General features: G+C 43.3%; 5 protein-coding genes across 6 annotated transcripts; 1 reads left to right on the top strand and 4 right to left on the bottom strand.

Annotated features, from left to right (window-relative positions):
- Positions 1-2,561: 2,561 nt before the first annotated feature.
- On the top strand, positions 2,562-38,908 carry LOC129818489 (3'-5' RNA helicase YTHDC2-like). The gene is given in 32 exon segments (XM_055874432.1): positions 2,562-2,663; positions 5,402-5,573; positions 5,673-5,763; positions 6,916-7,112; positions 7,286-7,488; positions 7,641-7,807; positions 8,843-8,945; positions 9,042-9,198; positions 9,669-9,776; positions 9,902-10,053; positions 10,306-10,441; positions 10,632-10,758; positions 10,860-10,925; positions 11,027-11,205; positions 11,734-11,830; positions 12,195-12,282; positions 12,424-12,504; positions 12,593-12,675; positions 19,909-20,014; positions 20,162-20,281; positions 22,041-22,313; positions 22,490-22,616; positions 22,929-23,137; positions 28,894-29,089; positions 29,275-29,381; positions 29,951-30,070; positions 30,211-30,407; positions 30,602-30,797; positions 31,549-31,755; positions 31,832-32,014; positions 34,515-34,559; positions 34,562-38,908. Coding segments are annotated over 31 exon segments (4,359 nt in total). The 5' UTR covers positions 2,562-2,663; positions 5,402-5,407; the 3' UTR covers positions 34,634-38,908.
- A 115-nt stretch (positions 38,909-39,023) lies between these two features.
- On the bottom strand, positions 39,024-41,154 carry LOC129819128 (vasotocin-neurophysin VT 1). Its single transcript, XM_055875689.1, has 3 exons — positions 40,809-41,154; positions 40,108-40,312; positions 39,024-39,823 (listed from the first exon to the last, which is right to left on the bottom strand). Exons 1-3 carry the CDS (start codon positions 40,926-40,928, stop codon positions 39,681-39,683), a joined length of 468 nt encoding a protein of 155 aa, XP_055731664.1. The 5' UTR covers positions 40,929-41,154; the 3' UTR covers positions 39,024-39,680.
- A 29,742-nt stretch (positions 41,155-70,896) lies between these two features.
- Positions 70,897-85,232, bottom strand: LOC129818488 (leucine zipper putative tumor suppressor 3-like). Of its 2 annotated transcripts, none has more exons than XM_055874431.1 (7): positions 85,063-85,232; positions 79,355-80,171; positions 78,105-78,710; positions 75,674-75,802; positions 75,129-75,320; positions 74,624-74,854; positions 70,897-74,193 (listed from the first exon to the last, which is right to left on the bottom strand). In XM_055874431.1, the coding sequence occupies exons 2-7, from the start codon at positions 80,081-80,083 to the stop codon at positions 73,366-73,368; spliced, it is 2,715 nt and encodes a 904-aa protein (XP_055730406.1). In that variant the 5' UTR covers positions 80,084-80,171; positions 85,063-85,232; the 3' UTR covers positions 70,897-73,365. The 2 variants fall into 2 exon arrangements, with proteins under 2 accessions (XP_055730406.1, XP_055730404.1); XM_055874429.1 differs by lacking the exon at positions 85,063-85,232 and adding an exon at positions 83,268-83,516.
- Positions 85,233-86,417: 1,185 nt separating this feature from the next.
- On the bottom strand, positions 86,418-94,161 carry LOC129818487 (uncharacterized). The gene is made up of 4 exons (XM_055874428.1): positions 93,958-94,161; positions 89,441-89,620; positions 88,990-89,151; positions 86,418-88,475 (listed from the first exon to the last, which is right to left on the bottom strand). Exons 2-4 carry the CDS (start codon positions 89,616-89,618, stop codon positions 88,021-88,023), a joined length of 795 nt encoding a protein of 264 aa, XP_055730403.1. The 5' UTR covers positions 89,619-89,620; positions 93,958-94,161; the 3' UTR covers positions 86,418-88,020.
- A 486-nt stretch (positions 94,162-94,647) lies between these two features.
- LOC129818486 (DDRGK domain-containing protein 1-like) lies at positions 94,648-106,330 on the bottom strand. Its single transcript, XM_055874427.1, has 9 exons — positions 106,128-106,330; positions 105,490-105,645; positions 105,261-105,397; positions 104,331-104,432; positions 104,094-104,216; positions 101,239-101,277; positions 95,454-95,510; positions 95,209-95,257; positions 94,648-95,092 (listed from the first exon to the last, which is right to left on the bottom strand). The coding sequence occupies exons 1-9, from the start codon at positions 106,213-106,215 to the stop codon at positions 94,932-94,934; spliced, it is 912 nt and encodes a 303-aa protein (XP_055730402.1). The 5' UTR covers positions 106,216-106,330; the 3' UTR covers positions 94,648-94,931.
- Positions 106,331-109,088: the final 2,758 nt, after the last annotated feature.

Raw genomic sequence — 109,088 nt, 5'->3', positions numbered from 1 at the left:
TTGCAAAGTAACAAAGCACTTAATTGATGAAATATGCATTTCTTTGATGAAACATGAATACCTGAAGTAATAATGTATGTTGGCTGTGAGCTATTTACAGCAAGGGTTCTCAAAGTGGGGACCCGTACTGCAGGGGCCAAGGCCAGATCTCAAAATATAATTTTTTTAATAATAAAAAAATAAATACAATTGTACATCATTTTTTATTTTTTATTAATATTTCTAACAACAACAGATTAAACAAATGTTGGTCAAGGGATCCCCAGAATAAGTTTAAAGTGTGTAAAACAGTAAAATGTAATATTATTAATCTACAATTGATGTTCTTAACCCTGAGTAACATGTGCCTGGGAGGCTCACAGCAATATCGGTATCCACAGTACTCCACCAATTATACATTTTGCAACTCAATACTTCTTGTATTCCCCAAAAATGGTCTCTCTGCCTCATGGAAAATTGTGTAGAATTGCAGGATATAAGCGTCAAAGCTGCAACAACAAAAATTCTCTATGCCCCATGTGTAGAATTAGATTTAAGTAATTTAGCAGACACTCTTATCCAGAGGGACTTACAGCAGCAATTAGGGTTAAGTGCCATGCTGACAGGCACATTGACAGATTTTTCACCTAGTCGGCTAAGGGGATTCGAGCCAGTGACTTTTCGTTTACTGGCCCAATGCTCTTAACTGCTAGGCTACCTGCCGTGGTTAAAATTAAGTTGAAAACTGAGAATTGGGCCTTAAAAAGTGTTCCTTCCCAGGGCCGAGACGTGGTTTGACCAGCCAAGCACTGCCGAAGTCATTGTATGCTATTTTTTATGTCACTCGAGTTGTGTTCTTATTATGAGGGGGTCCCTGATGAATTTGCTATCACAAAAGGGGTCCAGATGTAGTTGGTGGATGGGAGGATGGATATTTCCCCCTTTTGTACTCTACTCTGCCTTTCACTGACCACTCAGCTCCTGGTTTTACTGCTGTAAGTCTACTGACAAGGTAGTGAGCCTGGGTGTCTGCGTGACTTTGCATTTAGCCCACTGAGCTGACTCCTAGGTGCCTTCTGGTCGAGGCATCACATCTCAGACAAGGTCCCACCACCGTAGTTCACCAAAGAACCTCTGCTTTCATCCTTCCACCTCGTACATTTGTGCTGTGACTCAGATCAGACAGATTATGTCTACATCAACAATTGCTTATATTTAAGCAAGGTTAAAAGGCAATTCCGACAATTTTCAACCTCATATTCATTATCTCCACCACCAAACCAGTGTCTAAATATGTGAAAATAGCATGTTTCTATGATCTGTGGTTAAAAAGATATGAAGAAAGGTCCTAAAAATACTTCTGTGACATCACAGGGTAGGATTAAAAAAGTAAAACAAACTGTGATTTTCAAAACCTGCAATGAGTTTCTAGCTCCCCATGTCACTGCAAATCTCATAGTGTTTGAAAATCACTGTTATTCAAATGTTTAAACTTTTGATGATGTCATGGAGTCTAACTTTTTAACTTAATATTATTGTAGAAATGTGCCGTTTTCACATAACACTTGTATTATGCTGGAGATAATAAAAATGAGGTTGAAAAGTGGTGGAAGTGGCCTTTAAAGTGAGATGGATGTGGTGGAGAGGAGCTATTGCTTAGCACAATTGATTCTCGACACATTTTTTTAAAACAAAGTAGATACTCAGAGGTTTGACATCAATTGACAGTAAAAGCTTCTTTACAGATTTCTTATGGTTTCAATTAATACAAAAATAACACCTCATGACAGTGTACACTCAAGTATTCTGCTGTTAGAAAATGTTTAATCAACAGTATGCCTACAGCATATGTCCAGGAGGGGGAGACCTCATCTACGTTTTAAAAGGATAGAATAGGGTAAGGCAGAAGAGCAGAGAATGAAGGAAGGGGTGGTTTTATACTGTAACGACCCTGGGTTTACACTTCTGACACCAATGTAATGAAACAGCAGGGAGCAGGTCTCTTCTAGCCCGAGGTCCGGCGCGCTTTCGACTGTGCTGCAAAAGCATGCTCGAGCGGCAGAGTCGATTTCCGCGCTTATAAACCCAGGGTCGTTACAATACCTTTTACACTATTTCACACTAGAGTCCCCTGGGAAACACTGACCAAAACGTGGGGTCCTATCGTGTCACAAATGGGTAGCATTTGTTACGCCACCTATTCAGTACTATCTAAACCTTTCAGATCAACACATGAGTTTAGAAGTAGGTGGGGCACTCTTTTCACGCAACTTCAACATTAAGTGATTTTCGTTAAGCCTTTCCGCTAAACCCAACTCTTTTCATAATCGTAACCTCAGTCTGTATCCTAATAACCTGCTACACTCATTCTCCCAACCTGCTGCATACGTTCTCCTAACCTGATACGAAAAAAATACTTCGTTATCGAAATGGCGTGAAAAGTGTTTCCCTTGTAAGTATGGGTTGCTTCTGGCATTGACAGTGACATAATACAGTTTACGGACTAGACAAGTCCAGGCTTGTTTTAAAATCATAACTGGAACGTTTTACAGACGACGTAGTGGAAAGAGTTGAGGATGCCCAACTTATTGAGACGCACCCCTTAGCGGTGTCTGTGATGTTTCATCAATGCAGTGTTTGCGAACTTCTGCAGGCGCACGAGCGGGAATCTGACATAGAAAAAGGTATTACCTAGCTAGTTACATGTTACTTTCAGTTAAAACATTATGAGATGCATCTATAATTTACTCAATAATGGATAAAGCTCAATGACACGTTTGTTATATCTCTGTAGCTATAACTATATTAACTGGCTAACTAGCTTGTTTTTTGCTTGCAGCTAGTGCCTAGCTAACTTAGCTAGTTATATTTCTGAGATACTAGGTGCTGTAGTTCGCTAACGTCAGCAAAATTAACACAATTGTCACGAGCTATTTTACCTATAACTAGTAAGCTGCATGGCTCAGTCTCAGTTGATGGCTAGCTAACAGTTTCTGATAGCTATTGTAACTACTTTATATGTATACCTTTATTTAAATAGTTAAGAACAAATTCTTATTTACAATGACGGCCTACCGGGGAAGAGCCTTGCTCAGGGACAGAACGATTTTTACCTTGTCAGCTCGGGGGTTCGATCCAGCTACCTTTCGGTTACTGGTTCAATGCTCTAACCACTAGGCTACCTTCCGCCCCCGTGTGAATGCCAAGAGTGTGCAATGCTGTCATCAAGGCAAAGGGTTGCTACTTTGAAGAATCTCAATGTGTAATGTGTAAGCATTTGATTTTCTAGTTTGCTGCTATGATGGTGAGTACTGGATTGGAATTGCAGATGCTGTGGATGATGGAAGCATGGACGTAAATGTGAAATTCATGCATCCAAGTTATCCAGCAAGGTCATTTTCTTGGCGAAACAGAGTGGACACGGATGGAAGCATGGACGTAAATGTGAAATTCATACATCCAAGTTATCCAGCAAGGTCATTTTCTTGGCGAAACCGAGTGGACACATTATGTACCAAAAACAAGCATCACCTGCCTGGCTACCCAAACACCTTGCTCCGGCCAAACGCTACGCCATGCCCACGGACGTTACTTTCTTTTCCGTAATGAGTCTGGATCTGAGTACCTCCCAGACGATTTCTAGAACGCAAACACATTCTAAACGTTCTGATTGGTCTCAAAAATCGATGGGTTGGGCTAGAGCCAGAACACACATGGGTAAAGCGGCATTTAGAAAAATGTTAATTGGCTTTGATCCTCTGATTTGTTAGAGATGATCCAATAGTTGATGACTTTGTTTTGTACAACGCCCCTTGTCACCACAAACGACTTCAACGATGGCAGTCTGACTGAAGTATGTAGCGAACAGAGCACCGGAAGAATTCAGTTTGAGTCGTCTGGGAAATCAGCTGCACCATTAAAAGGCTCTGCATGGTCAATCCGACGTCTGACGAGGCCATACAGCATCTACTGTAATGCAGACTTCAGGGCTTTCATACTTCTTGTGCTTAGCAGAGCAGAGCTATTGTGAAGAAAGTTGTCAAGGAATTGAGTTTGTGTTTTATACAGGAGGTTCCGCCCCGACCTACTGTTCCTAGGCCACCATTGAAAATAAGAATTTGTTCTTATTAACTGACTTGCCTAGTTAAATAAAGGTAAAATAAAAAGAAATATAAACTAATTATGTCAATGCGGAGTTAAATGGAGCCCTCCGCATTGTTAGTAAATTTGAGAGGTGCACGCCGATGCGGTACGGAGCTTGATTTTGCCTCTTCATGCCTCCAGAGGCTACTCAATTACGTCACACCTTCCAAACGAAGACTCCGACCACATTTTCGGATCAAGCATAAATGGGATATAAGGCACCAACCACTGCAATCATTTGGGATGTAGCGACATCACTGCAATAGAAGATGCACTGAAGAAAGAAAGTGAAAGTATGAAATGAGGAATGAGAAGTCCTCAATGCTGTTATTTGTTTTCTTATGATTTTTCTTTGAGATGTGTTTGGGCAAATAAAATGTTCTAACTTGAATTCTTCCCCCATGTTTATAAATCATTATAATTTGAATGTTCTGTCTTGAATTAACATTGAGGGGGAGGAGGATTCATCACACTTTTTTCAACAAAGAGCAGGAACAGCACTGTCTGTCTAGTGGTTAATACCTGGTAATATCAGGTTGTATGATGGTGCATTAACTTCAATGACTAATTTCTCTGAACAGGGGAAAATAACCATCACCAAATTTACTGCTGGCTTGTGGCACCTTCATTGGGGAGAACAGGCTCATAGTAATGGCTGGAACGGAATAAATGGGATGGTAGCAAACATATGGTTTGCATGTGTTTGATACCATTCCATTCACTCCATTATAGCCATTATTATGAGCCATCCTCCCCTCAGCACTCTTCTGTGCATTACTTAGTATGAAGAAACAATACTTCTAGCTGCAGTTTCATACTACTTGTCAGACATCGGGAACTGATACTGTATACTGGCCATTGGGGTGGGAATGGTGTGGGGGGTCCGTAGGTTGCTTTTGACAATTTCTTTGGATTCCTCATGTCTCACTCATTGGTAGCATGACGTTTGGTCCAAATCGGATGTTAGGTACTATATTCATTTAAAATTATGTGAATCCTATAAAGTAAAAGGGCCAATTTAGGTGCAATCAATTAGCTTTATTTCTCAGAGATCAAATTATATTTAAACAAAATTATTTTAAAGGAATGCTAGTCTTTCTGCAGAAACCATTTCAGAACAATCTGAGATGGTAGGTGTCATGGCTTCCTGAAATGACACTCTACCCTTTGTCTCTAGTTAGTTCAAGTAACATGTGACAGTCATCTAGAGAGATTGCAATGTATTGTTGTAAAGTAGGTTGCTCATTAGCTACATTTGATGAACTCTTGTGTTCTACAGTGCATCATGTCACGTCCCAATACTGCCTCCCCCAAGCCTGCCATGGGCCACTCCAAACACTCTGGTAGTGGAGGGCTCAGGGGAAAAGGGCTGAAAGACATACGCATCGATGAAGAAGTTAAGATTGCTGTGAACATCTCCCTTGAAAGGTTTCAGTACAGTGAGCAAAAAGGTAAGAGAAAATGGTCCTTCTACTCATGCTGATGAAGTGATGATTCGTGGAGAAATGTGTATTATATTATGTATTATTCATATTCTTTTTTTTTTACAGAAATTGAGTTTCCTTCCTCCCTGTCCAGTACTGAGAGGGCCTTCATCCATCGCTTTGCGCAGTCCCTGGGATATATCTCTAAAAGCAGAGGGTGAGCTATCCAAATTGATATGAGGGATATCAGAGCCCATAGCCAGGTTGGTTGTTTAGCAACAAAACCGACTTGTGCGCAACTATGGGGCTTAACAGAGGAGGTTGTCTTAAATTGTTGACAACATGTAAACTATATTTTGGCTCCATGTTTATTGAAAACATAAATACATTTGCACAATGAGCACTTGTTGTCTCTCAAATACATGGTTAGAGTTGATAGTTAACTACTGAATTTTTGCCATATTAGCATTGACATGAAATCAGTCAAAACAAGACATGATATCAATAACAAGATACAATGAGCTGAAACGAGCCACCTATGATTCCCCACATAGCAGCTTATTGTCATTGTTGCTAGCTATCTGACCGTTCATAATCATAACAAACACACGGCTTCTGGCCACATCAATGCGTGCGTATAATGTTTTTGGTAATGTTGTCAGCCAACCCGTCTATAGTCTTTAGGTCAATCTAAGATACTCCCATATACACTGAGTGTACAAAACATTACAAAAAACCTTCCTAATATTGAGTTGCACCACCTTTTTCTGTCAGTACAGCCTCAATTCGTCGGGACATGGACCTACAAGGTGTCAAAAGCATTCCACAAGGATGCTGGCCCATGTTGACTCCAATGCTTCCCACAGTTATGTCAAGTTGATTGGAAGTCCTGTGGGTGGTGGATCATTATTGATACACATGGGAAACTGTTGTGTGGAAAACCCAGCATCATTGCAGTTTTTGACGCACTCAAACCTGGCACCTACTATCATACCCCGTTCAAAGGCACTACAGTATTTTGTCTTGCCCATTCACCCTCTGAATGGCACACATACACAATCCATGTCTCAATTGTCATAAAGGCTTAAAAATCCATTAACCTGTCTCCTCCCCTTCATCTACATTGATTGAAGTGGATTTAACAAGTGACATCAATAAGGGATAATAGCTTTCACCTGGATTCACCTTGTCAGTCTATGTTATGGAAAGAGCATGTTTTATACACTCAGTGTTCAAGCGGAACTTGAGTAGAACAGTTTGTGTATCCCTCCCCGGCATTGTAGCGTAAGTTCTAACTCCCTAAAAGCCTCCCTCAGGTTTACTAGTGTGCTGTGCTTCAAGCCTAATAGCCTATTTCATTCATTTTCAGAAAAGGATCAAGCCGCACCCTCACTATCAGAAAGAAGGATGGCTCAGAGACGGCCCAGTCTATCATGACTTTCAACCTTTCCCACAATTCCAAGCATGTGGTGCGCAGCTTGCTGCAGAGGTTCCCCATCACCAACAAGGAGTGCAGAGACCTACTGCCTCACACTGAGAGAGGCCTGTCTGTGGCCATGGAGGCTGGTGAGTCGCAGTTACATCTCAGGGTTAATAATGCATTGATATCAATGGGAGACCTTGCCAAACTTTAGGTTTTTAATGTCAATGTACTTATGAATGAATAAACTATCAAGGTGTTAACAATATGTATTGACAATACAAAGTATAAACATTCCCCTCTTTTTTTTCTCCACCAGAGAGCAGCCGTGACAAGAACAGGACCAGCGGGCGGCTCAACAATGGCATCCCCCAGGTGCCCAAGAGGAGGGGCCCGTCTGAGCTAGACTTCTTCCGCCGCTCACTGCCTGTGTACGAGCGCCAGGAGGAGATTGTCCAGGTCATCAAAGACAACCGTGTGGTACTAGTGGTGGGGGAGACCGGCTCGGGGAAAACTACACAGGTGAGGGGGAGAAACGTTTTACGTCACTATCCAAATATGGGATTGTGCTGTTCTTATGCTCTACAAAGGTTTTGCATTGGTATGGTAAAGGTATTACATTTGTAAGTTCCTGATCAGCTAGAAAGTAATTGGGAAGTGTTTTGCCATTCCAGATCCCACAGTTCCTCCTGGACGACTGCAGCCGAAATGGGATCCCCTGTCGTATCTTCTGCACGCAGCCCCGGCGTCTGGCTGCCATCGCTGTGGCGGAGCGGGTTGCAGCAGAGAGAGGGGAGAGCATCGGTCAGACCATTGGCTACCAGATCCGCCTGGAGAGCAGGTAGGAGGAGAGCGAGGGAGGAAGGGAGGCACTAACTCTGTCTACGTTCACTGGGCTACTCTGCGGAAATTAATTAAATCTCATCACTAAGCTAAGGACCCTGGGACTAAACACCTCCCTCTGCAACTGGATCCTGGACTTCCTGATGATGCTGACGACATAACAGTGGTAGGCCTGATCACAGACAACAATGAGACCGTCTATAGTGAGGAGGTCAGAGACCTGGCAGTGTGATGCCAGGACAACAACCTCTCCCTCATTGTGAGCAAGACCAAGGAGATGATCGTGGACTACAGGAAAAGGAAGGCCAGACAGGCCCCTATTAACATCAACGGGGCTGTAGTGGAATAAGTCGAGAGTTTAAAAACATTCATGAAGAGGGCACGACAACACATTTTCCCCCTCAGGAGACTGAAAAGATTTGGCATGGGTCCCCAGATCCTCAAAAAGTTCTACAGCTGCAACATCGAGAGCATTCTGACCGGTTGCATCACCGCCTGGTATGGCAACTGCTCGGTATCCGACTGTAAGGCGCTACAGAAGGTAGTGCGTACGGCCCAATACATCACTTGGACCACGCTTCCTGCCATCCGGGACCTATATACTAGGCGGTGTCAGAGGAAGGCCCCAAAAATTGTCAAAGACTCCAGTCACCCATGTCATAGACTGTCCTCTCTGCTACCGCACGGCAGGTGGTACCCCTCCCCTTTGTTTTTACACTGCTGTTACTCGCTGTTTATTATCTATGCATAGTCACTTTACCCCTGTACAAATTACCTCGACTAACCTGTACCCCCGCACATTGACTCGGTACCGGTACCCCTCTATATAGCCTCGTTATTGTTATGTAATCTTGTGTTCATTTTTGTTCGATTTTTTACTTTAGTTTATTTAGCAAACATTTTCTTAACTCTATTTCTTGAACTGCATTGTTGGTTGAGGGCTTGTAAGTAAGCATTTCATGGTAAGGTTTACACCTGTTGTATTTGGCGCATGTGACAAATACAATTTGATTTGATTTGTTTGCCCCCTCAGAGTTTCTCCTAAGACGCTGCTGACCTTCTGCACCAGCGGAGTCCTGCTGAGAACACTGATGGCTGGAGACGCCACAATGTCCACTGTTACTCATGTCATTGTGGTGAGTAAAAGTTACTGTGACCCTTTTGTTATAGTTCACAGATTTTACTGTATGAATGCACATCAATATGATACTTCATGCCTCTTGTCCAATCAGGACGAGGTTCACGAGCGGGACAGCCTAAGTGACTTCCTGCTGATCAAGATGAGGGACATGCTCCAGACGATGCCAAATCTGAAGCTCATCCTGTCCAGCGCTGCCCTGGACGTGGAGCTGTTCCTCCGCTACTTCAGCTCCTGTCCCGTCATCCACAGTAAGTCAACCCCGTCTGTTTGGATAAGCCACATACAGAGAGGAGAGTACAGAAATCACTACAGAATCACCTAATATACTCATCTGAAATTGGGACCGGGATTCATCAGTGAAACCGTTACCTGCAAAAGCCAGGTAATTGCAGGGAAAGACATCTGTACATTTCAATGAAACATGGTGAAGCCCCAAAATTGCCCTCGCTAGAAGCCTGTGTTTCAGACATAAGGAAGTGGATGGCTGAAAACTTTCTACTTTTAAACTCGGACAAAACAGAGATGCTTGTTCTAGGTCCCAAGAAACAAAGAGATCTTCTGTTAAATCTGACAATTCATCTTGATGGTTGTAAAGTCGTCTCAAATAAATAAATAAATCTGTATGGATAGGGCTAATGCTTGTCATGACTGGTCCTGCAAGCACTGATTTCTTAAATGAAATTAATAAATGGCAAAGTAAGAATACTTTTTGATCTAGTCAAAGGAAGACCATTTGAGGTGAAGCAACTCTTCCTGGAAGACATCTTGAAGACAACGGGTTATGCAAACAAAGACATGATGAAATACAAAAAGAAGATTCAGAGGGGTAACTACCAACCTTCTCTTAATCCTGGTTTGCTTGATTTCCATTTTGATTTCTGAACACTGTTTTGGACTCATGTCCAATGTCTCCCAGACTGAACAAGTGCATGTGTGTGTTGTCCCTGGCAGAGGAGAAGCAGCAGACGTCCCTGACAGAGTGGTGTAAGGTCCAGGAGGGCGGCTCCCGCCAGGAGCCCCAGAGGGATAAGACCTCAGCCTCCTGTGTCCTCCAGGAGAACGACCTGCTGGATGATGGAGGGGACAGTGTCTTCAACCAGCTGGTGAGAACAACAGTTAGTTTGGGTTGGATATGGGGGCCATGCTCATTTCTCAATATCCTAGTTTTCTATGTTATTTTCTCCCAGTTGCTTCAGTTATTTTCAGAATGTTCTCTGAATGGGCTGAAGAGATGCCACTAATTATTATTGCTCCTCATGATTGAGTTCACCAATGTCACAGGGGATATTATTTCCTGGTTCTTACTAAGTGGCACTGGGTTTGCTATCAGTCTGATACAGGATGTGTTGTTTCAGAATGAGAAAGATGTGGCGTCATTGGACCCGTGGCTGCTGAAGGAGATGGATGCCTGCATCTCAGACATCTTCCTCAACCAGGACGCTGATGCCTTCATCCAGCTCTTCAATCTCATCCTTAGTGAGAACGTCAGCGGTAAGACCGTTAAGGACGCATACAAAACCTATGTGCCCCTGTTTACTCTTGTATCTCTATTTTATTTGTGTATGAAATGATGACACCAACATAATCAAAAATGTAATCAATTAAAAAAATGTAATCCCAAGAGTTGAGAGTAATATTCCCAGTATTTCCAAGCCTGATATGTCCTCCTCCTGCTTCTCAGTGGACTACATGCACAGTGAGACAAGCGCCACTCCCCTCATGGTGGCAGCAGGTCGAGGCTTCCTCAGTCAGATTGAGCAGCTGCTTAGTATGGGAGCCAGCGTCAGAATCAAGGCCTCCAATGGCTGGTAAGGGTTCTTTGAATAACTGTATAAATGCATCCTCTTTTAATTTACTCTATACACCATGAATGAGTCTGAAATATTGATCAGTATTTGGTTTGTTTCAGGACAGTACTGGACTGGGCCAAGCACTTCCAGCAGGCAGAGGTGGTGGACCTACTAGATTCCTACCTGTAAGAGCACCATTTATCACTGTATCATTGTTATGAATGGCTATATGTGAAAACCCTGCCTTTGTTGAGGATGATAACAGAAATACTCCCTTCCTTGGCAGCTCATCCCTGGAGGCGGGGAAGCTGGACGAGTGGTCCCTAGTGCAGGCAGCCACCACAGAGATGAGCCCGGAGGACCAGGAGCTTCTCAAGGAATACCACCACAGCTTTGATGACGAGAGGGTGGACCTGGACCTCATCATGCACCTGCTGCAAAACATCTGCACCAGCTCTGAGGAAGGTGAGAGATTGTCTTGTCTAGTGACTACTTGATAGTCTTCTGTAGGTGACTACAGATAGTCTTGTGTGGTGACTACTTGATGAGTGTTATCTAACGACTACTTGATAGTCTTATCTAGTGACTACTGAATGGTATTGTATTTTTAAAACTTTTCTAATTGTTTGACACAAAGTCGAGAGCTTGGTGTTCTAAGGTTCTATCTGCAAAAAGATTATTCTGAGCTAATTGGCTTTAAAGTTCCAAACCCTTATTGTTTTGAATGGTGTCAGCCATTTTTATCTTCTATTCTATTGAACTTAACAACATGAATTTGGGTATTTAGAGTACTATATAGGTAGAGAACATTGAACAGAACAGGGCAATGACAAAAATGTAGCTAGATTCTTTTTTAAATGTTAATTTTTTTAATTTAACCTTTATTTAACTAGGCAAGTCCTTATATCCCACCTCTCGACGTGGCAGTGTACATTTTTCCCTTGATTGTATTGAACATGTAGTTTGATTTGATTTCAAATCTTTTCATGTCAGGTGCGGTGTTGATCTTCCTCCCCGGATACGATGAAATAGTGGGTCTGAGGGACCGTATCCTGTACGACGATAAAAGATTTGCAGACCACTCCCAAAGGTACCATCAGTATAATGAGTGGCGAGAGCAACGTGTCCCTCTCAACATAGTTTAATTGGGCCATCAGTATTTCAACATAGCTCTTGTCTATTTGTGTCTTATTCTGATCAGTCTATTCACAATTATTGTTCTAATTTGATGCTCACTTCCATGATGTTACTTCATGTTCCTGCATACGCAACCCAAATGTAAATGTACACATTTGCAAGTCAGATTAGGAAGCATCATTATATTGACAAAAATGGCCAAATATATTTTTTATAGAAGAAATATAGATTATTTGGAAGAGACAATGGAAGAGATTTTCTATTTTTGTCCTGTCTGAACCATATCTAGAACCTCAGATCTGTGTGTTTCATTATAGATACCAGGTCTTCACACTCCACTCCAACATGCAGACCTCCGATCAGAAGAAAGTGCTGAAGAACACCCCTGCTGGGGTCCGGAAAATAGTGAGTATATTTTTACATCGGCTGTGCTGACTATCACACAAAAGAACAGTTTCACAAAGAAACTTCTGGGGCCCAAAGTGTTCCTTGAAGCAAAATACCATCTTCTTGTTCAGACATCAAGTCTTTTCCTCTCTTCCTCAGATTCTCTCCACCAACATCGCAGAGACGAGTATTACCGTCAACGATGTGGTGTTTGTCATCGACGCAGGAAAAGTTAAAGAGGTTAGGATTACTTTGAAAACAAGAGTCTACTCCACCCCTCCCCCGACGGAATAGCAAATCTTGATATGTGATTGTTTCCCCATCACAGAAGTCCTTTGATGCCCTGAACAACGTGACCATGCTAAAGATGGTGTGGATCTCCAAGGCCAGTTCTCTGCAGAGGAAGGGCAGGTAAAGCACAGACTCAGATATTCCCCATAGAAATCAATCATGTACAATTTACATCAGAGCCCTACTACAGAGGCACTCCATGCACTATAGACATATCGTGATGGTAAGGGTGTATCATCTCTTATGAAGCCTCATAGCGTCTTAACTTCTCTGGGATATGCGCCAAATTCAAAACAACAGAAATCTCATAATTAAAATTCCTCAAACATACAAGTATTATACACCATTTTAAAGATAAACTTCTCCTTAATCCAGCCAAAGTGTCTGATTTCAAAAAGGATTTACGGCGAAAGCATACCTTGCGATTATGTTAGCTCAGTACATAGCCACGGAAAAACACAGCCATTTTTCCAGCCAAAGAGGAGTAACATAAAGCAGAAATAGAGTTAAAATTAATCACTAACCTTTGATGATCTTCATCAGATGACACTCATAGGACTTCATGTTACACAATACATGTATGTTTTGTTCGGTAAAGTTCATATTTATATCCAAAAATCTGAGTTTAGGCGGGACGCTACTGTCTCACTTGGCCAAAAGCCAGAGAAAATGCAGCGCGCCAAATTCAAATAAAATACTATAAAAATCAAACTTTCATTAAATCACACATGAAAGATACCAAATTAAAGCTACACTGGTTGTGAATCCAGCCAACATGTCAGAATTCAAATAGGCTTTTTGGCGAAAGCAAACGATGCTATTATCTGAGTTAGCACCATTGTAAACAAAGAGAGATAGACATATTTCAACCCTGCAGGCGCGACACAAAACGCAGAAATAAAAATATAATTCATGCCTTACCTTTGACGAGCTTCTGTTGTTGGCACTCCAATATGTCCCATAAACATCACAAATGGTCCTTTTGTTCAATTAATTCCGTCGATATATATCCAAAATGTCCATTTATTTGGCGCGTTTGATCCAGAAAAACACCGGTTCCAACTCGTGAAACATGACTACAAAATATCTCAAAAGTTACCTGTAAACTTTGCCAAAACATTTCAAACTACTTTTGTAATAAAACGTTAGGTATTTTTTACGTAAATAATCGATAAAATTGAAGACGGGATGATCTGTGTTCAATACAGGATTAAAACAATCTGTAGCATGCTTTCTGGTCACGCGCCTCTAACAGGACACTTCAAGTGACCCTGATTCAAAATGGCCGTACTTCTTCATTACACAAAGGAAAAACCCTCAACTAATTTCTAAAGACTGTTGACATCCAGTGGAAGCGGTAGGAACTGCAAGAAGGTCAATTAGGGGAGCACGTGATGCCGCGGAGCTGAGCAGACGTTGACAAACCGAGCTCTTCAAAGTTATTCTATTATTACCTAAATAACAACGTTGAAACAATATTCTAACATCGGCTGATAAATTGGAGCCATGGACCTCCGACCGAGAGGCAAGAAAGACGACCAAAACGTTGTTGATTCCCAAGATAACGACAACGCTACAGCTAGCAAGATTAGCATTAGCCCTCATAACTCAGACGACAGTTCCAGCCTCTTGCGAGCCTGCCGACATGCTGGCTACTCTCCTCCGGGAAATTCAGGATGGTAACAAAGGTCATTCTATGAAAATTGATAAGAAATCGGCTGAACTCCATTCTTCCATTGACGACCTGAAATCCTCCTTGAATTATCTTCTTTTGAGAACGACTGAGGCAGAATTGTGCATTAGCACAGTTGAAGATACCATCGCTCGACATGACCAGGTCTTGATACATCTGCAAAAGGACAATGCCTACCTCAAAAACAAGGTAGATCAGATGGAGAACCAGAGCAGACGTAGTAATATCCGTGTGGTGGGATTGAAAGAGGACAGCGAGGGCCGTGACCCGGTCCGTTTCTTCACTCAATGGATCCCGGATGTCCTAGGCATAATCAACTTCACCAAGCCACTGGAAATCGAACGCGCCCACAGAACATCAGCGCCGAAACCCTGGCCAGATGAGCCCCCACGGGCCGTTCTGATCAGGTTCCTCCGTTTCCAAGACAGAGATAAGATACTGCAACTTGCAAGAGCCAAAGGGGACATCACCATCGATGGCAAGAGGGTCAGCCTTTTCCCGGATATGAGCGCGGATCTCGCCAGACGTCGCAAGCAGTTCAGACCTGCCGCCAAAGCACTGAAGGAGAAGAACATCACCGGCTACCTCATCCACCCTGCGCAGATGAAAGTTCAGTACAAATGCCGAAGCCATCTCTTCAACACACCGGGAGAAGTGTACACTTTTCTCAAAGAACTGAACAACGTCTGAGCCAGGACGGTCTCTTTGGGGGATAAGATGCAGTTTGTTTGTTTTCTCTTATCCGGACTGAACCGCTGATATCCTCCGGTCGCTATAATTGATTTGTACATTTTCAACTAACCGTATCTTTCCGGGGTGAGTTCTATTACATTTACAGGAGAGTATATTTTGGTTTAGTCCATATCCACTGGGCGAAGCAAATAAGTGGGTTTAGGCCCACTGCTTTCCCCCTCATTTATGTTAATCTTTCGAAAAGAGACTCAAGCAGCCCTTACCGTGGGCAGTAAATATTCAGCCATAAATGTCTATTCACAACGTTTGTTTTCAATTTAGAGAGCTCGCAGGTTTTAGTTTACGCCAAGGTTTAGCTAGTAAGAGCAAGATGGAAAGCGAGCAGCAACGTATCTCTACAAGTGTATTCATGTTTGATTGTTAGGATTGTTGTTTTAGTCTGACAATCGGGGTGGGTGGGATTCTTTATTTTTTCCCCCTTTTTTCTATGTTTATTGTTTCCTTCCTAAAGAGACACAGGTCACTTCTGTGTTCAAACCAAAGTTGAAACATTTCCTAACTATCTACATATGATAGATTTCCATTCAGTTACATATTTGAAACCCAACCTATGCTTAATCCACTAAAATATGTCACATTCAACGTAAAAGGTCTTAACAGCCCGATTAAAATGAAAAGAGTTTAAGTTTAAGAAATTAAAGGCTGACATTGTGTTTTTACAAGAAACACATCTATTGAACTCAAGAAATGGAAGAGGGAATGGGTAGGACAAGTTTTTGCGTCCTCTTTTAACTCCAAAGCAAGAGGAACTGCAATTTTGATAAGTAGACACATCCCCTTCTGCGTCAACAACACCATCTCTGATCCCTCTGGCAGGTTTGTTTTGGTGCAGGGGCATATGTTTTCAGAGTCTTGGAGCCTATTGAATATTTATGCTCCTAACTTCGATGACCTTATGTTTATTCAGAATGTCTTCCTTCAGGTCGCTCAAGCACCACCAGGATGGCTACTGGTTGGAGGAGATTTAAATTTTTGTTTAGACACAGTTCTTGATAGGTCCTCTGATAAACCCTCACTTCTTACCAAAGCCGGCAAGCTCACCATGTCATTCATGAAAGATCTCAATTTACTAGACATCTGGAGACAGTTGCACCCACAGGATAGGGACTACTCTTTTTATTCACACCCACACAAGACACACACACGCATAGATAACTTTTTACTATCGACACAACTGTTTCATAAAGTGTTAGATGTCGAGTATCTCCCCAGATTGCTTAGTGACCATTCTCCTCTGGTATTATCAATCTCCATTCCTACCAAGGTAAATGGAGCATATAGATGGAGACTAAATTCTACACTCCTAAAGCAACCTGAATTTTGTGCATTCATCAAAGAGCAGATCAATATTTTTACTTTGACAAACAAACCCTCCGCTCCTGACAGTTTCATTTTTTAGGACACATTGAAGGCCTATCTGAGGGGACAGATAATTTCCTATACTAAAGGGCTGAAGAGAAAACACGGTGCAGAACTGAGTGCCCTTGAATCTGAAATCTCCGAGCTAGAGAAAACCTACCAAAGAGGCCCGACTAAAGATCTATACAGGCTTTTGGTAAATAAAAAACTGAAATATAATATTCTGAACAGATATCAAGCTGAGGGCCATCACTAAATCAAAACAGCGTTATTACGAGCTTGGAGAGAAAGCTCACAAAGTATTGGCATGGCAACTGAAAGCAGAGGAAAGTAAGAGGACAATTAATGCTATAGAAACTCTTACTAATGAGATATCTTTCGACCCTACTGAAATTAATAATACTTTTAAGAAATACTATGAAGACCTCTACACTTCCCAATCAAGCGATGATCTATCAGAGATTGACTCCTTTCTCTCCTCTCTCAACCTCCCATGCCTGTCAGGGGAAGACAGCGAGCGCCTGAGTGAACACTTCTCAGTTCCTGAATTGTTGGAGGCCATTAAATCCTTACCTTATAATAAATCTCCTGGGGAGGATGGCTTCCCTCCAGAGTTCTATAAAGAATTTAGGGAGCTGTTGGTCCCCTACCTTATGGAGGTACTTAAAAAAGCCAGGGAAGACAACTGCTTTCCAGAGTCTTTCTCTCAAGCAGTGATTACTGTAATCCACAAGAAAGGGAAAAACCCGCTAAAGTGCACCTCCTATAGACCAATCTCTCTCCTTAACACAGATTGTAAACTGGTCACCAAGATGCTATCTAAGAGACTGGAGTCATGTCTTCCCCTGTTGGTCAACCCAGATCAGACTGGCTTCATAATTAATAGATTGTCCACCAATAATCTCAGAAGGTTCTTTGATAGAATTCACCTTGCTAACAAAAACAAAATACCTAGTGCCGCAGTCTCCCTCGACGCTGAAAAGGCCTTTGATAGGGTTGAATGGCCATACCTCTTTCGTGTCTTGGAAAAGTTTGGTTTAGGTACCGTGTTTGTAAATTTGATAAAATCACTCTACAAATCTCCTTAAACTAGGATTGCTACCAATGGGATTACTTCCTCCTCATTCCCTCTCTATAGGGGGAACAGACAAGGTTGCCCAATTAGCCCCCACCTCTTTGCCCTCGCCATCGAACCGTTGGCTGAGGCTATTAGAACGTGCCCTGACATACATGGCTTTGAGGTGGGCCCCCATACCAATAAATTATCACTCTTTGCGGACGACCTTATCTTATTTCTAACAAACCCAGAACACTCCCTCTCTCACTTGCAGATCCTACTACAGTGTTATAGTTCTTTCTCTGGATATAAGGTCAATTTAGATAAAAGCGAAATCTTACCGTTGTCTATCTTTGACCATCATACCATCAAGCACAAGTCCTTTTAGATGGTCGCCTATGGGCTTCACATATCTGGGCATAATGGTGGATGGTAATCTGAACAACCTCTATAAACTTAATCTGGCCAGTTTGTTGCAAAAGGTGGAGGGTGACCTTTGTAAATGGATGGACTTACCTCTCACTCTACTGGGTAGAATCAATGTAATTAAAATTAATGTCCTGCCCAGATTTCTATATCTGTTTCAATCTCTCCCTATCCCTGTTCCCGCAGCATTCTTTTCCTCTCTCGACAAGCTGACCAGACGGTTTATCTGGCACGGCAAAACCCCTAGGGTTGGCCTGGATAAACTGACCCTTGATTACAGTCAAGGGGGCTTAAACCTCCCCAATTTTAGAATGTACTACTGGGCTGCACAGTCTAGGTTTCTGGCTCAGAGGTTTGACTATGGTCCCTCTCCCTCATGGTTGAACATTGAAAAGCTTGAGGTAAATGATGACACTGGGGCAGAATTGTTTTACAAATGGGACAGAAAATCTATAAAAACCATCACAGACAACCCTTTAATCATACATTCTGTCCTGGCATGGTGCAAACTGCATGAGCTGTTCAGACGAGGGGGATTCCTTTCCCCTAAAACCCCTTTATGGAACAATAGATTGATTCCTATGTTTTTCCAGAATAGTAACTTTAGACCATGGTCCATAAGGGGGTCACTCTTCTGGAACATTGTTACGAGGAGGGAGTTCTTATGTCTTTTGATCAGCTGAAACATAAATACCACTTGCCTAACAGGGACTTCTTTAGCTACCTACAACTACGAAACTTTATTAGGGTGACTCTCAAGGGACAATGTAACCTACCTAAGATTTCACCTATTGAACAACTCTGCCACGCAGACCAACCACTATTCAAGACCATTTCCCATGTTTACGATGCTCTTATGTCAGGACTAACACTGCGTGGGCTAGATAAACCCCGACTTAGATGGGGAAAAGATCTGGGTATTGATCTTGATGAGGGTCTATGGAGTGACCTATGCAGGGATGGTGTTACATCCACATTGAACTCCAGATACAGACTGATCCAGTTTAGTTTCCTCCATCAGCTCTATATCACCCCATCTAGACTGCACAAGTTCAACCCTGATATCTCCTCCCTATGTTTTAGATGTGGCTCAGATGAAGGAACATTCCTCCATTCCACTTGGCAGTGTTCAAAACTACACGGTTTCTGGCAGGGGGTATGCGGTACCATATCCTCAATTCACAGGGTTGCATTCCCTTTAGACCCGGAAGTCTGTCTACTGGGCAACTTTACTAACACCAATCTTAGGCAAAGCCATACTATAAAGCTAACAGAAATATTGCTAGCGATTGCCAAGAAATGTATTGCCTTGAAATGGAAATTGGATTCCTCCCTGCCAGTTGCAATGTGACTATCGGACGTTAATAGTTGTATCCCACTGGAGAAAATTACTTACTGCTTGAGGAATAAGTTAGACATTTTACACAATTTGGCAACCTTTTATTGGCTATATGGAGAATCAACCCCCACATCACATTGATTGAATCTCTATATAATCCTTATATAATGTTTCACACGTAATGTAGAATATGTAGCCTACGCAGGTGACCATATGATCCAATGTCTCATTATTATTATTTTTTTATTGTATGTTTGAATATATAATTATAATTTGTTTTATTTTTTCTTTGTTACGCTCGTCTGTTACTGTCACATTGTCCTATTGTTGTCTAATATCTTTTCACTTTTGTCTTGAATGTTCTTAATTGGAAAATGCAAAAATAAAATATTAAACAAAAAAAAGGTAAATTAGAAATCTCTATTCCCAATGAAAATCCATTGAAAAGAGAGTGACCTCAAAAAAGAAAATCTGAATGGTTTGTCCTCGGGGTTTCGCCTGCTAAATAAGTTTTGTTATACTCACAGACATGATTCAAACAGTTTTAGAAACTTCAGAGTGTTTTCTATCCAAATATACTAACACTATGCATATCTTATATTCTGGGGATGAGTAGCTGGCAGTTGAATTTGGGTATGCTTTTCATCCAAATGTGAAAATGCTGCCCCGTATCCTAGAGAAGTTAAGTCCTCTTATGAATGTGTCCTATGTTGTGTTGCGTGACAGAGCTGGGCGTTGCCGACCAGGGATCTGCTTCCACCTCTTCAGTCGCCTCCGCTTCAACAACATGCTGGAGTACCAGGTCCCCCAGCTACTGAGGATGCCCCTGCAGGTACACACACACGCTTCAAGCTGAACGTATGACACATAAACATACTTATACAGACAAAGTTATCGTTATAAATACTTTCATGCAAGCGTTTCTCTCCCAGGCTGTGTTGATTGTATAATTAACCCCCCCCCTCTCTCTCTCTTTCAGGAACTGTGTCTCCACACCAAGCTGCTGGCCCCCATCTCTTGTCCCATCGCTGAATTCCTATCTAAAGCACCCGAACCACCTCCCATCCTCATCGTCAAAAACGCAGTGCAGATGCTCAAGGTAAGAGCTAGTATTTTTAGTTTTGAACCGATCATGACCGGAGTCGCCTCTTCACTGTTGACGTTGAGACTGGTGTTTTGCGGGTACTATTTAATGAAGCTGCCAGTTGAGGACTTGTGAGGCGTCTGTTTCTCTAACTAGACACTAATGTACGTGTCCTCTTGCTCAATTGTGCACCGGGGCCTCCCACTCTTTCTATTCTGGTTAGAGCTAGTTTGCGCTGTTCTGTGAAGGGAGTAGTACACAACATTGTACGAGATCTTCAGTTTCTTGGCAATTTCTCGCATGGATTAGCCTTCATTTCTCAGAACAAAAATAGACTGACGAGTTTCAGAAGACAGTTCTTTGTTTCTGGCCATTTTGAGCCTGTAATCGAACCCACAAATGTTGATGCTCCAGATACTCAACTAGTCTAAAGAAGGCCTGTTTTATTGCATCTTTAAACCAGCACAAATCAAATCAAATGTATTTATATAGCCCTTCGTACATCAGCTGATATCTCAAAGTGCTGTACAGAAACCCAGCCTAAAACCCCAAACAGCAAGCAATGCAGGTGTAGAAGCACGGTGGCTAGGAAAAACTCCCTAGAAAGGCCAAAACCTAGGAAGAAACCTAGAGAGGAACCAGGCTATGAGGGGTGGCCAGTCCTCTTCTGGCTTTGCCGGGTGGAGATTATAACAGAACATGGCCAAGATGTTCAAATGTTCATAAATGACCAGCATGGTCAAATAATAATAATCACAGTAGTTATCGAGGGTGCAGCAAGTCAGCACCTCAGGAGTAAATGTCAGTTGGCTTTTTTAGCAGGTCCGGTGAACAGGTCAGGGTTCCATAGCCGCAGGCAGAACAGTTGAAACTGGAGCAGCAGCAAGGCCAGGTGGAGTCATCATGCCAGGTAGTCCTGACGCATGGTCCTAGGGCTCAGGTCCTCCGAGAAAGAAAGAGAGAAGGAGAGAATTAGAGAGAGCATACTTAAATTCACACAGGACACCGGATAAGACAGGAGAAGTCCTCCAGATATAACAAACTGACCCTAGCTGATGATACCCCCGGACAGGGCCAAACAGGAAGGATATAACCCCAACCACTTTGCCAAAGCACAGCCCCCACACCACTAGAGGGAAATCTTCAACCACCAACTTACCATCCTGAGACAAGGCCGAGTATAGCCCACAAAGATCTCCGCCACGGCACAAACCAAGGGGGGGGGCGCCAACCCAGACAGGAAAATCACGTCAGTGACTCAACCCACTCAAGTGACGCACCCCTCCTAGGAACGGCATGAAAGAGCACCAGTAAGCCAGTGACTCAGCCCCTGTAATAGGGTTACTATAATAGGGTTAGACTACACTCAATCATATGACAACAGTTTTCAGCTGTGCTAACATAATTGCAAAGGGGTTTTCTAATGATCAATTCACCTTTTAAAATGATAAACTTGGATTAGCTAACACAACGTGCCATTGGAACACAGGAGTGATGGTTGCTGATAATGGGCCTCTGTACGCCTATGTAGATATTCCATTAAAAAAGAATCTGCCGTTTCCAGCTACAATAGTAATTTACAACATTAACAATGTCTACACTGTATTTCTGATCAATTTGATGTTATTTTAATGGACAAAAAATTGATTTTCTTTCAAAAACAAGGAAATGTCTAAGTGACCCCAAACTTTTGAATGGTAGTATATATACATGGCACTGTGACACTACCTAATGAACATAGGTAGAAAACACTGACTATAAAATGTATCCATAGACCATAGACGCCATGGACCCGTGGGAGGACCTGACGGAGCTGGGCTACCACCTGGCTGACCTGCCTGTGGAGCCCCACCTAGGCAAGATGGTTCTGTGTGGTGTGGTGCTCAAGTGCCTGGACCCCATCCTGACCATCGCCTGCACGCTGGCCCACCGCGACCCCTTCGTGCTGCCCTCCCAGGCCTCCCAAAAGAGGGCATCCATGCTGTGCCGGAAGCGCTTTACTGCAGGGACCTTCAGCGACCACATGGCCCTGCTCCGAGCTTTCCAGGTAAGGTGGGAATTTGAGGTTTAAAGTGACTCATTTAATTGCTGTTGAGATGTTTAGAGCCAGATGTATTTAATCCAAAGCATTATTAGCTTGTTTTGATTGCACAAGTCACGTTGAAAAAAATCTCTGTCCAGACGACATGTTCCTAATAATCCATCTCTCTTGTCGTGTTGTAGGCGTGGCAGAAGGCCCGCAGCGATGGCTGGGAGAGGTCCTTCTGTGAGAAAAATTTCCTGTCCCAAGCCACCATGGAGATCATCATAGGGATGAGGACCCAGCTGCTAGGACAGCTCCGAGCCATAGGTCAGACTTACCTATCATGTTTTATACTCTTCCTCTGGGTAATACAGTGGTACTGAGGGCTCAGGTGGAGCATGGTGGATCAAGGTTGTGGGTTTCTATACTGGATATATTCATTTGACTGGAAGTGGTGTTGGATAAAGACTTATGCTCTACTGAAGCCCACACCTGATCCTGTGTCAAATGAATAATCTTGTTTTAGCCATCCACCTATTTTTGTGCTAACCATATCCTGTGGCCTTTCTCTTTGTCTTCGCCCCCTCCCCCCACGTCGATACATTGATTCCTTTTCCATTGTGTGTGTTCCACCACCAGGCTTTGTGCGGGCGCGGGGCGGCGGAGACATCCGCGACGTGAACCTGAACTCTGAGAACTGGTCAGTGGTGAAGGCAGCCCTGGTGGCCGGGATGTACCCCAACCTGATCCATGTGGACCGTGATAGCTGCTCCCTCTCCGGGGCCAAGGAGAAGAAGGTCCGCTTCCACCCCACCTCCATCCTCAGCCAGACACAGCCCCACAAGAAGGTAGCTAGCTCACATCCTCTGTTCGCCTTCAGTGAATCCTGTTTGGGGCAGTTCTCTCAAAATCAGGTGCTTCCTGTCTTCTCCATCTATCTTTACTGCATGCTTACATTCAGTCCCAAACCATAATATACTCAAACCCTTTTAACCCAGTGCTGACTCAAAACAATCTAAAAACATATTTCTACCTTTATGTTTTTGTAGTATTATTTTAAAAGAAATAGGGATTAGATCAGCTTTAATATTTCAGATAGATTGTAGCTTCCATCAATGTAATTGTCTGCATAATTTCCAATCCCCCATGTATTTTTTGTATACAGTTGAAGTCGGAAGTTTACATACACCTTAGCCAAATACATTTAAACTCAGTTTTTCATAATCCCTGACATTTATTCCTAGTAAAAATTCCCTGTCTTCGGTCAGTTAGGATCACCACTTTATTTTAAGAATGTGAAATGTCAGAATAATAGTAGAGAGAATGATTTATTTCAGCTTTTATTTCACATTCTCAGTGGGTCAGAAGTTTACGAATCAAATCAAAGTTTATTTGATTTGCGCCGAATACAACGTGCACCGAATACAACCGAATACAATACAACCTTACAGTGAAATGCTTACTAACCAATAGTGCAAAAAAGGTATTCGGTAAACAATAGGTAAGTAAAGAAATAAAACAACAGTAAAAAGACAGTTGAAAAATACACTCAATTAGTATTTGGTAGCATTGCCTTTAAATTGTTTAACTTGGGTCTAACGTTTCGGTTAGCCTTCCACAAGCTTCCCACAATAAGTTGGGTGAATTTTGGCCCATTCCTCCTGACAGAGCTGATGTAACTGAGTCAGGTTTGTAGGCCTCCTTGCTCACACACGCTTTTTCAATTCTGCCCACAAAATTTCTATGGGATTGAGGTCAGGGCTTTGTGATGGCCACTCCAGTACCTTGACTTTAGTAGCCTTAAGCCATTTTGCAACAACTTAGGAAGTATGCTTAGGGTCATTGTTAATTTGGAAGACCCATTTGCGACCAAGCTTTAACTTTCTGACTGATGTCTTGAGATGTTGCTTCAATATATTCACGGAATTTTCCTCCCTCATGATGCCATCTATTTTGTGAAGTGCACCAGTCCCTCCTGCAGCAAAGCACACCCACAACATGATGCTGCCACCCCCGTGCTTCACGGTTGGGATGGTGTTCTTCGGCTTGCAAGCCTTCCCCTTTTTCCTCCAAACATAATGATGGTCATTATGGCCATTTCATCAGACCAGAGGACATTTCTCCAAAAAGTACAATCTTTGTCCCCATGTGCAGTTGCAAACCGTAGTCTGGCTTTTTTATGGCGGTTTTGGAGCAGTAGCTTCTTCCTTGCTGAGCGGGCTGTCGATATAAGACTCGTTTTACTGTGGATATAGATACTTTTGTACCGGTTTCCTCCAGCATCTTCACAAGGTCCTTTGCTGTTCTGGGATTGATTTGCACTTTTCGCGCCAAAGTACATTCATCTCTAGGAGACAGAACGTGTCTCCTTCCTGAGCGGTATGACGGCTGCGTGGTCCCATGGTGTTTATACTTGCGTACTATTGTTTGTACAGGTGAACAAGGTACCTTCAGGCGTTTGGAAATTGCTCCCAAGGGTGAACCAGACTTGTGGAGGTCTACAATAATTTTTTTCTGAGGTCTTGGCTGATTTCTTTTGATTTTCCCATGATGTCAAGCAAAGAGGCACTGAGTTTGAAGGTAGGCCTTGAAATACATCCACAGGTACACCTCCAATTGACTCAAATGATGTAAATTAGCCTATCAGAAGCTTCTAAAGCCATGACATCATTTTCTGGAATTGCCAAGCTGTTTAAAGGCACAGTCAACTTAGTGTAACTTCTGACCCACTGGAATTGTGATACAGTTAATTATAAGTGAAAAAATCTGTCTGTAAACATTTGTTGGGAAAATGACTTGTGTCAAGCACAAATTAGATGTCCTAACCGACTTGCCAAAACTATAGTTTGTTAACAAGAAATGTGTGGAGTGGTTGAAAACCGAGTTTTAATGACTCCAACCTAAGTGTATGTAAACTTCCGATTTCAACTGTATATATACAGTACCAGTCAAAAGTTCACACACCTACTCATTCAAGAGTTCTTCTAAATTTTTACTATTTTCTACATTGTAGAATAATAGTGCAGACATCAAAACTATGAAATAACACACATGGAATAATTTTGTAAATATATTTTATATTCTTCAAAGTAGCCACAATGACAGCTTTGCACACGCTTGGCATTCTCTCAACCAACATCACCTGGAATGCTTTTCCAAATGTCTTGAAGGCGTTTCCACATATGCCAAGCACTTGTCTGCTTTTCCTTCGCTCTGCTGTCTAACTCATACCAAACTATCTCAATTGGGTTGAGGTCGGGTGATTGTGGAGGCCAGCTCATCTGATGCAGCACTCCATCACTTTCCTTCTTGGTAAATAGCCCTTACAAAGCCTGGAGGTGTGTTGGGTCATTGTCCGGTTGAAAAAGAAATGATAGTCCCACTAAGCGCAAACGAGATGAGATGATGTATCGCTGCAGAATGCTGTGGTAGCCATGTGCCTTGAATTCTAAATAAATCACAGACAGTGTCACCAGCAAAGCACCCCCACACTATCACACCTCTTCCATGCTTCATGGTAGGAACCACACATGCAGAGATCATCCGTTCACCTGCTCTGCATCTTACAAAGACACGGCGGTTGGAACCAAAAGTCTCATATTTCCACCGGTCTAATGTCCATTGCTCGTGTTTCTTGGCCCAAGCAAGTCTCTTCTTCTTATTGGTGTCCTTTAGTAGTGGTTTCTTTGAAGCAATTCGACCATGATGGCCTGATTCACGCAGTCTCCTCTGAACAGTTGATAATTTATTTGGGCTGCAATTTCTGAGGCTGGTAACTAATGAACTCCCGTCCGCGACAATTGGCCCAGCGTCGTCTGGGTTAGGGGAGGGTTTGGCAGCAGGGATGTTCTTGTCCCATTGCGCACTAGCGACTCCCGTGGTACGCTGGGCGCAGTGCACACTGACACGGTCGCCAGGTGTACAGTGTTTCCTCCGACATATTGGTGCGGGTGGCTTCCGGGTTAAGCGGGCATTGTGTCAAGAAGCAGTGCGGCTTGGCTGGGTTGTGTTTCGGGGGACGCATGGCTCTCAACGTTCGCCTCTCCCGAGTCCGTACGGGAGTTGCAGCGATGGGACAAGATTGTAACAATCAATTGGATACCACAAAATTGGGGAGAAAAGGGGGTAAAAAAATATATAAATAAAAACAACTGTAATGAACTTATCCTCTCTTCTGCAGCAGAGGTAACTCTTGGTCTTACTTTCTTGTGGTGGTCTTCATGAGAGCCAGTTTCATCATAGCGCTTGATGGTTTTTGCGACTGCACTTGAAGAAACGTTCAAAGTTCTTGAAATGTTCCAGATTGACTTACCTTCATGTCTTAAAGTAATGATGGACTGTTGTTTCTCTTTGCTTATTTGAGCTGTTTTTGCCATAATAGGGACTTGGTCTTTTCCCAAATAGCCCTATCTTTTGTATATCACCCCTATCTTGTCACAACACAACTGATTGGCTCAAACGCATTAAGAAGGAAATAAATTATTTTAACAAGGCACACCTGTTGATTGAAATGCATTCCAGGTGACTACCTCATGAAGCTGGTTGAGAGAATGCCAAGAGTGTGCAAAGCTGTCATCAAGGCAAAGGGTGGCTACTTTGAAGAATCTCATATAAAATATATTTTGATTTGTTTAACACTTTTTTGGTTAGGCCGGACAAAGTTGAATTACTGTTTAACGGATGCCCTGCCTCACTTTTCTCCACACACCAAAAAAAACAAATAAAAATCTGATGTGTTATTTTTTGCCCAATATATGCTTCTCTTTGTTTATAATGCACTGTCCGCTCTCCCTTGAGGCTTTCCCAAGTTGATGCCCAAGAGACCAAACAGCCGCTGATCACACGCTCAGATCATGTTCCAGCCTCGGATTGGACAGTGAAACGCACGCTCGCACCTACAGACAACGAGCAGATGTTTCATTTTTCTCTCATGTGGTCATGGCTGAAGCCAGCGCAAATTCCTACTATTTGTGTCCAGGTTAAATGTGGGACGTCCCTCATTATAAACAAACAGTCAGTTAAATTCATGGTTATTGCATCATTTTCAGATCTATTAGAATTGATAAATAGACGAAACAACAATGTCATTTAACCAAATGATTGGCCAGAGATCAGGGCATTCATCAGCAAGCTGATAGTATTTTGGACAACCAAATTGAAGTCAACGTGATTGATGATATCGAAGTGTCAGCTGTATGGTGATTTGCGATTCATAACTTACATTTTACCGGTACTACCAACTGATAACACCACGACGGAATGCGTTTGAAGCGATGATGCGCCCCCGAGAACAACTAGCATGTCAAGCAAAGTACATCACCAGTGGCACACACTTCGTGCAGATCAGCAGGTGGGGGCTTTTCGTGTCAGCCAGAAGAGACAATCGAAGGAGGATGCGGTAAGCAAAGTTAGTGGGCTGGAATTTAGTCACGCTTGCTCTATATAGATTGATGCTTCTAATTGTGCATGTTATAAACAACAGATTTTTGGGATGATTAAAAGGTTATATACTCTATGGCTGGATTGATGTATTGTTTCCAATGCTACATTAATTTGGCAGACCTAACTTGATTGACCCTTTTTCTACAAGGCCTAGTCTATGAGAGGCCTAATCATATTTGTATGAATTTTGTTAATGCCTAGGCTATATAGATGCATTCAGGTAATGAACTCATTATTAGGCGTCAACATTTAAATTTGATTACAATTATTTGTCAATCATTCTTGAATTTGTTAGGCTATACAATTAAGTAGATTAAGGAACTGATAATACATTACTTTTTTCCCCTAATAATTTGTGAATATGATAGAATATTGCATTCTATTATACATCCTATGTGAATAATGTTCATTAATGTTAATTTGTGTATTAATAATAATCAAAAGATCTGTCTGAAATTGAATATTTTGCCTTTTGTTCATGTTCATATAGCCTAGGACAATGTGGTAAAGTACTGTTATTCCTTATCCACCTAAGGATGTATTTATTTTTTGCTTGTTCGCCTCACTTTTCTGGGGGGGGGGAATCCATTAAACAGTGAATCCATTTTGTCTGGCCTTACTACATGATTCCAAATGTGTTATTTCATAGTTTTGATGTCTTCACTATTATTCTACAATGTAGAAAATAGTAAAAATAAAGAAAAACCCTGGAATGAGGTGTGTCCAAACTTTTGACTGGTACTCTGTTATGTCGGAAAAAGTAATTTATAAATTCTTCTGTCCTAGTTAATAACAAGTTATCATCCAATAGGCTTTGATAACATTTCCAATATCCTCCCCACGTGGAAATTCTGTACGAGTAATATATATGCCAATTATTTGATGGTTCGACCGCATTCTGTCCCCTATCAACACTTTTAAAAACTTTTGGAGCCAGAGAGAATAATATATGAAAATAGTCAAGACGACTAGCTTGATTGAGCCTCCGCCATGTATATCTCACTAGGTCAGGATATTTAAGCCTCCATATATCCACTAGTTCCAATATATCTATGACATTTGTGATTTCTTTAAGTGCATGAGGGGGATAGTTTGTAGTGTGATTTCCTTTACGGTCCATAGAGGTATTTAAAACCGTTTGTACCTTTTCTCCATCACTGAGATCCCCCCAGCCAATGGCCAGGTGGCGGCCATCCAGTCCCTGCCCACCGATTGGCTGATCTATGATGAGATGACGCGAGCACATAGGATAGCTAGCATCCGCTGCTGCTCTGTGGTCTCCCCATTCACTGTAGCCATCTTCGGGGGCTGTGCCAAACTGCCCAGCACAGCCCTACAGGAACCTGCCATTCAGAAAGGTAGGGTTATCTTAACTGAAGGAAACATCCTTCAGTTAGATAAGTCTTGCCTGTATTTGCACTTAATATGTTGGAATATGACGGTTCCAAAGAGACTCTTGAAAAATCACTCTCTGCCTGTACGGTCCCTAGTTGATGTGTATTCTGTAAATGGTTAAACCTAACATCCTATGTGTCTGCTGTAGATGACGTGGTGAATGAGAGCAGTGACAGTGAGATGGAGGATCGCTCCACAGCCCACCTGGCTCAGATGAAGATTGACGAGTGGCTCAACTTCAAACTGGACAGAGAGGTGAGGGCATAGCTTGGTTATTTTGCAGTGCTGATATGTTCTATCTGTACTCAAAGAGCCCTTCAAGCAATATAACTGGGCATTTCATTTTTACAGCAGTTTTGCATCTAGTGCTCATCACCTTCCAGTGTTTCCCCTATATTTATTTAGCAGCGGCGGACCTGATGTTTAAAAAAAAATTTTTTGTAAAAAATGATTTTCCTGTGTTTTATAAATTTTGCCACACTATGAGGTTGGAATAGTACTATGAAATTGTGAAAATGCCCTTTTAGTGTGTGAGCTGTTTGAAAAGACATTTGATTTACTCAGATGGCTTATGCCATGTTCTTATGATATGGCAAAATGTGTAAGATTGCAAGAAATTAGCTTTAAAACTACTATTTTTCACTCAGCTCTAAAAGGGCCTCTAAAAACGTTGGCCGGAGATGGCGCCGTTGGCCATGCCCACTACCACGCGCCGTGCTAACTTTGCCACAGCTGCTGAATAAAATCCTAGGGGAAACACTGCCTTCTTATTTGTGTAACCCACGCTTTTTCTCCATCACTTCCTCCATCCACCTGTCTGTCAGATGGTGGGTCTGGTGTTCCAGCTGAGGCAGAAGTGGCACAGTCTGTTCCTGAGGAGGATCCGCTACCCCTCCAAGCCCTGGTCCCAGCTGGATGAGAACACCATACGGGCCCTGGTTTCTGTCAGTACAACACTCTGGCTTAAATTATGAAAGAAATACTGGAAATACCACCGTAAATGGGCCTGTAAACCTGGTAGCTGTACCACCGGGTATAGTACCTGTATCTGTCACTGACCCATACATCCCCAACCTGTCTGCAGGTGCTGGGGGCTGAGGATCAGACTGCGGGGCTGCAGCAGCCCACAGGAATTGGCCAGAGGCCCCGACCCATGTCCTCTGAGGAGCCCCCCCAGACCTCCTCCTGGAGGACTGCCAACAGCAGGAGGACCTCCGGCCCCACAGCCAGCACCGACGACGAACTCTTTATCCCCACCCCCTCACAAAAAGCCACAGACAGGTGAATAGAGAAGGTTGGATGTGTCAGTATGGGAAATGGACCAACTATGATCAAATGTTTTATCTCAGTATTCACAATGCCTTATAGATTAACGAAGTCTATATCAACCTGTTAATTACATTTTTGTAAATCTGATCTATGTCCAGTTCCTGCCCAGTCCAGTAATCCACCCACACCTCCCTCCCCTCCTCCAGGTCTTCCAGACTGTCCCCTGCCTCCAGACTGTCCCCTGCCTGGGCCCTCCTGCAGCCCAAAGTCTCCCATGGCAGCAGGGACAAGTGCTCCGAGCTCCCCACAGATGACCACTCCTCCACCACCAATTCTCCTGAATCTGCTTCACTCTGCCTCCGCAGCCCCTGTGCCAGCCCCTCCCCCACCTCATCGGGAAAGGTACACTAATGACCTATATCTTTATTTAGGGATGCAAACTAGTCACCTTTCAACGAAATTCTGAATACAAAATAGGTGACCTGTGTGAATCTGATGAGAAAAGTTTGGGGGGGGGGGGACTTTGGATCACACTACTGGCTGTAAGCGAACGAGTGATGCGCGTTTGGAGCAATACTAGCTGTATCCAAGGCTCAGCCAGTCGTTTACATAACAACAGAATGCAGCACCCGACTGAAGAGAGAAGAGACAAGCAACTTACTAGTTACAGCATCAGCGCGTGCTCTGGAAAGACAGCAGATAATAGAAAGGCAGTTTGCCATTTACAGTAGCGCATCCCCTGAACCATAACGAAGAGGTAGGTGAAAAGCCTGACCACGAGACGGGTGAGAAGGTGATGAAGCGTACTTACATGAGCTGTAACCGAGAAACAAGTGGCATTTGGAAAGTTTGAGGTGAGGGAGAAAGTGTGGTGGAACAAGTATTGTTTGCATTGTTTAGTAACGTTATCTTGCTAGCTGGATCGAATTCTCCGTTAGCTAGCCCGAGAAATGTTGAGCTACATTAGCCAACTTAACTGATCAAATAATTGAGTTTATGGTGTGAAAATTAGCTGGCTAATAAAGTCAGACACGTTTCAGTGCAAATTAAAAAAGTGTCACCTTTTTGGGCCCTCAGCAGTTTGCGCCCCTGTTTATTAGTACAGCTTGGCCATGTGTAAATCTATCATAGTTTAACTCAATCTCTCCCTCAGTGCTCCAAGTCTCCATCCCCGCGGCCAGGAGGTGTGACGGTGCGTTACTTCATCATGAAGAGTAGCAACCTGAGGAACATTGACATCTCCCAGCAGAGAGGAATCTGGTCTTCCACGCCCAGCAACGAGCTCAAACTCAACAGAGCCTTCCTGGAGAGCAGCCAGGTTTTCCTGGTCTTCTCTGTCCAGGGCTCCGGACATTTCCAGGTGTGTGTGTGTGTGTGGTTTGCGTATGTGGAATGGAGAATAGCAGACTGTAACATGTCATTTTGGTGCCTTTCAGGGCTATGCACGGATGATGTCGGTCATCGGACAGGAGCGCTGTCAGGACTGGGGCTCCACAGGGCTGGGGGGGGTCTTCAGTGTGGAGTGGACCCGGAAGGAGAGCCTGCCCTTCCAATATGCCCAGCAGCTGCTCAACCCCTGGAACGACAACAAGAAAGTGCAGATCAGCAGAGACGGACAGGTGGGTTACCTAACATCAATACAGTCAGAACATCTCCACAGACTAGGACCAATATAGACAACCGAACAAAGAGAGATGTTATGCTGTTAATATGGTGAAAATGTCTTCACAGACTACAGCTATTATGGTCAAAACTCCCCCACAGTCTACTGTTAAGATGTGAGGTCAAGATGATCCCACTATCTGAGAACAATAGAGCTTGCCAGCTTGTAGTCCTAAAAAAAAAGAAAATATTTAGAATTTTCTTCCTCTGGTTCATTGGCCATTCCTATGAAGTCCTGTGTGGCTCAGTTCTTAGAGCGTGGCGCTTGCAAAGCCAGAGTTGTGGGTTCGATTCCCAGTATAAAAAAATGAAAATGTGTGCACTCACTATTGTAAGTCGCTCAGGATAAGAGCATCTGCTGAATTACAAAAAATGTCAAATGTTTACGGGATGCATGCCAACAATAAGGTCTGAATTTAACAAAGGCTTATGGGATCTTACACGTTTTGTTCTATGAGATAATATCAGTCTGTTAACATGAACTTTATGAATTATTAAGCCTTTATGTTATTGTTTTGATTACTCAAATGCTTCAAAATTCACAGATAGTGATGTTAGTTGATGGAAATTATCTCATAGAACAAAGCGTATAGGATCTCCTAAGCCTGTGTTTACCACAGACCTTATTTTTAGCGTTTATCCAAAAACCCTTAAAAAAAAAAACATTAATTTCCCCATAGGCTTTGGCCAACGAGCCATTGGCTGAGTTCTCCCCCGTTAATGCCTACAAAAATGCGTCATTACTATTTTACTCTATATTGTCAAGATGACCCCACCGACAAACAGCATTCAATATACAAAGACTAATTTAACAAACATACCTAAATTGCTTACATTTAAGATTTCAAGTGAGATGACTTGTTTATTTCTTGGGGACTATGCAGAACACATACTGTATATTGCTAGTTTGCTACATACACTATATGACCAAAAGTATGTGGACACCTGCTCCTCGAACATCTCAGTCCAAAATCAAGGAGTGATTTTTTTTTTGCTATACATTTTTACATTTGAGTCATTTAGCAGACGCTCTTATCCAGAGCGACTTACAGTAGAGTGCATACATTTTTATTACATTTTTACATACTGAGACAAGGATATCCCTACCGGCCAAACCCTCCCTAACCCGGACGACGCTATGCCAATTGTGCGTCGCCCCACGGACCTCCCGGTTGCGGCCGGCTGCGACAGAACCTGGGCGCGAACCCAGCCCAGCCTGGGCGCGAACCCAGAGACTCTGGTGGCGCAGCTAGCACTGCGATGCAGTGCCCTAGACCACTGCGCCACAGCCTCTACTCTTCGGGGTAGGCTTTCCACTAGATGTTGGAACATTGCTGCGGGGACTTGCTTCCATTCAGCCACAAGAGCATTAGTGAGGTCGGGCACTGATGTTGGGCGATTAGGCCTGGCTCGCAGTCAGCGTTCCAATTCATCCCAAAGGTGTTCGATGGGGTTGAGGTCAGGGCTCTGTGCAGGCCAGTCAAGTTCTTCCACACCGATCTCGACAAACCATTTCTGTATGGGCCTCGCTTTGTGCACGGGGGCATTATCATGATGAAACAGGAAAGAGCCTTCCCCAAACTGTTGCCACAAAGTTGGAAGCACAGAATTGTCTAGAATGACATTGTATGCTGTAGCGTTAAGAGGGCCTAGCCCGAACCATGAAAAACAACCATGACCATTATTCCTCCTCCGCCAAACTGTATAGTTAGCACTATGCATTGGGACAGGTAGCGTTCTCCTGGCATCCGCCAAACCAAGATTAGTCCGTCGGAATGCCAGATGGTGAAGCGTAATTCATCACTCCAGAGAATACGTTTCCACTGCTCCAGAGTCCAATGGCGGTGAGATTTACACCACAATGCCGACCCTTGGCATTGCGCATGGTGATCTTAGGCTTGTGCGTTGCTGTTAGTCTATTGTTAGCTAGGCTAGTGACGAATAGTTATTGTGCTGACGTTACCTCCAGGGGCAGTTTAGAACTCGGTAGCAAATGTTGCAACCGAGGACAGACGTTTTATACGTTCTATGCGCTTCAACACTTGCCGGTCCCGTTCTGTGAGCTTGTGTGGCCTACCACTTCACGGCTGAGCCACAATAACAGCACTTACAGTTGACCAGGGCAGCTCTAGCAGGGCATAAATGTTACGAACTGACTTGTTGGAAAGGTGCTACATTGAAAGTCACTGAGCTCTTCAGTAAGGCCATTCTACTGACAATGTTTGTCTATGGAGATTGCATGGCTGTGTGCTCGATTTTATACACCTGTCAACAACTGGTTTGGCTGTAGTAGCCGAATCCACTAATTTGAAGGGGTGTCCACATACTTTTGTGTATATATAGTGTAGCTCATTTCCATCTTTGGTCTGTATATTTCTATGACTGGAATGGGACAATTTTTTTCCCATCTCACTGCCCCTCCTCACTTTATCTCTTATCTCTCGCTGGTTCATGTAGGAGTTGGAGCCTCAGGCTGGGGGCCAGCTGCTGCTGCTGTGGGAGGGACTCTCAGGGAAACCACAGCAGCTACCACAGCAACACAAGGTACAACAGGCCCCATCTTTATCATCAGATAACCATAGGTTACACACAACATGACTCCAGAAATATAATTTGCAGTGTTTAAGGAAATCAGACAAAATAACTCCTCACTCTTGGACAGACCCATTTCTTAATTTAAAATGCACCAAACTTTTGTTTAATTTTACGCAGCTTTGGCCTGTTCTTTTGCTATGCCCATTTGATTATTTTTTTATTAAATACTATTACCAGTTGGCAATGTGGTCATTAAATGTATTTTCTCCCTCTTTACCTATGAGAGATTGCACTGCTTGGACTGACCTTGAGGTCCTCACCATTTGACTTGGCTATGTAGTATTATAACAGATTGAAGACAGTATTATAACAGATCGAGGGCTAGTTTTGTTCCTGAATGTGTTTTGAACCACTTCCGTAGCCACTTCTTAACAACCAGTTACACAATGTGCATTCTATTTGGTGTTTTTTCAGTAACTGGGGTTTATGTTCAGCTTTTCAGATGCAATATTGTTATTATGTTCATGTTCAAGAATGTCTGAGTGCAGAAATATGTGTTTACATGAAGTGGCCTCACGAAGAAAGGTCTGTTCTGTTTGTTTTTAATAATCTGGATAATACAGTTTATAAGGAGACTGACATCTACCCTAACTCACAGTGAAGTATATGGGACTATGGAAGAGAGGAAGTGTTCAGTGAAATGTAATGATTGGGAGTATTAGTGAGGAATCTTGTCCCATAAAAAGTATGTCTTGTCAATGCTTCTCACAGCACATACGGTGCACTCAAAGTATTCAGACCCATTGACCTTTTCCACATTTTGTTACATTACAGCCTTATTCTAAAATGGATTATATTGTTTTTTCCCTCATCAATCAACACACAATACCCCATAATGACAAATCAAAAAAAATGTTTTACGCTAATTTATTACAAATCAACGAAACTATTACATTTACATAAGTATTCAGACCCTTTACTCAGTATTTTGTTGAAGCACCTTTACAGCCTTGAGTCTTCTTGGGTATGACGCTTGGAACACCTGTATTTGGGGAGTTTCTCCCATTCTCTGTAGGTCCTCTCAAGCTCTGTCAGGTTGGATGGGGAGCATCGCTGCACAGCTATTTTCAGGTCTCTCCATAGATGTTTGCCTCATGGTGGTGGCAACTTTCCTCCAGCCGTGACGCTTGGCATTCAGGCCAAAGAGTTCAATCTTGGTTTCATCAGACCAAATAATCTTGTTTCTCATGATCTGAGAATCCTTTAAGTGCCTTTTGGCAAACTCCCAGCGGGCTGTCATGTGCCTTTTACTGAGGAGTGGCTTCCGTCTGGCCACTCTAACATAAAGGCCTGATTGGTGGAGTGCTACAGAGATGGTTGTCCTTCTGGAAGGTTCTCCCATTTCCACAGAGGAACTCTGGAGCTCTGTCAGAGTGACCATCGGATTCTTGTTCACCTTCCTGACCAAGGCCCTTCTCCGATTTCTCAGTTTGGCCCAGCGATCAGCTCTAGGAAGAGTCTTGGTGGTTCCAAACTTCTTCCATTAAAGAATGATGGAGGCCATTAGGTTCTTGGGGAACTTCAATGCTGCAGTAATTTTTTGGTACCCTTGCCCAGATCTGTGCCTCGACCCAATCCTGTCTTGGACAATTCCTTTGACCTCATGGCTTGGTTTTTGCTCTAACATACACTGTCAACTGTGGGACCTTACATAGACAAGTGTGTGCCTTTCCAAGTCATGTCCAATCATTTGAATTAACCACAGGTGGACTCCAATCAAGTTGTGGAAACATCTCAAGGATGATCAATGGAAACAGGATGCACCTGAGCTCAATTTTGACTCTCATAGGAAAAGGTCTGAATACTTATTTTATTTTTTATATACACTACCGGCCAAAAGTTTTAGAACACCTACTCATTCAAGGGTTTTTCTTTATTTTTTACTATTTTCTACATTGTAGAATAATAGTGAAGACATCAAAACTATGAAATAACACATGGAATAATTTAGTAACCAAAAAAGTGTTAAACAAATCAAAATATATTTTATGTTTGAGTTTCTTCAAATAGCCAAGCTTTGCATTGATGGCAGCTTTGCACACGCTTGGCATTCTCTCAACCAGCTTCACCTGGAATGCTTTTCCAACAGTCTTGAAGGAGTTCCCACAATTGCTTAGCACTTGTTGGCTGCTTTTCCTTCACTCTGCAGTCCGACTCATCCCAAACCATCTCAATTTGGTTGAGGTCGGGGGATTGTGGAGGCCAGGTCATGTGATGCAGCACTCCATCACTCTCCTTGGTCAAATAGCCCTTAAACAGCCTGGATGTGAGTTGGGTCATTGTCTTGTTGGAAAACAAATGATAGTCCCACTAAGCCCAAACCAGATGGGATGGCGTATCGCTGCAGATTGCTGTGGTAGCCATACTGGTTACGTGTGTCTTGAATTCTAAATAAATCAGTCAGTGTAACCAGCAAAGCACCCCAACACCATAACACCTCCATGCTTTACGGTGGGAAATACACATGCAGAGATCATTCCTTCATCCACACCGCGTCTCACAAAGACACGGCGGTTGGAACCAAAAATCTCCAATTTGAACTCCAGACCAATGGACACATTTCCACCAGTCTAATGTCCATTGCTCCTGTTTCTTGTCCCAAGCAAATCTCTTATTCTATTTGGTGTCCTTTAGTAGTGGTTTCTTTGCAGCAATTCTACTATGAAGGCCAGATTTACGCAGTCTCCTCTGAACAGGATGTTGAACTGTGAAGCATTTATTTGGGCTCCAATTTCTGAGGCTGGTAACTCAAATGAACTTATCCTCTGCAGCAGAGGTAACTCTGGTACTTCCATTTCTGTGGTTCTCCTCGTGAGAGCCAGTTTCATCATAGTCCTTGATGGTTTTTGCGACTGCACTTGAGGAAACTTTAAAAGTTCTTGAAATTTTCCGGATTGACTGACCTTCATGTCTTAAAGTAATGATGGACTGTCGTTTCTATTTGCTTATTTGAGCTGTTCTTGCCATAATATGCACTTGGTCTTTTACCAAATAAGGCTATCTTCTGTATACCACCTCTACCTTGTCACAACACAACTGATTGGCTCACGCATTAAGGAAATTCCACATTAATCCAGGTGACTACCTCATGAAGCTGGTTGAGAAAATGCCAAGAGTGTGCAAAGCTGTCATCAAGACAAAGGGTGGCTTTTTGAAGAATCTCAAATATAAAATATATTGTTTACCACTTTTTTGGTTACTACATGATTCCATATGTGTTATGTCATAGTTTTGATGTCTTCACTATTATTCTACAATGTAGAAAATAGTAAAAATAAAGAAAAACCCTTGAATGAGTACGTGTTCTAAAACTTTTGACCGGTAGTGTATATACATTTGCTACATTTTCTAAAAACATGTTTTCACTTTCTCATTATGGTGTGTAGATTTTATGGGGAAATGTGTTCATTTAATCAATTTTAGAATAAGGCTGTAACGTAACAAAATATGGAAAAGGGGAAGGGGTCTGAATAGTTTCTGAATGTACTGTATGAGTTTCATGTACCATAGCAGCCCGTGGCACACAATGTGTTGAATGTTGTGTTAACGTTAATACACTGAGTGCACAAAACATTAAGAACACCTTTCCTAATATTGATTTGCACCCCATTTTTCCCTCAGAACAGCCTTAATTCGTTGGTGCATGGACTCTACACAGTGTCGAAAGCATTCCACAGGGATGCTGGCCCATGTTGACTCCAATGCTTCCCACAGTTGTGTCAAGTTGGCTGGGTATCCTTTGGGTGGTGGACCATTCTTGATATAGATCGGAAACTGTTGAGCGTGACAAACCCAGCAGCATTGCGGTTCTCACACTTAAACCGGTGTGCCTGGCACCTACTAGTACTAATAACCCGTTCAAAGGCATCTTTTGTCTTGCCCATTCACCCTCTGAATGGCAAAAATACACAATGTCTCAATTGTCTCAAGGCTTAAAAATACTTTAACATCTCTTGCCCTTCATCTACACTGATTTGAAGTGGATTTAACAAGTGACATCATAAAGGGATCATAGCTTTCCCCTGGATTCACCTGGTCAGTCTGTCATGGTATCATGGAAAGATCAGATGTTCCTAATGTTTTTTATACTCTTTGTATAACCTTGAACTGCTGTAGCTAAGTTGTGCCTGGTGAGCCCTTACTAGAGTTCATGTCTTTCTCTTTCATTCTGTCAACGACCCAAATGTTTCTGTGTTTTCATTTCAACTGATCTGTGATCGTTTGTAATTTATTTTGTATAATTTTTCTAATAAACAAAATACTTTATCCAGATTTTGGAAATGAAATGTTCAAGTGGGTATTTTTTGTTGTATCTGTTCATGTTATCCCTGGTAATGCAGGGGGTTAAATATTACACAATTGACTTACAAGTCTGTGTTCATCTGACACATTTTTATGGTTGTATTATCAAAGTAAGGTAAAGATATAAAGACCTTATCAATAACCTGTCAGCTTTTTTATACATCCCCATTACAGTATTACCTGAAAAGGATACTTCACCCTAAAATCAGATTATATGGTGCCAAATCTTTCCTACCTCGTGTATTCCAGACTGTTGAATTTAAAAAGTTGTCCATAGGAGTGCAAATCTATTCATGAATTCACTGGAATTTAGACTGAATTATTGGCACCAACCCTGACGAGAACCCTTTGATTTTCTGGTGAATAATCCCAGGTGCTGTTTGCTTATTATTGTACCTCTCAGTAAGTCATAGGAAAAACACATTTCAATAGTGCAAGAAAATATTTATTTGCTACATATTTACATTCCTTCCACCCCTAGTGGATTGTACAATGCATATTTGAGTTGAAGCCTTAGAAATTAAAACTTACTGAAGGCTACTGTACACACAGTAAATTTTAATGTACTAGAGCTGATTGCTTTTCTTATGTAGCAAGCCCACTCTTCCTTTCCTGTGTCCTGATGTGTGTGTATGCTGTGTAAGTTTTTTGCAGTAGTAGTGCATGTGAAACTGATCTAGGCTCTATTCTGGGTGTGTGTTCAGGTGAGGGATGGCCAGTGGTTTGTTACTGAGGTCTCTCCCTTCTGGTGGCATGCAGCATCCACTGCAGCAGATCTCCTGCCAAACCTTCCACTAAGGAACTGTTCTGCTCACTGGGTGGCTGACGTGTACTGTCCTCTAGGCAGTCTGAGTCCAGTAGACAACTCTCTGTAGAAATAAGATGGAACATTCATATAGTAGACCAAACATCAATATGGATTTTTTTTTGCATTACTATGAACTGAAGTATCACCTCACCAACCAGTGGATGATGCAAAAGTTAAATATAGGCAAAAATATTTTCTGGGTTTAAGTATTTACACAATAAGTCACCTCTTACTAGTAAAATCACTTATATCACATCAGTTTCAAGCGCACCTCTCCATTTACTGTCTTTATCAAGTCCAGCAGACAGACAGGCTAGGGCTAACAAAGAAAGAGGACTGTCTTACCTGCATCACAGCACACCCCAGGTGCAGCACAGTGTCCCTCCTCAGACCCACACACTCTTCCTCTGGCCTGGCAGGGGGAGTGCAGGTAGTTCTCCTCAGCACAACTAGCTGCCTCTGGGGAGCCCACGTAGCAGCCCATCCCTTCCCCACAGCAGATACTGGGGCCAAAGCAGAGGCCCCGATTTCCGGGGCCACATGACATGCACTGAAAATGAAAGGATCTTTTGTAAATAGCTGTGTGTAGAAGCGTTATTACACAAGACTAAAGCGCAGGTAAGTTACAACACCGCTGATTGGCCTACTGTGTTTCAGTGGCTTAAATTAATATTTACTTTTATTTAAGATTCAATACTGCAGGCATTATCAAGGAGTCACATAAAGGACGATGTCGGCCAAAAAATATCCGTAGGCTACATTTTGTCTCTGGCAGAGCTCATTTGTAGGCTATTCACATTAAGCTGATTTGATGCTTATCTGTAAGAACTGTTTCATTTTCATTAACCACGGAACAGAATGAATAGGCTACTTAATTTCAAACCAATGGATTCTTTGCACCAATAGGCCTAAAGTTTATTAATACACCAAAGCACTCACGTCCTTCCGAACAACCCAATTAAAACCAATCAACTGTTAAAATTATTGCGAACAAAACTAAGAAACTTTCATTAGAAAACATTATTTTCCATCGAAAAATAACTTACCGGTCTTTGCAGATCAGTAAAAGAGCGCTTCCCGCCTCGCGGACAGTTCTGGATGTAGCATGCAGAGGAGAGCGCGAGGAGCCCCAGGACGCACAGAAGTGGAATAGTAGAATCTGGCATGTTGTTCAGTCTAAAGTGCTTCGTCCAATTTGTACTGTAGGCTACGGCTACAACTGAACTCCTTCAAATGGCTCGTTTGTTTTTGAACGACTAAGAACTTTCCGTTATTTATTGGGATCGTCCAAGTTGGTACAACGCTGATAAAGCTTAAGCTTCGCGCCTACGTCATCACATAATTTGCCTCTCCCCACCGTGACCATCGCCAACGTCCGATCTGATCTCCCGATGATTCAACTGTCAAAATTAGTCTAATCCCTCTCCCATTTGATTAAAGAAAGACTCATTAGAATTGACCAATAACACTGGCAAATTAGATGAATGAGACTGACACTGTCTGTTTATATACAGTGGCAAGAAAAAGTATGTGAACCCTTTGGAAATACCTGGATTTCTGCATAAATTGATTTTAAAAATTTTATCTGATCTTCATCTAGGTCACAACAATAGACAAACACAATCTGCTTAAACTAATAACACACAAACAATTATACGTTTTCATGTATTTATTGAACACACCGTGTAAACATTCACAGTGCAGGGTGGAAAAAGTATGTGAACCCTTGGATTTAATAACTGGTTGACCCTCCTTTGGAAGCAATAACCTCAACCAAACTTTTTCTGTAGTTGCGGATCAGACCTGCATAACGATCAGGAGGAATTTTGGATCATTCCTCTTTACAAAACTGTTTCAGTTCAGCAATATTCTTGGGATGTCTGGTGTGAACTGCTCTCTTGCAGTCATGCCACAGCATCTCAAATCGGGTTGAGGTCAGGACTCTGACTGGGCCACTCCAGAAGGTGTATTTTCTCCTGTTGAAGCCATTCTGTTGTTGATTTACTTCTGTGTTTTGGGTCTTTGTCTTGTTGCATCACCCAACCTCTGTTGAGCTTCAATTGGCGGATAGATAGCCTAACATTCTCCTGCAAAATGTTTTGATAAACTTGGTAATTCATTTTTCCGTCGATGATAGCAAACTGTCCAGGCCCTGAGCCAGAAAAGCAGCCCCAAACCATGATGCTCCTTCCACCATACTTTACAGTTGGGATGAGGTTTTGATGTTGGTGTGCTGTGCCTTTTTTCTCCACACAGAGTTTTGTGTTCCTTCCAAACAACTCAACTGTAGTTTCATCTGTCCACAGAATACCTTGCCAGTAGCACTATGGAACATCCAGGTGCACTTTTGCAAACTTCAGACGTGTAGCAATGTTTTTTTTGGACAGCAGTGGCTTCTTCCGTGGTGTCCTCCCATGAACACCATTCTTGTTTAGTGTTTTACGTATTGTAGACTCACCAACAGAGATGTTAGCATGTTCCAGATAAGTCTTTAGCTGACACTCTAGGATTACTCTTAACCTCATTGAGCATTCTGCGCTGTGTTCTCGCAGTCATCTTTGCAGTACGGCCACTCCTAGGGAGAGTAGCAACAGTGCTGAACTTTCTCCATTTATAGACAATTTGTCTTACTGTGGACTGATGAACATCAAGGCCTTTAGAGATACTTTTGTAACCCTTTCCAGCTTTATGCAAGCAAACAATTCTTAATCTTAGGTCTTCTGAGATGTCTTTTGTTCGAGGCATGGTTCACATCTAGCAATGCTTCTTGTGAATAGCAAACTCAAATTTTGTGAGTGTTTTTTATAGGGCAAGGCAGCTCTAACCAACATCTCCAATCTCGTCTCATTGATTGGACTCCAGATTAGCTGACTCCTGACTCCAATTAGCTTTTGGAGAAGTCATTAGCCTAGGGGTTCACATACTTTTCCCAACCTATACTGTGAATGTTTAAATTATGTATTCAATATAGACAAGAAAAATACAATACAGTTTAAGCACGCTATGTTTGTCTATTGTTGTGACTTAGATGAAGATCAGATCAAATGTGATGACCAATTTATGCAGAAATCCAAGTAATTCCAAAGGGTTCACATACTTTTTCTTGCCACTGTACTTCAAGGAGTTGTCTGGAGAACGCTCTTGACAAGCCTATCCACTGTCAGGTTTTTGCCTAGGCCTATATGAAATGTGACACCATAGACATTCCAAGCATATGCATTACAGAGAAATATAACCATTTCATTACATATAATGCCAATGACTTCAATAATTGTCTCTAAAAACACATCCTAAACCTGTATTTCCATAACATAGGCCGAAAGATAATTTGTAAGTGTTCTCAACTAATTTTAGGTCATGCAAGTGGTCTCCCCTTAATTAACTGTTTGCATCCCAATCAGACAAGAGACTGAGAAGAGGGATGGCAATGTTAAAAAAGAAAGAAGGAACAGAAATAGTGAGTAATAGAGAAATGTTTGACTAAATGTGAAACAAAATGTGTGACATTGATCCAGAGTGATGTGCTTGTGACAGGTTATTAGACAGACAGGCAGACAGAGAGAGAGAGAAAGAGAGAGCAAAGAGAGAGCAAGCATTGTAAGACCCAGAGTGATGAGCTGCATCAGAAATCTTCTGTTTATGGCACATCAAGCAGGACCTCTGAACATGAGCTAAAGAAGCTGTCAGTCCTTTACAGCGATGCCACGGCTAATTGCTCTGAATATTTATGACTGTTACACTAAACCAGCTGTCCGTATGCAAGGCAGAAAACAAAATGGAGCAACAGTGAGAAGTCATGGGGAGCCTTTAAATGAATGGAGCAAAAATAACAATATCTACCCTCCACCCCCATGGCTGTATGGAAATTATGTGATGTCACAACCACAGCCAGTGCAACTAGTTGGGAGAGGAAACAGGATTCCCAATGATATTGTTACATTAGCCTACAATGGTGCAGCTTGGTAAACACATTTCTTAGACTGACCAATTATTCCATACATAGTCTACTGTAGAGCTATGGCAGTGGTGGGGGAACTGGGAAAGAGACCAAAATTCTGAATGGAACAATCGTTCACAGAGCTATGGCAGTGGTGGGGGAACTGGGAAAGAGACCAAAATTCTGAATGGAACAATCGTTCACAGAGCTATGGCAGTGGTGGGGGAACTGGGAAAGAGACCAAAATTCTGAATGGAACAATCGTTCACAGAGCTATGGCAGTGGTGGGGGAACTGGGAAAGAGACCAAAATTCTGAATGGAACAATCGTCCAGGGTTCCATCCAATTGGCAACAGATTTCCATGCAAATCTTCTAAAATATGCATAAAGAAAAATATGCAAGTTTTCTCACCAGTGGTGTTTCCACCAAACAGACAGCTGCGTGATGACATTGTGCACACAAAATGTTATTTTTTGCTGAAAAGGTTTCATGTACCGAATACATATCTAAAGTTCAATGTGTTTCGCATAGTTCATTTTACCTCTCACAAAAAGATCCCACCATGTCGAACAAACAAATTATCTGTAGGCATTTATAAAATTGTACCGAAACTTCTTGTTTCCATCACAATCGTAGTGACTTTTTTTATACTGTATGACTTTACTCGCATAAAAACTGTGCATAAAAACATGGTTTATGATGATAAATACCTTGAAATAAACCTTGAAACCAATATCAGTTGGACATGAAATGGACAGATGGAGCAGGGAGAAAATAAGCTACAGCTTGTGTGTGGTTTTGAACACGACCATATTTATGCAGTGACATTTGACACGTTTTTATTTAGGAATAAATCAATTTCCATTGGAAATTCAAATGGGCCTTTCTAAATGAGTGTTAATTCTCAGTGTCCTAACAGGTGGCTTGTTGCGTATCGTACTGGCGTTGGAATAGTAAATTCTCAATAAGGGTCTCGTCAGAATTTGTCAGAGGAAAAGTGACAAACAAATCCAATGCAGAGATGCGCCAGGGGACATTGTGTGTATGTCTATAGCTCCGTTTATACCTGTGTTTAACATGCGTCCTACATCCTGATATGGTCTGTTTACACTTATAATATCACAATGCGTCTTTTAAACATCTACACCTGTCTAAAAATGTGGGCACAATCATAATGTGGATGAGATCAAATCAAAATCTAATCTAATTTTATCGTATCGTACTCATATGTTGTAAATGCAGCAAAATGCTTATATTTCTCACTACAATAGTGCAGTAATACTGAACAATACACACAAATCCCCCAAAATAAAAATCAAGAAATTTCAGAACGAGCAATGTCAGAGTCCGGAATATAAATATAATTAGAAACTGGGTGGTTCGAGCCCTGAATACTGATTGGCTGACAGCCACGGTATATCAGACCATATAGCACCGGTACGACAAAATATGTATTTTTACTGATTAAATTATGTTGGTAACCAGTTTAGCTCTATGGATTAGGGTTAAGGTTAGGATTTAGGTTAAAGGGTTAAGGTTAGCGTTAGCTAAAAGGGTTAGCTAAAAGGGTTAAGGTTAGGGGAATGGTTAGCTAATATGCTATGTAGGTGCAAAGTAGCAAAAAAGTAGTAAGTAGTTGCTAATTACCTAAAATGCTAGTTGTCCGTGATGAGATTCAAACCCGCAACCTTTGGGTTACTAGACTTTTGAGTTATAATACCCTCCTTTCGTTTTTGCCTTAAGTAACTAACCTAAACTCAGCAAAAAAATTTAAGTCCCTTTTTCAGGACCCTGTCTTTCAAAGATAATTCGTAAAAATACAAATAACTTCACAGATCTTCATTGTAAAGGGTTTAAACTGTTTCCCATGCTTGTTCAATGAACCATAAACTTCACAATAAAGAGGCCTTTCTACTGACTCTGAAAAACACAAAAAGAAAGATGCCCAGGGTCCCTGCTCATCTGCGTGAACGTGCCTTAGGCATGCTGCAAGGAGGCATGAGGACTGCAGATGTGGCCAGGGCAATAAATTGCAATGTCCGTACTGTGAGACGCCTAAGACAGCGCTACAGGGAGACAAGATGGACAGCTGATCGTCCTTGCAGTGGCAGACCACGTGTAACAACACCTGCACAGGATTAGTACATCAGAACATCACACCTGCGGGACAGGTACAGGATGGCAACAACTGCCCGAGTTACACCAGGAACGCACAATCCCTCCATCAGTGCTCAGACTGCCCGCAATAGGCTGAGAGAGGCTGGACTGAGGGCTTGTAGGCCTGTTGTAAGGCAGGTCCTCACCAGACATCACCGGCAACAACGTCGCCTATGGGCACAAACCCACTGTCGCTGGACCAGACAGGACTGGCAAAAAGTGCTCTTCACTGATGAGTCGCGGTTTTGTCTCACCATGGGTGATGGTCGGATTCTCGTTTATCATCGAAGGAATGAGCGTTACACCGAGGCCTGTACTCTGGAGAGGGATCGATTTGGAGGTGGAGGGTCCTTCATGGTCTGGGGCGGTGTGTCACAGCATCATCAGACTGAGCTTGTTGTCATTGCAGGCAATCTCAACACTGTACGTTACAGGGAAGACATCCTCCCCCCCCATACTGCTCATTCTGTGCATGATTTTCTGCAAGACATGAATGTCAGTGTTCTGTTATGGCCAGCGAAGAGCCATTCCATTGAGCACGTTTGGGACCTGTTGGATCGGAGGGTGAGAACTTGGGCCATTCCCCCCAGAAATGTCTGGGAACTTGCAAGTGCCTTGGTGGAAGAGTGGGGTAACATCTCACAGAAAGAACTATTATCTAACCATATCAAACGTAACATACCTGTATGATACTAATTTGAGTGTCCTGGATTTACATTTACTATGTTACGTCTAGTCTATGCAACCAGTCTGGATCAGGACAAAGGACGCATGTTAGAACCAGGTATAAACAGGGCTACTGAGCGTGCTTTGTTAATGTGCCTGTGTGTGTGTGTGTATGAGAGAGAGAGAGAGAGAGAGTGGGAGACACTGATTGTACAGCACTTATGCACATCTGACAGAAACCTTGGTGACATCACAAGCTTTGATGCTAATTCATGCTACAGCCTATCATGCTGACACGTTACATTTTCCCCTTGTTTTAATAACTGAAATATAATTTTTTTAATGCCCTTATTCTTTCAATAGTTCTTCAAGAAAGTATTTATGTATGAGTAAAATGTATTGATATACCTTATAAAATAAATTAAAATAACAATTACATAAAGTTGTATTTTCTTCAAAACATTAAATCAACCTATTTGTCCTGCCCTTTATTATGGTTTTCACAATTGGTTGTCTATCATGAGGCCCTGTGATTGAAATGATTCACTCTATATGAAAATGAGATTTAGTTACACAATATTTGTTTATGAACTTGTGCAAACAAACACTTCTATAACTCCCTCCACATCCTTTAGTGACTGACTGTTTGTCATAATGGCACACTTAATTTTTATTTGACAGTCCACTTAGCAGGACCAGTGACATCTGGCGCACATCCTCTACTTCGAGAAGTATTTAGTATTTTATTAGGATCCCCATTAGCTGTTGTCAAGGCAGCACCTACTGTTCCTGTGGCCCAAATAGAAATAAAACATGACATCATACAAAACATTTCTCCATTATTACATTACCATTTTACAATACATTACTAAGAATAATGTGTGGGTGGGTGTAAAGTGTGTGTGTTAGAGTGAGTGTATGTGTGTGTTTCTTCACAGTCCGCATTGTGCTGTGAGGTGACGTTTTATCTGTTTATTAAATCAGATTTCATTGCTAGCTTGAGTTACCTGAGGTGGGAGATAGTTCAATGAATGGCTCTATATAGTACTGTGCATTTCTTAGACTCTGTTCTGGACAGAGACGTCTGCAGCATGTCTTGTGGGGTATGCATGTATGGGTGTCTGAGCTGTGTGTTAACTGATTGAAAATTAGCCTTGTGGTAACATTGCTACATTTTACATTGGCTACAGAACCATGCTAGCTCCGTTCTTCATAGTTTGTCACAACGCGGACTGTGAAGAACGGGACCGCCAAATTCTGAAGTGCATAATGCGTAAAAATCGTCTGTCTTCGGTTGCAACACTCACTACCGAGTTCCAAAGTGCCTGTGGAAGCAACTTCAGCACAAGAACTGTTTGTCGGGAGATTCATGGGATCACCATGCGCAATGCCAAGCATCAGCTGGAGTGGTGTAAAGCTCGCCGCCAATGGACTCTGGAGCAGTGGAAACAAGTTCTCTGGAGTGATGAACCACACTTCACCATCTGGCAGTCCGACGGACTAATCTGGGTTTGGCGGATGCCAGGAGAACGCTTCCTGCCCCAATGCATAGTGCCAACTGTAAAGTTTGGTGGAGGAGGAATAATGGTCATGGCTGTTTTTCATGGTTTGGGATAGGCCTTTTAGTTCCAGTGAAGGGAAATCTTAACACTACGGCATACAATAACATTCTAGACGATTCTGAGCTTCCAACTTTGTGGCAACAGTTTGGGGAAGGCCCTTTCCTGTTTCAGCATGACAATGCCCCCGTGCCCAAAGCGAGGTCTATACAGAAATGGTTTGTCGAGATCAGTGTGGAAGATCTTGACTGGCCTGCACAGAGCCCTGATCTCAACCCCATCGAACACCTTTGGGATGAATTGGAACGCAGACTGCGAGCCAGACCTTATTGCCCAGCATCAGTGCCCGACCTCGCTAATGCTCTTGTGGCTGAATGGAAGCAAGTCCCCGCAGCAATGTTCCAATATCTAGTGGAAAACCTTCCCAGAAGAGTGAAGGCTGTTATAGCAGCAAAGAGGAGACCAGCTCCATATTAATACCCATGATTTTGTTCGACAAGCAGGTGTTCACATACTTTTGGTCATGTAGTGTATGTGTTGTGATAATTGCGATGTTTGCTCTATAACCTGTTGGCTCATATGCCCTGTGACCGTGATATATGCCTAAGGCCGAGACAATAAGAAGACACAGTGGCAGAATAAATTCAACAACAAAACCCTGAGAGCAACCTCTGTCCGGTGAAGTCAACAAAGTTAATGGTTTCCGACATTTTCCAACTACTAAACAATTATTGATTTCGAACCACGGAGAGTTGCAACATTTCTTCATCATCATAGGAGTATGCTTAGTCTAATACAATGACAACTAAAAGATACCAAAAACTATTTAGTCCAATCAACGTAAGCTAAATATGATGTGGCTGTCCATGGTTCTGATTTGTGTGTGTGTGTGTGTTCGTGCAAGTAGAAAAACATGTTGACTCACCCTACTCATCCTCCTCTTTCATGTTGACGAAACGGTCTTTGACACTGTCATACAGTACACGCTTTAATGTTTTGTTGTCCTAGGCTACTTCCTTTCATGGGCAACGTTAGCTAGTTAACATTAGCCTTCTACATCTAGCTACATATTGAACTTCCATCCTCTCAGTTCAGGGGCACAATGTATTTTATGGTTGGATCAGAATAGCAGTTACAATTATTGGCCAGTACGGAGAATTAAGTTGGAGAATTAAGTCCAAATCTGTATCTTCATCAATGACTAATTTACGAAAGGGTCAATTTTAGCTAGCCACCGGAGGACAACAACACAACGAGATGCAACAACTCAAGTTGTTTCTGTCGATTATGTATATCTCCTGTGTTAGGAGTGAAGCCAAATCCAAACTGGCTTCCCTTGACACTTTTTTTTTGCTGCGCCAGGACCATTCACAGTTGAGCTCACTCAGTTTAGCTCAATGCTGATTGGCTATTATTTTATACTTTTTATCAAGAGAGGCCAAATGCTCGTTGGCTTCCCTTGCATTCAATGCTACAGGCGTCAACTCTGTCGTACTCTTTATGACCAGACCGCATCAGATAGATGGCTTACACATACAGAGACAGAGGGGTGATGTTGCGCTCGCTTGGATGCTTTCTCCGGTGAGATACATTCAGCCTCTTGTGAATTGAAGGAAAATTTTGACAACACAGAGAGACGAAAGATAAATAATTGTATGTTTTTTTCTTGGTCCATTTTTTGGGGGAAGCCTGGCTTCCCTTGGCATCCATGAATACATGACACTGTATATACAGTATGGAATTAAAAGTCTCATTAAAGTTTGGCTACATTTTCAGGCCCTCCCTTATGTCAGCATCGGTCTGGACATGACAGGCTGTAGCCAATACGGCAAATTATTTATGTAGATTTACATACACTTATGTTTTTGTTGAATAGCTAGTGTTTTTTGGTTTTCAAATATATTTTATTGGCTATTTCGGTGACTGGACTTGGTGCCCTAGCACAGTGGTTCCCAAACTGTGGGGCGTGCCCCGATGGGTTGGCAGAGGGGGCACCCCCTCCCCCCCAAAAAAGGTTTTAAAGGAACTCAGTCCGGCTTTAAACTTACTCTGGAAAGTTATAATAGTAGGATCATCCTACTAAGATGCAATTTCGAAATTGGGTAGTGCATGATGGAATGATGGCGCTGGAGCCGTCTTATCGGCTCTTAACCAACCATGCTATTTTGTTTGTTTTTTCGCGTTGTTCGTCTCTTATGACCAAAAAGAGCTTCTGGACATCAGAACTGCGATTACTCACATTAGACAAAGAGTTTTTCTTCAATGAGTCGGACGGGAGGGATATACAACAGACACCTGACCAGGCCCAGATCCCCGTAATTCGCTGGAGAAGGAAACAGAGATTTCACAAAAAAAGTTCAGGGTGCCTTGTAAGGTTTTGGCCGACGAGTGGCTAATCTGCCTTTGCCTTCCGTCCTGCTAGCTAACGTTCAATCGCTGGAAAATAAATGGGATGAACTGAAAGCACGTATATCCTACCAACAGGACATTACAAAACTGTAATATCTTATGTTTCACCGAGTCGTGGCTGAACGACGACATTAAGAACATACAGCTGGCAGGCTATACACTCTATTGGCAGATAGAACAGCAGCCTCTGGTAAGACACGGGGCAAGGGTCTATGCATACGTAAACAACAGCTGGTGCACGATATCTAAGGAAGTCTCAAGGTTTTGCTCGCCTGAGGTAGAGTATCTCATGATAAGCTGTAGACCACAATATCTACCTACAGAGTTTTCATCTATATTTTTTGTAGCTGTCTACATACCACCACAGACCAATGCTGGCACTAAATCGCACTCAATGAGCTGTATACCGCCCTAAGCAAACAGGAAAATGCTCATCCAGAGGCGGCACTCCTAGTGGCCGCGGACTTTAATGCAGGGGAACTTAAATCAGTTTTACCTCATTTCTATCAGCATGTTAAATGTGCAACCAGAGGGAAAACATTTCTAGACCACCTTTACTCCACACACAGAGACGCGTACAAAGCTCTCCCTCGCCCTCCATTTGGCAAAGCTGACCATAATTCTATCCTCCTGATTCCTGCTCACAATCTAAAATGAAAGCAGGAAGCACCAGTGACTCGGGTCTATAAAAAGACTCGGTGTATAAAAAAAGACTCAATGTATAAAAAAGTGGTCAGATGAAGCAGATGCTAAACTACTGGACTGTTTTGCTAGCACAGAGTGGAATATGTTCCAGGATTCTTCCGATGGCATTTAGGAGTACACCACATCAGTCACTGGCTTTATCAATAAGTGCACTGAGGATGTCGTCCCCACAGTGACTGTACGTACATACCCCAACCAGAAGCCATGGATTACAGGCAACATTCAACTGAGCTAACGGGTAGAGCTGCCGCTTTCAAAGAGCGAGACTCTAACCCGGAAGCTTTTAAGAAATCCCGCTATGCCCTCCGACAAACCATCAAACCGACAAAGCATCAATACAGGACTAAGATCAAATCGTACTACATAGGATCCGATGCTCTTCGGATGTGGCAGGGCTTGCAAACCATTACAGACTACAAAGGAAAGCACAGCCAAGAGCTGCTCAGTGACACGAGCCTAACAGACGAGCTAAATAACTTATATGCTCGCTTCGAGGCAAGTTCAAATCCCCGAACTGACAAGGTACAAATCTGTCGTTCTGCCCCTGAACAGGCAGTTAACCCACTGTTCCTAGGCCGTCATTGAAAATAAGAATTTGTTCTTAACTGACTTGCCTAGTTAAATAAAGGTAAAAAAAATAAAAAAAAATAAAAATAAAAAAAAGTAACAATGAAACATGAATTAGAGCATCAGCTGTTCCGGACGACTGTGTGGTCACGCTCTCCGCAGCCGATTGACTACAGCTCAGCGTTCAACATCATAGTGCCCTCAATGCTCATCACTAAGCTATGGACCCTGGGACTAAACACCTCCCACTCTACTGGGTCCTGGACTTCCTGACGGGCCGCCTCCAGGTGGTAAGGGTAGGTAACAACACATCTGCCACACTAATCCTCAACATGGGGGTCCCTCAGTGGTGAGTGCTTAGTCCCCTCCTGTACTTCCTACCACTGTTGTGTCATCAGCAAACTTAATGATGGTGCTGGAGTCATGCCTGGCCGTGTACAACTCCAGCACCATCATTAAGTTTGCTGATGACAACAGTAGGCCTGATCACCGACAACGATGAGACAGCCTATAGGGAGGAGGTCAGAGACCTGACCGTGTGGTGCAAGGACAACAACCTGTCCCTCAACGTGATCAAGACAAAGGAGATGATTGTAGACTACAGGAAAAGGAGGTATTCATTGACTAAATACACCAGTCTCAACGTTAACAGTGAAGAGGCGACTCCGGGATGCTGGCCTTCTAGGCAGAGTTGCAAAGAAAAAGCCATATCTCAGACTGGCCAATAAAAATAAAAGTTTAAGATGGCCAAAAGAACACAGACACTGGACAGAGGAACTCTGCCTAGAAGGCCAGCATCCCGGAGTCACCTCTTCACTGTTGACGTTGAGACTGGTGTTTTGCGGGTACTATTCAATGAAGCTGCCAGTTGATAACCTTGGATTAGCTAACACAACGTGCCATTGGAACACAAGAGTGATGGTTGCTGATAATGGGCCTCTGTACGCCTATGTAGATATTCCATTAAAAAATCTGCCGTTTCCAGCTACAATAGTCATTTACAACATTAACAATGTCTACACTGTATTTTCTGAACAACCCATCCCGGATCCGGGATAATTGTCATCAGCAACGCTGAATAGCAGGGCGCCACAGTCAAATAATATTACTAAAAATATTTATAATCATGCAATCACAAGTGAAATATACCAAAACACAGCTTAGCTTGTTGTTAATCCACCTATGGTGTCAGATTTTGAAAATATATTTTACAGCGAAAGAAATCCAAGCTTTTGTGAGTGTAGTTTTCAATGCTACATCAGCTAACCCCAAATTAGCATCGTCACGAAAGCGTGAAAAACAATAAAATTCATTGCTTACCTTAGATAATCTTCAGACGTTTCCACTCACGAGACTCCCAGTTACACAACAAATCTTCTTTTTGTTCGATAAATATAACTTTTATCACAAAAAAACGCCATTTGGGTTGTGCGTCATGAAGAAAAAAACGACAGCCTCATTCAGGTCCTGAAAGGAAGACGGAAATTTCCAAACGTATCAGATTAAAAAATATTTATAAAAATATTTATAATCATGCAATCACAAGTGAAATATACCACAACACAGCTTAGCTTGTTGTTAATCCACCTATCGTGTCAGATTTTGAAAATATATTTTACAGCGAAAGAAATCCAAGCTTTTGTGAGTGTAGCTTACTATGCTACATTAGCTTAGCCTTATATTAGCTTGGTTAGCTTGGTCACGAAAGTAAGAAAAGCAATCAAATTAATCGCTTACCTTTGATAATCTTCGGGTGGTTCCACTCACGAGACTCCCAGTTACACAACAAATGTTCTTTTTTTTCGATAAATATTACTTTTATATCCAAATACCTCCGTTCGTTTGGTGCGTTATGCTCCGAAATCCACCGGAAAGAGCAGTCACGAAAACGCATACGGAAATGCCAAATAATATCCATAATGTCCTCAGAAACATGTCAAACGTTTTTTATAATCAATCCTCAGGATGTTTTTCAAATATATATTCGATAATATATCAAACGGGAGTGTTGGTTTTTCATTAGGACCGGGAGAAACAATGGCCTCCTTTCTCTGTTGCGCACAACTCACTCTGAGAGCCCCCACCCATCCACTTACACAATCTGATCTTTCACGCTCATTTTTCAAAATAAAAGCCTGAAACTTTGTCTAATGACTGTTGACACCTTAGGGAAGCCATAGAAAAAGGAATCTGGTTGATATCCCCTTAAATGCATGTTAGGCATGCATAAGAGCAGAGAGGTTTCAAAAAAGAGGCACTTCCTGATTGGATTTTCCTCCGGTCTTCGCCTGCAATATCAGTTCTGTTAAACTCACAGACGATATTAAGACAGTTTTGGAAACTTTAGAGTTTTTTCTATCCTAATCTGACAATTATATGCATATTCTAGTTTCGGGGGCTGAGAAATAGGCAGTTTCAAATGGGTACGTTTTTTAGCCAAAAACGAAAATACTGCCCCCTAGTCTTAAGAATTTTTAATGCACAAAAAAATTTGCTTTTCTTTCAAAAACAAGGACTAAGTGACTTAAACTTTTGAACGGTAGTGTAAGTAAGAGCTACTGAATGTCATTTTTGGTGAGTTTGGACATTTACAAGCGAATGTGAACAAGAAACATTGTGCAAATTAACCAAATATTGATGCATGCTTGTTTGAAGGAAGAACAGTACTGGCTCTGGAGCAGCATGTGTAGGCTACACCTGTGTCTGTATAGAGTATGTATAGAGTCTGGAGTTGCTAGGGCAACGGACCTGCCTGCTGTGCTCTGAGCGGAGAGGAGAAGATGGGCCGAGAACAGAGGAGAAAAAATGCAAGGAAATCAAGATGGTGGCAGCTGTTCAAATAACTCATCCAAAGGGCTTTGACTTCTTAAACTTAGCAGAAAGCTAACACAATATGATGCTCCGTCACCTTACTAATTCAGCCACTTACGCAGATTAACTAGCAAATTCAATTTAAGGGTTGCATTAATGCAGAATTCAGTGCTTTCACACAGGAAAGAAAGATCAAACGCATAAGAAATATCTTGCAGCATTTTGTAAATGCAGACTAATTTCGTGCTTCAGTTGCACTTCACTCAGATGATAATTCATGAACTTGCATTCTTATCAGCAGACAGCGCTCTGACTGATGTGGAGCTACTTCACTCCAGTTCTTTCCTCGGTGAAGCCAGCCTACTTTTCTCCAGTAAAATGCAAGATTAACTTTAAGCAAAACATTAATGATAAACATTAGAAATATGATGGCCATGCATCGTTTTTGAAAAAAATATCTTACTTTTTCACTGTAAGCTAATTTACTTGTGTTGCTGTCAGCCAAATAGCGTTGAACTCCTGTTGTCATCTCATATAAATTAAACTATTTTCTGCCGAATGTGTTGCACTAATGTATTTTCTGTGAAGGAAAACTATAGTTGCACGTCCCTGATCACTCTGTTGAAGCAAAAAAACACTGTTGACTTTCAATATAAAAAGCAATATGAACATCCTGACAGTCTGAGGCAGGATACTCTGCAATCATCCTACTTGTAAGGCCTGGGTGTCGGAGTGGAAGTCAAGCGCAGGCAACAGCAGGTGCAATAACCAAATGTTCTTTAATGAACATGCAGAAAACTAGGCCACCCAACTAACACACTGTGTGACCACTTAAACAACCCCAGACACGGGGAATACAAAACAGTACAGCAAACACGATGCACGGAACAAACACCACCACTTACAAACAAACAATCCCGCACAAAGAAACCTGTATGCCGGCTGATTAAATAAGCCCAACTAATTAACCCTCATACAAAACAGGTGCGCCCAATAAACACATAGGGAGGGGGAGAAAAGGATCAGTGGCAGCTAATAGGCCGGTGACGACGACCGCCGAACGCCACCCGAACGGGAAGGAGAGCCTGCCTCGGTCGAAGTCGTGACACTACTCCAACTATTGGCAGGGATAATGTGGCCTTTCTTATTTGTCAGTATGAATGCAATGTGTGGGTCCTGTCTTGATGACTGTATAAGATTTACACTCATTGTCCTATAGATTTTTGTCGTCAAATTATTACTTGGAATAAACTAAAAGCTAAAACGCTCCTTGCCCCGGTGTTGTGCCGAAAAGTTCCCCCCTGCCAGAATCCCCCCCCCCCCCCCCTTCTCGTGAACGCGCACACACTCAATTCTTCATTGCTGCAACTTGCTTGCTAGTTGAGATTTCTGATCAGGTTCGGCTGCATTTCATTCTATTTATTATGTCGGTTTGAAAGCGGGGGAGGCACTAGTAATGTCTGCAGTTTTCAGATTGGCTATTTGTTTCATGTGTAATAGTCTATAAATAAATCTATTTGCAAAAATGTGTCATCTCTCCCATGTCTTATTCGACTAGTAGTTGTTCTGAAATGTTTATTGCTTGCCTACATTTTACTCTCTCCTCTATATTTAAAATAACACACATACAGTTGAAGTCGGAAGTTTACATACACCTTAGCCAAATACATTTAAACTCAGTTTTTCACAATTCCTGAAATTTAATCCTAGTAAAAACTCCCTGTCTTAGGTCAGTTAGGATTAACACTTTATTTTAAGAATGTGAAATGTCAAAATAATAGTAGAGAATTCTATATTTTTTTTATATATATATATATATTTTTTTTTCTATCTCCTTTTCTCCCCAATTTTCGTGGTATCCAATCGCTAGTAATTACTATCTTGTCTCATCGCTACAACTCCCGTACGGGCTCGGGAGAGACGAAGGTTGAAAGCCACGCGTCCTCCGAAGCACAACCCAACCAAGCCGCACTGCTTCTTAACACAGCGCGCCTCCAACCCGGAAGCCAGCCGCACCAATGTGTCGGAGGAAACACCGTGCACCTGGCCCCCTTGGTTAGCGCGCACTGCGCCCGGCCCGCCACAGGAGTCGCTGGAGCGCGATGAGACAAGGATATCCCTACCGGCCAAACCCTTCCTAACCCGGACGACGCTAGCCCAATTGTGCGTTGCCCCACGGACCTCCCGGTCGCGGCCGGGTGCGACAGAGCCTGGGTGTGAACCCAGAGACTCTGGTGGCGCAGCTAGCACTGCAATGCAGTGCCCTAGACCACTGCCCCACCCGGGAGGCGAGAATTATATATTTTAGCTTTTATTTCTTTCATCACATTCCCAGTGGGTCAGACGTTTACATACACTCAATTAGTATTTGGTAGCATTGCCTTTAAATTGTTTAACTTGGGTCTAACGTTTCGGGTAGCCTTCCACAAGCTTCCCACAATACGTTTTGTGAATTTTGGCCCATTCCTCCTGACAGAGCTTGTGTAACTGAGTCAGGTTTGTAGGCCTTTTTCCTCGCACACGCTTTTTCAGTTCTGCCCACAAATTTTCTATAGGATTGAGGTCAGGGCTTTGTGATGGCCACTCCAATACCTTGACTTTGTTGTCCTTAAGCCATTTTGCCACAACTTTGTAAGTATGCTTGGTGTCATTGTCCATTTGGAAGACCGATTTGCGACAAAGCTTAAACTTCCTGACATATCTTGAGATGTTAATTCAATATATTCCCGTAATTTTCCTCCCTCATGATGCCATCTATTTTGTGAAGTGCACCAGTCCCTCCTGTAGCAAAGCACCTCCACAACATGATGCTGCCACCCCCGTGCTTCACGGTTGGGATGGTGTTCTTCGGCTTGCAAGCCTCCCCCTTTTTTCCTCCAAACATAATGATGGTCATTATGGCCAAACAGTTATATTTTTGTTTCATCAGACCAGGGGACATTTCTCCAAAAAGTACAATCTTTGTCCCCATGTGCATTTGCAAACCGTAGTCTGGCTTTTTTATGGCGGATTTGGAGCAGTGGCTTCTTCCCTGCTGAGCGGCCTTTCAGGTTATGTCGATATAGGACTCGTTTTACTGTGGATATAGATACTTTTGTACCTGTTTCCTCCAGCATCTTCACAAGGTCCTTTGCTGTTGTTCTGGAATTGATTTGCACTTTTTGCACCAAAGTACGTTAATCTCTAGGAGGCAGGTATGACGGCTGCGTGGTTCCATTGTGTTTATATTTGTGTACTATTGTTTGTATAGATGAACGTGGTAACTTCATGCGTTTGGAAATCGCTCCCAATGATGAACCAGACTTGTGGAGGTCTACAATTGTTTTTCTGAGGTCTTGGCTGATTTCTTTTGATTTTCTCATGATGTCAAGCAAAGAGGCACTGATTTTGAAGGTAGGCCTTGAAATACATCCACACATCCATACATCCTCCAATTGACTCAAATTATGTCAATTTGCCTATCAGAAGCTTCTAAAGCCATGACATTATTTTCTGGAATTTTCCAAGCTGTTTAAAGGCACAGTCAACTTAGTGTATGTAAACTTCTGACCCACTGGAATTGTGATACAGTGAATTATAAGTGAAATAATCTGTCTGTAAACAATTGTTGGAAAAATTACTTGTGTCATGCACAAAGTAGATGTCCTAACCGACTTGCCAAAACTATAGTTTGTTAACAAGAAATTTGTGGAGTGGTTGAAAAACGAGTTTCAACGACTCCAACCTAAGTGTATGTAAACTTCCGACTTCAACTGAACATGAATTATTAATTTCGGTTGCCTATCCTGACGTGAAGTTTGTTTTATAGAAAGTATTTGACTCTGATGTGTGCCACAGAAAGTATTTGACTCTAGCCACAAAATTAGAAGGTGAGACTAGTATTTCGGCAAGGCCATTTTCTTGCCTGCCGAAATCCAACCCCCCCCTTCTATCTTGGGACTGCAAGGCCTGGCATACTTCAGAATTATTTTTGGTGACCTATCATGCCCTTTGATGTGTGCCACATGAAGTATTAGACTCTAGTCACAAAAGGAAGTCATTATTTCAGCAATAATAGTTTTCAGAGCCCTCTACTGTTCTCTCTACCCATCCCTCAATCCCCCATCTCGACTGCCGAACACCGCCCGAACAAGGAGAGGGACCGACTTCGGCGGAAATCGTGACAGTACCCCCCTCCTTGACTCGGGGACGGGGACGACCCGGAGGGCGAGGCGCAGGGCGATCCGGATAGAGACGGTGGAAATCTCGCTGCATAGAAGGATCCAACATGTCCTCCACTGGAACCCAGCATCTCTCGTCCGGACCATACCCCTCCCAGTCCACGAGGTACTGAAGGCCCCTCGCCCGACGTCTCGCATCCAGTATGGAACGAATGGAGTACGCCGGCGCCCCCTCGATGTCCAAAGGGGGCAGAGGAACCTCCCGCACCTCAGACTCCTGGAGTGGGCCAGCCACCACCGGCCTGAGGAGAGACACATGGAACGAGGGGTTAATAAGGTAATTGGGGGGAAGCTGTAACCTATAACATACCTCGTTCACTCTCCTCAGGACTTTAAATGGCCCCACAAGCCGCGGACCCAGCTTCCGACAGGGCAGGCGGAGGGGCAGGTTTCAGGTCGAGAGCCAGACCCGATCCTCTGGTGCGAACACCGGGGCCTCACTGCGGTGACGGTCTGCGCGTCGGAACCAGTCGTCCACCGCAGGAGCCTCGGTCTGACTCTGATGCCAAGGAGCCAGAACCGGCTGATACCCCAATACACACTGGAAGGGGATGAGGTTTGTGGCGGAGTGGCGGAGCGAGTACTGGGCCATCTCTGCCGAGGGCACGAACGCTGCCCACTCCCCCGGCCGGTCCTGGCAATAAGACCTCAGAAACCTACCCACATCCTGGTTTACTCTCTCCACCTGCCCGTTACTCTCGGGGTGAAAACCTGAGGTAAGGCTAACCGAGATCCCCAGACGTTCCATGAACGCCTTCCAGACCCTTGAAGTGAACTGGGGACCTCGATCAGACACTATATCCTCAGGCACCCCGTAGTGCCGGAAGACGTATGTAGACAAGGCCTCCGCAGTCTGTGGGGCCGTAGGGAGACCGGGTAGAGGGAGGATACGGCAGGACTTAGAGAAACGATCCACAACAACCAGGATAGTGGTATTTCCCTGTGAAGGAAGAAGATCAGTCAGGAAATCCACTGGCAGGTGCGACCATGGCTGTTGTGGAACGGGTAAGGGTTGTAACTTACCTCTGCGCAGGTGTCTAGGAGCCTTGCACTGGGCGCACACCGAGCAGGTAACATAAGCCCTCACGTCCTTAGCTAAAGTGGGCCACCAGTACTTCTCACTAAGACAGCACACCGTCTGACCGATACCAGGATGACCAGAGGAGGGTGACGTATGGGCCCAATAGATTAGCCGGTCGCAGACAGCAGACGGAACGTATAGATGCTCAGCCGGACATTGAAGGGGAGCGGGCTCTGTACGCAACGCCTGCTCAATGTCGGCGTCCAACTCCCACACTACCGGTGCCACCAGGCAAGAGGTCGGGAGTATGGGAGTGGGATCCATGGGCCGCTCCTCTGTATCATACAGCCGGGACAATGCGTCTGCCTTAGCATTCTGAGAGCCTGGTCTGTATGAAAGGGTAAATACAAAACGGGTGAAAAACATGGCCCACCTTGCCTGGCGAGGGTTCAGTCTCCTCGCCGCCCGGATGTACTCCAGATTACGGTGGTCAGTCCAGATCAGAAAAGGGTGTTTAGCCCCCTCAAGCCAATGTCTCCACGCCTTCAAGGCCTTGACGACAGCTCCCGGTACCCCACATCATAGTTTCGCTCCGCCGGGCTGAGTTTCTTCGAGAAGAAGGCACAGGGGCGGAGCTTCGGTGGCGTACCCGAGGGCTGAGAGAGCACCGCTCCTATCCCAGCCTCGGACACGTCCACCTCCACTATGAACGCCAAAGAGGGATCCGGATGGGCCAGCACGGGATCCGAGGTAAACAGAGCCCTCAGGTGACTAAAAGCCCTGTCCGCCTCAGCTGACCACTGCAAGTGCACCGGGCCACCCTTCAGCAGTGAGGTAATGGGAGCTGCCACCTGACCAAAACCCCAGATAAATCTCCGGTAGTAGTTGTCAAACCCTAAGATCCGCTGCACCTCCTTTACCGTGGTGGGAGTCAGCCAATTACGCACGGTTGCAATGCGGTCACTCTCCATCTCCACCCCTGACGTGGAAATGCGATACCCTAAGAAGGAGACGGACTGTTGGAAGAACAGGCATTTCTCAGCCTTGACATACAGGTCATGCTCCAACAGGCGACCAAGCACTCTGCGCACACATGCTCAGCGCGTGTAGCGGAGTATATCAAAATGTCCTCAATATACACCACTACACCCTGCCCGTGCAGGTCCCTGAAAATCTTGTCTACAAAGGCATGGAAGACTGAGGGCGCATTCATCAACCCGTACGGCATGACGAGGTACTCATAGTGCCCAGAGGTGGTACTGAAAGTTGTTTTCCACTCGTCTCCCTCTCGGATACACACCAGGTTGTAAGCGCTCCTGAGATCTAGTTTGGTGAAGAAGCGCGCCCCGTGCATTGACTCTATCACTGTAACTATGAGCAGTAGCGGGTGACTATACCTCACTGTGATCTGATTCAGACCCCGATAGTCAATACACGGGCGCAGACCCCCATTCTTCTTAAAAACAAAATAAACTTGAGGAGGCGGGTGAAGTGGAGGACCGAATGTACCCCTGACGCAGGGATTCTGAGACATATGTTTCCATAGCCTCCGTCTCCACCTGTGAGAGGGGATACACGTGACTCTTGGGAAGTGCAGCATCTACCAGGAGGTCTATCGCACAATCGCCCCGTCGATGTGGTAATTGATTCGCCTTTTTTTTATAGAAAATGCGAGAGCCAAATCGGCCTATTCAGGAGGAATGCGCACGGTGGAGACCTGGTCTGGACTCTCCACCGTTGTAGCACCAACGGAAACCCCTAAACACCTACCTGAGCACTCTCGCGACCACCCCGTGAGAGCCCTCTGTGGCCAAGAAACAGTGGGGTTATGAAAAGCTAATCAGGGTAGGCCCAGCACCACGGGAAACACAGGAGAGTCAATGAGAAAGAGACTAATTCTCTCCGTATGACCCCCCTGCGTCACCATACCCAACGGCGCGGTGACCTCCCTAATTATCCCTGACCCTAATGCTCGACTATCTAAGGCGTGAACGGGGAAGGGCACATCCACGGGAAAAATGGGGGTCCCTAAACTATGAGCTAACGCTCTATCAATGAAATTCCCAGCCACGCCTCAATCTACGAGCGCCTTATGCTGGGAATACGGAGAAAACTCAGGAAAAGTGACAGACACAAACATATGTGCAACAGAGGGCTCTGGGAGAGAATGGTGCCGGCTCACCTGGGGTGAGGCCAGAGCGCCCTGCCTGCTGCCTCAATTCCCAGAGGAACCAACCCAGCACCGACCGAACCCCCTTCGGTCTCCCTGCGCACCGCCCCTCCCAGCTCCATAGGTATCGGAGAGGGGGTGCGGGAGGATGGAACCACCAGACCCTGATCTGGACGTCCACGAGTAGCCAGCAGGTTGTCCAGCTGGATAGACAGGTTCACCAGCTGGTCGAACGTGAGGTTGGTGTCTCTGCAGGTCAGCTCCCGACGGACGTCCTCGCGCAGACTGCAACGATAATGGTCGATCAGGGCCCTGTCGCTCCATCCTGCGCCGGTAGCCAGGGTCTTAAACTCCAGGGCGAACTCCTGGGCACTCCTCGTCTCCTGCCTCAGATGGTAGAGGCGCTCACCCGCCGCTCTACCCTCGGGCGGGTGGTCGAAGACTGCCTGGAAACGGCGGGTGAACTCCTCAAACTTGTCCAACGACGCATCTCCCTCTCTCCATACGGCGTTGGCCCACTACAGGGCTTTCCCGGTGAGGCACGAGACGAGGGCGGACACCCTCTCACGATCCGATGGAGCCGGGTGGACGGTGGCCAGATAAAGTTTTAATTGCAGTAAAGACCCCTGGCAGTTCGAAGCCCTCGTCCTGGGGCAAGGAGAGACAGATCCCACTGGGTTCAGGCGGGAAAGGGGCACTCAAGAGAGACCCCGGTTGTGCTGGTGGAGGCGCTGGAAGAACTCCCTGTCTCTCCCAGCGGTCCATCGTCTGGACAACGCGATCCATAGCAATGCCAAGATGGTGAAGCATAACTGCATGCTCCTGGATGCGCTCCTCCACCTCAATGGCTGGGGTACCCTCTCCTGCTGATTCCATAGTAAGGTCAGAGATTCTGTAATGTGGTGCGTGCTGGTGGCAGGGAAGTCAGGCGCAGGAGAATGAACTTGGTAAAAACATAGCTGTTTAATAAACATCAAAACCTCCGAAAACCAAAGTATACAAAATAACAAATAGAGGGTGCAAAACCCGTCGCACACCAGAATAAACAATAAACACCTACACACAGCAAACGATCTCCGACAAGGACATGAGGGGAAACAGAGGGTTAAAAACACAACATGTAATTGATGGGATTGGAACTAGGTGTGTATGAAGCCAAGACAAAACCAATGGAAAATGAAAAATGGATCAATGATGGCTAGAAGCCGAACACCGTCCGAACAAGGAGAGGGACCAACTTCGGCGGAAGTCGTGACATGTACTCTGGGCGAACAAGAAAGTTCAAATATATAAGTCAACTTGAGTGCATATCCATAATCACAGTAAACTTATAATGATAGAAAAAAATAAGAAAAAAATAAATACATGTATAATAATATAATAAACAAAACTATGACTGAATGTGCCTCGATGAAGAATCCCTTCCCCAATAGGTCCCTTCGTCCTCAATAGGACACCCCCAGCACCTCCACCCTCCCCATCAACCTCCCCCCACCCATCAATCACAAAACACAATAATGATAATAATAATAATAGAAAAGAAAATATATACCAAGATATATATACACATACATGTACAGTAGATATACATAAACATATTCACAGGACACTCAACTTATCTCTTATCTCTGTCACCTACATCAGATATGCAGGTAACATTTCCACCTGGATGACAGCACATAATCAGCAAGACGGAGATGCTCTTCATCCGAGAGAATGCCTGCCCATTCTCAGATGTTAGATAATCCCAGATGATCACGTCATTTACATTCCAGCCCTTGTCAACTCCAGATTTGACTACTTCAACTCACACCCTGCTGGAATCCCTGCATTCTCAGATTCCCCTGTTATTAATCTCTATATTGTAATCAATAGTGTTTCAAAATGCTGTACTTGTATTAACATATATGTTCAGATCATTCCTGAGAGAGAAGGGGTGTAATATCTCCAGATGGGCGTGTGGTATCCTTCCACACCCATGCCAACAAGATGTTACTTCTTGTGGGGTCTTTGCCTTGAAAGTAAGTATGAGAGTATAAGTAATATACAATTAACCTACTGAAAGTATACTGACTAAAAGGCTAAACAGAACTGTCAAATTATATTACAGCTGCGTCGTTGTATACTTGCGAATTAGAATCTTAAGTGTAACATAATTTTGTTGGGGAAAACTGAAATTGCCATCAATTTTTTCCCCCAGTTTGCTGAATGTGTTCTGAAGGAGGAGTCCATTTTCTTTTCAAATACGGACAAAGTTATCATCATGAGAGAAGAAATAGCAGTCACTCTCCTCCAAAACACTGGTATGTTCAATTTCTAATTTAATATAATTATAGATAAAAAAAAAACATTTATATGGATCTTTCAAGTCAGGATAGGCAACGGAAAGAAATTAATAATGAATGTATGTGTGTTATATTAAACATAGACGGAGTAAAATGTAGGCAAGCAATAAACATTTCAGAACAACTACTAGTCGAATAAGACATGGGAGAGATGACGAATTTTGGCAAAGACATTTATTTATAGACTATTACACTTGAAACAAATAGCCAAACGGAAAATTGCAGATATTACTAATACCTCCCCCACGATCAAACCAACATACAAATAAAATGAAACGCAGCCTAACACGGAACGCAAACCGGCTGTGCGCGTGCGCCATCGTGCATAAATGTATTTTGTCCCCCCACACCAAACGCGATCACAACACGCAGGTTAAAATATCAAAACAATCTCTGAACCAATTATATTAATTTGGGGACAGGTCAAAAACATTAAACATTTATGGAAATTTAGCTAGTTAGCCTGCACTTGCTAGCTAATGTGTCCTATTTAGCTAGCTTGCTGTTGCTAGCTAATTTGTTCTGGGATATAAACATTGAGTTGTTATTTTACCTGAAATGCACAAGGTCCTCTACTCTGCCAATTAATCCACACACATCCAAATCGTTTCTAGTCATCTCTCTTCTTTCCAGGCTTTTTCTTCTCTTGACTTTATATTGCAATTGGCAACTTTCCTAAATTAGGTGCATTACCTCCACTGACCTCGTTCGTCTTTCAGTCACCCAAGTGGGTATAACCAATGAGGAGATGGCATGTGGGTACCTGCTTCTATAAACCAATGAGGAGATGGGAGAGGCAGGACTTGCACCGGCGATCTGCGTCAGAAATATAACTGATTTCTATTGTAGCCCTTGGCAACGCAGACGCTCGTTGGCCGTGCAAGCAGTGTGGGTGCAATAATTGAATAACATAGATTTCTACATTTATTTTGCAATGCGAGCGGTGTGGTCAGCCTGTAACGTGATCAGAAATCTCAACAAGCAAGTAAGACGTAACAATGAAGATTTGAGTGCGTACGCGTTCACGCGAAGGGGAGAATTCTAGCAGGGGGAGCTTTTCGGCACAACACCGTGTTGACATGCTAACTAGTGATAAAGCTATCTGTTCTTGTTAGCTAGGAACATATCTATTTGTTGTAACTAGCTAGCTACTTTACTAAAGTTGCGGAGTTCTGCTACTTTTCGAGAACTGAATTGTTACATAACAAATAAATACAAAATACTTTACTTGATAGCAGTTTGTCGGACGTAGATCGCTCTCGCGATGTCACCAGCTGTCTAATGCCTTAGATACGGATAACGTGATTGGCAGACGTGACCAGCAGAGACAGTACCATGGATAGTATACAAGTTTTGATTGGTTTACAGTTTAGTACACTGCGGCGTGTGCCTGTCCGGCTAATGAACACAAAAGTTCGTATTTTAATAACATGTGCAAGAATTGACGTTGCCAAGAAACGGAAATGTGCTCAGAATAAATAAATATGCATATGTAAAAAATAAAATAAAAATAGCTCCTCCCTCGACAGATTTGGAAAACTAAAACAGCTTGCTATGGCCCATCATAGAGGGCTCTCCTACTCTAAATGAAATGTTGCAGATGTGCAAGGCAGGGTTTTCCTAGTTATGCAGTTGGTGAAATTAATTTGAAATCATGCATTCAATCAAATTGATAATCAATATATGACAATAAAATTCTAATATTTACATGATCATATCATAATACAGATTTTTTTTTTTTGTACCTTTATTTAACCAGGTAGGCTAGTTGAGAACAAGTTCTCATTTGCAACTGCGACCTGGCCAAGATAAAGCATAGCAATTTGACACATACAACAACACAGAGTTACACATGGAATAAACAAAACATACAGTCAATAATACAGTAGAAAAATAAGTCTATACAATGTGAGCAAATGAGGTGAGATAAGGGAGGTAAAGGCAAAAAAAGGCCATGTTGGCGAGGTAAATACAATATAGCAAGTAAAACACTGGAATGGTAGATTTGCAGTGGAAGAATGTGCAAAGTAGAAATAGAAATAATGGGGTGCAAAGGAGCAAAATAAATACAGTAGGGGAAGAGGTAGTTGTTTGGGCTAAATTATAGATGGGCTATGTACAGGTGCAGTAATCTGTGAGCTGCTCTGACAGCTGGTGCTTAAAGCTAGTGAGGGAGATAAGTGTTTCCAGCTTCAGAGATTTTTGCAGTTCGTTCCAGTCATTAGCAGCAGAGAACTGGAAGGAAAGACGACCAAAGGAGGAATTGGCTTTGGGGGTGACCAGTGGAATATACCTGCTGGAGCGCGTGCTACGAGTGGGTGCTGCTATGGTGACCAGTGAGCTGAGATAAGGCGGGGCTTTACCTAGCAGAGACTTGTAGATAACCTGTAGCCAGTGGGTTTGGCGACGAGTATGAAGCGAGGGCCAACCAACGAGAGCGTACAGGTTGGAATGGTGGGTAGTATATGGGGCTTTGGTGACAAAAGGGCACTGTGATAGACTGCATCCAGTTTGTTGAGTAGAGTGTTGGACGCTATTTTATAGATGACATCACCGAAGTCGAGGATCGGTAGGATGGTCAGTTTTACGATGGTATGTTTGGCAGCATGAGTGAAGGATGCTTTGTTGCGATATAGGAAGCCGATTCTAGATTTAATTTTGGATTGGAGATGCTTAATGTGAGTCTGGAAGGAGAGTTTACAGTCTAACCAGACACCTAGGTATTTGTAGTTGTCCACGTATTCTAAGTCCGAGCCGTCCAGAGTAGTGATGCTGGACGGGCGAGCAGCTGCGGACAGTGATCGGTTGATGCATTTAGTTTTACTTGCGTTTAAGAGCAGTTGGAGGCCACGGAAGGAGAGTTGTATGGCATTGAAGCTCGTCTGCAGCTTAGTTAACACAGTGTCCAAAGAGGGGTCTGAAGTATACAGAATGGTGTCGTCTGCGTAGAGGTGTATCAGAGTATCACCAGCAGCAAGAGCAACATCATTGATGTATACAGAGAAGAGAGTCGGCCCGAGGGTTGAACCCTGCACCCTCATAGAGACTGCCAGAGGTCCGGACAACAGGCCCTCCGATTTGACACATTGAACTCTATCAGAGAAGTAGTTGGTAAACCAGGTGAGGCAATCATTTGAGAAACCAAGGCTGTCGAGTCTGCCAATAAGAATGTGGTGATTGACAGAGTCGAAAGCCATGGCCAGGTCGATGAATACGGCTGCGCAGTAATGTCTCTTATCGATGGCGGTTATGATGTCGTTTAGGACCTTGAGCGTGGCTGAGGTGCACCCATGACCAGCTCTGAAACCAGATTGCATAGCGGAGAAGGTACGGTGGGATTCGAAATGGTCGGTAATCTGTTTGTTAACTTGCCTTTCGAAGACCTTAGAAAGACAGGGTACGATAGATATAGGTCTGTAGCCGTTTAGGTCTAGAGTGTCACCACCTTTGAAGAGGGGGATGACCGCGGAAGCTTTCAAATCTTTGGGAATCTCAGACGATACGAAAGAGAGGTTGAACAGGCTAGTAATAGGGGTTGCAACAATGGCGGCAGATAATTTTAGAAAGAGAGGGTCCAGATTGTCTAGCCCGGCTGATTTGTAGGGGTCCAGATTTTGCAGCTCTTTCAGAACATCAGCTATCTGGATTTGGGTGAAGGAGAAATGGTGGTGGCTTTGGCGGGTTGCTGTGGAGGGCGCACGGCAGTTGACCGGGGTAGGGGTAGCCAGGTGGAAAGCATGGCCAGCCGTAGAGAAATGCTTATTGAAATTCTCAATTATTGTGGATTTATCGGTGGTGACAGTGTTTCCTAGCCTCAGAGCAGTGGGCAGCTGGGAGGAGGTGCTCTTATTCTCCATGGACTTTACAGTGTCCCAGAACTTTTTTTAAATTAGTACTACAGGATGCAAATTTCTGTTTGAAAAAGCTAGCCTTAGCTTTCCTAACTGCCTGTGTATATTTGTTCCTAACTTCCCTGAAAAGTTGCATATCACGGGGGCTATTCGATGCTAGTGCAGAACGCCACAGGATGTTTTTGTGCTGGTCAAGGGTAGACAGGTCTGGAGTGAACCAAGACTATATTTATTCCTAGTTCTACATTTTTTGAATGGGGCATGCTTATTTAAGATGGTGAGGAAGGAACTTTTAAAGAATAGCCAGGCATCATCTACTGACGGGATGAGGTCAATGTCATTCCAGGATACCCCGGCCAGGTCGATTAGAAAGGCCTGCTCGCAGAAGTGATTTAGGGAGCGTTTGACAGTGATGAGGGGTGGTCGTTTGGTCACAGACTCATTACAGATGCAGGCAATGAGGCAGTGATCGCTGAGATCTTGATTGAAAACAGCAGAGGTGTATTTGGAGGGCGAGTTAGTTTGGATGACATCTATGAGGGTGCCTGTGTTTACGGATTTGGAGTTGTACCTGGTAGGTTCATTGATCATTTGTGTGAGATTGAGGGCATCAAGCTTAGATTGTAGGATGGCCGGGGTGTTAAGCATGCCCCAGTTTAGGTCACCTAGTAGCACAAGCTCAGAAGATAGATCAATTCACATATGGTATTGAGGGCACAGGGAGGTCTATAGCAAGCGGCAACAGTGAGAGACTTGTTTCTGGAAAGGTGAATTTTTAGAAGTAGAAGCTCAAATTGTTTGGGTACAGACTTGGATAGTAATAAAGAACTCTGCAGGCTATCTTTGCAGTAGATTGCAACACCGCCCCCTTTGGCAGTTCTATCTTGGCAGAAAATGTTATAGTTAGTGATGGCGATCTCAGGGTTTTTGGTGGTTTTCCTAAGCCAGGATTCAGACACAGCTAAGACATCCGGGTTGGCAGAGTGTGCTAAAGCAGTGAGTAAAACAAACTTAGGGAGTAGGCTTCTAATGTTAACATGCATGAAACCAAGGCTTTTACGGTTACAGAAGTCAACAAATGAGAGCACCCGTGGAGTGGGAGTGGGGCTAGGCACTGCAGGACCTGGATTAACCTCTACATCACCAGAGGAACAGAGGAGAAGTAGGATAAGGGTAAGGCTAAATGCTATACGAACTGGCCGTCTAGCACGTTCGGAACAGAGTAAAAGGAGCAGGTTTCTGGGCTCGAGAACATAGATTCAAGGCATAGTGTACAGATAAGGGTAAGGTAGGATGTGAGTACATTGGAGGTAAACCTAGGCATTGAGAAATGATGAGAGAGATATAGTCTCTAGAAACGATTAAACCAGGTGATGTCATCACATATGTAGGAGGTGGAACAACATGGTTGGTTAAGGCATATTGAGAAGGGCTAGAGGCTCTACAGTGAAATAAGACAGTAATCACTAACCAGGACAATAATGGACGAGGCATATTGATATTATAGAGAGGCATGCGTAGCCAAGTGAACATATGGATCCAGGGAGTGGTTGGGCTGACTGGGTACACGGCGATTCAGACAGTTAGCAGGCCGATGCTAACAAGCTAACAGTTAGTAGGCCGGGGCTAAACAAGCTAGCAGTTAGCAAACCGGGGCAGGCAAGCTAGCAGTTAGCAGACCGGGGCAGGCAAGCTAGCAGTTAGCAGACCGGGGCAGGCAAGCTAGCAGTTAGCCGCCAGGGGCTAGGAGTTAGCAGACCGGGGCTAGCAAGTTAGCCTTTGGGGGACGTCGCGATGGGGGTAAGTCTGTTTTTGCCTCATTGTGCGCTGACGTCGATAGACCAGTCGTGGAATTAGTAGGTTTCCAGGTAGCTCTAGGTAGCTAGCAGGCCAGCAGAATGGGCCTTCAGCGGGCGTAGCGCCTGAGGGGCCTGTTGGAGTCCTCGGGCAGATTATGTCGGTATTCCAGTCGTAGAGGATCGGCGGGGTTCCGTGCCCCGTACCGGCAGTAGAAGGGGTCCGGATATTGTAGCCCAGGAGTGGGCTTCGGTGGTAGCACAGGAGCCCTGGCCGGGCTAGCTTCAGGCTAACTGGTGCTTGCTCCGGGATGGAAACGCTAGCCAGGAGTGGTCACCCGGGATTGCGGTTAGCCAGTTGCGAAGATCCAGATGAAAATGTTCAGAGTTTGCGGTAGGAATCCGGGGATATGGAGAGAATTAGGTCCGTTATGCTCTGGTTTGAGTCACGTTGTTTCTTACTGGCGAGAGCTTTCCGAGCTAAAGGTTAGCTGATGACCGCTAGGAATGGTTTGCTAACTGATAGCTGGTAGGTAGCTGGCTAGCATCAGTTGAGGGATTCCAGATCCGAAGTAAATATAAATACTTTAGAAAAAAGCAGATCCATGGCACATTGGGTGAGGCGGGTTGCAGGTGAATATTTAGAAGTTGAGGTTTAAGAAAATATTTTAAAAAGATAAGCGAAGAAAAAGATGTAAAAAGATATTTACAAGGGACACGACAGGACAAAGATGTCTGACTGCTACGCCATCTTGGATATGATTGATCAACTGTATCCAAATATCCTAATTATTGAACATGATTGGTCAATTGTATTTCTAATAAGAAATTAGCTACTGCAACATGTTTAAAACTGAAAGTCATAATAGTCGTAGTGGATGTGTGTACACTCTGTAGGCCAAAAAGGAGTTATTCATGATTATTTAATCACGTCTTTATTAATTAAATTAAGATTTGCTGAGATTTGCTTTCTTCAAGCCATTTTTCAGTAACACAAAATAAGAAATGACACACAAAAAAACTTGGCAGCATTTTGTCTTTTAAGACATTGCAAGAGATGAAACAACAATAAAAAGAAACAGACACTGGTTTTTGAATGTTCGCTTTAGTTGTACTGTAACATGTAGTAGATCAAAATTAAAAAGATTTAATATATGTATATATTTATATATTTATATTGATATAGTAAAAAAAAATTAAGCAGAAATGTCTGTCTCATTAATTCACAATAATCCTCTTAAAGTATTCACACGCAATAGCTTGATATATTTGAATATATATGTACACATAATAAATAAATGATATTTACATCCAAGTACACTGACTTTCTGTCTCTACCAAGAACACAGCAGGACACAACAGAAGTACATAGCAGCAAATGTTGCCCCAAAACAGAGGGTATGTGGGCCTCCATCCCTCTATACTTACACCATCCTCATATAAACCAGTCCTCTAACATTCATTCTTTCTTTAAGTCCTCACTCCTTTCACTCCTCACTTCACAAAGGCATTCTCTAAATTGCCCAGACCCATTAAAAAATATATGTCAACATATACTGTACACACTATAATGTTTAGAATAGTTTCATATATTGTAAAATGTCCCATACAGCCAAATATAATCTAGATATCTATAAAGGTAGTATATATTGACATATACATAGTTTTTTCAAATAATGGTGGGTCCTGTTCAAACAAGTACACCACATAAAACCCCATTGTCTCAAAGAATAATTCCTAAAATGCATTACTCTTCCTATAAAGTCTGAATCTCACCATGAGTATCTAACACCAAGTCTGCTGGCTCAGCTACAACCTGCTTGCTAGTGATCTTAAATAGACACTTTGCTCAGATAAGCAGCTTCATTGACCAACCTTGCCATGCAAAACAAACTCGCCCATTACCTAATCACTAACATGTCCTTTTCTGTCACTTTAAGAAATATCAATAGAGACCAAAAGCATCTAGAACGTCAACAAATTACAAACTGCTTTTGGCTGTCGCCTACATAGTTTCGAAACGAAGAAAAATGCAAAAAAAAAAGAAAAAAAAGAGGTCATCCTGGGATTGATCAAGCCATTTTGTGTCAGTTGTCGCCACATGGTGGCCATCCTCAGTCACTGCAGCTACTGACAGCACAGAGAAACATACATGTACAGCATCACTGGAGAGGTAGGAAACAAAGGCTTTTAAACCCAGCAATGTGCCGTTAATCATTCACAGCTGCAGTTCCATCAAATATTTGGAGATCTCCGATTGTTTTATACAACTGATCCTGTCATGCAATCCTGCCCCTTAGGGTTCTGAAGCCTCATTTCCATATCTCAACCAAGCACGCCTCTCACCAGTCCCCCCCTTACCATGATACAATGCAATACACTCCTGAAAAACACATCTCACATCCCTTAAAAACGGCTTCTGTATCCTAACCTTTTGGTTGTTTCCTTAGTGATTTGTGTGGTGGTGTGTTCTTATAGCACACATAAAGCCACAGGGGGAGGCTGTGTGGATGGATCTCCCCGTTTACCTGAATCATAGCTGTCTTTACCTCGTTCCTAATGTTAACAGATTATTCTAATCTGTGTACATGACCAATAAACTTTGATTGGATTTTGATTTAACCATGTGAATTAAGCAGAAGAACTGGCCTTGGACCAGTTGCACATGGCATACCATAACCACACATGCCCAACAGTCATGCCTCAAATCTGACACAACAGTAGTGTTCAATGTTGTCCGTCAAGCCCCTTTTTGTATATAGGTTGGTAAAACTGTGTTTTATTCAAACTCTGTCATACATCAGTTATTATGATGTCCTAGACTAAATATGCAGGATAATTCCCTTGTCTATACTTTTACATTATTTGTTATCTGTAGAAGTATTGGGCTTAAATTAAATAGATTCTACAGGTTTTGTATTTCAAATCCTTTCACCCACACACTGTCTTGCTCTTTATGATATATAAATATCATGCTAACGACAATGTAACAATAGCTTTTCCAGTAGTGTGTTACTCTTGACTCCAATCTTCACCCCAACCTAAATGTTAATTTGATTGCCTCATATTGTGGACAGCAGATCAATAGATCTAAAAACCTGTATACAAGTGGGCTTGAAGAGCGGCTTTGAATACCACAGTCTAAACTGTTATTTTTCTCCCCCTTTCCCATTGGTCCTCCATGCCTCTGTCCACCATTCATAGTGCAGTGTGTCCTAGGACCGCCCCGGGGTAGCAGTGAGTAGTATAACCATTTAGGACTGTACCAAATGAATGCTATTGATACAGGTGCTATGTGGTATGGTTTAATTATTGTAAACGTTTGTATAAGCTGAATTTAAATGATCGGCAGTGTTCTGGAGGGCCATATATCTACAGCAAATAGAATCTAGATCTCTGTGGACTCTATCCTCTCCAGACGGGTGGGCACCGGCCAGGGGGGGGCCAGCTGGTGGAGGGCGGGGGGGAGATTCTTGTCCTCGGCGAGGGGAGGTGGGGAGAGAGAGAGGGAGGGTAGGGGGGTGACGGGGGCAGGCAGGGGGATGGGGGCCAGGGACTGTCGGGGTGGTGAGGTGGGCGAGGGGGTGGTGTTGGTGGAGGTGAGCTTGGAGCCCAGCTGGCCCACGCGGAGCTCCAGGGCCTGGTTCTTCTGCAGGGTCTCCACATAGCTGAGCTGCAGCTGGGCCTGGTACTTGAGCACACGCTCCTTCTCGTCCATCCACACGTGGCGCTCCTTCTTGAAAGTGAGGGCCTGCCGCTCGCGCTGCTGCCGCTCGAGACGCAGCTCGCCTTGGAGGCGCTCCAACTGCCGACGCAGATCCCCCGCTTCCTCCCACTGCTGGTGGGCCTCCTGGCGCTGCTGGTGGATTTCCTGCCGCAATTGAGCCTCTTGAAGCTGGTGGGCCTCCTGGCGCTGGTGGGCCTCCTGGCGCTGGTGGGCCTCCTGGCGCTGAACTTTAGCTTCATCGCTCTGCAAACTCAGTATGGCATCTGGGGGAGGTACAGGGGGTGGAGGCAGGGCTGGGTAGGAGAAGGCAGAGCCCTCAGGTGGGCTGTGTGGGGAGGAAAGCCCCCCTCTGGTCCTGGATGCTTCCCTGCTTCCTCCGCCACCCCTAGCCTCAATAGCCCTATCCCTCGCACTGATCTCACCTAGAGCCCGCTTCAGCCCCACCACCTCAGCCTCAAACATGCCCAGCTTGTCCCTCAGCAGAGAGACCTGGAGAGACACAGGGAGGGGAGCAGGAGGGTCAATCAGTAGTTAAAGGAAGAGAAAGTGAGGGTTAATTCACTTGAAGTCCTCACAAGGATAGTATAATAAGGAACATTCTGAGAAGTGGGGACATTTTGCCGGTCCCCACAATGGAAAAGGCTATTTTAGGCTTAGGGGTTAGGTTTATGGTTACAGTTAGGAGTTCGATTTTGAGGCTAAGGAAAAATGGGAATCAATTACTTGGTCCCCAACACACTTTTTTTTGTTTGCGTGTGTGTGTGTGTATATGCGTGTGTGCAAAGTATTATTTGTATCTTTCAAAGTGTATGCAAATGCCTGTATCTGTATGCATGTGACTGACCCAAGAGCGCAAAACGCGTGGTGCACAGAGCAGAACAACTCTACAAATTGTAGCTAGTGTTTCAGGTCTGTCTACCTCGGTCAGCGTCCTCTGCAGCTCCCCTTCGCAGCGCTCCAGCTCCAGGCTCTTGGTGCTGTAAGAGTCCTTGAGGCCCAGCATGGCCTCCTCCCGGTCCCTCAGCTGGGCATTGACCTCCTTCAGCTGGCCCCGCAGGGCCACCATCTCCCCCGCCCGCTGGGTCACCTCCGCCTGGCTCTCCCTCAGCTGCTGCTTCAGCAGGGAGATCTCCCCCGCCTTCTGACACACCTTGAGGGGAGGACGGGGAGGGGGGATGAAAGGTATGAAGATGGTGGAAATAGAGATCAACAAGCATTTCTCTGTCTAATGGATATGCATGTACAGTATAGGACAGCTATTGCATATTTGATCATTGGTTTTAGAAAGTACTGCCCTTTTGTCCTTTTTTGGCATGGACATCTAGTAGATGTTATGCTGGGCCCTCACTCATCTCCCTCGTATCCCACACCCAGCCACACACACCACCCCCTTAACCCCAGGTAGTCCCACCCCCCTATCTCACCTCCCACTTGGTCTCCTCCAGGCGGGGCAGAATGTCAGCCTGCTCCTTCCTGTAGTCCAGGCACTTCCTCTCCAGCTCCTCCTTCTGGGCCAGCAGTGCAGCCATCTCCTCCTGTAGGCGCCGCTTATCCAGCGACAGACGGCTGATCTGGGCCTGCAAGGCACTCTGGGAGCGCTGGGCGCGACGCGTCACCTGGGTAGAAATACTTTTAGTAGAATGGACATTCCCCATTCAAATCAACATTCGGCAGTGGGTATACCGGTGGCAACCATATTGAGTGTACCATTTGGAATAAAATTAGAGAGCAGTGATTAAATAATCTCTTTGCACAGAACTTTACTCTGCATCTCTAAACTGCTCCTTTAAGCTCATTATTTGCCTTTTCTCTGTGTTTTTCCATGCAGCCATGGCTAATGCTATTGTGCTATATGATATTGGGTATAGCCTACCACCCCACAATCTGTGAACTGAGGAGCCATTCTATACTTGTAATATACAGTATATTCTGCAATTCTAATATCTATCTATTGTAGTTGTGTGGTCACCTGCTGCAGGCGTGAGGCATAGTTCTGCCGCAGCTCGTCCATCTGGCGCTCCCACACGCGCTGCTTCTCCTCAAACACCTGGACGATGGCCGCCTCGCTCTGGTCCAGGTTACGGCGCATGTGGAGAACCTTGCGGAGGGGAGGAGGAAGGGAACTCGGGTGTAATTAACGTGTATTGTGAGCTGCTCATATTTCCATCCACTGCAGGAGGTGTTGATGGTTATTTCACAAAATGGCTGACATCCATTACCAAGGTAAGTGAATGAGGACCAGTTACTGCCCCACTAGTCTTTCATATTTCTTTGTACTTCTCATATGCAATGTCAATGAATGTTGAATATCAATTGATAGCATTTTAGGTGTTCCACTATGTCTCCTTGTATTGCATTGTATGAGGGTAACACACTTCACCCACAAACTGCCACCAATGTGTACCACTCCAATATCACATATTGCTACTTCCAAAACCCTCAGTACTTGAATACCTTGCACTACTATTTCAGACCCAAGGCCTAACGTATCTTACCTACTTGACCATCAGCTAATAAGAATACAGTTGTCCACTCAGAGAGTTTCAGGCACACCCAATGGTTTTAACGGTTTATTCTTAAGCCATAGACAGTATTATGTACACAGTAAAATCACTGGTACAGTTACCCATGCCTTTATACAGGTCATGCAAACTCCTCAAATAACAGATGTTTGTGATTACACTCCTCTCCATATGTACTTGGACAGTGACTCTAAAATTGTACATTTGGCTCTATACTACTCCAGTATTTTAGATTTGAGATCAAATGTTTTATATGAGGCGACAGTACAGAATGTCACCTTTTATTCAAGGGCATTTACATACATTTTACAGTTTAGAAATGAAAGCACTTGTATCTAGTACCCCCCATTTGAGGAAGTAATTTGGAAAGTATTTGGACAAATTAACTTGAAGTGTATTAAGGTAGTCAAAAGTTTAGTATTTTATCCCATATTCGTAGCACGCAATGACTACATCAAGCTCGTGACTCGTTGGATACATTTGCAGTTTGTTTTAGTTGTGTTATATTTTGCTCAATTGGAACAGAATGGTGACTTGAGTAATTTTCTTTCTAAGTGAAAGATGTTTTCTGAACACTTCTAATTAATCCTGATAATGCCATCATTACAGAGGCTACAACAAAACATGCTACCTCTCAACATTGTGCGATGCCAGCATAGCCCAAAAATATGTTTGGTGTCTCAGATTGTTCTGGCAATTCTCACATACAGCTGTAATTTCTGCCAAATATGATTATAACATGTATTGACTCAGGGGGTTGAATACTTATCTAATCAAGATATATTATAGTGTTTTATATATTATATCATTTTTTTGCAAATGTTAGAATTGTTCTTCCACTTAGAGTATTTTGTGTAGATCGGTGACAAAAAAATTGACAATTAAATCCATTTTAATCCAACTTTGTAATTCAACAAAATGTTTGAAAAGTCCATCAATGGGTGTGAATAGTTTCTGAAGGCACTGTTTAGGTATAAAAAGAGCCGAAAATTTGCACTTTCATAAAGATTTTCTCAAAAATGGTTTGTGATACAAATGTAAAAAGCATGTTAAACATCCTTCCTCCCAATAAAGTTTTTATGTGAGAATTGCCAGAACAATCTGAGATACCAAAAATGTTTTCGGGCCATGCTGGCATGGAATAGCCCCCATTACCAATAACAGGGGAGGTTAGCATTTTTTGGCGGATATGATCTTTGAGCCTCTAGCCTCATTTTTCACGATTCATTCATGATTATCAATAATCATGTTAGCATCCACATTAATGTAGAAGTGTTCAGAAACATCTATTCTTACTCACAATCAAAGTGACTCCAAAATGACACAATACATTATTCACCATCAATTTCTTATTGGGCGAAATACAATCCCGAAACACAACCAAAACAAACTGCAAATACATGTAACGAGTTTGTGGGTCACAAGCTTGATTTAGTCATTGAGTGCAAGGAATATGGGACCAAATACTAAACTTTTGAATACTTTAATACACTTGAAGTGAATTTATCCAAATACTTATGATTTACTTAAATGGGAAGACTAGATAAATAAAGTGCATTCATTTCTAAACAGTAAAACAGAAATGTAAGAAAATACCCTCAAAAGCTGAATTCCGTACTGTCACCTCGTATGAAACATTTTATCTCAAATACAAAATGGTGGTGTATAGAGCCAAATGTGAGAGTTTTGCTTCACTCTCAAAAATACATATGGATGGGAGTGTATATAAAATAACTGTATTCACTGTGCTATAGTTGTGATAATTTGTTCCCATTTAGTATCCAGGGAGAGGGAGAGGATGGATACCCCCCAGTAGTATCCATCCTCTCCCTTTTCATCCCTCCCTCTTTCTTTCCTCATCTCCCTCGCTCTCCTCACCTCTTGCTCTCTCTCCCATAGCCGGTCCTCCAGGTCCTGGATGACGTCATCGGAGGATGGAGAGGGGCGGAGCGGCGCGGGGGCGTCACTCAGGTGGCTGAGCCTCTGATAGGACAAGGAGCTCTTCCCGGAGGAAGAGCGACCACTATCCGAGGCGCTCAGTCCGTTCTGGTATCCACTATTACCGCCGCTACCGCTAATGCCACCAGGCTTGTCCAACTTCTCCGGGGCCCCCGTGGCCCCCAGGTGGTTAATGTGGCTGGTAGAGGCACTCAGGGGCCCCAGGACAGGCGGAGGCCCGTAGCCCGAGCCAGCGTAGGTGGGCAGGCTGGTCAGAGAATTCCTCCCTGAGTCGGACAGGCTCCCCTGGCCTCCGCCCCTGCTGCCGCCCCCTCCTCCGCCTCTGGTACCTCCACCCCGGCTGCCAGGGCTGTCTGTGTCTCTGAGGGGTCCTGTTACACTGGGACCCCCACCACCTCCAGACCCTCCTCCGGCGCTGCGGCCCACTCCTACGGTTTGGGGGGGGCACACCAGATTCTGCATGGAGTGGAAGCTCTTGGGTACCACAGGCTTAAAGGCCGACGGGCGGACCAATCCTTCGTTGCTCTGGATGGGGGAGGAAGGCAAATGGTATTGGTGGTGAAATATAATGCGAGGATTGTACAACATACGTTATCTGACAATTTGGTTTACAGGGATTATGAATATGCTGCTATATGTATAATTACTTAAACAACCAGCATACTGAAGCTAAATGTGAATTTGTGATCTTAAATTCCCTGATTACAAGGGGGATTCATCTTATTTACTATAGTTTATTAATATACCAGTACACAAACTATATGTAGATATACATGTACCAGACCTTTTCAGAAATCTAATATAACGTACAGTAATAGCTAAGGCTAATGTTATTACAGTGCATGGAGGAGTTGACAGGAGAGGAGATCATATTTCATGTAAACAACTCCCTGTCATAAATGAACAACACTGATTTACAGCCGGTAGGTAACAAAGTACAGTACATGAATTTACGACAGTTTTTTATTGCCTGCACCATAACATACACATGCCTGTATGTACAAAACATACAACACACACTTTCAACATGAACCCTCATACTCAACCTACAGCCTGTATTTGGACACACACACACACACACACACACACACACACACACACACACACACACACACACACACACACACACACACACACACACACACACACACACACACACAGTGACCCACCTGAACCTGTTCCATCTTCCCAGAGATGGGGAGGATGTTGGGGGGGTTGTTATGGTTATCCAGCTTGGCTGCGCTGGCCGCCTCCTTGTACTGAGCCAGCTGTTGGCTACTGTTCTTATCATTGTTCAGCACGTTGTTCCCACAAATATCCAAACTCACCGCCCCTCTTGGTACCTCTCTACCCCCATCACGCCCATCCCTCTGGTCCCGCCCATCCCTCTGGTCCCGCCCATCACGCCGCCCGCCTCCATTCAGAAACACTGCATTGGCCACCTGCCTCTCACTGTTACCCGCCGCTGCCGCTCGGCTCCCATTGGGAATGCCCCTATTGCCATTGGAGACATGTCTGTTGCCGTTGTTATGGACGGGGGCCCTCTCTCTCTCTGTCCCCTCACAGAGCGGCAGAGGACGCTCACTGCCGTAGTAAGTAGAAGAGTTCTCGACGGTGGCAAAGCTGCGTTCGTTCGCCGTAGTCCCCTTAGCATGGGTCAGGGGAGGAGGTTGCTGAGAGGACCTCTCGATACTGTAACTCCTATCTTCCAAGCTCCTGCCCCTGTGGGTGGAGTTGGAGGTGGAGGAAGAAGAGGGGGGTGGTGGGGGGGCGCGAGGCAGGCTGTTCTGCTGGGTGGTGCGGGTGCCCACGCTCCGCATGGCGATCTCCTGCTGCTGTTGCTGCTGACCAGAGGTGGTGGTGGTCGAGGAGGATTCCCCGCTGGCCACACTGCCCATGCCCTGGGGGCGCCCCCCCCTCACTCAACACCCCGTGCTCCACACGCGCTATGATGGAGGGCAGGGAGGCAGCACCTGCCAACACACACTGCAGGACACACAGAGACAGGGACAGGGGAGAGAGGGGGAGAAAGGGTTCATTAGGAGTAAGGTACACACTGTAAGTAACAGAATTACTTAATAACTATAGACGACATAAGGAAGAGAGTAAAGGGGTTGACATAATGTAAAGTAAACACGCACACATTTATTTAGTGACCATACACACATGATCTATAGAGTGAGACATACTATATTGTAGGATATGACTGTTGATTCATATCTATGCACTAAGCTAAAAGTGCCATAGGCCTATATGTCAGCACTACCATTTTCTCATGCAATGTAATACTGACTGAACCCCCCCCCCCCCCCCCCCCCCCCCCCCCCACCCCGGGACATTGATACAGTGGGTGAGGTCATCCTTTCGCCCCCTTCTTACTTCTCTCCACCCGTGCTCTCCCCCCTCACCATAGCAATGAGTTCCCAATTCCCTGTTCCCTCCTCTCCTTCTGTCTCTCTGAGATAGGAGTCATACTATACACCCTGCAAAAGCTATTTAGGCGATTCAAACTCTTTTAAGAACAAGGTTACTTTGACACTAATTGAGATTTCTTGAGCATTCAAATATGATGTATAATTTTTTTAAACTAAAATAAGTACATTGAATGTATGATTAAAGTATGAATTAGAGTACTTATTTCAGTATGCTTCCCCTTATACGGTTACTCCTCATTCCACATCATATCAAAATTCACATATGCAACAATAATGAAAGCACATCTGATATAAAATGTAAAAACTGTTGATATTAAAGGGCTAACAAATAGCCTAGTCAATGCAAATGATTATCAAGTTCAATCAAATCATAAAAAATATTAACTACATTCTACATTAACAGATTGTACCTCAATTACAGATCCTGAATATACAACCATAGAAGGAAAGGTTACTCTGCTCTCTGCTCACACAACCTTCTTGTCTTGTTCCTTTCTCTCACCATCTCACACTCTACTTTGTGATTGGTTAGCAGAGCAGGTCTTTTGCACACCTGGTATATTTGCATGTTAACCCCTTGCCTTCTGACACATACACACACTCACACACACAGTTGTTCCCCCTGTGCCAATGATAATGACAAAAACCTATCTTCTTTATCAAACCTCTAATGGAAGGAAAAACATGGGAGACAATCGTCAATACTTCATTGCAAATAAGGCCATGCACAGTTTTGTGCATATAAAGACAGTACATCATGTCCGTGTATGTATCACTGAGTGCAATAAGGAACACTATCCATATTTGTATTATATCCTTGTCACTGAACCACACCCACAGGGAGCACTATCTGATTACTCACTAAAATATCTATCTCTGATTGAACATTGACCTAAAGGTAATATGTGAATTTATAGTTCATTGTACCAAGTGTAGCTTACTACTCCTATCTGAGCAAAGATGCAGTCAAACCTTGGTGTGAATTCTCTCTCTCTCCATTGTCTCTCCCCATTGTCTCTTCATGCCTGAAGCCAAGCCTGTGCACATGAAGCTACTGTGCTTCTATGTTACTTTGCTATAATAAGGTGAGTATTGACATTCCATCTCAGGTAGGACATGGGTACAGATTGGGATGTGAACAGGGGAGTACTGAATCCTTAGGATGAGGTGCTGTGTCCAAAACGGCATACGGTACGATACTGCCTCGGGCCAGCAGAGGGCCCTGTTCCAGTGTTGGCTGAGCTGTGGCACGTGCCTACACTCGCCTCACTGCCACAGTTACACACTCCTAGGCATTACATCATCGGCTCCATGCTTCAAATAGAGAGCGCGCACACACAGGCAGGCACTCTCTCTGGTGCGCGCTCCCCCATCATTCTCACACATACACACCCCCTCTCATTAAGGGAGTCTTCTCAATCTAATCTCCTGTGTTGACATGCAGTATGAGATCATTCCTAGATTAATAGGTGTAGTCTACACACCAGTAATACATTTTCTCCCCATATTTTCACTACATTGTCCATATATAGACCCGTATATACACCTCAAATGCAAACAAACTGCCCCCCAAACGGTGACCGCTGCGATCCCACTACACACACTTCATTCAAGGCCTCAAATAGGCCAGGCGTAGAAGTCCCGCAGAGCAGTCACATTGGGTACAGAGGTAACCACTGCACTGTAGAGAATATTAAATAATATTTTATCATTTTATCTGATAAAATTATCAGAGCTCCCTTGCCATTACCAGCATATTAAAACTGACATGCTAGCTCACATTTCTAGTCCATACATATCCTCATAATAAGCTTTATATCATGTCAATAATACAGTATTTGCTACATATATGTGTGGTAGTGATGTAGGTCTACAAATCAGCCTATTGCACGTCCATGCAATCTTTTCCTTTTAAGTACCAAGGTTGGTCTAAATTCTACTGTAGGCCATTTGCTCTTGGTCTGTCCATTTAAACTCCATGTATTCAAAATCATCTCCATTATTTTTGCAGCCGCTACAACAACCTCCTCATCACTACAGTGACGTGCATAGGCTGTCAGCTGACGCGGCAATGCTAGAGCACAATGGTGAAATGTTACTCGCTTCTCCATACCAGTGAAAAAGACCTAACCCAGCCACTAAAGGCAATAAGAACGAGATAATTAGCATGATCTATTCGATTCGTTTTTCTTTTCATTCACGCAATAGATAATGCGTGTGTGGGTTACGCAAAGCGCTCTACTCCACTCGCAGCTCTCTCTCCGTGGGGGGAATCGGAAAGGAGCGAGCTCGAGAAAACATCAGCATCCGCTACAACCCTCGCGCACAACCCCCCGCTTGCGCCTCACCGATTCCCATCTTTACTTTCAATCCAATGAGCAATATTAAAAAACACGGTCTCTCTCTCTCCCCATCTCGCTCTCTCCACTTATCTCTCTGCCACAACAACCTTTGAATCACCCCAAATCCAACATGGAAAGCGGCAGGATAATGGATTGGCAATGCGGTGAATGACGATAAATATAGAAAAACGCAGGTGTAGATTGTGCGCCGCGCTGCGTCGCTTACTAGGTGCGCGTATTTCTCTATGGAAATGAAAGAGCGCTCGGCTCCATCACTTCATAGCCGAGAACAGCTCCGCACTTACTATTAGCGGCAGAAGCAGCACAGACAACGCCGAATGAAGCCGAATTACGTCGCCCCACTGCTCCTCGGCGAGCTGTCCGATTCGGGGTTCGCAGATAGGGACGTTGGAGTGGCAGTAGGCCTATAGCCTACTCGTGTGGCTCTGGTCGGGGGGAGACTGCAACCGCTGTTGCCCGTAGCGGATATCGGGTGATGGAGACAGCGAGAGGATGCGTGTATCAGCTGTGTCACACACCCACCTCCGCCCCGCCCCTTCTGATAGAGCACAGCACCGCCCCCTTCCCAGACCCGCGCCTGCGCCCACACAAAGGTGTGAATTCTTCCTCCACCTTAGAATAGCACACAATGTATTGATTCTGTTCCATACAGAATACGTATGCAACTGCCGGAAAATGGGGACCCCTGCCAATCCTACAACATGTCTCTCTGTTTCTATCACTATGTATGCATCTACACATTAAATTCTATATTTATTCCTTTGAGTACTGCACAACTGAATGACACATGACCGGATAGGTTGAGTGTGTGTGTGTAGCTCGGACTTCAGTTCTTAGTACCAAGGGCAAGCGAGGCCTTGGGCAAACATGATGCCCAGTTCCCAGGGGCAGAGAAAGCAGAGCTGGCTGTGTAGATGAGGAACTGGAGCCTGAAATCAGCCTCACTCAGGACTAATCGAGAGAGAGACAGAGACAGATTGCAGAAAGAGACGAGAGAGAGCATAGAGCAGGGAAAGAGGGCAGAGCGAAAGAGAAACAGACAATGTTGAAGCTGTAGCAGGAGCTGAACCGAACTGTTAACTTGTCTGGAATGGAATATTTGGTGCTGGTCATAAAGCCAACAGACACCATCTCCCATAAGAGATAAAGTTGACAAGAAGACATCTGCTTAAAATGACCACTCCAACGACAAAAATAAGGATAAGAGAGAGAGATGAGTAGAAGAATAAGTATGACATAGGACTCTGTCCTATTTTCTAAAACTGATTGGGTTTACCAAAATCAAATACATGTATGGCGTTCAAAATCACGGAGCTCACACACATAGGCCTTTATAGGGATATAAAACCATACACCATACTTTCCATGCAAAACACATCTATCCGTTCATTGCATACGAGAGTTGCAGGTTTTATTTGGAGTAAATCAGGATCCAATGTCAAGAAATGTGTGACTCGATTCCCACGCATAATGCCTTCTTCATACACACTCCGCTGTGTGCACAATCATACCTACTACAACCACTCTTCTACACATAACCCCGTCAACACGATTAGAAAACAGCCATGGTCCTTCACACTAACACAGAACTGGACACAAGCCACTCCAACACAATTCACACGCACAACTCGCTTTGCCAGTCGTAGAGGGATCCACAAGACTGTCAAGAGACTAAAAACACACATAGACACTCTCTGAGCCAGGTTGGCAGAGAAAACAATTAATACTTACATGGTACATACACACGCACTAAAGCAAATATGACCGTTGTCGCCAGGTGCATGGTGATCCACACCCACACTGGACATTTAAAACTCAAATGTATTCACATTTCATGCTGTACTGACCTACTACACATAAACATAACACAGGACCAGATAGGCTACACAGGGACCGCATTCAAGTACGCAAGTGAAACAGGATCTGACATCCATCTTTAATAACGCCAGTGTTCTTTCTCTACTCTCCTCCTCTTTTTTAATTTCTGAGCCGCCATAGCTGAATGTCACTTAGGGGGAGAATAGGAGAGTCAGAGGAAAACTGAGGGAGTGGAAGAAGGTATACAAAGAGCAATCTCACAGCTCCACTAGTAGGCTCGTCCCTGTCGGTTCTCTTCTGATGCGCTCCACTAGTAGGCTCGTCCCTGTCGGTTCTCTCCTCATCCCTCGTTCCACTCCTCCATGTGGAAATGAACTGTAGTAATTCTCACCGCGTCCCAGCCCCTCTGAGCTACCAATAGCATCCTCTCACTCCCTCCATCCGCCTCCATAAAGTACACGCGTGCGCAAACACACACGCGCGTTGTTGAAAATATGTCCGATTTACCTCGCAAAAATGTGAATATTAGGGTTACAAAATAAATACATGTTTTGGAAATGCACCACATTTCAAATTATCTACATGAAAATCTGTAACTTCCCGTATATTTTTGTACAGTAAACCAGTGCTAGCAAGTCCACACAGGTACCTGCATGCGTGTGTGGTGTACACACAGGATCCCACTCACTCAACCATGACCGCAACACCACCACTAAAATATCCTCAAATACGCTGCATTTTTCCTCTCCATTCACAAATTCACTGGCGACATCAACAATTTGTCAAGGTTACTATGGCAATGGTTTCTGTCCAATTGGAGAAGGGGCTGGACTCATGTGACAGAGTAGAGGGAAAGATGGAGGGAGGGGAAAGAAACGGATTATTTCTATTTACCAATGAGTGGTTTATCTGCTGAAGTCATTGCTTAACAGAGAGGACATCATATTCACATAGAGTCCTTCTGCTTGGCTAACCCTAAAACCTGCCTATGCATTCAGAAAGACATGTGGGACCATGTTGAGGTTTATTTAGAGCCACCTGACTGTCCATGAAGAGGAGAGAAGGTCATCAGTCCCTATATAGTCACATATACCCCAGGATACTTACTCTATACAACAGACAGGGTTCAGATTTAAATTTGGTTTAAGACAAAATCCCTAGACCCCTACTCGATGTCTCATTTGATGCCAAGATGTTCCCACAAGGTGAATTTGGGTAGCAATTGATTTTATGGTACTGTTACCACCAGTGTAGGAAATTAGTATGGCGTTAGGTACTTTGATATAATTCAGACAATTTCATAACCTATTACGGGGGCTTGTTCAAATGAATCCCAAAGAAAAAAAGCAAGTAATTCTTTCTGTAGATTATTACTGGGTAATTATCATTTAACCATGTTATTTCTAAGTTAATACCTGGTCATTTACATACCAGCAAGCAAAATAATGTGTTAGATGATCTCATGGTTTTGGATTAAGATCATGTCCTGATGATGTTGGTTGGAAATAAAGCTGTAGTGTCAGAGATGAGATATCAACACAAACAGATGAGTGGGAATAAGAGGAACTGGACACTTCTGTTCTGGAACAGGAAGAAAATGCATTCACACATTTCACTTAAACACAAAAACAGTTTAATTAATAAATAACACCACAATCACAATGAACAGTCTGATTCATAGACATGGGACTGTGACCCTGGAATAAGAGAAGGAATGTCTTCCTATGTACCTGAGGAAGAGATTGAGGAATAGTTTCCCGGACACAGATTAAGCATAGTCTTGAAATAAAAAGAGAATCTCGATTGAACATGTTTCCCAATACAGGATTAGGCTTAATCTGTGTGCAGGAAACAAGTGGGTAAGGAAAACCTGATTCTAGGCAGGCTCTTAGCTATCTTAATTAATTAGCCAATATCCATGGTCCTACCATCATCTGCAACCAAACACCATCAAGGAGCTTGTTTTATTGGTTGCCTTCAAGCAGGATAACCCTGCTTTATAGAGTGGTTTGTGCTGTAATGTAACCATCTAAAGATGCCAAACTGGAATATATTTTCACAGTGATATATATTATCTAGTGACTAATAGCAGTGTCGACATTTTATGAAACCAGAAACATTTGAATACATAAAATATTCAATACATCATATTTTAATATCATTAGTATATCAAGTCATATAAAGGCAAGAGCCATGTATTTACACTACCTGTTGTGGAAAGGCAAGCCGTCATATCCACACTCAATTCTTCCTATAGTAGTAAACATCCATGCATTAATAAATAGTGCATCAATTAAAAATGATAAAAGCTACAGTGGCAATAATAGCCAAATGGGCTTTTTAAATTACATTTCTCAAAGGAAACTCTAGTTTCAGTACACTTCAGGTAAATCTATGAATAATCTATTGGATTTCTGACCTCCATTTGGGAAACTTCAAGTGTCACTATGAAAGATTGTGCAAAGGGGTTAAGATAATGCATAGGTTAGAAAACCTGCAAAAATAATTTAAAAAAAACGTCTTGTAGGGATTTTTATAACTAAAAGAGAATAGGTGATTGTACAAACATGGGCTATATTTCAACTTATGCTCAATTGAACATATTTTCTGGTTTTGAACTGTTTGAATTCATTCGCTGATCCTGAACATACCCCAGGGTTATTTTGCAGTAATGGGAACAGGGTCAAAGCTTGTTCCCATTGATGAGTTTACTATCCCTTCATGCAAGTGACGCCACGTGTTCAACTATATTGAAAAGAGCATATAATTTGTATAACACTCTTGCCCTGGTCACACAGACAGAAAAAGCTTAAACATGTGGCACACTTTTTCAACCATCACAGCAAACAAAATAACTCTTGACCTTGGTCAAGTGAAGTTGGAGACTCTGGGCCTAAACTCCCACAAGGGAAAGATAATGTTATTCGTTTTATTTATGTTGTTCAACTGTACACACACTGACCCGAGAGGGAAGTTTTTAGGCAGACAAACATTACGAGAACATTCGGAAACGTATCTGATCTCTTTTTTGGCTCCTGACAGGATTCTACTATCTCGGTGCAGTGAAGTATTAAAAGGAACCAAAACATGACCAGGGAAGAGGCCAGCACTGCTGTCTAATAAAGTCTGTTACAGGCCATGTGTGATCCTGGTTCGCATTCTAGTAGAGAACCAAACCACAGTTCACCTTTTGGGCTACACATATAAACAGAACCCCCTTTAGCAGTCTCCACCTCCACCCACCTCCACCTGATTCAGTTCAGGGAACACCTCTCCTGCCCACTCCTCCCCCCTGTTGTCTCCGTCAGACTGCCCCACTCCCTGCTCCCTGGGGGTGAGGGGCTCTGTGTCACTGTCGCCCCCTTCCACCACAGCTGTGTAGTCACTCTGGGTGGAGGTGGGGTGCCCCGGGCAACACAGGCTGATCACAGGAGCCAGGCAGGAAAAAAGTAGGCCCAGCATGGCAATGTAGAAGCTCTCCCCTGGGTAAGCCTGCATCCCCGCTGCCCCTCCTTGGCTTCTGGTGCCAGGCCTAGGAGACCAAGACCCAGACCCGGGCCAGGTCCAGCCCCCTACCCAGTCCCACAGTAGCCCAAATTTGCCCTCCTGAAGGTTGCCGCTGATGACGTACAGGCAAGCCCCACACACTCCCAGCACGGACATTAGGAAAACGACTGGGGAGAGTGGAAGGGAGAAAAAGAGACATGGAGGGAAAAGGAGAAAGAGAGCGAGAGGATGATAAACTAATTAATCCCAGAGAGAACTGCAGAGTGATGTAAATCAACATGGCTCAGCAAACATGACTCATGTCATTTTATGACACTTAATATTTTATGAGACCTGTGAGAGTATATTCTTCTTCAAATTATGACTAGCGGTTAAGAGCTTTGGGCCAGTAACTGAAAGGTTGCTGGTTCAAATCCCTGAGCCGACTAGATAAAAAATATGCAGATGTGCCCTTGAGCAAAGCACATAACCCTAATTGCTCCTGTAAGTCGCTGTGGAGAAGAGCGTCTGCTAAATAACTAAACATTTAAAAAAAATAAAAAAATGACAGTATAGTGATAAAGCCCTCAGAAAAAGAGACAAACAGACAGAGAAAAACATTGGCAGCAATTGAGACCGAATGAGAAAGAGAGAGAATAAGAAAAGTGAGAGAGATAGACAAAGGGAGAAAGGTTAGGTTACCAGTGGAGATGTGGAGTGACACCACCAGTCGAGGGTGGGACATCCCAGTCCCCAAGAAGTCCAATAAGAAGGAGGAGCTGGAGAGCAGGACAGCAGTGTAGCACAGAGCCGCCAGGGCATAGAGCAGCCACATCCCCCAGCCGTTAACACCACCCAGAGGACCTACAGGAAGGGAACACACACGTACTCTCAGTCAACTCCACACACATAAACACACACCACACTCCCAGGCTTCTGCATAAGCAGAAAGTAAATACGTTTAAGATCACAAACATGGAAATACGGACGAGTACAGTACATAGGCCTTTAACCAGACATATGTGGGTGCAGTTAAACTGTAGAAAATGTGAACTCTACATTGTCAAAACAAATGACGATTGTGTGGTAGCAGAGATAGAAGACAAATGTCAACCAATCTCTTCTTTGACGGTCCAGCCTTGCCCTTCCCTACCTGTGTCAGTGAGGTTCTGGGCAGCGTGCAGTGTGAAGGCCACTCCATAGATGATTTGTTTGCCTCCGGGGTCAGTACTGTTCCTGACCTGGATCCAGTTGGGGTCAGCGATGGACGTGCACAGGGACACCAAAGTAAAGCACTGGCAAACCGCAGCCGGAGACATGCTCAGAGTCATGGCTGGAAGGGAGACACGATGTAGCCCCATCCATAACAATTTGTAGTCAACTGTTGCTCAGAGAATTTGCAAAAGTTGCCAAATACATAGATGTAATGTCACTATTTAGGCAAGGTGTTTTACTAGACTGTTTTACTAGATTTTCTTACTGTTTCAGACAAATCATGTGTATGGTTAGCTGTAATAATATGACTTCAATGGATGTACAACTAAGAAGTAAGAAGAGTTTATGCAAAAAATGATGCAGCACAGAATGCTGTTGCAGGTTGTAAGAACATTGACAGTGTAAACCTGAAGTTGGGAAACTTGAAATGAGGAAGTGAGAGATCTGTGGAATGGTTCGGTATTATTAAGGCATCTGTCACTTAACCCTTCACTTACCAGCAGCTAGACTAGCACTAACACACTATAGGATGAAAATGTAGACTAGCTAGCTACTTGCTGCTAAGGGATAACCTAGCCAAGTAAAACTCAACTCTACAATGTACTTCACATCAACATCGTGGAGTTGAGTTTTACTTGGCTAACCAAGTGCCACAAATAAAAACAAAAGTCATGCGACAACTGAATTGTGTATTGTTCAGCATATTGTCTGAAAAGCAAGCTAAAGTGCCATCAGAAAGTATTCAGACCCCTTGACTTTTTCCAAATTTGATTGTGTTACAGCCTGAATTTAAATTGTAGATTTTTGTCACTGGCCTAGACACAATTCCCCATAATGTCAAAGTCAAATGATGTTAGACATTTTTACAAACGTATTAAAAATGAAAAGCTGAAATGTCTTGAGTCAATAAGTATTCAACCACTTTATTATGGAAAGCCTAAATAAGTTCAGGAGTAAAAGCATGAGATGACTACCTCATCTCTGTACCACACACATACAGATAATTGTAAAGTCCCCCAGATGACCTGTGAATTTCAAATACAGATTCAACCACAAAGACAAAGGAGGTTTACCAATGCCTCGCAAAGAAGGAAACCTATTGGAAGATGGGTAGGGGGAAAAAGCAGACATTCAATATCCCATTCAATACACTTTACACTACAAAGATACAGGCATCCTTTCTAACTCAGTTGCCGGAGAGGAGAGAAAACACTCAGGGATTTCACCATGAGGCCAAACAGTTACAGAGTTTAATAGCTGTGATAGGAGAAAACTGAGGGTGGCTCAACAACATTGTAGTTACTAAACAATAGTAACCTAATTTACAGAGGGAAAAGAAGGAAGCTTGTACAGAATAAAAAAATATTCCAAAACATGCATCCTGTTTGCAATAAGGCACTAAAGTAATACTGCAAAAAATGTGGCAAAGCAATTCACTTTTTGTCCTGAATACAAAGTGTTATGTTACGGGGCAAATGCAATACAACAAATTACTGAGTACCACTGTCCAAAGTATTGTTTTCAAGCATCTTGAAGGCTGTGTTATGTTATGGGTATGATTGTAATCGTTAAGGACTGATGAGTTTTTCAGGTTAAAAAAGAAACAGAATTGAGTGAAGCACAGGCAACAAACATCCCAGAGGAAAACCTGGAAAGCTGACTTGACCACCAGACAATGCGAGATTAATTCACCTTTCAGCAGGACAATAATCTAAAACACATGGCCAAATCTGCCAAGTTAACAAATCAAATCAAGTTTATTTTATATAGCCCTTCGTACATCAGCTAATATCTCAAAGTGCTGTACAGACACCCAGCCTAAAACCCCAAACAGCAAGCAATGCAGGTGTAGAAGCACAGTGGCAAGGAAAAACTCCCTTGAAAGGCAAAAACCTAGGAAGAAACCTAGAAAGGAACCAGGCTATGAGGGGTGGCCAGTCCTCTTCTGGCTGTGCCGGGTGGAGATTATAACAGAACATGGCCAAGATGTTCAAATGTTCCTAAATGACCAGCATGGTCAAATAATAATAATCACAGTAGTTATCGAGAGTGTAGCAAGTCAGTACCTCAGGAGTAAATGTCAGTTGGCTTTTCATAGCCGATCATTAAGAGTATCTCTACCGCTCCTGCGGTCTCTAGAGAGTTGAAAACAGCAGGTCTGGGACAGGTAGCACGTCCGGTGCTACCTGTCAGACTACCGACCATTTAGAATCCCACCGTACCTTCTCCGCTATGCAATCTGGTTTCAGAGCTGGTCATGGGTGCACCTCAGCCACGCTCAAGGTCCTAAACGACATCATAACCGCCATCGATAAGAGACATTACTGCGCAGCCGTCTTCATCCACCTGGCAAAGGCTTTCGACTCTGTCAATCACCACATTCTTATTAGCAGACTCGACAGCCTTGGTTTCTCAAATGATTGGCTCGCTTGGTTTACCAACTACTTCTCTGATAGAGTTCAGTGTGTCAAATCGGAGGGCCTGTTGTCCGGACCTCTGGCAGTCTCTATGGGGGTGCCACAGGGTTCAATCCTCGGGCCGACTCTCTTCTCTGTATACATCAATGATGTTGCTCTTGCTGCTGGTGATTCTCTGATACACCTCTACACAGACGACACCATTCTGTATACTTCTGGCCCCTCTTTGGACACTGTGTTAACTAAGCTGTAGACGAGCTTCAATGCCATACAACTCTCCTTCCGTGGCCTCCAACTGCTCTTAAACACAAGTAAAACTAAATGCATGCTATTCAACCGATCACTGCCCGCACCTGCTCGCCCGTCCAGCATCACTACTCTGGACGGCTCGGACTTAGAATACGTGGACAACTACAAATACCTAGGTGTCTGGTTAGACTGTAAACTCTCCTTCCAGACTCAAATTAAGCATCTCCAATCCAAAATTAAATCTAGAATCGGCTTCCTATATCGCAACAAAGCATCCTTCACTCATGCTGCCAAACATACCCTCGTAAAACTGACCATCCTACCGATCCTCGACTTCGGTGATGTCATCTATAAAATAGCCTCCAACACTCTACTCAACAAACTGGATGCAGTCTACCACAGTGCCATCCCTTTTGTCACCAAAGCCCCATACACTACCCACCATTGCAACCTGTACGCTCTTGTTGGTTGGCCCTCGCTTCATACTCGTCGCCAAACCCACTGGCTACAGGTTATCTACAAGTCTCTGCTAGGTAAAGCCCCGCCTTATCTCAGCTCACTGGTCACCATAGCAGCACACGCTCCAGCAGTTATATCTCACTGGTCACCCCCAAAGCCAATTCCTCCTTTGGTCGTCTTTCCTTCCAGTTCTCTGCTGCCAATGACTGGAACGAACTGCAAAAATCTCTGAAGCTGGAAACACTTATCTCCCTCACTAGCGTTAAGCACCAGCTGTCAGAGCAGCTCACAGATTACTGCACCTGTACATAGCCCATCTATAATTTAGCCCAAACAACTACCTCTTCCCCTACTGTATTTATTTTGCTCCTTTGCACCCCATTATTTATATTTCTACTTTGCACATTCTTCCACTGCAAATCTACCATTCCAGTGTTTTACTTGCCATCAGGGCCTTTTTTTTCTTGCCTTTACCTCCCTTATCTCACCTAATTTGCTCACATTGTATAGACTTATTTTTCTACTGTATTATTGACTGTATGTTTTGTTTATTCCATGTGTAACTCTGTGTTGTTGTATGTGTCAAATTGCTATGCTTTATCTTGGCCAGGTCGCAGTTGCAAATGAGAACTTGTTCTCAACTAGCCTACCTGGTTAAATAAAGGTGAAATAAAAAAATTAAAATCTACACTGGAGTTGCTAACCAAGAAGACAGTGAATGTTTCTGAGTGGCCAAATTACAGTTTTGACTTAAATCTACTTGAAAATCTATGTCAAGACCTGAAAATGGGTGTCTAGCAATGATCAACAACCAATTTGACAGAGCTTGAAGAATTTTGAAAACAATTATGGACAAATTATGCACAATCCAGGTGTGGAAAATGTAAGATTTACCTATGGAAACTCACAGCTGTAATCGCTGCCAAAGGTGCCTCTACAAATTACTGACTCAGGGGTGTGAATACTTATGCAAATTAGACATGTTCAATAAAAAAAATTAAAAAAATCTAAAAACATGTTTTCACTTTGTCACTATTGGGTATTGTGTCCAGATGGATGAGGGAAAATCTATTGAATAATATGTTTTATTCAGGCTGTAACACAACAAAATAAGGAATAAATCAAGGTGTATGAATACTTTCTGAAGGGTGTGTAGTCAGGCAGGCATTACAACCTATCTCGTGTCCTGAATTAACTCAAGAGAATCAGTTGTCAATAAAGTAACTAAAGCAGGCTAGCTAGCATGCGCTTGCTATTTCAGATCCACGCGCACAATAATAACTCTGCACAAGCTTGTTCTTTCGGAAATAGCTAGACTAGCGTTACTTACCAGAGCTACGAAAACAAGGAAATCCACGAACATACAATCTATTTCTTTAAATGTATATAAATGCCTCACGGGTGTGGCTAAATATATGTTTTTTCTGAGCCGACATAATCTAAAGCCAATTCAAAGCACGGAATTATCTAACTTTCATTTGGCTAACGCTGGCTCGTAGACAGTCTTCCGGGATGACCGGAAATTACAATCACGAGTGCAATGTTGTCACTAGTTACCACAGCCACAAAGGCTATATCGTAAAACTTCCTGAAAACAATCATGTGCCTTTTGGTCTTCATTTAAGATTACGGTTAGGCATAAAGCTAACGACACTGCTAAGGTTAGGTGTAAAATCATATTTTTAAAGGATTAATTGGTTTATGACTTTGTGGCTGTGGTAACTACTGACGACCCGAGTGCAACGGTGTGCAAACAATTAGTCGGTGACATTATGTAATTAACTAGCAAATCCAACAAAGCGTGAATTAGTATTTTTGCATACTGTACAATTATTTACCTGTCTCTGACAGGTTCATATTCATCCCACCAAGGAATCAACAATATGCTATGAAATCTGCTCTAAGAATGCAATAATGTGCAACGTACTCAAGGTACAACTGTGAGTAGTGATTGTATGGCCAAGTTTAAGATACAAATAAATATGATCTGGAAATACATAAAAAGAGGAAACATCCAAAATCCAGTTCACATGTCAACTTTATTCATATACAGTCTGTATACTGAGTATAATGAGAACACTCAATATAATCCAATAATTCAGTGTATGAAATTATAATTCTGAGTCTGTACCAGCATGAGTGTTGTCTAATGTGTTTGTTTATGCTTCATTACTTATCCGAGTTTGGCATCACAAATCTGGCAGCATTGAATATTTCAGGTTTTACTGTAGATTGATGAGGGAGTTTCTAGCTTCGGCAAAATCTGTCCACAATGTGTGTGTGTGTGTGTCTGTATATTCCCCATTAGGCGGTGTTTCGTATCTCGGGCGTGAGGTTGATGAGTGAGTTACTAGCCTGGGCCAGCTCGCTGATAGAGACCCTCCCTCTCTGTTTGATGAACTGAGCCACAGCGTTTAACTCTTCTGGCGTGATGGAGATAAACTTCCCTCTATCGTCGATCACTCCTGAAGAAAATAATGAGAATAAAGATGGTCAGACAGCAGAGAAGCAAGAGTGCCTGACTGTACTCTTTTACTCAGAGAAATAATGTTAATTTTGGCACACACTTTTATTCCCTTACCTGTGAGTTCACCATCAGCTAAGAGGTCCTGCAGTCTCGCAATTGCATCCTGTGAGCAAAGATTAGTTATGACCAATCATCTCCCTTCTCTCAACCACCACAAAAAACACTAATATAACCTTGAACCTTGTGGAGATACAACACAATCTGACACACATATTTCAAAATGAGAATAGACCATTGAGTGCAGGAATCATAGTCCATGGCACCCTTTGATCATTTTCCTGCCATCACCTGCCACTCACCTGTGTGCGCATTCCAAAGTGTGACGCCAGGTCTTCCAGCAGTACTACCTTGGAGTCCTGTGAGATAACCAGAGGAATATAGGGTAAAAAACCTATACGTTGTTAACAATAAAATGTCACATAAGGTGCAGCGTAATCGACTTGCATGTAGGGGGGCAAGGAGATCCCCTGCTCTGCTAAAACCATTGACAACTGCGTCCCTTTTTCAAGGGATTGTTGAATAAATGTTAAGTATTTGGTTATAATATTATCACATCACCTCTTGAACAGCAGACTGATTATTCCATACAAAACAATAGCTGACATTTACTGTAGCTCTATCATCATAATTCTACAGCAAATAGCCTACCTGCATGCTTTTCATCACCAGTAAACATCAATTGATCATGTGATTTCAGATACAGTTGAAGTCAGAAGTTTACATACACTTAGGTTGGAGTCATTAAAACTCATTCTTCAACCACTCCACAAATCTTTTGTTAATAAACTTCAGTTTTCGTAAGTTTTGGCAAGTTTGTGCATGACACAAGTAATTTTTCCAACAATTGTTTACAGACAGATTTTTTCACTGTATCACAAATCCAGAGGGTCAGAAGTTTACATACACTAAGTTGACTGTGCCTTTAAATAGCTTGTAAAATTCCAGAAAACGATGTCATGGCTTTAGAAGCTTCTGATAGGCGAATTGACATCATTTGAGTCAATTGGAGGTGTACCTGTGGATGTATTTCAAGGCCTACCTTCAAACTCAGTGCCTCTTTGCTTGATATCATGGGAAAATCAAAAGAAAACAGCCAAGACCTCAGAATTTTTTTTTGTACACGTCCACAAGTCTGGTTCACCCTTGGGAGCAATTTCCAAACGCCTGAAGGTACCATGTTCATCTGTACAAACAATAGTACGCAAGTATAAACACCATGGGACCACGCAGCCATCATACCGCTCAGGAAGGAGACGCGTTCGGTCTCCTAGAGATGAACGTACTTTGGTGCGAAAAGTGCAAATCAATCCCAGAACAACAGCAAAGGACCTTGTGAAGATGCTGGAGGAAACGGGTACAAAAGTATCTATATCCACAGTAAAATGAGTCCTATAATTGACATAACCTGAACGGCCGCTCAGCAAGGAAGAAGCCACTGCTCCAAAACCGCCATAAGAAAGCCAGACTACGGTTTGCAACTGCACATGGGGACAAAGATTGTACTTTTTGGAGAAATGTCCTCTGGTCTGATGAAACAAAAATAGAAATGTTTGGCTATAATGACCATTATGTTTGGAGGGAAAAGGGGGAGGCTTGCAAGCTGACGAACTACATCCCGACCGTGAAGCACAGGGCTAGCAGCATCATGTTGTGGGGGTGCTTTGCTGCAGGAGGGACTGGTGCACTTCACAAAATAGATCATGAGGAATAAAATGATGTGGATATATTGAAGCAACATCAAGACATCAGTCAGGAAGTTAAAGCTTGGTCGCAAATGGGTCTTCCAAATGGATAATGACCCCAAGCATACTTCCAAAGTTGTGGCAAAATGGCTTAAGGACAACAAAGTCAAGGTATTGGAATGGCCATAAAAAAAGCCCCGACCTCAATCCCATAGAAAAGTTGTGGGCAGAACTGAAAAAGCGTGTGCGAGCAAGCAGGCCTACAAACCTGACTCAGTTACACCAGCTCTGTCAGGAGGAATGGGCCAAAATTCACCCAACTTACTGTGGGAAGCTTGTCGAAGGCTACAATTTAAAGGCAATGCTACCAAATACTAATTGAGTGTATGTAAACTGACGCACTGGGAATGTAATGAAAGAAAAAAGCGGAAATAAATCACTCTACTATTATTCTGACATTTCACATTCTTAAAATAAAGTGGTGATCCTAACTGACCTAAAACAGGGAATTCTTACTAGGATTAAATGTCAGGAATTGTGAAACTGAGTTTAATTGTATTTGGCTAAGGTGTATGTAAACTTCTGACTTCAACTGCACATGACAATAGCCTCACGATCTGTCTTAATATTTGGCAAAAATTAAGTTGACATTTGGGTGATCTAAAATACAAGTGAAGTTAACTATACCCGATAGTGTGAGTGGTTTAGGTTAATTTCCCATCCTTTGTGGGCTCTGCATGTCAAGAAGGGCACGACTGCCGATGTACGGTTAGCTGATCATGTTTACGCATATTGTGTTGCAGCCATGCTGTGTTGTAGTCTTAGGTCTCTCTTTGTGGTGTCTCTTGTGATGTGTATTTAGTCCTACATTTTTAATCCCAGCCCAGGTCCCCGCAGGTCTTTTGACTCTTGGTAAATAAGAATTTGTTCTTAATTGACTTGACTAGTTAAATAAAAAAATGCAATAAAATTAAAATACAAATATTACATTGCAAGCTACCGGTAGAAATGTTGCACAGTTGGCTAAACAGAAGGTATTCATACCTCTTGACTTATTCCACATTTTGTTGTGTTAGAGCCTGAATTCAAAATTGATTATAGATTCTTTCCTCACCCATCTACACACAATATCCCATAATGACAAAGTAAAAACATGTTTTTAGAAATCTATAGAAAATAAAATACAGAAATATCTCATTTACATAAGTATTCACACCCCTGAGTCAATACTTTGTAGAAGCACCTTTGGCGCCGATTACAACTTTGAGTCATCTTTGGTACGCATGTATCAGCTTTGCACATCTGGATTTGGGGATTTTCTCCCATTTTTCCTTGCAGATTTTTTCAAACTCTGTCAAGTTAGGTGGTGAATAGCAATCATCAAGACTTTCCACAGATTTTAAATGAGATTCAAGACTGGGCTTTGGCTGGGCCACTCAAGGACATTTCACATTCTTGTTCTGAAGCCATTCCAGTGTTGCTTTGGCTGTATGCTTGGGGTCATTGTCCTGTTGGAATGGAACCCTTCGCCCCAGTCTAAGGTCGTTTGCACGCTGAAGGAGGTTCTCATTACGGATTTGCCTGTATTTGAATCCATTCATTGTTCCATCTATCCTTACCTGTCTCCCAGTCCCTGTCGCTGAAAACCATCCCATAGTATGGTGCTGCCACCATGCTTCATGGTAGGGATGGTGTTAACCAGGCACAGCTCACACCCATTTTTCTCCACACACAGCGTTTTGCATTCAGGCCAAATAGTTCAATTTGTTCATTAGAGTTACCAGCCTCAGAAATAGGCAATTAACTGCACCTCAGACTGCAGCCCAAATAAATGCTTCACAGAGTTCAAGTAACAGACACATCAACATCAACTATTCAGAGGAGACTGTGTGAATCATGCCTTCACAGTTGCTACAAACAAACTACTAAATGACACGAATAATAAGAGACTTGCTTGGGCCAAGAAACACGAGCAATTGACATTAGACTGGTGAAAATCTGTTCTTTGGTCTGAGTCGTCCAAATTTGAGATTTTTGGTTCCAACCGCCGTGTCTTTGAGACGCAGATTTGTTGAACAGATGATCTCTGCATGTGTGGTTCCCACCGTGAAGCATGGAGGAGGTGTGATGGTGTGGGGTGCTTTGCTGGTGACACTGTGATTTATTTAGAATTCAAGGCACAGTTAACCAGGATGGCTACCACAGCATTCTGCATTCTGGTTTTTGCTTAGTGGGACCATCATTTGTTTTTCAACAGGACAATGACCAAACACATCTCCAGGCTGTGTAAGGGCTATTTGACCAAGGAGGAGAGTGATGGAGTGCTGCATCAGATGACCTGGCCTCCACAATCATCAGACCTCAACCCAATTGAAACGGTTTGGGTTGAGTTGGACCACAGCGTGAAGGAAAAGCAGCCAACAAGTGCTCAGCATATGTGGGAACTCCTTCAAGACTGTTGGAAAAGCATTCCAGGTGACTACCTCATGAAGATGATTGAGAGAATACCAAGAGTGTGAGAGAATACCAAGAGTGTGCAAAGCTGTCATCGTGCTTCTACACCTGCATTGCTTGCTGTTTGGGGTTTTAGGCTGGGTTTCTGTACAGCACTTTGAGATATCAGCTGATGTAAGAAGGCTATATAAATACATTTGATGTGATTTGATCAAGGCAAAGGGTGCCTACTTCGAAGAATATAAAATATATTGTGATTTGTTTAACCCTTGTTTGGTTACTACATGATTCCACATGTTATTTCATAGTTTTGATTATTCTACAATGTAGAAAATAGTAAAAATAATGAAACACCCTTGAATGAGTAGGTGTCTCCAAACCTTTAACTGGTACTGTATATAGACAGGTGTTTCTTTCTAAATCATGTCCAAACAATTTAATTGGCCACAGGTGTACTCCAATCAAGTTGTGGTGACATGTCAAGGGTGATCAATGGAAATTGGATGCACCTGAACTCCATTTGTAGTGTTATAGCAAAGGGGTGTAAATACTTATGTAAATTATATATCTATTTCATTTTCAATAAATCTGCAAACATTTCTAAAAACTTTTTTCACTTTTTCATTATGGGATTTTGTGTGTAGATAGGTGAGGAAGAAAATATATTTAATCAATTTTGAATTCAGGCTTTAAGAACAGAATGTGGACTAAATCAAGGGGTATGAATACTTTGTGAATTTTTATTTAACCTTTATTTAACTAGGCAAGTCAGTTAAGAACAAATTCTTATTTACAATGATGGCCTAGGAACAATGGGTCGCCTTGTTCAGGGGCAAAACGACAGCTTTTTACCTTGTCAGCTCGGCGATTCGATCTAGCAACCTTCGATCTAGCAACTGGCCCAATGCTCTAACCACTAGGCTAACTGCCGCCCCATAAATGCACTGTAGTGGTAATGTACTTTTTTCTCCAACCAACGTAGGCCTACCTAATGAAGTTAACACTAATCCCTTTTCAACATTGTTTTTAAGAGTGTTTAATCACAATTGCTGTGGACAGACATGATAGGCTACATTGATTAATGGACAATGTCAAATTGGCTACCTAGCTAATAACAGATCATGTCAATATGGTTAGTTAACAAGTTAACATTCAGGGGATAAACTAGATGGCTTTATCCAAATAGTGTTTGATTTGCTTGCCATCTAGTGGTGATGACATAAGTCCAACTGACAACTTTATCAGAACGAGGACTTGCTGATGTCAAGCTCTTTCCAAAAGCCTAATCTCTAAAGATACAAGCCAAATGACATGCTGTTTGCTTAACTAGCTATACGCCAAATGGGGCTCCCGAGTTTCGCAGCGGTCTAAGGCACTGCATCTCAGTGCAAGAGGCATCACTATAGTACCTGGTTCGAATCCAGGCTGCATCACATCAGGCCGTGATTGGGAGTCCCATAGGGCGGCGCACAATTGGCCCAGCGTCGTCCCGCTTTGGCCGGGGTAGGCCGTCATTGTAAATAAGAATTTGTTCTTACCTGACTTGCCTAGTTAAATAAATAAAAAATAAAATAAAAAAATGGTTAGGCTATCCTCACGCATCTGAAATGACATGGTCAATTGAGGTTTACTGATCATGAAAAGCATGCAGTTAACTATAGCCTATAACTCGGATGATAGAGCTAAACGTGGAATAATCAGAACTGTGTAGTTCTAACTATTCTCTTCAAGAGGTTATGATGTTAAAACCAAATAGTTATAACATTTATTTAACATTCCCTTGAAAACGGCACATAGTTGTCAAAGGTTTTAGCAGAGCTGGGGGTCTCCATGCCCCGACGAATTGAGGCTTTTCTGCGGGAAAAGGGGGGTGCAACTCAATATTAGGAAGGTGTTCCTAAAGTTTTGTACATTGTGTATATGGTTCTGGTTAGGTTCCTGCTCATACCTTGATGTACTGGATGAACTCTTGTAGAAGGTTGCGTGACTATAAAAGAAGAACAAACATTAACATAAAATAGGGATTTTATGCCAGGAATCCGGTTACCGAGATTTACCGCCCAAAACTACTCCCTTTTCCCAGGATAAATATCTGCAAGAAACCGGTAAATTATTTACATGAACAGCAGTGTGAAACAAAACTGTTAAATTACATGCGATGTCTAAATGTGGCTTCTCTACAGACTCTGCATGATGAACCAACCCTCAGGGTGGGGACAGACAGCCCATCTTAGTATGGAGCGCAGATCACAATGCATGGAGACCTATCATCTCATGGTAAAATTTGTTTTTAGGTCTACATTTTCTGCAGCATAACCTACGCTACAGTAATATAAAAAAACAGAATGCTTGTCTAATTTACCCATCTCCATCTGGCTTTCGGGGGTGACCTTGTTTTTTAATTATAACGATGTTTTATTATTATTGCAGCTGCTGAGTTTTAATATATATCGAATATCGTTACTTTAAAATCAGTGCACGCGCAAGCTCTCCCCAACGCCATTGAAATGTTATCCAAAATAGACAATCCTGTTCTAAATTGAGATATATATACACTGCTCAAAAAAATAAAGGGAACACTAAAATAACACATCCTAGATCTGAATGAATGAAATATTCTTATTAAACACTTTTTTCTTTACATAGTTGAATGTGCTGACAACAAAATCACACAAAAATGATCAATGTAAATCAAATTTATCAACCCATGGAGGTCTGGATTTGGAGTCACACTCAAAATTAAAGTGGAAAACCACACTACAGGCTGATCCAACTTTGATGTAATGTCCTTAAAACAAGTCAAAATGAGGCTCAGTAGTGTGTGGCGCCTCCACGTGCCTGTATGACCTCCCTACAACGCCTGGGCATGCTCCTGATGAGGTGGCGGATGGTCTCCTAAGGGATCTCCTCCCAGACCTGGACTAAAGCATCCGCCAACTCCTGGACAGTCTGTGGTGCAACGTGGCGTTGGTGGATGGAGCGAGACATGATGTCCCAGATGTGCTCAATTGGATTCAGGTCTGGGGAACGGGCGGGCCAGTCCATAGCATCAATGCCTTCCTCTTGCAGGAACTGCTGACACACTCCAGCCACATGAGGTCTAGCATTGTCTTGCATTAGGAGGAACCCAGGGCCAACCGCACCAGCATATGGTCTCACAAGGAGTCTGAGGATCTCATCTCGGTACCTAATGGCAGTCAGGCTACCTCTGGCGAGCACATGGAGGGCTGTGCGGCCCCCCAAAGAAATGCCACCCCACACCATGACTGACCCACCGCCAAACCGGTCATGCTGGAGGATGTTGCAGGCAGCAGAACGTTCTCCACGGCGTCTCCAGACTCTGTCACGTCTGTCACGTGTGCTCATGTGCTCAGTGTGAACCTGCTTTTATCTGTGAAGAGCACAGGGCGCCAGTGGCGAATTTGCCAATCTTGGTGTTCTCTGGCAAATGCCAAACGTCCTGCACGGTGTTGGGCTGTAAGCACAACCCCCACCTGTGGACGTCAGGCCCTCATACCACCCTCATGGAGTCTGTTTCTGACCGTTTGAGCAGACACATGCACATTTGTGGCCTGCTGGAGGTCATTTTGCAGGGCTCTGGCAGTGCTCCACCTGCTCCTCCTCGCACAAAGGCGGAGGTAGCGGTCCTGCTGCTGGGTTGTTGCCCTCCTACGGCCTCCTCCACGTCTACTGATGTACTGGCCTGTCTCCTGGTAGCGCCTCCATGCTCTGGACACTACGCTGACAGACACAGCAAACCTTCTTGCCACAGCTCGCATTGATGTGCCATCCTGGATGAACTGCACTACCTGAGCCACTTGTGTGGGTTGTAGACTCCGTCTCATGCTACCACTAGAGTGAAAGCACCGCCAGCATTCAAAAGTGACCAAAACATCAGCCAGGAAGCATAGGAACTGAGAAGTGGTGTGTGGTCACCACCTGCAGAACCATTCCTTTTTTAGGGGTGTCTTACTAATTGCCTAAAATTTCCACATTTTGTCTATTCCATTTGCACAACAGCATGTGAAATTTATTGTCAATCAGTGTTGCTTCCTAAGTGGACAGTTTGATTTCACAGAAGTGTGATTGACTTGGAGTTACATTGTGTTGTTAAGTGTTCCCTTTATTTTTTTGAGCAGTGTATATATAATGGATGTCCTAGCCTACCTCTCTTTCAGGTAATACTGGCTTCTCCTTAAAAAAATGCTCCTTAGCTCTTGGGAGTCCCATGCAGGAAAAGCTAGACTAGAATAGCTTGCTAAGGCGACTTATGGTTGAGAAATTAACAGTAAATTCTCTGCCAACAGCTCTGGTGGACATTCCTGCAGTCAGCATGCCAACTGCACGCTCCCTCGAAACTTTATAGTGGTCTTTTATTGTCATCAGCACAAGGTGTACCTGTGTAATGATCATGCTGTTTAATCAGCTTCTTGATATACCACACCTGTCAGGTAAATGGATTATCTTGGCAAAAGATAAATCCTCACTAACTAATGTAAACAAATTTGTGCACAAAAGGTCTACTACACCTGTTGTATACGGCACAACACTTTAGAGAAATAAGCTTTTTGTGCGTATTGAAAATTTATGGGATCTTTTATTTCAGCTCATGAAACCAACACTTTACATGTTGCGTTTATATTTTTGTTCTCTCTCTTTCTTTCTCCCTCACTCCGCGGGCCTACAAAAGGGGGGCAGTGGGCCGCCAGTTGCCCAGCCCTGATCTACTTGATAAAAACGGGTTCATGTCGACAGCCACCTAAACCACTTAAACTGAACTATGCGAATACACTAGTAAACTACCTCTTCCTCTGTGACATCATCAGCTTCACCCTGCTCCTCGACGACAAAGGACTGTTTGAGCCTTAGGTACTCCTCTTCCTCCTCCTTCTCCTTCTCCTCTTTGGCCCGCCGCTCCTCTTCCTCCTAAACAGAAAATAATAATAGGAGAAAGAAGGAATGAGTGCAAAAGTGGGAATAAGAAGTGATGTGTCTACTTGCATCTGTGTTCAAAAGAGTGAGATAGTGTGTGTTCATTACCTCTTTCTGCTCCTGTTGTCTCTCTTTCTCATCCTCCTTGCTTCTCTCCTGCTCTCGGAGCTCCTGCATTTTCTTCCTTTCCTCTCTCTCTGCCAGCTCAGCCTGAGGAACACAGCATCAAACCCAGTCGCCAAGAAGAACACTTGCAAACATAAAATACAATGATTTGAAAATGCAGGGTGGGTCAAAGCAATATGGTGGATGCCCTTCACCTGCCTGGTTCTATCACAGCAGTGCAGCTGAGAGAAGATTCAGTGCAGCTGAGAGAAGAAGCAGTGCAGCTGAAGGGAGAACGCCATTTGAGGGGAGAAAGTCATTGTAGACTATTGACTAGGGCTGTGAGGCAATATTTTTGTTCATGGCAAATAGGAAAACAAGAAGCAGATCAAACTCTTTGGTCCTTTAAAAAAACTGTATGTAAAATCAAATCAAATTCAAATGTATTTATAAAGCCCTTCTTACATCAGCCGATGTCACAAAGTGCTGTACAGAAACCCAGCCTAAAACCCCAAACAGCAAGCAATGCTGGTGTAGAAGCTCGATGGCTAGGAAAAACTCCCTAGAAAGGCCAGAACCTAGAAAGAAACCTAGAGATGAACCAGGCTATGAGGGGTGATCAAGATGGCTGTGCCAGGTGGAGATTATAACAGAACATGGCGAAGATGTTCAAATGTTCATAGATGTGTGCTTATAGTTTGGAAAATAAATGTGGCACTGGATGACAACATAATGATATTTGTTTCCAACATTAGGGCTGTTTTCCTAAAGAAGTTAAATCAGCTTCATGTTTTGTTTCCTTGCCACAAAACTAACGAGTATTGTGATACTGGTATCGTCCCGGCCCTACTGTTGATTGACATGCTACTGATGACATAATGGACAATCTCCAATGAAGAACTGTTCTCCAGTTGTTCCAGAGAGTGGTAATACCTCTCTCTGAGCCCGTTTGGCTTGTTTCTCCTCCAGCTTCCTCTGCTTCTTGGCTCCAAGCTTCCCTGTGGCCTGGAACTGCTGTTCCTCCTCTTCTTCCTGCTCCTCCACAGCCACTTCCTCTACAGGGCTGTCCTCTGAAGGAGCATTCACACATTTGTGAAACTTCATTTTCACAGTAGAAACACATGTGATACTCATGTGTGTGTGTGTATGTCAGATGTGTTACCGTTGTCGGATGCGTCCCTTTGGGCTCGCCTCTGGGCCATCACCCTGCTGTTGAGATTTCTACGGCGTCGGGGCATGCCCGCCCCACGCTCCTCGGCCACCTGCGGGCGAGGAGCTGCCACCCGAGCCAACACATCCTGCCTTTGTTCACGATCAGCTGGAGAGAGGGGGGGGGGACCATTTTCAATTACAGATTATTGGGTCAATTTAGGCCAAAAACGAGTGCACATATGCGGAGAGAGGTAAAGAGCAGGAGACATGGGGAAGAGTTAATGGAGGGAGTCAGGGAAGGCAGATAATGGGACCACAGATAGACTCGATTAAGTTTACTAGTAGAAAGTATAGGAAGAGAATAGGGGAGGGAGACTTAAATATAGCAAGAGAAATAACGTAAATAAGCTTGTTGTCAACATGTTCCTTAGTCAGCTACAACAGTAGCTAGCTTCATTGAGAACTGACAGGTCATGACGAGCAAGTGATAGGGAAAAAAATAACACCCAAACAACCTCTACTTTTAACTTAGGTTAAACGCTATAAATAGCCAGTGTTAAACATGAATAGCAACTCTATTGCTAACATTAGCTGTTTAAGTATTGGTGTCGTTATCCAAACGCTTGGTAGCTACAGTTAACTCCTTACCTTCCTCTGTTTTTCCTCGTACCTTCACAGCAAAAACGATCAACACAATAAGGATTGCTGCTGCAATCAAATACACCACGATGTCCATTGCAAATTTAAAATGGTTATTTCAGATTCTATGAATTTCACATTTCAAACTCTCTTCTCCACCATGACAGACACGTATGTTGAGTTGTGCTTCAGAGACCCATGTCACGTGATATTCTTCTTCTTTAAGTTTTAATTGGCGAATCGCAACCAACTGATACGTGCATACACCGCCACCTACTGTACTGGAGTGTGAGACCGGTCACGACCTACCGAAAACACCATATTCTCTTAATTAACTAACCCTGAATTTTGAAGAAAATTTAATATTTCCCTAACAAACCTCTCTACTCCCATCAGCCCCACCCAAAATATCACCCACTCCACATTCAAGTCCAACCTCTCTGACCCTGTCAAACAACCTCTCTCATTCTACATCATACATTTCACAAAATAATAATACATGTTCAAACGTTTCCTCTACCATACAGCCATTACACATTCCAGTACCATGTTTCCCTATCAATTTCAAAGACAAATTAAATCCTGTATGCCCTAATCTCATCCAACACAACATAATGTCCTCCCTTCTATTCCCATTATATGACACTACCTCCCGTACAGATTTCCTTGTACTATAAACATTTCTGCCCTCACTACTTTCACCCCATTATCTCTGCCAGCAATCTAACCAATTTTTCAGAATAAATGTTTTAATTTCCCCTCTTCCCAACTGCACCTGTATATCCACAATATTTTTTTCCAATGCTCTTTTGCCATTATGAGCAGGAATCCAACAGAACTGAATTTCAATACCATTCTTTTGTAATCCAACAACAGCATAAATATTTCTAACCATAAATCCTCACGTTCTGACTTTCCAGATTTTAAACTACACAAAACTGATACAGAGTCCGAACATATTACTACTCTTCTTGATTGCACCTCCTATATCCATTGCAATCCAACAATTATCGTAACCACTTAATTGAATATACCGATACATAATTTGTTAGTCTCTTGCATAGATTAACATCAAACTCAAGAATAAATACACCTCCTGTTTTCCCATTCATATGATCCTTTGAACCATCTGTATACACTGCAAGGCAAGAACAAAACTGAGTACTAATATATCGATCCACTATTGTTTCTACATTAGCTTCTTCACACCGCTGTTTACTTTCTTCCATCAGGCTATGATCAACATGTGGCGTTTTATAAAACAACGGTAGCACATTTCCTATTGCCACAGCTGGCATTATAACAAGGTCCCTGAGTCCATATTTATCAACCGTTTTCCCAATCTCTGGACCAAAACCCCTATTTTGATGTTGTTCATATTCCCAGCAGTTTTCTAATACCGTCAGTGTTGGATGATCTACCGCACTACCATTCAATATTTCCTAGTATGCCAGGGCTAGATTAACTCATCTAAGGGATTGTGGCATTTCCGCAGAATCTACCTGTAAAGCCTCAACAGGTGTAGTTTTAAATGCACCATCGCACATCTTGAGTGCCCTCGCTTGCATTCTATCAAGGCGCAACATCGATGTAAAAGCCGCAGAACCATATACAAAGTACCCATGTCACGTGATCAACTAGCGTTGTCTCATTATTTAAATGTCAAATCATAGAGCGTGAAATACCAGAACCGTGTGGCTAGACAAATTCATAGCATAAAGACGGCAAGGCGCTACAGAGGGTGGTGACTACAGCCCAGAACTTCACGGGGCCGAGCTCCCTGCCATTCAGGCAGTGGCGTGTATTCATGGATACCAAGGGAAGCCAAACTTTCTCCAAAAATTGATCAAGAAAGAAATATAAAATAAAGTATCAAATAAAGTATATTTTGTCTCTCTGTGTTTCATATTTGTCCTTCAATTTGAAGAGGCTGAATGTATCTCACCGGAGAAAGCATCCGTACGAGCGAAACATCACCCCTCTGTCTCTGTATGTGTAGGCCATCTATCTGATGCTGTCTGGTCCAAAGGAGTACGACATTGTTGCCGCCCGTAGCATTGAATGCAAGAGAAGCCAGGGAGCATTTTGGCCTCCCTTGATAAAAAAAGTATAACATAATCGCCAATCAGTATTGAGCTAAACTGAGTGAGCTCAACTCTGAATGGTTCTGCTGCACCAAAAAAGTGTAATGGGAAGTCAGTTTGGACTTGGAGTCAATCTAATAAAATCGCATTGTAATTGACAGAAACAACTTGAATTGTTGCATCTGGTTGTGTTGTTGCCCTCCAGTGGCTAGCCAGCTAGCTAAAATTGTCCCTTTCCTAAATTATCCATGGATGGAGATAGGGATTTGGACTTGTGGTTTTACTTAATTCTCCGTACTGGCCAATGATTATAACGACAAATCTGATCCAACCATTAATTCATACATTGTCCCTCTGGCCTGAGAGGATGGAAGTTAAATATGTTGCTACAGTAGATGTAGAAAGCTAATGTTAACTAGCTAACGTTGCCCATGAAAGGAAGTTAGGCTAGCAAGCAAGCATTTTAGCCAGGTAGCATAGGACAACAACAAATAAAAGCATTTACTGTATGACAGAGTGATAGACCGTTTTGTCAACATGAAAGAGAGGAGGGTGGCATTGGCGTTTCTCTACAAGTAGAGTAAGTCAGCATGTTTTTTCTACTTGCATGAACACACACACATAAATCAGAACCATGGGCATCCACATCATATTTATTTTATGTTGATTGGACTAAATCGTTTTTGGTTTCTTTTAGTTGTCACTGTATTAGACTAAGCATAGTGTCACGTTCCTGACCTTATTTCCCTTGTTTTGTCTTTATTTAGTATGGTCAGGGCGTGAGTTGGGGTGGGCAGTCTATGTTATTTGTTTCTATGTTTAGGTTTGTTAGTTTGGCCTAATATGGTTCTCAATCAGAGGCAGGTGTTTGTCATTGTCTCTGATT

Source organism: Salvelinus fontinalis, chromosome 21 (assembly GCF_029448725.1).
Source record: "Salvelinus fontinalis isolate EN_2023a chromosome 21, ASM2944872v1, whole genome shotgun sequence".
Lineage (NCBI taxonomy): Eukaryota > Metazoa > Chordata > Actinopteri > Salmoniformes > Salmonidae > Salvelinus > Salvelinus fontinalis.
Note: the sequence above shows the minus strand (reverse complement) of the source record. Positions and strands in the feature narration are given on the sequence as shown.

What these genes read in the sequence shown, in the direction of transcription:
- LOC129819128 (XM_055875689.1), bottom strand. Translation starts at nt 40,928, where the DNA reads ATGCCAGATTCTACTATTCCACTTCTGTGCGTCCTGGGGCTCCTCGCG. An exon ending in TTACTGATCTGCAAAGACCG is followed by an intron (nt 40,313 to 40,808) that starts GTAAGTTATTTT and finishes TTTCATTTTCAG; the next exon opens with TGCATGTCATGTGGCCCCGG. An exon ending in TGGGGTGTGCTGTGATGCAG is followed by an intron (nt 39,824 to 40,107) that starts GTAAGACAGTCC and finishes TTATTTCTACAG; the next exon opens with AGAGTTGTCTACTGGACTCA.
- LOC129818488 (XM_055874431.1), bottom strand. Translation starts at nt 80,083, where the DNA reads ATGGGCAGTGTGGCCAGCGGGGAATCCTCCTCGACCACCACCACCTCT. An exon ending in GGAAGATGGAACAGGTTCAG is followed by an intron (nt 78,711 to 79,354) that starts GTGGGTCACTGT and finishes TCCCCCATCCAG; the next exon opens with AGCAACGAAGGATTGGTCCG. An exon ending in TATGGGAGAGAGAGCAAGAG is followed by an intron (nt 75,803 to 78,104) that starts GTGAGGAGAGCG and finishes CCCCTCCGCAAG; the next exon opens with GTTCTCCACATGCGCCGTAA.
- LOC129818487 (XM_055874428.1), bottom strand. Translation starts at nt 89,618, where the DNA reads ATGACTCTGAGCATGTCTCCGGCTGCGGTTTGCCAGTGCTTTACTTTG. An exon ending in CCAGAACCTCACTGACACAG is followed by an intron (nt 89,152 to 89,440) that starts GTAGGGAAGGGC and finishes CCCTTCCTGTAG; the next exon opens with GTCCTCTGGGTGGTGTTAAC. An exon ending in GTCACTCCACATCTCCACTG is followed by an intron (nt 88,476 to 88,989) that starts GTAACCTAACCT and finishes CACTCTCCCCAG; the next exon opens with TCGTTTTCCTAATGTCCGTG.
- LOC129818486 (XM_055874427.1), bottom strand. Translation starts at nt 106,215, where the DNA reads ATGGACATCGTGGTGTATTTGATTGCAGCAGCAATCCTTATTGTGTTG. An exon ending in CCAAACGGGCTCAGAGAGAG is followed by an intron (nt 104,433 to 105,260) that starts GTATTACCACTC and finishes TGTGTTCCTCAG; the next exon opens with GCTGAGCTGGCAGAGAGAGA. An exon ending in AGTTCATCCAGTACATCAAG is followed by an intron (nt 95,511 to 101,238) that starts GTATGAGCAGGA and finishes GTTATCTCACAG; the next exon opens with GACTCCAAGGTAGTACTGCT.